The following is a 136,908-nucleotide window of genomic DNA, read 5'->3' as shown; positions in this document are numbered from 1 at the left end:
TTTTTGTTTCGGTAACTTGTAACATTTATATGATATTGTGTGGAAATATGCATTGGTGACTTGTATTTGTATGTCTTGAATTATTGGTTTGTGTGCATTTTCTTTTTTTTTATGTTTTTGTTTCGGTAACTTGTAACATTTATATGATATTGTGTGGGAATATGCATTGGTGACTTGTATTTGTATGTCTTGAATTATTGGTTTATGTGCGTTTTCTTTTTTTTATGTTTTTGTTTCGGTTACTTGTAATATATATATCACATTGTGTGGGAACATTCATTGGTGACTTGTGTTTGTATCTTTCCTAACGTTTATATATATAATATTTTCTTTCTTTTTTAACATGTAGCATTTATTTTATGATATTTTTAATGAATATCGAGAGAAATATTCATTGGTGACTTGTACTTGTATCTTCTTAATTCTTAATATGTATGACTTTTTCTTTCTTTTTTATTGTTTCATGTAACATTTATATGGTGATATTGTGTGGGAAAATTCATTGGTGACTTGTGTTTGTTTGTTTCAAATCATTGGTATATGTTTCCTTTTTCTCTCTCTTTTTTTTTGGTTTGTTTCAGTAACATAACATTTGTATGGTGATATTGCGTGGGAATATTCATTGGTGACTTGTATTTTTATTTTCTGAATTCGTAATATATGTGACGTTTTTTTCTTTTTTTTCTAATAAATGTGGGTATAAATTTATAATTATTTGTTTTTATTTTTTGCCATATCAATATCAAATGAACAAGGCAAATAATTCAAAATACCGTATACATAGAATGCACGACCTATTTCAATGTTTAACTTAAAGTTTCGGCTGGGTGGATAAAATGTGATAAAAAAAAGCCAAAAGTGTACACTTATTATGAATAGTCGGTTTTGCCTTCATAATAAAATTGAGAATGGATAAAGGGAATGTGTCAAAGAGCATTAAACAGCCGAATCCCAACAATGGGTCTTCAACATAACGAGAATATCCCGCACCCAGAGGCGTGCTTCGCCTGGCCCTTAAACAAAAATGTGTACAAGTTCAACTCAACACATAAGTAATGATAATCATATTTTGACATAAATAAAAATTTACATAATCATTCATATATCATAAATAATTTCTCATTTAAAGTCCGTATTCTTCAACCTTGCACTTATCCATAGAGACCACATAATCCACTTAAAGTACGTGCTGCAATCTCATTTATCCTAGTATATTTGAGATAAAGGGTTACAGTGGGCGAACTGGTGACAAAATATTACCTCCCCTGTAAACAGTGCGCTGAGAGAAAAAGAGAGAAATGAAAGATACCAAATGGTACAATCAAACTCGTTAGTCTAGAATAAACTCACAATGGCATGGCTAAAAAGAAAAATACAAACATATAAACAATAGTACAAAAAAAACCCACACAAAATAAAAAACTAAAGTTTGAGCAAAACAAACCGACTGTGGAATACCTCAAATTTCCTCATAAGACATCGTCATTAAACATGATAAAACGACACTACATAAAATGTTACAGGCATCATTATGAATTGATTGACCTACACGAGTTCCTTACCTCATCATCGACCTGTTGATGCAGTCTAAGATATATATACAACAGCATGATCGTGATTAAAACAAACAAAACCCCACTCAAATTTAATTAATTCATCCTCAGAATATGTAAGGTAAATGATAAATGTAATTTTTTCTTTTCCTTATTATTAGAGTTAAATGCACTAAAAGTTAATAGTTTCATTAAACTGAAAGTTATCTATAGATATTTCGCGAATTACCAGACGTGAAAAAACTAACTGGTCCTTCATAGTTGCTCCTTCCAGCTAAGTTTGAATGAGGGTTCGATGTTTTTTTTTGTGTCCACTTAGTTTATTAAGCTTTCGTGTGTTTGATGTTTTCCACTATTTTACCTTTCAGGTAAGGAGTTGTGTTGCTTAGTCTTAATCTTAATCTTTATACTGAACAATAGGTGGGTTTTTTTTGTAATTCATTTGTTGTCGTTTGTTGATGTGTTACATATTTGTTTTTCGTTTTTTTTTTATTGTATATAAATTAGGTTGTTGGTTTTCTTGTTTGTATTACTTTACATTTGTCATTTTGGGGACTTTAATGGCTTACTATGCGGTATGGGCTTTGTTGAAGACCGTAGATACAATTTCGGTGTCATTTGGTCTCTTGTGGGGAGTTGTCTCATTGGCAATCATACCGTTTTTTTTTTATATCTTATATTGACAACACCACGGCTTAAAATGAAAATTATAAATATAATAATATTAGTACACAAAACACAACATATGTTAACTATTAACCAACTAAAAATACTGTTAAAAAATTCTCGGATCTGGATTTCAAGAATAGTATTTCTTTGTCTTTCTTTTTAATTTTAGGTCAACTAAATTTAGTGAATTGAATAAGTGTATGGGGTACATGTATTTTCTCGTTTGGTTTATATGTCCTTGACCTCATTTTCTTAGATCATGTAAAATGTATGTAATAGTTAAAGTAAAGCTTCATATTTTGAACAATCAAGATAACATCAATGGTTAGTAAAGAAGGCGAGACATTTCAGCATGTGCACTCTTTTTGTATATGTGTCATAATCAACATTACTTTGAAGAATATTGGTATAATTTTCAGAATTTTATCATCTTCATTTTTAACTTTATAAATATAATTTGCTGTTATTTTATTATTTATGGACTCAGTGGCCAAGTGGTGTTAGTAGTTCTGCTATACTCAGTGTTATCACTAGCCGGTCAACACTGATGTTTGAGTTAGTACCCCCTCCTGTGCTGGTGCACTCGAACTCCATCTTAATTGACTAGGATTGTCAGTTTTCCTAAAGAAGGTTGGTGGCTTCCTCTGCCTATATGTTCGAACGTCCTTCCGTACGTCTAAAAGTTGGTTTCTGTTCTCTAACTTTAGAAATGCATATAATTCTGATTACCACTTAATACAAATCAAGATTGAATTTTAGTGGCGTCACTTAACCGTTCCAGAGGAATGCCCTTTAACAAATGGGAAATTTGAAATTGATGATATAAGAAATAATGAGTTTCATTTGGCATAATTAACTCAAATATACAACATAAGAAGCTTTTCGTCGAATGTAAAAACATAATATGCATGGTTTTCTTTTACAAATTGTTATTTGGATTGAGAGTTGTCTGATTGACACTCTCATCACATCTTCCTATATATCTAAAAAAAAAAAAAACACACACACAGTCAAAGATATATAAAAAAAAAACTGTAATACACAGATTTTTAACTCTCAGAAGATGACAGTAAATCATACTCAAAATATTTTCAAGATGACCGTAACATATAACAAGGATGACCGTGATTGGTAAACAGATGACCGTGACATATAACAAGATGACCGTGATTGGTAAGCAGATGACCGTAACATATAACAAGGATGACCGTCGTTGGTAAACAGATGACCGTAACATATAACAAGGATGACCGTCGTTGGTAAACAGATGACCGTAACATATAACAAGGATGACCGTGATTGGTAAACAGATGACCGTAGCTTGTAAAGGATGACCGTGATTTGTAAACAGATGAAATTCTGGTCTGTGCGTCCGTTCTTCCGTTCGTCTGTTCGTTTAAATATTAAGCCTTCTATTGTCAAAAAGATACATATGGTGAACTATGTATTTGATTCACGTCTGATTTTCTTCTACCTATATGATAATACTCTCATATAAATGCGTTTGATAATTTGGTCATTCGGGAGACTGTCAAGCGGTGCTCCGACATTTGCAAAAAAAACCAAGTTGCTTGATGGAGACTTTGACGAACTCTTATGTTCCTATATAACGTTTCTGCTTCGAGTTTTGAAAGCTAAAACATTCTTTATGTAAATATGAACCAATGAAATAATAAGAAAGATATATGCATCAAAACATTTTCCTTATGATGGTGGAGCTCCGTGTTTAACGATCAAAATTGTCACACAACAGCGATCAAAAATGTCAAATAAACATCGAAAAATCAATGTTTGCTACCTGAATTTTCACATCTACCTTTTCTGATATATAGTCATACTGTCTGAAAGTTTCAAAGACATTGTTCCAGCAGAAATCTAAATATATTCATTTTTCTCCATGTCGGATATTTTTATTGACTGTACAATCGCTTGCAAGTTTACTGTAATATCACTCGGAGCCTTCATGTACAATAACTTGGAGCTTTTCTGTAGAATTGTTTGGTCCAATTTATTAAATACATTGCATATGCATTGCATTGGTTGTTCCTTGCTGTCCTATTATATTCATCTATGGTATTTGAAGTGAAAATAAGCACAAAACCAGTCATTTTGACAATTTAAAAAATTCTATCAAGGAACCTTTTTAAGTTGACTATATCAGAGAACAAAACAAAATGTGTACAATAGATATAAAAAGAAAGTGGTGTAGACAACTCTTCACAAGAGACCTAAATGACACAGAAATTACCAACTTTAGGCCACCGTACGGTCGTCATCAATGAACAACGCCAATACCTTATATATATATCCGTACTTTTTAATTATATATATATATAGTCAGCTATAAAATGCCCCGAAATAACAATGTAAATGGAGAAAACTAACGGCTTAATTATGTACAAAAAATGAACAAAAAAACAAATATATAACACATAAACAAACAACCACTGAATAAGTATACAAGACAAAAAGAAAAAAGTGATTGGCTATGTGTAGAAACACAATAGGATGAACTAAATTTCATTGGAAAGCAAAGCTTTATCGTGAAATGTAGCCCCTCCTATGGTGTATCTACACATTCCCAACACTTTTTAATTTGATAACTCGTATGAGGAATGGTGGTAGCTAACCACTGATCCTAGAAAAGATACGTGTATATATGTCAATAAACATATTAAAATATTGATATATTCAAATGAGATATCTGTTTATATTGTATTAGAAGCTATAGTTTCTGATAGAAAAGGCTCCAGTAAAATTAAATTTTATCAAGGATGGGAGATGACTTGTTATCTGAAAGACAGAGAAAACACAAAATCCTTCAAACTGATTTTTTTTTATCAATGTCACAGGCACTTGTCTCAGAAAAAAAATATAAGGTATATAGGATTTTTTTCTCTGAGACAAGTGTCTGTGATCAATGTCACGATTCAGGAACTTTTTAATATTCCCACCTATAGCATCCGACAAACAAACGAAACAGTTTTTTTTTTTAGTGAGGACAACATTTTATCAAACCACATTTATATCTTCAATATAAAAATAAGGAGATGTGATATGATTGTCAAAGTTAAAAAAAAAAATAGATTTAAGCAATTATAGTCCGCTATAAAAGGTCCCGACATGAAAAATAAGAATCAATACCTTTCGAATTTAACTGACGGCCTAATTCATAATAAAACAATATACGAAAAACATATATGACAGACATGAACCAACGACAACCACTGAACTTCGAGCTCTTGACTTGAAACAGGTACATACAGAATTTGGCAGGGTTAAAAATGTCTGTGTGCGCTCATTTCTACCCTAAACTAGCACAGCACAAGACCAAACTATATGAAATCAGATGAATGATCGGATCATCATACTATCATTGACGATATCAGACCAGGTGCGGATCCCGCCTTTCTATAAAAGGGGATCCAAACCACGGAACACCCTGAAACGTCCACAAAATTTTAAAAAAAAATCGAAAAAAATGGGTTTTCAACCACCAAAACTCCCACTCCCCGCATACCGGATCCGCTAATCCAGTCTGCAGCCATTCAAATAAAAGCTTCAAACATCAATAACACTTTGAGAGTGTAATTTAGGTTAAAACAAAAAAGTGAGAACAACACCAACAGTCGTAACAGAAAAGGGAGAGAAAAATCATGCCAGAAATATATTGTATTGGATTGCAGTAGTTTTAATAAATATAACAAAAGTATCATGGAAAACATAAACTGATCATGAATGTGGCAGAAGAGATAGTAGTAAGCATTATCTATTTAAAAGTTATAATTAGTCATATGCCACAAAAAAACTATTAGAGCAAAATGCAATGAGTGTGTAGGAAAATGTAATACCTTTGACAAGCTTGCTTGCTATCTGGACCGTGAAGTCATAGCAAGTTAAAGTAGGTTACCCTCCTTTCGAAGTAGTCTAGTTGGCCAAATGATGAAAAGAAAAACTCCAAGCGATTGTACAGAAAGGCCCCGAGTGATATTACAGTAAACTTGCAAGCGATTGTACAGTCAATAAAAATATCCGACATGGAGAATATGAATATATTTAGATTTCTACTGGGACAATGGCTTTGAAACTTTCAAACTGGTAAGATTATATATCAGAAAAGGTAGATGTGAAAATTCAGGTAGCAAACATTGATTTTTCGATATTTATTTGACATTTTTGATCGCTGTTGTGTGACAATTTTGATCGTTTTACACGGAGCTCCACCATCATTAGGAAACGTATTGATGCATATATCTTTCTTAATATTTTATTGGTTCGTATTTACATAAAGAATGTGTTAGCTATCAAAACTTGAAGCAGAAACGTTATATAGGAACATTAGAGTTCGTCAAAGTCTCCATTAAGCAACTTGGTTTTTTGCAAATGTCGGAGCACCGCTTGACAGTCTCCCGAATGACCAAATTATTAGAAAACCGTTCAGTTCCGTTCCCACTCTGTGGTTACGGTCATCTCGATTGTGACTTACGGTAATCTGAGCGATTTTTTTCAAATCGAAATTCCTGTTTCATGCACATTTCTCGGTAGTAATTAGTGATTTCCGTGTGGATCTTTTATAAATCTTAAGTATCAATGTATGTTTTGTAAAGAAAATGATATAGAAACACTTTAACAGACAATACAGATACTGACCTAATTTTTCATCCGACATATTGGGATGACCGTGAATGCAGTTTCGGTCATCAGCTTTACCACAGTGATTCTTACTGTAACAGGTTGACTTTACCTGTTGAACATCCAGAACATTCACATACTTGAAAGAATATATACTAAAAAAAATAGCATTACCAAAACAGGAGCTCTATTGTTCATGGTATTGAAAGTTTTTAGAGCCATTGTTCTTATCTGTCTGATCTTCAAGGAGGGTACTTTAGCTTTATGTTAGAGGTCCTCGTTGGAGCTACTAAAATACTTTTCTAGTTTAAACAGAATATGATTATTAACAAATAGCGAGCATATTATGCGCGTACACGTAGCTATTAAAAAGAACTGGTTAAAACACAGTGATTGCGAATAAAAGTGACGAAATTTATTGTTCAATCAAATGCTACCGTATTTTATTCGTTCATTTTCTGTCAGCCAAATAAAATGAAATTGAGAATGGAAATGGGGAATGTCAAAAACACAACAAGTCTGATTCTACTGTGAATACTTTCCTTTTGTGTAAAACAAGTTATTATCTGCTGAGATTCGATATGTGTTTTTGTCGAGCCTTGGAAATAAGTGTCGCGAAAGCAAGACACAGAGATCATATAGATTTCGTTACGGTAAGCGGCATCAATATGTAGGTTCAGTAAATGTAAATAACTTTGTCAAACCTACGAAATTTATGAAATTTTACGAAAGTTGGACAGAAGCTTTTTATAATCAAAAGAGTACCAAGAGCATAATGATGACATTGCATTTTTTAATTTCTCCTTATTTTACTGATGAATGAAATATCTTCAAGTTTACAGTTCACAAGTAGATACAGTTAGGGGTTAAAGTTTGTTACACATCAATTACTATATCAAATCGTCATCGAATTCAAGTTATGAAACTTTGACAGAATTTATTTTATTTTACAGTTGACAGTTGACTTTTTTTATTTTACAATTTACAGACGATCTGGGCTGGGATACTGATTTTTTAAATGATGATTTGAAAACCTTCACAGATTGTCATGATCATTGGGCAAAGAAATATACTCAAGAACAAGAAAAAATATCAAAAGAAAATAATGTTTTTTTTTTAAATCCTGTATTGGACTCAGTGATAAATGGATTCACTTTTCCCAGGAAGTTATTCAAGGCGGAGACCACTTTTCCACAGAATTCCTTTACGAATTTTCATAATTACATCTGAACATTCATGCAAGTAATAATTTCAATACATGTTCAATAACGAATTCGAAATTGCACAAAGGGGTTTTTGATAAATTGATTGCTTTATCTCACGACTCCTCTTAAACATATTCTCAAGTATTGGATTGAACATTTTCTCTAAAACAAATGACCATTAGTTTTAACGAAAGAAATGGGATCTTATTCTTGATAATTCGTTACCTTTGCGGTGCCCTCTCGAACCCACTTCGAGAAGGTGTATAAGGTTTAAACTGGACCCGTTTGAGGCCCTCAAATCCCTAGACGGGGTTCGGGCGTATACTAAAAAATTAGCGAACTCTGCCGCGTTACATGCTTTCGTACTTTTTTCAAGGTCTGTTTGACTTCATGTTATAGGTTTAAAAAAAAAAGTGTAGGTAAATTGTCGTTTGAATGTGGTATATGGTTGTCTTCCGCCACCTTGGGTTGTAAAAAACCGAGAACGTAAGGAACAGATTTTCTATCAAGTTTAAATGTTTTTTTAAATTGTCATTTTAAGGGAAGGTACTAAAACAGTGCATTTTCTGAAGGAATCTACATGATTTTTTTCTATTTTGTATTTTAGTCAGAAAAAAATGTTAGGGTGACCCTATCTTTTCTTTTGATATTCTCAAAGCACTGTCTGAAAGCTATCTTTTTCTTACTAATTTTATACCATTCTATATCATTTTGTTTAGTTTCTAATCACAAAAAATGTTTTTTCCACAGGCACTCGTGTCAGAATGTGTCGGTGATTTTTTCCTGTCATGAATGGGTTCTCAACTAAAATTTCTAATTCTTAAGTACAGTTTTTTTCATACATTCCATGAAATAATCAGTAAATAGCATATTTCAATGAAAAGATGCTAATTTTAAATAATAAACGTATTTTTTCAATGTTTAACTGCTTTCATTTTTTTGTATAAGGTAGCATCTTTTTCTAGTACATATGCTGTTTGTTTGATTCTATATGCTTCCAGCACTAAAATGAAATGTAGATGCTGTTGTCAAAATAATTATATACTGCAGCATCTTACTTTTACTGGAATGCTAGTTTTGCATTTTTTTTAAAAATATTTTGTATTTTATATTGGAATGCTGGTATCCCGTTATATTTGGATGCTGGCATCCTGCTATATTGGGATGCTGGCATCCTGCTGTATTGGGATGCCAGCATCCCGTAATATTGGGATGCTGGCATCCTGCTTTACTGGGATGCCAGCATATTCCGTAATATTGGGATGCTGGCATCTTGCTGTAAATGTTTCAGTAACTTTCCTAACTAGGCTTAAAATGTGAATAAAACTGCAGTACAATTTTATATATACAAGATTTGTTTTCTGTTTCTGTTTTTATATTTACATGTAGGTTGCAAAAAGCCAGCCACATTTTTTTTTACATATAAAATATTTTGTGGGACCGCTTTCCGCCAGCCTGTTTAAGTGAATGCCTAGGATGGGAATCGAACCCACTTACACCAACTCTGCTGTCTATTTTATATATTAACAAATATATGCATCCTGAACAAATTTTCTCAGATTAAAATATATATATACAAATATATCATACTTGAAAAGTTGATTTTTGGTTATAAAAAATGTATACTGGGATTGTAGTCTTGTGTGCTCATGTGTGCTCAGTTATAAGTGTAAGTTTATATTTGCATAGGGATTTTTTTAGATGGGATAGGAATGTACACGTTTAACAGCTTAACATATGTTAGATGCATATACGTTTTTTTTTATAGTATTGCTCAAAATATTGGTTGCACCATATGATTAAATATAAATCAAAGCCGCAACAAATTAAATGGTTACGTAAGTTTTAACAATAATGTTAAAAAGTACTAATTCTAAATGAAGCTGAACATTTGTATTACCATGAAGTCAAATTAAGTTTTTATTTTAAACATTATAATTTTTTTTAATTGATGTACTTTTAAAATTCTGATACAAATCACAATTTGAAATGATTCAACCATAATTTCAGACTAATTTTCAATAAATTATTTCTCATGGAAGTTTAAAAAACTCTAAACATTTCGAACATTTGAATAGATTTTTTTTGGGGTGAAATTTTAACTTTTGCAGTTGAATTTGTAATATAAGATCCCAATCCCTAAATATCAGAAATGTTCTGGCTAGTGAGGTTGTTTTTGTGGTTTCAACAACAACAGTATAATAATTAATGAAACACTGCAAAACTATACTAAAGATATGAATCTGTAAACTAGTTATCTTAGCAATATATGAATTTAGTTTTTTTATTTAGTCATATGTTTGAATGTACAGTAACTTTAATTTAAAGTATTTGTAGATATGAAAAAAGATTTGAAATGTAACCAGTTTATGAATGAAGCAAAAGGCACAATTTTCTTTTCTTTTATTTATAATTACACAAGAATGTAAGTGGTTACTTAATTATTTTCTTTTAAATGGTTACTATTAAATATTAACTGTTACTTTATGTTATTAATAGTGTATTTCTTATATCATCTGAAGTGCTGATGAATTATAATCTATATAACAAAAACTGTCAGTGTAGTTATTGTACCAATAATGAAGTTTAGCAATATTTTCTTTGGGTTATTCATGGATAAGATAGAATAAAAAAAAAGCTGTACTGTTTTCTGAGCATTTAAAATATTATATTATCTATGTGAAATAAAACACAGGATTAAAAAATACAATTCTAGTAAAAATTACTACAGTTTGTAACCCAATAAAATTTGGTATGTAAACAAACATATTTGTGTTATTCTGTCTTGCTTATATTCCTATTACACTTTAAATAACAAATCTACAGATTTTTATTAAAGTGCTTAAGGCTTGATCAATTTCTTCGACCTGGATAGGTAAACAAAAATTATCATTGTTATTCATGACTTCGATTAGTCAATTATCTCTGATTCTATAAAAATATGCATTTTAGACTGAAAAATTGTAATTTGTCACGATATATAAATGTGAAGTCTACAGACCACAAATCCCTGTATACGTGTCTTACTTAATGGTAATCAAAGTAAGAAAAATAACATTAGAATGTGCCATTTATTGTAAAAGTTAGAACATTGACATAGTTTTATAATATCAAATTGTTGGCATCAGCTTTCACATAGAAATACAATACTTTACAAATCAGAATCAGTATGTTGGTCAAGTATACATTTCCCTCTGTGACCAATGATTTCTGATTCTCTAGAGGCATTCATCAGTAGTTTCTTACATTTCTTGGTTTACTGGTTTGTTTTGTGTGCATTCAATATCTTAGGAAATGTAGTTGGTGCTATTTTGGTGGACTAATACTCAAAGACAGTTGATTATAAAGCAGCATTTAAATGTGTAAGCCATCATGAAAACAGCTATGTTTGAATAGTTGTGAAATCAGAATCACAATATTTTGGAATGCTAGAATCTGAATATTTTTTAATGTTAGTATCTAGACATTTTGGGATTCCAGCATCCAGACATTTCGGGATGCCAGCATCCGGATATTTTGGGATTCCAGTATCTAGATATTTTGGGATGCCAGCATCCGGATATTTTGGGATGCCAGTATCTAGATATTTCGAGAAGCCAGCATCCGGATATTTTGGGATGCCAGCATCCAGACATTTCGGGAAGCCAGCATCCGGATATTTTGGGATGCCAGCATCCAGACATTTTGGGATGCCAGCATCCGATTATTTTTGGATGCCAGCATCCGAATATTTGTGGATGCCAGCATCCGGATGTTTGTGGATGCCAGTATCCGAATATTTTTGGATCCAGCATCCAGACATTTTGGGATGCCAGCATCTAGACATTTTGGGATGCCAGCATCCCATTATGTAGGGTTACCAGCATCTCCTTATATAGGGATACCAGAATCCTCATACTTTTGGATGGTAACATCCGGGCAAACTCATATGTGATGACTCATCATTCCAGTCTGGTGGAATGCCGCGAGAATCTAAAAACAATAGGAAGCCAGCACCCACTTACTATATATATATTCTATTCCATATGAAATTTAAAGAATTACAATTAGAATCTATCAAAGAAGATAATGCCGTTTTAATATTTTTCTTCATTATCAGCAGACACTTTTTTGTCATATGCGATATACACAAATAGGCAGTGTTTGAATACGAAACAATCTCAAAACTATAAAAAATATTACATGTAATATAATGCAGAGGGCATCCAATATCTCTGAAACCAATAAAATCCATTATGCAGTATCTGCTATTCAAAGAAATAAATGAATAAAGAAACTTTGATATAGTATGATCAACTTTTTTCGAAATCAAAATTGAAGTAAAAAAATATTTTGAAGTATTTATGGTAGTTTAAACAGGTCTCATTAAAAAGTGTCATGCATGTTGAATTGTTTAAACAGGGTCCCAGATAGCTTCAACTGGATGAAAAAAGTTGTGTAATTTTAGAACTTATCCGGAATGGAATAAATAGCGATTAGGTGCATTGGGGGTTCCGATCCCGGATCCCGCTTCAGTACTGTTTTGTCAGATTCCCGTATCCCGCTTACACTATGTATGTAAGCAATTCTCATTTTTTTTGTCATTTCTCTGGTCCTGCAAGACCTCATTTCCCGTTTTCACGACACAATAATTTGACTTTCACGTGTCACGCTTACAAAAAAACGTCAATCCCGCGTCACGCTTATAAATACCCACTCTATTGTTCTGTCATGTATGGATTATCATGAATGTGTTCTCAACTAATATTTGTAATTCTCATATGCCATAACATAATTATTTGACAAATTTAGAAGTCTTCCTCCATCTTGGATTGTAAAAAACAGAGAACCAAAGGTCCAGATTTTTCATCAAGTAAGCAAAAGGAGTAGGTCCAGTAAGAACCCTTTTTGGCCCCAAAATATAGCAGTTTTACAAAATTGTTAAAATGTAAACTTTTAGTAATTTATTGCACAGTAAAATGCTTCTGCTACATAAATATGGGCTGTTTTTGACAATAAAATGCTCATATATCGGGTACTAGCACCATTAAGGCATGCTAAATTACTGAAAACTTCACAATTCTAGCATTTTAGTTAAATTTTAGACGGTTTTCGTGTAAAACAAAAGTGGCCGCATTCGTGTTCATCCTTAATATTGAAATGTAAGTTATATTTTACGTTAAAACATATAGAAAGGTTGAGGATGAACACGGATGCGGCCACTTTCATTTCAGACAAAAAACAGCTGAAAAGTGACATTTTTCGGTATATTTGGTATATTTTCCATATTTCAGCTGGAATCGGTGCGTTTTTTATGACTAAATCAGTTAAAATCGTTCACAGAAACTAATTGATTTAAATAAAATAGACACTTAAAAAGTGTTCAAAATCTTTCGAAAGATGAACCTGAAACTTTGAGACAAATTCGGCCCTTACCGTACCTACTCCTTTGATGGAGGAATGCAGATATTTGATATGAATTTTCATTTACAAGAACCAAGAATAAGAATATAACTGATAAATATTAATATTTTTGCAAATTTCGATTAATTTTAGTTTAATTTTTTTTATATAAAGCTATCTTTTCTTAAGTGTTTGACAGTTCTATCATTATGTTTAGTTTCTAATCACTAAATGGTGTTTTTCCTGTATAATCCTTATAAGATGTGCACAGGCACTTGTTTCTATCCATAGGAAGGTCGACAATCCATATAATTCTATTTATATGGATAGTCGACCTTCCTATGGATAGAAACAAGTGCCTGTGAAAATGTATCATTTTTATTATATTTTTTTTACATATAGGATATATAGGTTCTATATATTCATAGATACTACGTTTTGGCAAAGTATGAACAAATTCTATCATTTTTATTTTAGACTCCCATATCACCTTAATGGTCTCGGATATCTGTAATGGCACTCGGCGTAATTCATTAATACTATAATAAAGCCTCGTATGCAGGACATTCATGCAGGCAAATTAACATGGCACTGGTTACGGTTACATAAAAATGTAACAATAATAAAAAATATTATTGTTACATTGGAGACTAATTGCCGGAATGCAAAGTTGGGTAAGGAACCGATTAATTACGAATGTAACAATAATTATTGAGACTACGGTAGCATTGCGTTATTGTTACATGAAAAACTGCAATATACGCTGGATCTATTAAATTTAAATCTTCTATAGTTTTGTTGCTTAATTCTTTCATATACATGTACAAAATAATACTTGTAATAATGACAAATAATAAATATTATCATTCAACAAATTGTGTTTGAATAGTTTTACGTATTGATGGTTTTGATGTTCTTTACGATACTGTCCGAAATCAGTAGCCTCCGGCCTTTGTTAAGTCTTGTATGATTTTTAATTTTAGTTTCTTGTGTATAATTCGGTGTAGCGTCCATTTTCACTGAACTGGTATACCTATTTGTTAAATCTCGATTTTCATCGAGTCTTCTTGTTGCTTGGTCCGAAAAAATATTTCAATGGCAATGCGTATAAAGATGTTTCTTGACATAATACAAGTCTGAAAATTAGCTGTTAAAGTGGAGAAATCAGCCTTATAAAATATCCCTATATTTGTATCCGCCATATTGGGATGATCGTAACTGCAGTTACGATCATCACGTTGACACCGGTGTTAAGGGGCTTGCTGAAGGATGTCTCCGGGTGCGGCTGTTGTATGCTCTATAGTTGTTGTCGATTCCCCGTTTCCATTCTCAATTTTACTTCAGATAAGTAATGTCAAAGGCGAAAATTAAAGTTCAATGGTTTGTTGTTGGGAACCGAGTCGGGCTGAGAAAAGCGTCCTTTTCTCAGTATTTAACTGCACACCTACTCTCATAACTGTCATTTTACTTTGAACAAAGGATGAAGAGATTCCTATTACCAATTTAGTTTTAGGTGAAACATTTAAAACTTTGGATTGGTTTGAAACGAAACTGATTTAATAACAAGACACACATTTCATACACTGACTATACAAACGCAGTTGTGAAAAAATTATATATCAAAAGCAAAGTTTGCTAACTGTGAAATTCTGTATACATGTATTCATGGAGGACGTAATTTCGTTTCAAAATCCGAATGGAGCCTAAACCAAAGGTAACTTTCTCCCCTTTTTTTAAAAATCTATATACCTATATACAAATATTGTTTGGAGAGGTTTTACCAAAAAAAATGTGTCGGACTTTAAAATGCACCAAAAACCACTTACTGGATATGTAGAAACTGTCATTGTAAACAAAAATAAATAAAGAAATTGTATGTGATAATTGTATGTATTGTAAATATACGAAATAATTATTTTCAACTTTTATTATTTAATACATATTACTAGTCCCATCGTACATTACCGTTTTTTCATGTAACAATGTAACCGTAGCCTCAATAATTATTGTTACACTCGTAATTAATCTGTTCCTTACCCAACTTTGCATTCCGGCAATTAGTCTCCAATGTAACAATAATATTTTTATTATTGTTACATTTCCATGTAACCGTAGCCAGTGCCAATTAACATACTGGGGCCTCTAGTTAAAATATTAGGGTATGGACTATAGGGTTATTTCCCTTTTTCTACTTCCGTTTGTTTGACTGTTTAATGACATGGCCGAAGATTTCTAACTGGAGAATTATATGTTTAAAGAAGAACAGCTTAATGCTTAGCTAATTTCGACTTAGAGTACAACTAAATAATTAATAATGGTAAGCTTATCTGTAGAGTGGAAAGAAAAAATCTACTTCTTTTACCCCTGGTAGCGAGTGAAACTGATACAGAATCGTACCTCGTCTACTTCTAAGATCTAGACATAGACATAAAGCTTTATTTATTTATTATATATTTAAAAAAAAGCAATTACAAACATAAGCTCTGAAGAGCTTTTAAAACCGACCTGTGGTTAAACTGCAGTCGAAATTTCCATAAAACAGATATATACTATGCAACCAGTGCACGCAAAGTTCAAGTCTCAGATAAACCAAAACATGCAAAACTTTCGTGTGCATTTTATGAACAAAAAAAATACACCTTATCACTATTTCTGGCTGAACCGAGAATCTGTCCCGCTTCAACTATCGACTTCATACAACAATCACTTTTCCATTGTGGCTAAGGCTTCAGATACTTTGTATTAGTCGAAGATTACTCTGATGTCCAAATGCTGTTTTGCCAGACAAGCTGGGGTCGTGGGACGTCAGAGCTTGTCCCATATCAAAAAGTGGATATTTTCCCACCCAAAATAGATGTGCTGCTCGTCGCTTCTGGAACCGACTGATGGCCTTGGAATATATGGACCATAATTTGCTATTCTCAGATCCGGACATCCTGGCATTTATATTTGTCAGGAGGTGATGCCATCCGGAATCCTCTAGATTTTACATCTATTTGAAGGGGATTACTGATTATTTATATTGCCGATAATTTTTTAACCAGAGGTTATAGTATGTTAAAAATCAAAATAGAGATATTATATAGTGTCTTTAATAGTATTAAAGAGTAAAATTCCTATATTCAACTGGTTACGATATATATCAATTAAATTAATTTGCAATAAGTCTATGGAAAATCTAGAGGAATCTTATCCGCATCACCTCTCAACATTGTTTACATAACAAAAATGCTAATCATTGATTGGTCAGTTACATGTTGTGATGTCACTGCAGATCTGAGAATTGGGCTCCGTTTCCTATAACTATAGAAAAGTGATAAAATGTGAATAACTGTAAGAAAAGTTGCAACTACATCTAAAGATGCCATTATTTTTATCAACATACAAGTGTATGCTACTCTTCCCTAGAAAAAAAATTAAAATATACGAATTTCAAAGATTCTACAACCGTATTTTTGTGTCGTTTCCGAAGAGCATAACGCTGACTGATTTATAGATAATCATCACCGGAAAATTCGTAACTTTTGCTTTCAAATAACAAAGAACATCGACCAATAAGAATAGTGAGAAGAAAATGCCGAGAACTATAAGTATTTATGTAGCAGATGTAAGAACAGTGGCGTGATTTTTGTGTCCGATATCATAACGCAATTTTTAAATGATGTAATCTGCTTTGTTGTAAAAGAATTCTTAAAAACAATATGCAAATATGAACTCTCGCGCTATGTTCAAACAGGTAATTCCGAGATGATTTACATTTTTGTTTTGATCTTCGTAATAATTAAGTAAGAAAATTACGTTGTCGTTATGCGTTACATTTCACACAAAACAGAAGTCCATTTATTTATTAAAATTGTTTCTGTCCTTAAGTTCTAACCATTTCCGGTCACACATGAAACATGTGACTAACATGTGATAACGCCATTACGGCCGGATGTACGAAATACTAGGTCTAAACATTGTTTTTTGTTTCCAACGGGATGTTAGCAAACATAATCTGTAGACTTGTTTCGTCTTGTTTAAAAGAGGAAAATACAATTGTCAAAGAGATTGCGCCGGTGGTCTGTTATTTTTCCTATGTGCATAATGTTACATACGATCCTGTGTGAAAATAAATGCCCAATGACTTGACAAAATCGATTTCATATTTGACAGACGTGAGAACACACCTCGTTTCCCGATGATGACGTGAAGAGTCCTTGGAAAAATCAATCGAAATTACGTCTCTTATCATTGTACCAATGCTCTTTGGATTGATTTAACTTCAGCAGTAAATATTACTGGATATTTTAGGTGAATAAATATAATTTAATAAAAAATACATGTTAATATACCGTTACACTTGGAATGTATAAAGTTGGAATCTTTGTCACAGTTTTTAATTAATATTTTTTATTCATGTTCTGCAAACACTTATCAGAAATGCAATAGACTTGTCAAAGGAGAAGTAAACTTTTACCATGCATGACTTGAAAGGAAGTACTTTATTGATTTTAGCCCACTAAAGTAGGTTAAAATGTGGAAACCATGTAGATAGTGTACAGGTCACAAGTATCACATTATTGTGCCTATTTTAAAGATTTTAATTCCAAGTTAAAAGTTTTATTCTTTACTGGATTTAAAGAATGTTACATTGCCAATGATTTGGAATAAATTGTATATAACTGGAATATCAAAACCAAATATAAATACATTTTTTTGGCTTAAACATCAAGATACAACAATTATGGTATCCTGTATTAATGAAGAAAATATGGAAAATTCTGAATAAATTGTACTAATTGTTTTCAAAACAAGCACATATTTAGGAGTTTTATAATACTGTTACATTTAAGATGGATTTTAAGAAAAAGTATACTGTTCAGATTATTTTAAGCAGATTTTGCAATAAAATAAAACTAAAAAAATGCTTTCTGTTTCTTATATATATGGTTTCCTGTCAGGTTTAAAAAAAACTTTAATATAACATTGAAAATAGATTTTAAATATTAACATGAAGCAAGTAACACTAGTAATGGTGCTTATTTATGCCTTTTGAATTATATTGTGCAAAATAAAGAAAATAAAGATTGGTTTCCTGTTAGGTTTCATGTCACGTAAACGGTGAATCAAAATGTATTAATTTTTTCTTGAAAAACTCAATTGTTCCATTCATACTATTCTAACACCAACACAACCCACAAAATAAAAGTTAAAATTTTAGAACTTATAAAAAAGGATACTAAAAGAAACCAAAGGCCGAATACCAAATTATGGTCCATATATATATAAATTATGCATCAATCTGTTCATTTTTCATTTATCTCTTCGATTATGTAAGTTTTACCTACCTGCCAACCTTATTTCCATATTTTAACAGTTTTCACAGAGACCAATTGATTTCAGCATTTTTGCCTTTCATTTTCAAAGATTATCACTGACCACGAGAAAACAGTGATGATTTATGCAAATGATCATAATGTAACACCTCGTTCATTCTAAATGTCAGAGAGCTTCCGATTGTAACTTGGTTGGAACTAAATGCTTCATACCGATCTCCTGTATAAAAGGAGGTGAAAAATCGTGGTTGGCTACTAAATGTTAAACATCGATCTCCTACAAAGGGCAAATATCCACTTTTTGATATGGGACAAGCTCTGACGTCCCACGGCCCCAGCTTGTCTGGCAAAACAGCGTTGGAAGTCAGAGTAATCTCGGACTACTTTGTATTATGACGTCAAACTTTAAAGTGAATCTGTTTGATGTCCAGGACAAACAAATAACAATAATAAATTTAATTTCGCTAATTGTACGCATCACAGTTTTTTGTCATCCTGCATGAGTAATCAAAAGGGGTAAATATGGACTAAGTATTGGTGTTAAGAAAATAAATAATCATTTCAACTTTTGACAGACCTGTGTTAAATTAATAATCCCAGGCTAAAAAAACAACATGCTTATATGCATCAATTAAAAGATTATATACACAGTTACATTATAGATGATAAAAGAGTTTTAAGTTTTGATTAATGCTTATTAATTTAGATTAATGTTTGATCTCTTTTTTTCTTTTGTTCCATATTATATAATATTCCAATTATTTCTTTTATATTACATTGTAATTGAACAGTGCATCAGCTTGGAGCCAGACACGCTTAGACAAATGTTGATTTTAAAAGAGATCATTGATCAAAAACTTTACTTTTAGTTTTATAGAATAATAAAGGATAAGGCCTTAAAAATATCTGTGTTTCAGGTAACATCATTTTGAAAATTAGGGTCAGTAGGTAAGAATTCTTATTTTTTTTACATTGTAAAAATTAAAATTGAGAATGGAAATGGGGAATGTGTCAAAGAGACAACAACCCGACCAAATAAAAAAACAACAGCAGAAGGTCACCAACAGGTCTTCAATGTAGCGAGAAATTCCTGCACCCGGAGGCGTCCTTCAGCTGGCCCCTAAACAAACATTTACTAGTTCAGTGATAATGAACGCCATACTAATTTCGAAATTGTACACAAGAAACTAAAATTAAAATAATACAAGACTAACAAAGGCCAGAGGCTCCTGACTTGGGACAGGCGCAAAAATGCGGTGGGGTTAAACATGTTTGCGAGATCTTAACCCTCCCCCTATACCTCTAACCAATGTAGAAAAGTAAACGCATAACTATACGCACATTAAAATTCAGTTCAAGAGAAGTCAGAGTCTGATATCAGGAGATGTAACCAAAGAAAATAAACAAAATGACAATACATAAATAACAACAGACTACTACTGCAGTTAACTGACATGCCAGCTCCAGACTTCAATTAAACTGACTGAAAGATTATGATTTCATCATATGAACATCAGGCACAATCCTTCCCATTAGGGGTTTAGTATCATACAATCATAACATATATATGAGAAGAACATAACCCGTGTCATGCCAACCACTTTTTTTTGGGATACGATTGCTGTCAAGCAATCTGTAGACTTTTACCGTTGACCCTATGATACACTCCCTCACGTCATTCGTTTTATTCTAAACATTCAGCAACATCTCAGATTCTTATGATTGTCTTGCTTTAACATGTTTAAAAGGTAAAAACAAGCAAAACAATTGAACATAAACAACTTTCCTGTAATATTTTACTCATAATCTTCATGTGTGATATTTTCCTTGACTTATTTGCGTGTTTTTAACCATACGGAAAATCAGAGTTAAACAGTATTTATATTTAGTGTTTTTATAAATTTAGAAACACGTCAGAGGGAACTCCCAAATTTTGATAACTTGCGAGAGTTCTCTGAAAGCCGATCGATAATTCTATTTCTGTCACAAGAACTGAAGTGGAGTATTTCTATATTTTACCGTTATGAAACTGATATTTGATACTGTACTCTCATAAAGAAATGGAGAACCACTCACCATATCATTTAATAAACGTTCTTGTTCCAAATCGTAAGTCGCGGTTTGTTTATGTATTAATGCCCATGCGTGGTCTTACTAATTAGAGACAAAAAGAATTGTAGAGACAAAAAGCGTCAAGAAGCGACAAGAAGAATAATATTAGCAACAAGAAACTATTTAGCGACAAGAAAACATTTTTTTTATTTATATTACTTATTCGAAATAAATATTAAAAAAATATGCAAAAGAAAACAATTTCAACGACAGGAAAGTTAATTTTGATAGGGGAAAAATGAAACTTGTAAATCTAATTTACATGTGTAGTTGCAACATTTATTTACATGATATTTTATAAGGTATCACAGGAAGTATTACCTTTACCCTGCTGTCGTTTTATGGTATTACTTTTACTTGTGTTTTAGAACAATAATATATTTTGTCTTTTTATTTGTTTTTAAAACTATTTTTGTACAATATATAATTAACTTGCAAAATGCATTATTTGTGCATAATTGTCCAGAACTGAAATCAAACAAGAGGAAAACATAATTATAATGTGAATATTTTTCATCATTTTATTTAGTGTATTGTCTCATTTAACGATATTTATCATGTTTATGCATATAGATTGAAGATAAAAGGAAACTGATGACAATCTTGAGTTTTCAACAGGTGTTCACTATTCCATACAATAATTGTATATTCTGGTGTGTGTAATTGATGAAGGTGTTAATGGATGTTCTTGTAGCAATAAAACAAAGGACACGCACCTAGTTTATCTCATTTGTTGCTCTTAATTGTGTATTACCTTAGAGTGAAGCCACAGCTAATGTTGGTCCTATCAGGAAAAATTAATTGTACAGCTTCATCTATCAATATGATAATAAAAAGTACACAATCTCTTCCTCGAAATTTTTTTATTTCTTCATCTTTCAATATAATCCTAAAAAATTATTTTGATGTATGTGATAACAAAATGTATTCTTGTCGCTAAATAGCTTCTTGTTGCTTTTTGTCACTTATTATTTTTATACGACCGCAAATTTTGAAAAAATTTTCGTCGTATATTGCTATCACGTTGGCGTCGTTGTCGTCGTCGTCGTCCAAATACTTTTAGTTTTCGCACTCTAACTTTAGTAAAAGTGAATAGAAATCTATGAAATTTTAACACAAGGTTTATGACCATAAAAGGAAGGCTGGTATTGATTTAGGGAGTTTTGGTCCCAACATTTTAGGAATTAGGGGCCAAAAAGGGCCCAAATAAGCAATTTCTTGGTTTTCGCACTATAACTTTAGTTTAAGTTAATAGAAATCTATGAAATTTTGACACAAGGTTTATGACCACAAAAGAAAGGTTGGGATTGATTTTGGAAGTTTTGGTTTCAACAGTTTAGGAATGAGGGGCCAAAAAAGGGCCCAAATAAGCATTATTCTTGGTTTTCGCACAATAACTTTAGTTAAAGTAAATAGAAATCAATGAAATTTAAACACAATGTTTATGGCCACAAAAGGAAGGTTGGTATTGATTTTGGGAGTTTTGGTCCCAACAGTTAAGGAAAAAGGGGCCCAAAGGGTCCAAAATTAAACTTTGTTTGATTTCATCAAAATTGAATAATTGGGGTTCTTTAATATGCCGAATCTAACTGTGTATGTAGGTTCTTAAGTTTTGGTCCCGTTTTCAAATTGGTCTACATTAAGGTCCAAAGGGTCCAAAATTAAACTTAGTTTGATTTTAACAAAAATTGAAACCTTGGGGTTCTTTGATATGCTGAATCTAAAAATGTACTTAGATTTTTGATTATTGGCCCAGTTTTCAAGTTGGCCCAAATCGAGGTCCAAAATTAAACATTGTTTGATTTCATCAAAAATTGAATAATTGGGGTTCTTTGATATGCCAAATCTAACTGTGTATGTAGATTCTTAATTTTTGGTCCAGTTTTAAAATTGGTCTAAATTAAAGTGCAAAGGGTCCAAAATTAAACTAAGTTTGATTTTAACAAAAATTAAATTCTTGGGCCTCTTTGATATGCTGAATCTAAACATGTACTTAGATTTTTGATTATGGGCCCAGTTTTCATGTTGGTCCAAATCAGGATCTAAAATTATTATATTAAGTATTGTGCAATAGCAAGTCTTTTCAATTGCACAGTATTGTGCAATGGCAAGAAATATCTAATTTCACAATATTGTGAAATTGCATTTTTTTTTTAATTAAGAGTTATCTTTCTTTGTCCAGTATAGTAAGCAAGAAATATCTGCAAGAATTTTTTTTAATTGAAGTTATCTTTCTTTGTCCAGAATCAACTTAAATCTTTGTTATATACAATATACAATGTATATTCACTTTTTACTACCAACTGATAAATTTAAATAATCTTTACCATTCAGTGATAACAAGCAGTTTTTTTACATCTTAATATTTTATGATGTATTTAAATGAGTAGTAATTGTTGCAAACTCCATTAGAATATTTTAATTGAAATTAGTTTTGGAATAAGGGAAAGGGGGATGTGATTAAAAAATTGGGTTCAATTTTTCTCATTTGAAATTTCATAAATAAAAAGAAAATTTCTTCAAACATTTTTTTGAGAGGATTAATATTCAACAGCATAGTGAATTGCTCCAAGAGAAAACAAAAATTTTAAGTTCATTTGAATACATTCATTCTGTGTCAGAAACCTATGCTGTGTCAACTATTTAATCACAATCCAAATTTAGAGCGGAATCCAGCTTGAATGTTGTGTCAATACTTGCCCCAACCGTTCAGGGTTCAACCTCTGCGGTCGTATAAAGCTACGCCCTGCGGAGCATCTGGTTCTTCTTGTCGCTTCTTGACGCTTTTTGTCGCTAATTAGTGAGACCCCACATGCGTGTAGTTTTTACTGATTTCAAGGGGTATCAGGTTGAGTGATTCCCCGCTTCATTGATTAATTTGAAACTCATGGGACTCTTTCTATGTCTGTCTGCATATGGAGGGCTATTGTTGTTGCATAATTTTAAATCATATGCATAATTTAAATTAAAATAAATGTTTCATCGTAAAAATTACCTATAACACCCCCTCAGCAGAAATGGAATCTTCCATATTATCGTTTTGAGTTGTCTCCCTTTTCGAAGTATTCGTCAAGAAGAATTAACTCGTTAATGCCGATAAACGTCGTATTATATTAAGAACGATCTCAATGTAAACAGAGGAGTGTGTACGGAAAGGAGTCATGCCCTCTGACCTAAAGGAACTTCAATAATTAAAGAGTAAGAAATGGGGTTCCTCCTAAACTGGTCCGCCGTTATATATATAGCTTCACACTGAAGGTCAGTGTAGCGATAAGTGAACACAACAGGGGTCCAGTTTAGGGTTCCTCCTAGAATTACGGTGATAAGATACGGAAGCAAGTTAACTCGTACCACGGCATTGGAACCAAAAAAGTTAACTTGCACTACTGGGAAGTTGTACCATTCAGAAAAATATATTAAAAAATATGATGTTTTATTTGGTTGATTATAAAGGGAATCATTGAAGCATGACTGGAGCGGGCCCCCTCTTAGGTCAGTCAGCAGGCTCCCCCTTAGGAAAAGTTCTGGATCCGCCACCGTAGAACTTAATCCAGAGGAAAGTTAAAACATTGCTTTAACTGTACCTTATTAAAATTGAACATGTTGAATATATATATATATATCCTATTTAAGTTAATTAAAGCTGTAATGAGGGCCCTCATGGGGTTTTTGATTATGTGATTACTTGGCTGTTTTTTTAATGATTATATGATTATTAAGCCAAATATTTCATGATTATTTGATTACCTAGGACTGTATTTTTAGTTTATGATTATTTGATTACTAAAGATAAGCAAATATTTAATGATTATGTGATTATATTGGCAAAAAATGGTGATTTTGTGATTACTAGGACCCCCCCATGAGGGGCCTCTGTAATCCATGATCACAAATTGAATGCTATGTTTACAATTGTTGAAAGCCATGTGCTTTTTTTGCGGGGAAAATGCGGACCCCCCTTAACAGGAATCAGTTACATTTCATTGTTACATTTATTTATAGACAGTAAAAATAATTTTGGCAATCATTTTGACTAACTGCTCAGATTTAATTATTCATGAAAAATTTTCTTCGGGTGAAACTGTTTATACTTTAATTATCTACATCTGCCACAGTATTTTCTATCCAATATACAAGGAACATTAGCTACAAATTGGTCATTGTACTTTCAAATTATATGCATTTTACAGACTTAAGAGGTATTGGGTGAAAGTAACGTATATCATGTATATTCATCATTTAACACCATTTGAATGCATTTAAATAAGTTGGTAAGAGTTAGCAATGGTACGAGTTGGCATTGGTACAAGTTTTTTTTAGTGGTACGAGTTTACAATGGTACAGGATAACTATAATTCGATAAAACACAATAAGTGCATGGCTCATACACTTGTAACGGGGATTGGCTATTCTTTAAGTTGAGTGACTATTCAGATTGTTACATTTTGCATGTGCAGTTGAATTAGTTTAGAGAATAATACTATCCAGCTGTACCAGGGTTACCGGCCAAAAATGCTTGAGACTCACGCATGTTCATGCTTTTTTGCGACAGTATTCTCGGATCTATTTTTCTCCTCTTTGATCTTTTCAATTTTGGCCAAATCTCATGCATTTGTTTAATGAAAATTTGGCAGAACTGCTATACATGTGTCAATGAAAACTATGGCAATCGTATCCCTCAGAGCATTCTGCTCTTTGATTAGAATATATGTGTTTAGTTCCTATGCAAAGACCTTATCAGTGACTCAATATTAACGCCAAAATATGCAATCTTTAATGACTTGACAACAGTATTGTAATTATAGCCCTTCTTAATAAGTCTATTTAAAGGTTTTGTAAGTTTCTGAGGTGAATACTGACACCTTTGTGCTTTATAAAGAATATTTCCATAAAAAATTGGATGTAAAATACCTGAACGTATTAGAAGTCTGCATATTGAGCTATATTTACGAATGATGTCTTTATACCGATGATAAAATTTAGTAAATGTTTTGACTAGTTTGTGATATCGAAAACCCTGGTGTAATAATTTTTCAGTAAAACATAAATTTCTCTTGTTAAAGTCTAAAACATTGTTACATACACGAGCGAAACGTACAAGTTGAGATATATAAACACCGTAAGATGGTGACAAGGGAACGTCACCATCTAAAAACGGAGAATTAACGTTAGGAAATGAAAAATCATCCCTTTTATCATAAATTTTAGTATTCAGCTTTCCGTTAGTGATATAGATATCAAGATCGAGGAAAGGGCAGTGGTCATTGTTAGTATTAGCTTTATTTAAAGTAAGTTCAGCAGGATAAATTTCATAAAAATACATACTGAAGTTGTCATTATTGAGAGCTAAAATAACTTGGTTTTCCCAAGTCTGAGTCTGTAATTAGTTTCAATTACCGGAAGTCAGCCATTTGCAATGTTTTTGAAGCATCTGCTGTGCAAATTTCTTGGATTTTAACCTATTTGGAATACCTTTTGACATTAATAAAATGTTTAACTGGCTCTCTGTGCCAGCAGAAACGAGTTAGATAAAATAGAATTTTCAGGTAAATGATAGCATCAAAGGCATATATACCTTGCTACTTAAAAGAAGCAAAAAGTTTATATTTTTTAATTTTACTAATTAAAGGATGTTATTTAAACCTTTATGTGTTTAAAATTTTGAAAAAACTACATAAATCACTTATTTCAGTAAGTCCCCTGACTGTAAACAGATCAACATGATCAAGTATGACACTTGTTGCGTCACATTTAAGGTTCTAGAGTTATGGCCCTTTACAAATGAAAAATATGCTTAAATTTTGGTTTCAAATATATGGGCGCATTTCATTTGCGCCAATTTAAAAAAAATCAAACCTTTCATTTGCGCCACAAGGTTACATATCATTTGCGCCAAAAAAAACCTTCATTTGCGCCATTTTACAGGTATGACAGGTAATATAACGGAAAAGTTAAATATTATTTACGATTTATTTTGTTTTTTGTTTGTACATAACTCCCCCTGGATAAATGTGTGAGTTCATACTCGATTTCTAATACAAAACTGAGAGTCACTAAGGTTATAATTATATATATAGTGTTCACATGACCAGTCCAGTGTAGGGGGTCAAGATGGACATAGTCATTACTTTCATGATTTTACCAAGGTTTTATTCAGGTTTTAACATTACTTGTATGATTTTATCAATGTTTAAGCATATTAACTTGTATGATTTTATGAAAACTGATTTCTGAGGAATATGATTAAAACTTTATTTATCATTAAAAGACTTTTTGAAAATGTTTATGTTTTAGACTATTATTACCTGTATCTACATGTATTTACCTGTACTTACCTGTTATATTGGCGCAAATGAACGATTTAGTTTTTGGCGCAAATGAACGATTTAGTTTTTGGCGCAAATGAAAGATTTTTTTGGCGCAAATGAAATGCCAATTGGCGCAAAAGCAAATATATCTAACTTTAGTTTGCTTCAACCAATTCAAATGTTATTAAACCTATACACAATGCTTATTACCACAAAATGCAGATCAAGTTTGAACTTTGGTGGTGTCACATTAACCATTCTAGAGTTCTGCTCCTTTACCATGTTTACAAATGGAAAAGTAAGATTCTATTATCATCTAAAAATATCAATGATGTAATTAATTAAGTTTTATATATTACCCATTTATTTTATTAAGACTTAAATGAAGTTGTGTTAAATAGATGGATTAAATGGTCCTTGTCAAAGGATTTTTTTGACATTATTTTGTCCACTTTTTTTTAACTTTACTTTTTTCATAATTTTGAGGGGATGGAATGGGACTGCGTACTATACCTAACTGCATACTTTACATGCATGACATGATGGAATACATTATACATTATATTTATCTCCCTTGAAAGACCAAATTTATACCATTGATTATATGCAAATAACTTAAAAAATTTGTATTAATATAAAAGTAAAAGATGTGAGTATGAGACAGTTCTCCAATACAGACCACATGACATTAAACTCAGTATCTATAGCTTTTAGTCATCATACATTTGTTTGTAATTAGGTCTTCAAATATGAGCAAAACCAGTAAGAACATGAAATGACAAATTTATGTAAAGCTATTTGAACGAAAAAAAAATAATGTTCTGGTTTAGTACAAAGCAAAATAATCAAAAATGAAATATATATGCCATTATAATGATTATATATATATACATGACGTATAAAATTGTGATATACAACAACAATGTCAATTTAGTAAGAAAACTAAAGAAATCAATAATTTCTATATGAACCCCAATAAAAGATCAAAGAAGACAAGGCACACATTGACATGCAATTCGTACTAATATTATCATGTAAACAAGGGGGAATAACCCTTGTTATCCTCATTCCTTTAAACAAGAAAATGATTTCTATATAATCATGATTATTATGTACATGATATAGAAGTATAGCTGTCAGTATATATACGTAGAGATGGTACTACAAATGTAAATGTTATTGTGGAATATTTTTATAGCAAAATTTTCATATTTATAATCATGACAATGTACCGTAGGTAACATATATACGATTCATTAAAAGTAAAATCTCAAAAATACTAAACTCTGAGGAAAATTTAAAATGAAAAGTCCCTAATTAATCAAATGGCAAAATTATATTTGAACCTTTTGTGAAACTTGGGAGGTACAAAAGCTCAAAAGGCTATCTAGGACCAACCATTAAACAGGTTTTAAGAAAAATATTATATACATGTATGCATTTCAACAAGTTTTCTTCAAGTATTGAATGAGTATTACCATGACTACTGAGTGAAACTGACAGAATCCAGTTAATTAGTACTGTTACTCTGGATGCAAGGTCTTGCATTTCTTAGGCTGATCCAGGGGCGGGTGCCCTGGGGGGCCTGGGCCCCCCCTTTTGTGAGAAATTTTGTTGATTATATAGGAAATCATTGAAGCATGACTGGAGCGGCCCCCCCCTTATGAAAAGTTCTGGATCCGCCACTGCATTTGTTTTCCATTGCCATGACTGGCATGACGTTCATATGATACCCCAACAAAAGTGCCACAGAAATTGGGCTAGATTGTTGTATCAAATTGATTAGTAGGGTATCAATGTAGGGTGATTGAGGGCATAATGAATTTTCATCATGTTCATTATAATTTATATATAGATTCTTACATTGATACCAGTGGATTATCGGATTTATCCAATCGAGATAGTTAAATTATCAATTTTAAAGTCCGAGCCGCCTCTATCCATGAGTAACTATGTAAGAAACTGTTTCTCTAATGATTAAAAATACATTTTTTTTTTTTGTTAACCGAAAATCCCCTTCGAGTGCCTTTCACATTGCACGAAGTTGTCAATTTCATTAACACCTGTAAGAATATTTTCATTCATCCAGTTAGCTAAAAAGGTCATGACCCTTAAAATCATCCAATGATCTTTTGAGATCACCAGAAACCACACGTTTTTTAATACAATGGGTTCGGAAAGGGATAAATTTCCATAGAATTAGAGAAACATGGATACTTGATTTCATTGTGTTGACATATTCTGAAATCTGCATACTTGCACCTGTAAATACCAATCAAAAATTTGTAGTTCATACAGTACTTGAATTCATGGTTCACCTTGATTAACAAAACCATTGATATTTTAATTTGCACCCTGCAAATAATTTAGTGTTGTAAAAAAATTGTCCATAATATACATGTTTTCATGATATAGGACTCAGAACCGTGATGGTACATGTGAACCACATTGGTTCGGCTTGAGTGGGATACTAACATTGTGATCTTTACTTGTTGATAGCTTAATTAAAGTTTCCACAAAAAATCAAGTGAAACATACTTTTGTTTTCTCGTTTGAATTGTTTTACATTGTCTCATCGGGGCCATTTATAGCTGACTATGCGGTATGGGCTTTGCTCATTGATGAAGGCCATATGTTGACCTATAGTTGTTAATGTTTGTGTCAATTTGGTCTTTTGTGGATAGTTGTCTCATTGGCAATCATACCACATCTTCTTTTTTATATTAAAGAAAAGTCAAGAATAAGATTGAGACATTTTATTAGTTTTACAAATTGTCGTGGCATACTTCAAAACACTGGTCTGCAGACCAAGATCATCTTTTGGCTGCTTTGACCCCCTTGATTTGTTGCCTGATTTAGTTATACATATACTTTTAACCTCCTCATGCATGTCCAATGCTATACATATTTTTTAAACCTTGTCATTCATGTCTCAATGCTAAAAAATGTTTGGAACTTGAATTATACCTTCTTTTTTCCTTTCCTTTGTAAGCAGTATACCTTCGTCTTCAATTATCCTCCCGCCTGAGATGCAATCTTGTTTTTGAATTAAAGTTGAATCATCATCCCTGACCAGCGCACTTCAGAGTGACCATCATCAAAACGCAGAGTCCTACATATGTATACACACAAATTAAAAACAAATCAGACAGACCTCAAACCTAAACTTCTAAAGTGAGGTGTTATGGCATAACAATGTTAGTACGCACCTCTTTTACCAGCATACCTTCCATAGTTAATATACAAAGGAAATATCCACCAAATATAAAAAAGTATGCAATTTGAGACATCTGTCAGGTTTTCAACACATTGTCACTGGTTCTTCATCATTTACACAGTACAGCATACCTTTTTTTGTGTACAAATGTATTCTAACTTATATTTTGCTAAATTTGGTAGTAAATATTTTTTATCTTTTGTCGAAATTCTTTTACTGCTAATTTCTGATGACCTATCAAACCATATCCTGATGTATTCCTTCAATGTACATGTATTTGTTAATTTGACCATTTGTTAATTACAAGATTAAACATGTTATATTTAAAAGTCGCATGAAAGTTCATGTATGTTAATTAAATATTAGAATATTAAATCAATAAAATGTAAATCCACAATGAGAAAGTTTATTGTGCCTTAATTATAAATATAACCATGTCAATTATAATGCATGTAAATTAAATGAACTTTAGATAAATATTTTTTTTGGTAGTGAATTTAAATACAAGTTAATCTTTTCATTAAATATAGCAAGACATAAGATATTAAAAGTATATATTTTTATAAGTAGTGAATTTATATACAGGTTAATCATGTTAATGTTTTCTTTACAAGAAGTATGATATTTAAAGGCCAGAGTATCGGACCAGATTGAGAACACCAATCATTGTACAAGGTCTATAAATAGATCATCATTTCATTGACTACCCTGTGTATATTGTTGACAACTTTGGATTTTCTGGTTTCTTTAAAAATTAAAATACCTATATCCTGGTCAGCTGTTAAATGTGATAAGAAAATGTGAAAAAGCAATATCTTCCTATAATGTAGTGTTTCATAAGAGGTATTAATAGCCTACGGAAATCTATTTTATGATAACATCATGAACATTGTCAATTATCGTTAAAACAGTAATTTATCCTGTTTTTAATGACATAAGTTTAAGACACTTGCCTATGGATTGAAAATTATATACATGCTAAATGTGCTACATGTATGTTTATTTAGATATATTTTTACCTGTATTCAAGATCCTCTGATAGATCAAGAATTTGGTATAGAAATGTGAAAGTAAAGTATTCATTTTTCATATGGAAGTAACAAGCAACATTGACATTTCACTTCAGAAATTTAATTTGGTGGATTTTACTAAATTTAATATTATATTTATTTGATTTTCGTATATCGGGTACACACAAGAAAGGTATTTATCCGATTACAATAAATCTAATGTTAGAATTGTCAACAGGATGGTAAATATAAACTGGTGACATATTTAGAGAAGTTGACAAAATTCATTAAATGCTAGTGAAGAATTTATAATCAATTCAAATGCAAAGACAGAAAAGGATATATGGATATTGGATAAGTGAATGATTGAACTTTGCCGTAAATGAACTAACGGTTAATGCACTTTCTTCCCTGAAAACATTGGATGATTTGACATTAAGGCAATTGAAGAAATAATTAGTTGAAAAGAAAGGAAAATTTCAATTGACAATATTTCTTGAAATTTAATTGGTTTCTGTTTCGATAAAATCGATTGTAAAGAGATGACATTTTGGAGAAGCCTAAAGAATTATAAGTTTGTGTTCCATTTTGGATAAATTTGTATTCTAAAAAGGGATCTCATATCATGGATCTGTGATCAATTCTGGATTTATAAAAGCATTTACAAATGTAGTGAAATATTTTAACATTTTGTCAAACATTAAATAACATTTTGTTTTTGTATTTTTGCGATTATTCTAATTTCAATGATCACGTTTAGCAACATCTATAAAAAAACATTTAATGGACCTAGACTTATAAATTTCATTTTGAGATGCATAATTATTTCTGCCAGCTTTACAATTAGCAATATATACAAACAATAGAGTTTGCCTATAATCGGCACTTTAGGATAAAATTTGATGGTGTAGTCTATATTTGGCTTAAGTCATTCGTCAGCACCTGAATAACTATTGGGTTTGGAATCAGCTGAGAAAGATCAGATCAATACACGTAAAACCTAGCATTCTGTCTGGAAGTGTGTTAGTCAACATGCTCGGCACAGTGATGAGAATAGAAAAAGAACCTTATATGGAAAATCAGGATCTAATTCTTGGTACAGGTAATTGTCGATATTTTATCTGATTTTTCACTTAATTACCGCTAATCTTTAAAAAAAATATTTTTTGTATATTGTTGTATTTTAAAGAATGAAATTGCTACATAAATTATAAAATAATTACTCATTAGGTGTTTCATTCAGATTTGAGAAATGTTATTGACAAATTTAATAGTAATTACTGAATTTTGATTCTGCAGCATATAGCTTTCAACAGATTCAATTGTTGGGGAAAAGTAACTGTTTTATGATGATTTTGTCATTTTAAAGAGTAGACAACTAAGGAAGAAATATAAAAAAATTATACTATTTCATGAATTGCTCTTTATGTTTGTAAGAGGTCAGAAGTAATTCACCATTTAAAGATTGGTGAAACAGATTTGATCTCTTTGTCAGACTGAACATATATATATATATATACTAGAACACACCCGTGATATCACGGGTCCGTGACCGAATTAAAGTATTACCCTGTGATTATGACCCGTGTACATATAGCATATTTATCCTGAATACACCGTTTGGTGGTGCGCCCGTTAGATGCGGAACGTACAGATAAGGTAATAGGTAACAGGTGAATATATTATTGGTATCGGTATTGGACTCGACCCGGAACTTCTTAATTATTGGCAATATCAATTACGTGGAAAACAAAAGGGCCTGGAGTGGTGTAATTTTTAATCTACACCTTTATACTATATTAGTTATATATAAAGTTGAATTCTGTGAATCGTCGTTTTTACGTGATGACGGCTGAAAAATTGGACCTCGTAATTTTAGTATTATAGATATGAAGACAATTAAGGCACCTTTATCCTTTTATGGTACATTGTAGCTTCGGATGAGTAGCGGAGACATCTAGTACCTGTTCATATAGCTTTATTGTATTGCATCTATGAAAAATATCCAATCTGATTAGTGTCGGACACATTGTGTTAAAAATTAAAGATAAACCAAAGAAACAATATAAAATTAGCACACATTTCGTCTAAATACATGAAATAAGCGTAAATATATCGCTGATGTACATGTATTGTTGGCTTGCAAAAAATTAATTTAACCCTAGTTGAATTCAAATTCTTCCAATCTCTGAAGGATAAACCAAATAAATAATACAAAATCAGCACACAATGTGTCACAGTTTGGTCAAATTTTGTCTAAAAGGCGAAGATATACTGCTGATGTATTATTGTCTTGCAAGTCAATAATTTAATCCTAGTTGAATCCACATTCTTGCAATGTCTAATTTGAACATTAATGGAGACCATGTTCATGTGTTCAACTTCAGCATGTTCAATGAACATTCATTTGAAGATCTAACGGTGTATCATATTAATTGATCCCTGAATTTAGACAATGCATGTATTGTTAATTTATTCCTTAAACATTAAAACTGAAATAATGAGAACAGGTAATGAGATTAAGACCATTGTTTAGTACTAAAGGACTTAATTCTTATAACTATTAAGACTTTATAGTTATAAGAAATATTTACAATGAGTTCTATAAGACCTTATATTTGACTATAATACATGTACTTTTTTCATATATAAATACTGCAATAAAAAAATTATGCTTTTTATGAAAATATGTTTGTATAGTACAAACATACATTTGTAAAATCTTTTTGAAAGTTTACCCAAAGTTAGAATTTAACTTGGTGATTTACTCTGTAGTATTAAGTCTTTTGTTTATATACATTTTGCATTGAATTTCAAACAAAGAATTGTTTAAGTACAAAATGTATGTCATTTTGGATTTAGACTAACAATGCATGGTATTTAAACGCAATAATTACTTGTAATCGTTACGAATTACATAATGTTTCACATTGACCATAAACTGAACTACATTTTGTAACTATACAGGTATGTATAGGTAAAGTATTCTTATAGGTAATTTTAAAGATTTGATTTCACTTTGAACACTTTTTTTGTACTTTTGACATATTTGTTATGAGTTAATAAATATAAAGATATACTGTCTTTTAAATATTTGAGGAAGTCTGCATGGTTACGAGGGTACCAGTTTAACCTCACATTAATTTGTTTTGAATATGATGAACAAGAATAATAATTGGCTGTTTCAGAATTTAAAGAATCATGGGTAATTTCATTGTTCACACCCAAAAATGAAAATAACGTCACATCATTGGTTGAATTTCTATTGTTTAAGACATTAACAACCAATCATGACGTTTAGGTGTACATTTTTGAAAATATTGCCCAGGATGCATTAGATTCTGAAACGGCAAATTCTAAATCAAGGTAATTACATTTGGGGGCCCCTTAAAATTGGTTATAAGAGTCTTTATTAGGGTATTAATCTCTGTATTCTTTGATTTTTAGACTATTTTGCTCTGTTCATTTAACCAAATCCAGAACCTGTAATAAAGCCTTAATGTTTACAAAAAAATGAAACTTGATTGCTGAAAAGTTGAAACACTTTTCTTTTTATGGATGATCAAAGTTTATAATACCCAACTTGCAATAGGGATAAAACAAAGAAATGATCTCAGGTGCTCATGAAGTTAAGCAGATTCTACTCCATATGTGGTACCCGTCGTATTGCTCATGTTAGCACAAGCCTGGTAATAAGTCTAATTTGGTAGGTCACATTCAAGAACATGGGACGGGACAATAGTTTCGACATGGCTGATGCACATAATCCTCTATCATCTGTGAAACGAATATTCCATTTCCAACTCGTGATGGGGTTTGTAAAATTTACAATGAGATTAAGTAATATGATTCGTGTTTGTGTGTCTTGCCTGAACATCCAAATGTTTGTCTGTCCTGTATTGAGTAAGAGCTTTTCTTTTTCTTTCTCGGAATATAGAAGTAGACTCCTAGGTAGGATTGAAAAACTTCCAGGTCGACGTTGCTTACCATGAAGTTAATAACATTTATTTGAAACTTAGTAAAACTGTAATTTTAACACTCCCCATCCCCTCTCTCATAACAATGTTTTTTCCCTTTGTGTCTGTCCTTAAGAATCCCTTATACTTAGACTCCTAGAAATCAACCTTCATATGGTTAGGAGACATGATACATGTGATATATACAAATATTGATTAATACCTTGTAAAGAGTGAGATGAGATATATCAGTAAAAACATTCAAATTTGAAATATAACAGTATCTCATTGTTCAATAATTGAATGGAAAAACCAGATTCACCACGTTTGGTAGAATTATGTTTGGTAGAATTACGTAACAGTATAAAAATTTGAAAAGTTAATTAATGTGTTTTCTAATTCAGGAAAGTATTAATTGATTCAAATGAACTTAAGTGTTACGAGGGAGACCTTGAAGTTCTAGTATTATATATCAAGATTAATTAAATTTAAGTGTTACTAGTGAGACCTTGAAATTGGGATATTACATGTATTATAACAAGTTAATTAAATTTCTGTATTTGTTTGTATGTTGCCTAGAGTTAGCAGAGAGTATCTAGGTCTAGTTTTTTTTACTTGTATTATACTTATTGAATTCTTTACCAACTGAGTTACAAAAATGACTGCTCTTTGGTCGAGTTATTGTCCCCATTTCCATTCTCAATCAATGAATTTTTATAAGAACATATTCACAATTCTAAAACCTATCAGTGTTTAGCATTTTAAGTACCGGTAATACGAAAACATTAATGAAAAGAAAAAATATGATATTTTAATTTATTGAGAAAAGGACTGTTGATTCTTGCTGTCTTGTGTCCCAGTTTTAAAAATGATCTTTTCCTCATAAATAATTGGACATATTTGAATCAAACTTGACAACATTGCACAATTATCATTAAGGTATAGTGTCTTGAAGGAGAACCACTAATGATAAGTAAAGGTACATTGTATAGATATGTTGTATGCAGTTAAATATAAAAATGTTACGAGGGGCAGATCCAGCCATTTTAAAAGGGGGGGGGGGGGGGGGGGTCCCAACCCAGGATAAAGGGGGGGTTCCAACTATATGTTCCCATTCAAATGCATTGAAAAAAAAGGGGGTCCAACCCCTGGAATCCTCCCCCTGGATCTGCCAATGGTTGCGAGTATGAAGTCCATCTCATTTCTATTGACCTATCAACTATTGTATAGTTGACATATAAACAGTCAAGACAAAGCTCTGTGTCAAAAGTTTGTGTATATTTTAATAAGTAGATAGTTTATATTTATTGGATATATTTAAGAACATATCTTACATTTTGTATATTTAATTAGATAGTTATAAGTGGATAGTTTATATTTGTTGTATATATATTTAAGAACAAGTCTTGTATATTTAATTAGATAGTTAATCCCTATTTTATCCCTATTGATATTTAGTGTATTGAATTAGGACATAAGTTTAACATGTTTAAGGGTATTAGTGTTCATAAAAGATTAAAGAATGTTTGTGTATTGTTAATAGAGCTGATAAGTACATGGTGTTTAAATATCTGTGTCAAGTGTTGCATTGTAATTAAATAAATAAATAAATGTTTACAGAGAACATTAACCTCAAAATTAAATGAATTAGCCTACTTCCTGGTCTTCTTACAAACGCTCTTTTTTGGTTAAAAGATTGGTTTATTGTCTTATCGCATATGTTAGGGTTAGGTTGGAGCGAAAAAAATATTGACTCAGAAAAAAAATAATCCCCCCTCCCTCTTCCTTGAAGTTAAATAGTTGCTCCATAAACAAAATCCTTGTAATTTTATTAAAATAATACTTTAATTGTTTTGAAAGAAAATAAAAATTAATTTATCCAACCCTACTTCATACACAAAATTTTACAAACAAGAGTTGAATGGACTTTTCATCAATAGTTTCTAGTGAATTAGTTTTGTTACATTTCTTTCATTGATTTCAAATGAAGTCATCATCCTTTATGATGTCAAATTTGAAATGCAGACATTGCAATGCAATCAACATCTAATAAACAGAACTGAATGACATATTGAAGCCTGATCTGTTTTACAATTGCCTTATTTGTTCTGCGTTGGGTTCTTCATTTCTTCATTTTCTAACTTTTTAAACCAGTTTTCCCCTTTTATGTTATTGCCTAATTATTGACAAGATACATTTGTATTTTACATTGACAGGGTTTAAACATGACAGTTGTATAGAATCAAAGGATAGATTTCAAATTTTCTTTTTCAGATCATAATCAGAACCTTAACAGATCCCAGAGTTTAAAGGTCAGGTCAAGGTCAAGTCCTCACCATCACAATAGATTAGGTAATGTACTTTTATATAGTAAGCTTTATCCACCAATATACATGTAAACATTGCAAGAGGGGGCACCATCTCTGTCCAATGGACACATTCTCCATTTACTTACTTTTATTTTATTTTAACAAATATTTTGATTTTTATAAACTTCCTCAATCTTTGCCCTGAAGACATGTTATTCTACATTCCTGATTTGACATTCATAATGAAATATAAACCATTGGTAGTTATGGGAAGACAAATACTCTGTCTATTGTATAATGTTGTTTATATTGGTTAAATTACCATATAAATGGAATGTTAATAGTACATAGTTGTTTTATAAGTAACTTGAGTGATCTCAAAGATGTTTATGAGGGATTTTTAAAGAACTTAAAAAAAATATATATATACAATGTACACATGTTGACAAAAGTAACAGGAGATTGATGTATAGTTCAGTGAGATAACAATGTATACATATTCAAAATAAGGCATTACAGAGAGTACCCTATAAGTTTGCAAAAAGAAAAAAAAAAGGCTTTATATTAAATGCATAATTTATGATCATTTATATATATTTCCACAGAAACCCAATGCAAAAATACATGTATAATGGTGACTTTTAAAGTACTTTTCACATAACCTAGATATTTTTTTGATGGAAATTTTAGGTAATTTTATTGAATTATTCAAATTAGCTTCTTCTAAAAATATGTTTTTGCAAAAGTCTGCATTTCATTCAGTATAGATACTGGTTAATTTGTTGAACATTTCAAATTTTATATTTCACCCATCATTAAAATTGAGTTAATGAAAAGAATTCCATTTACATCATTACTTCCATCAGTTTGTCATTAGGAAATCTTTGACAATGTCTGCAGGCTGTTTACTTTTATAGTTTCTTTATAGGGTGTCTATAGGTGTTAAAATGGTATTACCTCAATGAAGCTAGTTTATATTGTAAACATTATGGTCTAGTGATTTCAAAACATTGTCATTGAGAAAATGTGTGTCAAGTTACCTTAGAATAATAGTAGGTTAATGTTGACGATGAAGTAAAAATTGTTTTCATGATAACTCATGTAATAAGTACTTGTCAAAGGCAGAAAACAATAAGGAAAAAACTGGGTATCATTCACCTTTTTCAGCATTTGAAAGTTATATTGTATGCGTATTTAAAAAAAAAAAATTATTTTTACATAAATAAGGCCGTTAGTTTTCTCGTTTGAATTGTTTTACATTGTCTTATCGGGGCCTTTTATAGCTCATTATTGAAGGCCGTACGGTGACCTATAGTTGTTAATGTTTGTGTCATTTTGGTCTTTTGTGGATAGTTGTTTCATTGGCATTCATACCACATCTTCTTTTTTATATTTGATTGGGATTTAGGTTTCACAGCCAAGAGTAAGAAAAGATAATAATTTTGTTTCATTAGCCTTCAGTGTTGATTTCTAGTGCCCTCGTCTCCAATCTTAATTGTCCACAATTGTCAGTCTACCTATCCAAGGTCAGTGGTTTTCACCAGACACTACTGATCTACTGATCTTTCTCAACCTATAAAAACTGACCGCCACGAAATAGCCCAAAAGTGGCCCTTAATTTATAATAGCATCTATAGATCACAGCCTGTAAAAGAAAAGTCTTATAACTAGGATTTATTATAGCTAGTATTCTTATTCATGATCAATTCCAAATTAGCAATATATACACAGAGATGTGTTTTGGTCTGTATAAAAAAATAAGAGCATTACTGACGTCATTGGCAGATAAAATCCTTAAATCACAGATGCATATATAGAAAGCTGCAATACTCTTATAGGAAAAACCATTCTAGTGGACAGCATGTAACAGACAGATTAAAAAAATACAATGAAAAATCTTAGGTTGATTGATTTATAATGGTGTTTTGTTAACATGGTTAACACTGTTTTTAGCACAGTTATAAAGCTTTGGGTATATAATAGCAGCAGTTGGGGAAGCTGGAGAGAAAACCAAGGGTAGCAAAACATGAAAAAACTGGCATGATTAAGATTGAAAATAAACACACCTTCTGAGTGCGGGCGGGCTCAAACAAGGATTTATATAGTAAGACTTACTATATAAATCTTTGTTTATCAGGTTTGAAGCTACAACCTCAGTGTTGTAAGGCTAGTGATGGCCTTAGAGGGACACACTCATAATTCACACCATTTGGACATGGAGGTCCCTGAAAGGAAGAATAAAGGTGTATTCATTCATGACAATAAATCCAAACAAACACATGATGACATTAAAATTAAAAGCAATGAAAATATATCTTTATTGTTGTTCTGCATCTTAAAGTTATGGCCAGACCTTCAACGTTAAATAGCCCAAACAGAAAAGAATGAAGATTTTATTTTTGAATGTGAGAATGATAATTGTGAATATAGAATTGAATTGCATACTGATATACATGTATCTGTGTTGGATTTCATAATTTGAATTCTAATTATTGCAATATTTACCCAGTCGTATTATTCACAATACAAAGTTAAAAAAAGAACCACAATAATTTCTAAATTTACAGTATTTGAAGTTCAAAGCTATTTTCAATCACATATTATGCTTTATTTAATCTTTACGTTAAACATTTCTCATTGACTGCAAAATGAAAGTGGTTCTTTGAAGCTAATGTAAGTTTTTTTGTATGATGGTCACTGTTTTTAATCAAGTAAATGGTATGTTTACTTCATGCCATTTAATTAAAGATAACTTGTTTTTCTGTAGTCCATATATTATTTAATTAGAAATAGCTTTTTTTTCTTTGGTCCATTTAATTAGAAATAGCTTGTTTTTCTTTGGTCCATTTAATTAGAAATAACTTGTTTTTCTTTGGTCCATTTAATTTAGCCATGTAAGATTTCCAATACTTACATCAACCAGGAAGTCAAGAGATTGATTACCAGTTTATTTGAAAGGGTTAAAGGTTATATCACCTAGGGAGAATTTGATTGTCCATTTGGGAGAATTGAAGCATTTATTACATTAAATCTATTGATTACCATGATAAACACTTTAGTATACATACTTTATTGTTTTGACCTTGATTTACACCTTATTTATGTACAGCGCATTAAAGATTCATGAACAAAATAAGTACATGTGATAATAGTTCTTAGTGCAATAAGGTCATACATGTTTTTCTCTCTTCGAAATGGGTTAATAAGGTTCTTATTAGATTACTGCTCTCGATTACATACAGTCGGGTGTATAACGAATGTGAGAGGTATATACTTAAGTTTTCTTGAAACCTAGGATACAAATATCCTTCATTCCTGGGTGGTTGATAAGAGAGATATATTACATTGTCGTAGATCATACAGTGTGTATACATGTATGGGTTGTCATAGTTATTGTGATGATTTTAAAAGCGTAACCTTTACATGTTTGTACATACCCATGGTACATATTTTCCTAGTTCGGCAAACAGGACCACAATTAAAACCTGAAAATAAAAAAGAATGATTGGATTTATTGATAAGTTGTACGTAATATTCATTATCGATTTCATATTGAGGTATTTAATGTCACAGTGGGTATCTCAAAGTACCAGGGACAATTAATTCTCATTTTTGCAATTTTTGGCCAAACCAGGAGATCAGATATCCACACAATTACAAGTTTTCCTAAATCCATGAAAATTGTTACCAACTAAAAAAAATGAATTTTGTATGATTTGTATTTTAAAAAAATGAATTTAAAACTTATATATCTCTTTGAATTCTTGTTAAAATAAAAATATCCCCTCAAATTCTAAATTGAAATAAAATAAAGATCTAGGCTGCATGATTAAAAGTCCTTTCCTTTTAATATATAGACTGTATCCATTTATGTATTTAACAATAGAATCTATAATCGTACATTATAATTTGTACAAAATCGGATAAATAGAGTTTGGTCGGTTTTAAGTGCATTACCTTTTGAGTGAACCCATTGAAGGATAACCTTTTTACCTTTTACACAGTTTTTAAAACACATACATTTAAAAATGTGAAAAATTGAAAAGTTTTCCCGAGTTTTGTGATGAGAATTATATTGATAGAAATATAACAGCTTGCATTGATCTATTAATAGTAAGTTTTCTATAAAGACTTGTAAGTTGTAATATATTGAATATTTATGTGTTTGGATATAAAGCTGTGATCTTTAAGTGTGACATATATAAGACACTGTGTTTCCGGAGAAGTATAACAATAAGTATTGTATAAAGTGATGTAAATATTTGTTGTATTCAGTGTTCTCTCTGTTTCAAAAAAGCTACGGATTGATCAACGGAATTCACAGACGATTTTCTTCAATTCTGTCAAGCTTAATTTTTGTATCAGGTCAGTTAAATGTTTTATTTATAAGCATAGTATAAAGTGATGTAAATATTTGTTGTATTCAGTGTCATTGGTTTATTATTAAATAATGCCTCTGTTTGAAATAACACTAGGAAATGATCTACGGAATTCAGAGACGATTTTTTTTTAATTCCAAGGCCTAATTGTTATTTCAGGTCAGTTTTACGTTTTATTCTTACTGCATAATCACTACGAAGAAAGAAATCAAATGAATAATAAATCTGTTTTTCAACCATTTTTCGATGAATCGTCAATAATTGATATCCAGTATAAATGATATCTATTCTCTTCAATTATCGATCGTAACTGAGACTCAAGGTGACTTGTGATCAATTTTCAGACAATTTGACGGTAATTGAATTTTGTTCATATTTCCTATACATTAAATCTAACTATTATTTATATGATTTAGACTGTCAGGGTAAAATTATAAAATGAATAGAATTTTGTCCATTACAAAGAACCATGAACATATTGAAAGCAAATTTATAGTATATAAAGTTAATATACATATCGTTATATCTAAATAAAAGCTTTCAGGTCTTTATAATTACATGATTTTATTAATACACTGCTTTTATGAAGAAGAAAGTAAGTAAACTTTTTATAGTTTCATGTTTGGTAGATACATTTATTTTCATGGGTACTAATTTTCGTGGATTGAAGAAAAGTTGTATTTTCGTGAACTGTAAAGTTAGATATAATTGTGTGCATTGATTATTGAGATTTTTGAAGAATGATCTAAAATGCGAGATTATTAAGTGCAATTTCATTCCCATCTGCATACAGATATAACAACAACAACAACAACAACAACAATACTTTATTTTAAGAGGGTTACACAGTTAGCTATATAACTAATCTTCCCTGAGGCCCTCGTAATGAAAAATCAAACAAAACACAAACATATACTAGTACATTGCATACATACATTAGCATAAAAAGTCAAGTGTGATAATAATGTTCAATACAACTTGATAAAATGTGATGAAAAATAAACATGATGACATGATCAGTTTTTAATTTTATTTATACAGCTAGGTTGATTTCAATAAATGATCTGTTATTTTGTATTTGAAAGAATTAATATTTGTAATATTTCTTAACGGTATTGGCAAATTATTCCACAAGAATGGTCCAGAATACATAAAAGATTTTTTGAATAATTCTGTTTTTGGTTTAGGGAGTATGAGGTTTCCTTGAACAGCATTTCTCAAGGGGTACGGATTTCTGTCTGAAACATAATGAAACTTGTTAGTAAGATATGATGGGGCATCATTATTAATACACTTAAATGTCATCACTAACTTATGATATTTTATTCTCTGTTCAACTGTCATCCAGTTTAAGTGTTTGAATAAGGGTGCAGAAGGAGCGAATGGGTCTGTTTCTAGTATTAATCTAGCATGCAGCCCTCTTTTGTAATTTTAATATCCTTTTTAAACCCTCACTGCTACAACTACTCCACACTATACAACAATAATCAATAAGTGGCAAGATATAACCATTATAGAATAATTTTCTGCAGTCTAGATTTAGAAATTTTTTAATCTTTAATAGTAGATATAGTCTAGATGATATTTTTGAGCAGATCAAGTCAATTTGGGTTGTCCATGTGAGGGAAGGGTCAATTTTGATGCCTAAAAGACTTTCGCATGTGGAAGATTGTATATACAATGGTTTACTTTTACAAATTGTGACTTGAATGGAGAGTTGTCTCATTGGCACTTGTACCCGTCTTAATTGGTTATGAGAAGGAGATCTAGAGTTGTCTCATTGGCACTGACATACCACATCTGAATATTTCTAGGTAGCTGAGTCATGTACCGGTATATATATTTGCAATAGTTCAACAGACTTTATGTTAAGGAGGGACATTTAAATTTTAATAGTAGGTTGTTTGAAACACATGTTAAAAGAAAAAAAAATCTCAAATTTATTGTCAGAATATAAATTAATTATAAACATTGACTAAAATGGTGTAGCAAATATTCCTAAATATGCAATCAATCCTAATTTTCCACTATCTGACCATTCTTATAACAAGAGCATCTGTGGTCAGTTGGAATTAATCCCCAGCTTTATAGAAGAGATTTGTCTTAACTATGTACACTTGAATAACAAAAAATGAACACATTTATAATTGATTTCAATTGGTTCTAAAATTTCTCAGTTGACCTCTTGGACATTTATGATAATTAGCATCTATAGAAAAATAGATGTACTGGTACCAGTTTTGACTGGTTACGTGTACATCTGTCATAATTAGTTCCCTCATTCACCTTCAAATCAGATGAATGTATTTTTCGTTTTCACCAGAACAATAAAGCATAGAGTACTTTTTAGTACATTTATGTAACATTGTATGCAAAATGGTTATCTTGCATCTAGATCTTATAAGTTACTTTCAACATTCACGGTTAAGTGCTAGTGTATTGTAAAATCTTGCACCCATTGTTATGTAATAAGGAACACTGTCAGTTACCATTGTAAAGAGCAAAGAGTTAGTGCTGTCACTTATTTGGTTTCACATGGTCATTGTTTTTAATCTTATCCATAACAAATTTTACAATAACCATTGTCCCTATATGAAGAAAACGATACTTTCTATCGTGACTCACATGTTATGATATAGGTAAAAGAAACAAGTAGCATGGCCTTAGTAAACATCTTACATGGTGTAATTGGGTCTTTTAAACTTGTCAAGGCTGTTGTATTAGGTACATGACAATATAATGATTTGAGTGGCATCTTAAGGTTGTTCAAAGTTCCAAAATATCAATTGTACTTAATGTTCTTAATATATTTGCTAACTGAGGAATAAATGTTTAAAAATGTAATGTCAGCTTTTAAATTTTTTTGGCATTTAGTATCTTTAAATACAGTGTGAATTGGCGATGCAGAAATAATGTGTAATTTTATATACAAATCAATGCACAAGGCTAAATTTAAATAGATCTGAAATAATTTGAATTGGAAGTACATTTTAATGAGCTTTTATATTAAGAATGTAAAATAACTGGCACTTGAATATTATGTTATAAGTATTGTTATAATATGTTACCTTATTGCATTGCAAAAGCTTTAATGGCAATTAAATTAGGTTTTGCCCCTCACCATTTTTCTCTGTGTGTTGAAGACCCATTTCGGGCCTTTGGCTGTTTTCTTTTTTCTTTTCTCCAGTCGGGTTGTTGTTATTGTTCATATGCTAATTAAGGTGTTTGCCTCTCCTTGGTTTTCTTCAACACATGTTTTTTTTTAAATTGCCCCTAATTTGCCTCTTATTTTGGGAATATGATGCTATCTTCATGTTTTAGGTAAGTTGTTGGGTTGCTGTCTCTTTGATGTTTACCCCTGATTTATACATACTTCTTTTTTAATATACTTCCATTCATAACAATCTTAGACAAAAATATACATGCAATATATAGAAAATGTATTTAGAACAAATTACTGGACAAGAACCAATATTCTTTTATGAATGATAAAAGCAAACAGATAGCTGGATGTTATTGTTCATTACTGTTACATAACTTGATGATCAGAAACAGCCAAACTATTTACAACACAATTGAACTTGGCATTAACTTAACTTGATGATCAGAAACAGCCAAACTATTTACAACACAATTCTACTTGGCATTAACTTAAGTTAATTACTGTAAATACAGAAGTTATTTTTATTAGGAAATATGCAACAGCTAGGTTAGATGTAATTGCAATAATTTAAACTTGCATTTTTGAAATTTTTGATAGGAACTAAACAGGATTTTAGTCCATATGGCAAAAAAAAAAAATCACATTTTAGTCTAATATGACAAAATCACTATAATAATATATTTACAGTATTCTGTTTAAACCTGCCAATAAAATGAGTTTTTAATCAATTGTAAGTACAGAATCAATGGTCAATTCTGTTATAGCTCAGCTGTCTGTTCATGATGCAGATTAAACAATTGTTAAGGAGTTCATTGAACTGCCATTATTTTTCATTCTGTAATTAAATCCATCATGATATAAAGTTATCACCTGTCAATGTGCGTCCAATACTATTATATGACGCCAGTGATTCCATTAGTAAAATGTATTGTTACAGGGTTCCTCACCTCTATTTACTCTCTGTCCTCATATTGATAGAATTGTGCTGTTGTCCAGTTATGTAATAATATCTTCCTGTCTTTAAATAATTACATTAGATGTATGTTTCATTATAATACGTTATTCAGATTGGCTAACTGCAATCTTACATTATTCCTTGATCAACTTCATTTAACAATAAAATTTATCATTTATGATGACACGTGGTTCCCCAATAAAGTGTACATGTGAATTAAATAAAAACTTGATAAGACTTTTAGAATGAAGAGCTTCCTCGCTTCATAAAAAAAGTACTTTGGTCAACACTTTTACACCCTTATGTAGTTACAAAAAGAAGCATTCAATTCTTAAATGAAAGTTGACCATGTTTAGTTAAACAAATTTGATACTTGTGAATAGTTATTTTCTACTTTAAGTTTCGGCTGATACAAGCATAAGATATTGAGCAAATACATGTATGATATATATAAAAGAAGATGTGGTATGATTGCCAATGAGACAACTATCCACAAATGACCAAAATGACACAAACATTAACAACTATAGGTCACCGTACGGCCTTCAACAATGAGCAAAGCCCATACCGCAAAGTCAGCTATAAAAGGCCCTGATAAGACAATGTAAAACAATTCAAACGAGAAATTTTACTAACGACCTTGTTTATGTAAAAAAATGAACGAAAAATATATTCATATGTAACACATAAACAAACGACAACCACTGAATAACAGGTTCCTGACATCTCAGCCAGAATAATGTGTCCAGGCTAAGGGTACTATTTCTTTTAGATAATGTTTACTTTTACAAATTTTTAGAAAAGTTTGACTCAATATGATATAAGAGCATATATTAAATAATAAATATTATATAGGTAATATATATTGATTGACACAAAAGTTTTAAAATGACAAACTTTATTGAATTATAAGTTCATCACTCAAGAATGAGTGTAAGCTAAAAATTCTTAAAAAAATAAATTGATGTTAGAATTCATGTGTAAAATATTAGTACATCATGCCCAAGGATAAAGAAAACAATACTTACAAAAAACTAGTTTAGCCTACTGGTGTCAAGTTCTTCTATAAAGTCTAAATGAGCTTCCAGTAATGAATTTATGTAATAAATGAAAAAAAATATGATTAATTCTGATCAGACACAAGGTGTGCTTCAGGCTAAAATATATAACGACTTTCTTGTCAGGACAAAATATTTTATTAATAATTTCATATGTATAATTGTGGATGATATATTTTTACACATGTATGATTACACAAACTGAATAACCTCAAGGTGTACATTTATAAAAGTGCACTTCCTTAGTGTAAACACAGAAATATCAATATCGAGGAGAGAAGGACCTCATTATAGGAGAGATAAATCAAGTCATCTGAATCAGTGTACATTTAACAGTGTAACAGCGTGTAAGGCATGTGTTTAATACAATATTAATGGTGGAGGGATATTCATTAATTTTACCCATTCATTTACCGCAGTGCACTTATATTTTGTGATAATGAAATTTACACCTGGTCAAAGAATTCTATTGATCATGTTGATAAGTCGTTGGAATCAGTGTTACGATTTAACCATGATAACAGCAGGGTGTAAGGCATGTGTCTTATAGGATATTAATAGTCTGATGGTGGAGGCATATTCATTAATTTTACCCATTCATTTACCATAGTGCACTTTTAATAATTCGTGATAATGAAATTTACACCTGGTAAAAATAAACCTATTGATATTAGTTAACTAAACAAAAGGGAATTTATCTGTGAGTTTGATTGTATTGTGAGAAGTTTATGTAATTTTTTATCATCATAGACTGTGGGAAGAAGTGCATGGTAAAAGAATTCCATTGATAAAGTTCATTAACAAAAGGGAATTTTACAGAAACAATTTGATTTCATTGTGAGATGTTTATGTAATATGTTACAGACTGTGGGAAGTGTGGTAGCATTTTCTTTTTTTAAAACTGTCTGATGTAAAGTTTGGATGGAAGTATTAATTAAATTGTCAATACTCACGGAGGATTGTACACGACTTTACTAGTCAAGAATCAGACTGATCAATGAATATACTGATGGATTTTTTCTCCTCTTTGCTTTTTATGCCAGTGACGATTTCCTAGACAGATTTACATTGTCCGAGCCCATTGATTTCCTATCAAAGTTGATCAAGTTTAACCTTTTTTGTTTGTGTGGTAGCAAGTGTGCAGTAATTAATAGTAATTGCATTTCGAAAGGATTTATATCAAAACTGGATTAAAAATTTTAACGCAAAAGCAAGGATTTTCTTACGTAATGACAGGAATAATGAACGAGGGAATTGTTTGATTTTAGACAAGAGCCGATAAATTATAACGTGTATTGACTAACTCAGTAAGTGTATTAATCTTATTACAGTAAAAAAATATAATTAAAGATAAATCACATGTGAGGTAAATCTTAATATCAATATTTTCTATTTGTACAATGTCTATGTGAAGAATAGTAGATTTTGAGTGTGTGTGTATATGCAGTGTATGAGTGCAGTGTACATGTGCAGTGTATGAGTATGTAGAGTGTTTTTAAACAGTATCCCAACAACATAATGAAATGTAAAAACAAACTAAGCTTTATGGATAGATTGAGGTAGATACATATGGACTTCTTTGAATTATACTAAGGTTTGAGACGTAGAGGGCTTTTTTGACAGCAAAAAATATTATAATCTAAAATTTTTAGATATAGTCGAGTCATTTCTCTTCGCCTGGCCACCACTATATTTTAGCCTTTATATACAGATATAATAATACCCTCCCTCCACACTTTTCCTAGAAACCTCAACCAGCCATTTGTGTATTTTCTAGTAAAAAAAATACTATATAACCACTGGGTTTCAATGATCTGATGTATAATTTCATTTATAAACTGTAACATCTGTGTAAGGTGATTGACTTCATATTGTATTGATTTTCAGTTAAAGTTGATATTGTTTTTTTTAATTACTCAATATAAATGAAACATCAGACATGTTAAATTTACGGACAAATTGTTCATAACTTGGTGTTGTATCATATAAAAATTGTACTTGACCAAATAACAGTTTGTTATCGAGTGAATGGTGTGTTATATCATATAAAAATAATACTTGACCAAATAACAGTTTGTTTGAGTGAATTGATTTCCGATAGTTGTCAATACACAGGCAGTCGATTGATACATCTTCTTAGTACTTTAACCTATATACTTGAAGTGGCACTCAGCATGATGGAGACTATATCTGTTTCATAATACATGTAGTGCAGTCAGTCTGAGGTATGATATTTTTTCATAAGAGTGCAGTCTGGCTGAGGGAGGATATCTGTTTCATAAGAGTGCAGTCTGGCTGAGGGAGGATATCTGTTTCATAAGAGTGCAGTCTGGCTGAGGGAGTATATCTGTTTCATAAGGGTACAGTCTGGTTGAGGGAGTATATCTGTTTCATAAGAGTGCAGTCTGGCTGAGGGAGGATATCTGTTTCATAAGAGTGCAGTCTGGCTGAGGGAGGATATCTGTTTCATAAGAGTGCAGTCTGGCTGAGGGAGTATATCTGTTTCATAAGGGTACAGTCTGGTTGAGGGAGTATATCTGTTTCATAAGAGTGCAGTCTGGCTGAGGGAGGATGTCTGTTTCATAAGAGTGCAGTCTGGCTGAGGGAGGATTTCTGTTTCATTAGAGTGCAGTCTGGCTGAGGGAGGATATCTGTTTCATAAGAGTGCAGTCTGACTGAGGGATATCTGTTTTATTAGAGTGCAGTCTGGCTGAGGGAGGATATCTGTTTCATAAGAGTAAAGTCTGGCTGAGGGAGGATATTTGTTTCATAAGAGTAAAGTCTGGCTGAGGGAGGATATCTGTTTCATAAGAGTGCAGTCTAACTGAGGGAGGATATTTGTTTCATAAGAGTGCAGTCTGGCTGAGGGAGGATATCTGTTTCATAAGAGTGCAGTCTAACTGAGGGAGGATATTTGTTTCATAAGAGTGCAGTCAGGCTGAGGGAGGATATCTGTTTCATAAGAGTTAAGTCTGGCTGAGGGAGGATATTTGTTTCATAAGAGTGCAGTCTGGCTGAGGGAGGATATCTGTTTCATAAGAGTTAAGTCTGGCTGAGGGAGGATATTTGTTTCATAAGAGTGCAGTCTGACTGAGGGATGATATCTGTTTCATAAGATTGAGAGTGCAGTCTTGCTGAGGGAGGATATTTGTTTCATAAGATTAAGAGTGCAGTCTTGCTGAGGGAGGATATCTGTTTCATAAGAGTGCAGTCTGACTGAGGGATGTCTATTTCATAAGTTTTAAGTCAGACTGAGGGATGATATCTGTTTCCTATATAGATTTGCCTTTGGAAAATCATCTGTGAATTAATGAATGTGTTTTTTGAAAGAAGTTTAGTACAAATCTTTACATGTTATATTGATTTGGGATATTTTCACTAAAGAAGATTTCATGAATCATTAAAAGTGAGTCAGTGCAAAAATAAAAATAAATCAGTGCTATGATTTTTCTCATTTCATCTGGTCAGGAAGTTTTGTCATATCATACTGTGCCTTGTTATCAAATGTCTATGGATTTTGTCATTATTAACCCTTTCAACGCTATACACAGCATATGCCGCAATGACGTACGCCGTTCCCCACTGCTATTCGCGGCATATGCCGCGATGACAAAGGATTTTTCATAAGGACTCTTAAACCATTCGATTTTCATTTGGGTTCTCTCTAATTTTTCCTCATTTGAATCGAGGATATACAAGGTCTCATTTGCGCTTGAAATCCCGGCAATTTTTATTGTAAAATCATGCAGTAGAAGGAAAATAGAAGGAAAATAAAAACAAATATTTTGACAAATGCAAATGGCGGAAATCAGAAACAAAGCTGTAAATATGGAAATTTTTCAGCATTTCTATGGCGAAACTAACAACGAGGATTAGTTAGTTAAAAGGTTTCTTGTTATCTCAATGTGTTTATTACATTTAATTCGTGTGGGAAATATGATTTGATCGATCATTACGAGACGTAGAAAAAGGGGGCGAAACGGAGGTTGACTGAATTTTTTTACGTCGGAGCCATTTATTTGTGCCTTGATTACATAAAACATTATGTATGGTGCAATACGTTATGGAATCGAGCAACTGGTGTCTTCTTTATTATATGGCAGATAAAACAACAAAATAAATGAAGACTAAAAGTAGTTTTTATTCAAAATTCAATACAAATGTAATAAATTACACCTTTTACCTGATAATTACCTGAAAATGCAGGTAACCTGATAAAAAATTCATTAAAATAATTGCCTAACATAACAGTTCATGCTTTCCTGAGCATTTTTCATAAACTGTTCTAATGAATGAACACAAAAAAAATGCAGCAGCAGCAGCCATTTTTCTATTTTTTTGTGTAGCGTTGAAAGGGTTAAAAGTGTGTGCTTTGATTTCATGATTAATGGTGAAGTATTTTGTCATATTAGCCTTTGCTTTAAATTTGATTTAGGAAACTATGATAAATGTCCTAATAGCTTTTGCTTTGATTTGATAAAACCATGACGATTGTGAAAAGCTTGTTTTATTTTAACCTTTGCTTTGATATAGGAAACCATGATAAATGTCCAAGGATTTTTGCTTTGACTTAGGAAAACATGATATATATCTACTTAGGATTTTATTATAATAGCCTTTTCTTTGACTATTAGGAAACTATGATGAGTTAATTGTCATAATAGCTTTTGCTTAGATTTAGAAAACCATGGTAAATGTCCATGGATTTTGTCATAATAGCCTTTGCTTTGATTTAGGAAACCATGGTAAATGTCCAAGAATTCTGACATAAAAGCCTTTGCTTCTATTTAGGAAACCATGTAAAATATCCAACAATTCTGTCATAATAGCCTTTGCTTTGAATTTAAGAAAAAATGATGGTGTTGAATGTTCCAGAATTTTGTCATAATAGCATTTGTGTGGATTTAGAAAACCATGATAAATATCAAATGATTTTCACATTATAGCCTTTGCCTAGATTTAGGAAACCTTAATGTCAAATGATTTTAGCGTAATAACCTTTGCCATGATTTAGGAAAATGTTATGTCCAATAATTTTGGATTAATAGCCATTGCCTTGATTTAGGAAACCTTAATTGTCAATGATTTTGGATTGATAGCCTTTACTTTGATTTAGGAAACCTTAATGTCCAATGATTTTGGCATAATAGTTGTTGCCTTGATTCATGAAACCCTAATGTCCAATGATTTTTACAAAATAGCCTTTGCCTTGATTTAGGAAAACCTTAATGTCCAATGATTTTGGCATAAGCCTTTGCCTTGATTTTGGAAACCTTACTGTTCAATAATTTTGGCATACTAGCCATTGCCTTGATTTAGGAAACCTTAATGTCCAATGATTTAGCCTTTGTTTTGATTTAGGGAACCAAAATGTTCAATCAATTTGGCATTATAGCCTTTGCTTTAATTTAGTGTTAGGAAACCATGGTATATGTCCAAGTATTTTGTCATAATAGATTTGATTTGATTTAGGAGACCATTGTGATTGTCTGAGTACTTTTTCATACTACATGTACTAGGCTTTTACTAGCTGGCTTTTGCTTTTATTTAGGAAACCATGTTAAATGTTGGAGGATTTTGACATAATAGACTTACTCAACTTATGAATTTGACATGATCAATACACTAGATCAAAGGAAATAGAGATTACATTGAAGTATTAACATGGATTATAACACATATCTCCCAGTGCCCTAATTTATCTGTATTAACATGGATTATAACATATATCTCCCAGTGCCCTAATTTATCTTTATTAACATGGATTATAACATATATCTCCCAGTGCCCTAATTTATCTTTATTATTATAAAAAAGAAGATGTGGTATGATTAACAATATATAAGTGTGAATCGTGTGTTAAATGGGATAAATGTCTTACCCTGAATCCATGTGTCAGTAACAGGTGTCACAGATTTGCATCATAAGGAAAATGACTGACTTTAGCAGGGTATTGATTTATTTTATTGTTAAACGAAAACTTAAATGTTTAATTCCATAGATTTTGTAGTCTTCATTCTGTAATGGTATTAATAATGTGTTCGTGTTTTTGATGTAAGACTTATATTCCATATAACTTTGAGTTGGTCTTAAGGAATTGGATATTTACCACAGACTGAAAATGTATTGACATGTCATCGTCAAAGGTATGTGTAAATGTGTAGCAGACAATTATCATACAGAATATTTGTAAATAAAAGGAGATGTGAGGTTATAAGAGCAAACATTAATGTAAGCTAATCGCTTTATACATCTCATTTCATTCATGATACAGAGCAATTAAGGTTTATAAGGTCAAACTGTGACCTTTATTTACTAACATCCAGATCATTTGTCGGATATGGACATGTGAAGAAGTTGTGTCAATGTAATAATTTCGTGAACAGATTCTTATTTTTACAACTTGAAAATGTTTAATTGATTATTGGTGACTTAAACTCCAGTGGAAAATATTTCATGCAGGTTCAGGATGCAAATTGACTGAAAGATGCTTATATTTTCAGTTTTTAGATACTGTGGAGTCATGATTATTCCTTTAATACACATTTCCATGAAGTGTTCAACAAATTATAAATTTTCAACAAAATCTATAGCAGATCAAATATCCATGAAAATGCAAGTTTTCCTCAATCCATGAAAATTAGTACCCACGAAAATCGGTCTTCTGAAAATTGGTATACACGAAAATAAATAAACCCACAGTAAGTTACGATCAATAATACAAATCACTGCAGTAGATAGAGGATTGACTTAATGTTGAACTCATGGTCACGTTTGTTTACCAGATATATACACCATTGTAAATAATTATACTCTCACAACACAACAATACTATTCTAGGATCTTCCTCTTTCACTGTATAGGTCATGAAGATATAAATATTTATAATGTGAAACACATTAACCTTTAGTGCCAAAGATCTGTATTCATCTTGTTGTGTTAATCCTATTCTATGAATGAAATAAACACAATGAATTGTCTGAGTGTTATCACTTGGTGAAGTGTTAAATGCACATCTTGTTTAGACACCTGTCTTTTGTTTGTGGTCATGTGTAAAATGTATATACTGTTGACCCCTAGTTTCATGAGTTTTGTTGTGGTCAAGTGTCTTAGCACCTTCAAAGACATTTGTTCCCATCTGTGGTTCATACATTGTTCTGCTGTGTTGATGACTTTTTGGTGGACCTTAGCTGTTGTCTGCTCTTTTGTTGGATTATTGACTCTAAAGACACATTCCCCATATTAATAATATTTTGGAGATAAAAGCCTTTTCTTTCCATCAGTGAGACATACATTGTTATTTATATTTTCCGTAGTTATAAGTACAATATATCTGTTTCAATACTTGACTGTAAAAACTAGAGTATTAGTCAGTTGATGTGAGTCACACAAGATACACGGGTTACACTTGTCAATGTTTCTTAGTCATAGACCAGACATGTAATTCATTAGACGAAAAATTGACAAAATTTTAATTATCTCGTTGCATTGTTAACCTTAGTGTGAAGAATTGAATTTATGATATTTCATTTATTTTAAGTTTTAAATTAGTTTCAAATAGATTGAGCTTCTGGTTCAATTAGTCAACTGTATTATAAAGGGAGGGGGGCTTAGAAATATCAATCAAGAGAAGTGAATTATGAAGACCAATTATTGCAATGTCTGTATAATGCTGCATCTAAATGAAGCTATCAAAATTGATTAAGTTTGGGATTCCTATTTGAGTGCAATATTAATAATAAAGGTCATTGAAGTTCCTGAATCGATGTGTGCACTTGTATTCCTGACAACAAGCTAATTTAAATTTAAAGATATTGAATATAAATCCATTCTTAACTTTGGGATAATCTATCATGTCTATAGGAATAAATTAAGTTAAAATCCAAAAGTTCTTCCATTGTCACTTTCCTTTAAGTTAAAAGCTGGGTATCTCAATTCTAACATCAATCATTCAGTCTCTAGTAAAAGCTTCTATGATAAATTGCATTCCACAAAAATGTGGAAGTGCAACTGCATGCACAGAATTCATTCAAAATGCAATTCTGTAGGTAATGATAGGTCAATTAATTTTAAGTAAAAGAAAGATTACATAGGCTTGTTCTGAATAACTTGAAGATTACATCATGTTTGTAATTAAGACATAATATTAATGGAGATTAGAGGTTTCCTTTGCTCTTACATAATAATTAACATGTAATGAACAGGCGGCTAAACATTTCTTTGCTGATGTTAATAGGTTTGGTTCACCTTCCTTCAGTAAAATATAGTTTTATGGCTTTCACCTTAAGTTTTAAGTATTTTATGAAAACAGTTTTAAGTAACAATGATGTTAGAACCAATAGATATGCAGGATATAAGAAATATTGAAAATTTAATGTTAATTTTGTTAGTAAGATTTAAGATATGAATGCGTTTTAAATGACCATGAACATTTTGTATGAAATGAGAAAGCAACTCTTTCTTAAGCTTAAAAAATGTCCTGAGCAATTTGCCTCCTCATTACATGAAAGAAATAGCATGCAGCTTGTTCAGTAAGAATTAGAATTGATCAATATATGTCTGATTCAGAAGGAAAGGGGGATAAGGGGTTATACCAGTTTTTTCCATGCCATGAAATGTCCATAGATTTTCTTAAAACTCCTGTATGGTTAAGTGAGCATGGTATATGATGTGATGTGTTTTCAGATTCATCTGTTTACTGAATACTTTCATGTTCTTACACATAATGGCCATATACAATGTTTGAAATGGTTGTTTAATTTTTCTAGGCAAATTTAGGTTTAACTGTAGATACACAAACCTAATAATGCCAACTTCTCTTTTATTACAGGTTTAACTGTAGATAGATAACCCTATTAATGTCATCTTCTCTTTTATTGCAGGTTTAACTGTAGATATACCCAATAATGTCAACTTCTCTTAAATTACAGGTTTAACTGTAGATATACCCAATAATGTCAACTTCTCTTACATTACAGGTTTAACTGTAGATATACCCAATAATGTCAACTTCTCTTACATTACAGGTTTAACTGTAGATATACCCAATAATGTAGACCTCCAGAATAACAACAGCAATGTAGCTACCAGTCCCAATGTCAGTAAACCAACATCCCCTCTGCGTTTTGTTGGCCAGCTGTTACATCTGGGAAATCGGCCACAGAATAACATGTAAGTTTGTAAAAGTGTTGGGACATGCAATCGTAGATAATCGTAGATCATCTTGTTTTGGTGGATCAAAATTTAGATACATTGGTAAGTCATCTAAAAAATTTAAAGATGATTTGCCAAATGGAGACGTCCTTGTAAATATGACACAGTATCATTGGAATATGATCTTCACATAAGTATAGATTTGAAGTGATATGTTTTGTTACAGCTCTACTATAGAAGAAGGGAATCAGATTGAAAAAAAGGCTAATAACTGTCCTCACTTTGCTAGCGAGGAGTGACAACATTCTGTTAAGCTTTCTATTTTGAAGACCATTCTGGAGCCTCTAATGTTTTGCTAAAAAGATACACAACTCCAAAAATTTGAAGGCTGAAATTTCATTAGCTGATGAAATATTACCAGACCAGAAAGTAGAATAGAGTGTTGTCTGACCCTTGTAAGGGAAGCTTGGACATAGGATCTGTATATCAACCAAATTGTTTAGTTGTTATTGGTATAGTTGGTACATGGAATTCATGTTTGCTGGCTTAGACTTGTTTGATCATTAATTACCTATTATGTAAATATAGAAAAAAAAGTGCTAAAATCACCCTTCTTCTTTCATGATCTCATATATTCATTCAGTATCCATTTATTTTTAAAGTTGACAAAACATAACATAATGTACTTGATTTTATAACATGAGCTGCATGTTACAGTTCTAAAAACTGTACCTAACATTTGCATGTGCTTTAATTGATGATGCTGTTTAATATTATTACTGTCATGACTGTGGATTCATTTATTTTTTTGGGTACACTTTTTTCATGAATTTAGGATGATAGGAACAGTTGTATTTTTTTTTATTTGTTGCTATGGTTTTGCCAAAAAGATTCACATTTATCAATGAAAATCTCAAAAGTTGGTGCCAAAAAATTATAATGCATCCTTAGGTATACCTTTTGGAAATTTTATTGGAAGAAGTAATTTATTCACCCAAGAAAAAATGTAAGAATATGGATAACTAATACTATGAGTGACATCTGTCAGCAATGAAAAGAATATTAGAATATTTAACAGAAACAAAATATTAGTAAATATAAATCTTAAGAAATTTGTTAAAAATTATACTTTTGAAAAAGATTGATATTAAAAGATTTGTCTTTGCAGGAGAAGGTTTAGGTGAGGTATCTTGGTCTATAAATGGTGGGGAAATATATTTTCATTTTACCCAGGTCTTCCTGGAATCCTGCAAACCTTTTGTTTCATTTTGGTGTGTTGAGAATTCTTTTTACTCTCTATTTTGTCATTTTAAAACAGTGATATCAATTTGAACTTAGCCTGTATATTTTTGATAATCTTTTCTTCTTTGTAGATATAAGGTACATCCTTTTCATGTGGTGTAGGATGGATAATTGTCTCCTTTGCCATCATATCACATATCCCTTAATTTATATATACTATTAAATCTTTTCTAAGCTTTTGTAATGAGGCTATTAAAAGTTTTTTTAACATAACTTTAACAAAAGAGGGACAACCCCCCCCCCCCCCCCCCCCCCCCCCCCCCAAAAAAAAAAGTGGAAGTAAGGCAGACAAGTCCAAAAAATTCAGATGAACAACGAACAACTGTTACAGTATGTTGTTGATGGCCAGATTAAGATTCTATACCTGCATTTAAAGTTATGTTTTAGTGTGACTGGAGTTCAATTCTTCCTATGTTCATTTTGTACTTATTAAATTCTAATGTTATAAGGTTTTATGTTAAGATTTATTTTTTCAAGCTCAATGAATGTGGAACGTCTTTTAAGACGAGGTAGTCTTCCTGCTTTCAGGTATTGTAAAGCACAAATCATATCATTTTATTATCAACTGCTTCTATTTTTACGCACTGTCATTTGATTTTATTTGCCTTCATTTACAGCATGAATGTCATTGGAGGAAGAGTTGGTTCCCTTTTCAAGTAATATATTATTAGTTCTCATGCTTTAATAGTCTGTTTATATCCTTGGCTTATCACATTATTTGCAGGCTAGCCTAGGGCTGCTTTCACAAGTGTTTTCATATAAAGGAACACAACTCTTTAAAGGGACACAACTCTAAATGTACATATTACTCAATATTATTGGCTTGCCACAATTTAAGCAGGCTAGCCTAAGGCTTAGCTGCCTCCACAAGTGTTTTCATATTAAGGGACATTCCCCATTTACATTCTCAATTTTACATAACTAAGTCAAGGAACACAACTCTAACTAAATATTACTTGATAGCCTGTTTATATCCTTGGTTTGCCATATTTTTATCAGGCTAGCCTTAAAAAAGCTGCTTGCACAAATGTTTTCCAATTAAGGGACATAACTCTTCCAAGGGACAACTCTTCCAAGGGACACAACTCTGTAACTGTTACTTTTCACATCTTTTCTATAAGGTATTGGAATGATGTATCTATAAAACTTTATCTAATGTGTTTACAGCTTATATATGCCATGACTTCTATATTCTACATATTTTGTGTGAAAGTGAGGCTTGGGTGAAACTTAATTCTGAATAACTGTTTCTTAAAAATGACTCTTTCTTTATTACTCATCATGTAGCATTACAGAAAAAACAATATGATCTGTGATCCATTCAAGACATTCAAAACAATTGTTTTTACAATCGTGTACATCAGATTTTAATCTGTGTTGTATCTACAGTTATATTCCATAGTTCAGTGTGAATTTGAGTTTAAATAGGTACAAACTGTTCTGGAAACTTGGTGATGGGTGTCAGACTGTTAATGTATGTATAAATGTTGTATTATTCAGGTGGAAATGTTACAAAGTTCACTGTAGTGTATTAAATATATAGACATTTTTGCCATGCTTTTAGAAAAATATATGTTCGTCATTTCTTCATAATAGATTTTGAAACAATATAACTATATAAGTATGAAGTATGTACTTGTTTAATCATTTAGGTTGCATTGAAGAGTTGGCGACAAAAACTTCTTAAAATGAAAAAAATATGTGAGACATTCAATCTAGAATTACTTTCAACTCCTAGCTGTTTCTACCAAATTTCGATTTTGTTTTTTGCACGTAAATAGATATTCTGGCTTAAAATTACACCTTTAAAATGTATATTTTGAATCCTGTAATTTTGAATCTCACCAGAGAACTTCCTTCACATGTATTTTGTAAACCATTGAATCCTATATTTTCATTAGTATATTATTGATTACAGTCACCCAGTCCAACAGAGACAGATATTAATCTATTGTACAAAATGTACCTATATATCTATTATAAAGAGCTCAATGCTTCATTACAAAATGATGTAGGAGGGTTTGGAGGAGGTTCTTTCTTTCTCTATTCTTTAATTTGTAGGTTATTTTTCTGCTTTCTTTGAATTTTGGTCCATTTTTCTCAGTGTTCATTAAAATTTGACCTATTCTTTATAATTGAGCACTATATTTTCTCTTTTTTATGCCAATATTATTTTTTTTTCTCATTTAGAAATAGGAATTTTCCAATTTTCAGAAAACAACTCAAATAAATACTTTCACCCATTTGAAAGAAACTTTGGAGAATAGTTTACATCTATTTACATATTTTTTTTAAATTTTGTATTTTATGTTTCTGAGATATGGGGTTATAATCATTCACAAATTGGGATATTTCTGAAATGACATTAACATGATTAATAAGTTATTGAACTTTATTCTTTGACAAAGTGATGAGTGTATCATACGCTCATAGCCCATCTGTTTATTTTTTTAATTCTTAATTTTTTTGTCATTTTTCTATGTTCAGTAATCCCCATTAAGTCTCTTGTAGGCGTTCATCACTCCAATCACCTTATAAAAGTGAAATAATCAGCTGGAAATGAATCTTATATATAAACATGATAAATGTAATATGCTACCACATAAATAGATTATCTCTATATAGCTCATTACTGAAGGATTATAAAAAGGGCACCTGTTAGCCATAAGAAGATATTGTGGTAATTATCCTATAATTGTGTTATAATATCATTAGTATCAGGAAATAGATAATACAGGTGATGTCAATCAAATGCTATTTTAGTTTTCCTTCTTTATAGTACTTATTGTTTTTTTTACTTTATATGGACATTTTTTTTTTAATTTGATGTTCTACTTTACCTGATTGGTTTATGTTAAAATAAAAATGTTTTTGATATGGGATTCACATGAAGATGGCAGGTAGATATAAAGTATTTTTAGTTAGTAGGTTGCTGAATTTAAAATTATAATTTAAATGAAAATAATTTAAGAAATGAAATTTATTATTTCTTACATTCAAAGCCCTTTTGAATTCATGATCTACTGTAAGTTAAGAAAATATTGTGACAGGGTTAAATTCATGATTGTAACCTTCATCAGGAAAACTCAAACCTATTAATAAAAATGTCAGGAACTATATGACCTAAAACAATCAAAATCCTAATTTGTACCTTGTCAGGTTTGCTAAAAGCTTAATGATGAATTAGTGTTCTATTGGTGAAACTAAAATAACATCTCCAGCTAAAATTGTCCCGAAGTGAACTATTTTTAGGTCTTTTTATTTAATCAGTTTCATTGAAGAATACCATTGTTGGAAGTAGGCTAACCATGATAAAGTCATTAATAGTTAAAAACACTTGATTGATTTGGAATAATGGTCTAATTCTGGAATAAAAATAATTCAATAATGCTTATGTCAGCTATTTTCCGTATCTTCTTCAATTGATTAAACAAATGTTTTAGGTATGATCAATACTTTATCATACAGCTTTGTACGATCATTCTCCAGGATATGTTCAAACATACCAGTATGCTTATCATTTGTCTTAACTGAATTAATTAATTTTTTTTATCTATTTTGCTGCAATATGCCTTATTTCATTGCACTTTATTTTTTTTACTTCTTCACAGTTCTGTTGTGTCTATTTTTCATCCAAGACAGATTTAATTGTTGCAAACTCTGTTTTTTAACTGTCCTAAGTCAATATCAAAGATCATGTTCTTCAAGGTCATAGGTCAAACATGTGTTACACAGTGCATCATTAAAGGCTTGTTATCATTGGAACACAAAGTTTCTATCAAGCCTATTACAAAATATTAAAAATAATCAGCTTTTATATGTAATTATGGAAAAATGAAACAGGTTTTTACTTCAACATAAGTGGTCAAAGTTCAAGGTCATAAGATATATTAATATTTCAAGAATGAGTTTACAGTTTAAACATTAAATGTAGAAATCAGCTGAGGAAGATTAACCTGTTTTTGATTGCAGCTTCAAATCAATAATTATTTTCCTGATTTGATTCTAAATCACACCTTGATTTTGTAATTGTACTTTTGTAAAGGTAAATTATCCAATAACATTTCTACAATGAAAACAACAATGAGATATTTTTATGAATGAAAATAACTTGGTTATCATATCAGATTCTGTGTTGATCAAGTACTTCACTAATGTCAGCTGATCTCAGCTGTGACTATGATAGATAATTGTATTTAATACACTGACATCCTACAATAGTACAATTATACTTATATATCACAATCCATAGGAAGTTATTCTGAGTATCTATATAGTCTATTATATTGTGTATTCTGCTGTGTTTTTTCGTTATACTGTACACACCTATTCTTATACCAATGTCCTTAGGAAGTTATTGACTGAGTGTATGTTCTATTATATTGTGTACTCTGCCGTGTTTTTTCGTTATACTGTACACACCTATTCTTATACCAATGTCCTTAGGAAGTTATTGACTGAGTGTATGTTCTATTATATTGTGTACTCTGCCGTGTTTTGATGATTCAGATTTTCGTTATACTGGTCATACATATACTTATATCAATGTCCTTTAAGAAGTTATTGACTGAGTGTAATAGTCATTATATTCTGCTGTGTTTTGCTGATACAGTTTTTCGTTATATTGTACGTACATTATACCTCTATCAAATGATCAATGTGCTTGGGATTAGTTCATCATTCTGAGTATCTATAGTCATGAAAGTCATATTATATTCTGTCATGTTTTGATGATATTGTTTTTCGTTATACTATACACACAGATACTTATATCAATGTCCTCTGAAAGTTATTCTGAATCTCTATAGTCTATTGTACTATGAATTCTGTCAGTTTTGAGGATATATTTTCGTGTATTGAGGATATATTTTTCGTGTATTGAGGATTATATTTTTCGTGTATTGAGGATATATTTTTTGTGTATTGAGGATATATTTTTCGCAAGTTTTACACAGGTAGGAAAATATATATCATTTAAAATTTATAAGGAGATTGCCACCAAAACATCTTCTATCCACCAGAGTTTAAATGAAGTGGATCTCCCTTAAGAGAAATATTTATGTAAATAAACATAATATGTAATTGTGAATTAGCAATTTAACAGCTGTTACAGTACTCTAGTCGAAAGATTCAAGACAAATTTTCAATATTTTTTATGAAATTATAATAATTGACTATTAATTGAATTCATATCATGCTTGATAATATATAAAACATAAGGGTATGTGATATGATTACCATGAATAAGACAGTGATTTATCCATCAGAGTGCAAATGAAGTGTATAAGTTCACATACAGAGGAATTATTATAGGGGAATTTCAGTTCTACATATGATTTTAGAAAACAAATGTTTTTTTCTGTTAAATAATGGTTAATTTTTTTAGAATTATAATGAAGTAATTTCAATCTAAAGGGTTTAAATGTGATATCAGTCCATCTAACGATTTATATATATACAGTTTGACTTTTGATACCAGCTAACATAAGTGATCGGGTGTTTTTAAGCTTGGGATTTCGGGATTGACCCTTTTGGGATCCAGGAATTTCTTTATTCGAATGTTGAGACCTAAGGATTTCGTTTTTTTAAGCCTGGGATTTTGGGATTTCGTTATTTTCAGCCCGGGATTTCAGGATCAGGATCCTTCCTATCCCCCCTCATAAGTCTGTGGTTTTTTTTTAATTTCATTCTCAACATTCCTGAATCATGACAGATACGAGCTGTGTTTAAATTGGATAGAAACCGAACTCATATAAGTGCATGTATACATGTTAAAATTGAGAATGGAAATGTACTTGTAGATAATTAGACTGATGGATATTGGAACTTTCAAATAAGAAATAAAAGATGAAATTTGGTATTTTTTGAAGGGTTCTTATAATAACTCACTTTTCAAACAGATACACCCTTTCTGTAGAGTTACTTTTCAACTTGAAATAGATTAACAGATGAATTGATATTCTTTTGCATGACATAAATTTCTATCAGACGAAGCTCATATTAAGGGGAATATACATGTGTTGCTGTATATCATATTCAAGGGACAGTCATACAAATAGGCTCTTGAACTTAAGGATTACGGTGTCTATCTCAAATTAGATAGTTTTCAGAGAGCTTTGAGTCGTCCTTCAATGTTTAAGTATTGTAGAAATCTTTTAAAAATTGTTAAAACAAGTATATAGGCTAACATATCAAAACCAAAAGAATACACCATGTTGCGAAAACCCAAATTTCTTTCCTTTTCCTCATGTATGTCATTCCAAAACCTTTAGAAAATTCCATGTTAAATGTCAAAACCATAATCATAAACATTCAGTAATAGTTTTCAGTTCCTGTTTATTATATTTGTTCTTCGTTTATTGTTTTGTGAATAGAAGAGGCCATAATTTTCATTGTTTGAATTGTTTTACATTTGTAATTTCAAGGCCTTTTATAAAAAGTTTGATATGCCATATGGTTTTGCTCATTGTTGAAGGTTGTGTTCGGATCTTTAATAATTAACTCTTCTATGTTAATTTGTTGGTCTCTGTTGACAAGTTGTCTCATTAGTAATCATATGAAAAAAATGAGTTTTACACACCTGCTTCTTATTTTAGTTTGGTTTTTTATATGTTGCTCAACATATAGGCAAACAACCTAATTAAAATGAGAAGCAAGTATGGAAAAATAGTTTAAAATAGTTTGGCAACTGTACCACATCATCTTATTGTAATATTTGAAAAATTTATTGAATAGAAATATTCTGCAAACATACTGAAGGTTGTTATGTAATTTTCAAAATTGGCTTCATTAAAACGTAATTGAAATAAAGAATTTAAAAATAACTTGACAAGATAAAAAGCAATTACAAAAGCAGCAGATATGTTCTAGACATATACTTTCATTGATCTCAACAAACTATAAAACCTTGGCAATGACGCTCCGACAAAGCAGTCCTTAGTACTGATCTATTAAATACTAATGACTATTATAATCCCAGAAGTGATTAGTTATTTAATTGTATAACACGGTACATCAATGAAAGCAATTATTATAGGTTTTGGTCTGTTATTTAATTGTATAACACGGTGCAGCAATGGGAACAATTATTATAGGTTTTGGTCTGTTATTTAATTGTATAACACGGTGCAGCAATGGGAACAATTATTATAGGTTTTGGTCTGTTTAATTATTTGTCGATCTATGGATTCCTTAATGAAAGAGTTTGTATTGTCGGCAAGACATAAATTTTGTTAATTTATGGGATTTTTTTAACAATGACGTATGTAAAATTTGCACATTCTAGTTATTTTGAGACTACTATTGCTAGGCATTGTGTTCAACAGCCTGAGAAAACAAAACCATTATTATTCAATTTGCCATTTTATATTTATATATTCTGTTTAATTTTTATTTTACTGACAAATAAACCAGCTTTAGAACTCTGTATTTGTTCTAGTGCAGTATTTGAGAAGCACTTAAGAATCACACTTCCTTACTGTGGCAATTTGGTATTTTCTGTTTTTCGTTCACAGCAGTAAGTGCATGAATAGCTGCTTAAATGTAATACTATTTCACCATACATTTTGTACATGAAATGCATGCTGTCATAATTGAAAAATTTCACCACTCTAATATTTTTCTCTAATCACAAATATGTTCAAATTGTTTGTTGAAAGCAGTAATGGTGATTTAAAGTATGTGCAAACTTACCATGAATGCAGGAATTTTGTAATGAATGTTTTTCTATTTCAGGAAAAAGTCGGACGCCAGTAAAATCCCTGCACTAAAAGCTTTGACAAAGAAAAGTACAACACCAAAAAGTCCCAATCTTGCCAAGAAACGACAGACATCACCTGACAATGTCGGTACAACACCGAAGACTAATTTAACGACATTATCGGTCACAGCACCTTCAGATGAAATGGTCCATAGGAGTACAGAGGATTTAGAAAGCGTGAGTTGTCTGTTATGGTGGTGTTACATAATCTTCTCACTGACTGATCTGCTTAGGGCGTCATTATATGTAAAATAGCAATAAACAGATTCTCATTGGTCATCTCAACTCAATTGCTTTTTCTCATTCATGGTCCCAGCTCAAGTGAGAAAATCAATCTGGTTGAGATGATGAGGAATAATCTATAAAAATCTATAAATATCACTGTGGATACTTGGTATATATATTCGCTCATTTTTATTCCAACCATCTGTCTCGTAGATATTTCTCTTGCCTCACTTACAAGATGTCTTAACATAAAAAAAAGAAGATGTGGTATGATTGCTATTGAGAAAAGTCTCCACAAGAGACCAATGACACAGAACTATAGGTCAACATATGGCCTTAAACCATGAATATAAGCCATACTGCATAGTCAGCTATAAATAGCCCTGAAATGACAAATTTAAAACATTTTAAACAAAAATAATTACAGCCCAAGTTTGATACACAGCTAAGTCTAAAAAACTACTAACTGCAGAAGAAAGACAGTTCAGATTTTGGATATAAAGTGTGTAGATAGAGTTACTATATCCTCATGTTGACTGTGACCTTTAGAAATAGCACATACAAAGGAAGGTTGGCATTGATTTGGGGGGGGGTTACAGTATCTACAATTTAGGAAAGAGGGGCCAAAATAAGCATTTTTGTAGTTTTTTTTATAATAACTTGTATGTTAATGTATGGATCTCTCTGAAATTGTACCACAAGGATTCATATTTCAAAAAGAGGTCTTATATTGAGTGTGGGGGTCATTGCCCAAAACTTCTAGGAATTATGTGCAAAAAAGGGACCAAAACAAGCAATTTTTTAATTTCCAGACATTTTTCAATTTTTTTTTAACTATTTTTTTTTCATTTAACATTGATTATATCTGACAATATTTCAAATTTCTATGATCTTTGACCTCATTTATTTTGTGTCAGAAACCTTTATTATGTCCAAACTTGCCCCAACTGTTAAGGGTTTGATCCCTGTAGTCGTATCAGGATGCACTCAGCGAAGCATTTAATTTTTAACATGTGATCATCTTGAATTGTACTCACAAATTGGTAACAATGTTGATTATATATTTAGTAACCATTCACTTATTGAACAACCAATCACAATGTATGTTACATATTTAGTAACCAATGATAATGTTTGTTACAGGAGGAAGTGAGTAGCAGGGACAATGGTAGCAGTGGAGAAGGTGCCCTTGATGAAGTTGATGGACAGACAGAGTGTTCTATCTCTGATGTTGAGAGGACTAAACATGCCAAGGAAAACCTACAGACCAAGATCAACAAAACAATGGAAAACATCAAAGGAGAACAAGCTGTCAAAGAAGGTAAAACAAAATCATCTTTTTGATACTCTGAAAAATACAATTTTGGTTAGCAATTTACTTTAGTAAGCAAAGATAGTGAATAAAAAAACATTGCAAATATTTCTAAATTTGCAGTAGTTATACAGTAATGATTGCATCTAGTATAAAGATTGGGTTAAACCTTTCGGAACATGTAATAGTTACACGTTTATGATTAAAGCGTATTATTTAGAAATAATAAGATATGGTACGAGTGCCAATGAGACAATTTTCCATTCAAGTCACAATGTAAAAAGTAATCAGTCATAAAGGCCTTCAACATTGAGCCTTATGGCTCGCACTAAACAGCAAGCTTTAAAAGGCATAAAATGACTATTGTAAAACTATTCATACTGGAAAACCAACAGTCTATAATCTCTATTGAACAAATGCATTACAATGTCACTAGGTCAAATTTACATGAAAGTACAATTTGAGAGTACTCATAGGTACTGAAAGCTAGATAAAAGCCAAAAAACAATCAATAACTAAAAAAATCATTCATCAAAGACTAAAATCAATTTAAACACATCCCTAGGATTTAGTGTTTCACCACAATGGACAGTCAAAGAAAATATGAGTAATGACGAGCAGTAGAATAGCTAGGATTTAACCTTATGATAAATATGGATCTTGTTATATATAGATAAAACAACCTCTAAATAGCTATATAGAAAAATATTAATAATGGGTTTTTATTTTTCAGAACATGTGAATGAATATTTACGACTAGCGTCAAACGCTGACAAACAACAACTACAAAGAATAAAGACAATATTTGAAAAGAAAAATCAGAAATCAACACAAACAATTAGTGCTTTGACTAAAAAAGTAGAAAATTATCATAAACGAATGAATGACTTAGATACATATGGATTTACCGGACATAAACAAGCTAGGGAGCGGTTACGGGACCTGGGTCAAGGCTTTAAGTAAGTTTTTGTATCACTTTTAAAACAAGGTTTAGATACTATTGTATTGCATGCTATTTAACCTTATAAAACAAGGTTTAGATACTATTGTATTGCATGCTATTTAACCTTATAAAACAAGGTTTAGATACTATTGTATTGCATGCTATTTAACCTTATAAAACAAGGTTTAGATACTATTGTATTGCATGCTATTTAACCTTATAAAACAAGGTTTAGATACTATTGTATTGCATGCTATATATTTAACCTTATAAAACATAAGCAGTGAAATTTGAATCACAGTATTCCTGTCTGACGGATACATTGCTTCAAACTTGTGATTTTTAACCAAGTTTACGATTAAAGTAAGGTGATGGGGCAGATAGGCTGCTGCCAACAGTTTCCAATAAAGCTTGCAAACAAGTTAAAATATAATATGTTGTCACTGAAGACGAAATGGAGGTCAATTGCAATACATTTGTATTGACGATTTTCACTTTGACTGTTTATTTTCTATGTTTGTAGGGGAGTTGGTGCAAATATTGTTGATGGTATTACAGGGTTTTCTGGGTAAGTATATAAATTTATAGGATTGTATATAATATCATAGAAATATTACATACTTGAATGACATCCTTTATTAAAAGTCATTTATGTTGAATAATGACAAGCTTGGAAAAACACACTTAAAATTCTTTTAAATTGACATTTTCTTTAATGTGGATTCATTATTATTCATTGGGTACCAATTTTTGTGGATTTCATGGGTACAGACGAACCATGAATTTAAACATTAAATGAATGGCAGATGTTGGAAAAACCATGAAAATCCTAGTTTCTGCTATCCATGTAAAATTGGTACCCACAAAAAAATAATTGAAGACACTTCATAAATAGACCCATCATTAAATATTTGATCTATGTATTTTTCAGGGGTGTTGTTGGAAATATCAAAGGTGCTAAAGAGTAAGTATCAAATATAGTTAGATTGTAAGGGACATAACTCTTTAAAAATCACTGGAATGTTTGTGTAAACAGTTTTGTAAAATTTATTCTAAGTATCTCCGTAACATGAATTATTTTGATTCTGTTTGGGAAGAGTCCTTGTGAATGTATTTGTAAAATTTATTCTAAGCATCTCAGTAACATGAATTATTTTGATTCTGTTTGGGAAGAGTCCTTGTGAATGTATTTGTAAAATTTATTCTAAGCATCTCAGTAACATGAATTATTTTGATTCTGTTTGGGAAGAGTGCTTGTGAATGTATATATGAAACAGACTTTTTTCATTTATTAAATTGACCTTTCACTCTGGAGTATATAACCCTCTCTTTGGTTGGATATCCTGGTACTCTATCAAGTAAAGAGCAGGTTCAAAAAGTAAAACAAAAGATTACCAAATGGTTGAAAAAAAATACTGTTTATCTGTTGATTTGGTTGTGTATAGAAAACATAAAATAGTTCCCTTCCCCTCACCCCCCCCCCCCCCCCCTCAAAAAAAATGTCTGGTGACTGGGGGAGGCTGTCTTGAATTCCCCAAAAATACAAGCTGAATCCAGAATTACTGAAAAATTCTTTCATGGATCCCAAAAGGTGCAAATCCCAAATTCCTCAATAATAAAAGCTGAATTCTAAGGTCCCAAAAACATTCCTACCATCTTCAATTGTCAGACCACAATTTTAACTTGGTTTTCAGTTTCTGAAATCAATAAATGAATAATTCCTCGTCATCAACTATAATATATATGTACATATATATTTATCATATAAACGTTTGTTATATTGATATTCTTTGTCCTAGCAGCAGGGAATAAGTCATTTTCTCATTTATAATCCAATTTTACAATAATACTCTTTATGTATCAGCATTGGAACAATTCAGGAAGTGTGTTGCCATTAATGCTATTTATCATTTATTGAATTGATACTCCAGTATTATTTAAACAGACCAAATGTAATATGACAGTTCAATACTACAAAGTAATGAGATTTTTGTTAGAAGTGGATGGGGTTAGAAAGGGGGGGGCGGTGTCGTTTGTTTTCTTAATTACTTTGAATTGTTTGACCATTTTTTCTGTTTTTATTTATTTGGCCTATTGTTCTCTATTATGTATAATTAAGCATTCTTTTATTCTCTATTCTTAAATTTGTTTACCCTTTATTCTGAATCCTTTATAATTTAGCACTTTAAAAATTTATTTTCTATTTTTAATTTGTTTGCTCTTCATTCTGCACGGTCCCTATTCTGCCACCCCTCCCGGACCCCCTGATAAGTCCATGTTCTGCACGGTCCCTATTCTGACACCCCTCCCGGACCCCCTGATAAGTCCATGTTCTGCACGGTCCCTATTCTGCCACCCCTCCCGGACCCCCTGATAAGTCCAGGTTCTGCACGGTCCCTAATCTACCACCCCTCCCAGACCCCCTGATAAGTCCATGTTCTGCACAGTCCCTATTCTGCCACCCCTCCCGGACCCCCTGATTAGTCAATGTTCTGCACAGTCCCTATTCTGCCACCCCTCCCGGACCCCCTGATAAGTCCATGTTCTGCACAGTCCCTATTCTGTCACCCCTCCCAGACCCCCTGATAAGTCCATGTTCTGCACAATCCCTATTCTGCCACCCTCCTGGACCCCCTGATAAGTCCATGTTCTGCACGGTCCCTATTCTGACACCCCTCCCGGACCCCCTGATAAGTCCATGTTCTGCACGGTCCCTATTCTGCCACCCCTCCCGGACCCCCTGATAAGTCCAGGTTCTGCACGGTCCCTTATCTACCACCCCTCCCGGACCCCCTGATAAGTCCATGTTCTGCACAGTCCCTATTCTGCCACCCCTCCCGGACCCCCTGATTAGTCAATGTTCTGCACAGTCCCTATTCTGCCACCCCTCCCGGACCCCCTGATAAGTCCATGTTCTGCACAGTCCCTATTCTGTCACCCCTCCCAGACCCCCTGATAAGTCCATGTTCTGCACAGTCCCTATTCTGCCACCCTCCTGGACCCCCTGATAAGTCCATGTGCATGTTATACAGTTTAAATCAATGTTATAGATTGCATTCTATTGACATTGTGGGAGGTTGTCTATTTAATGATATATTATCTCCGATGGATATTTTATATATCAGTGGAATGTCAAGCTGATGGTCCGATATCTATACAAATATATAGTTATTGATCTAACTGGTTGATATTATGTAATAGTAATAGTTTGTAAATAAGAATTGTTAAAGAAAGGAGTTGGAGCCTTGAAAATAAAATTTAAAGTTTGCATATCAAATTTCAAAAGAATGTTCCCCTTTTGTCTTGTAAGTAATTTGTGAGGAGGATTTTGGTTGCGTGAGATCGAATTATTTGTTTAACCATCTCATTCTTTGTCTGTTTAATCTTGAATAATTTTTTCATTTGGAAAATATCTTTTGGTTTTAGATCACATTCTTTAGAAATCATGTTTTTCTAATAATGTGCAGTTTAGGAAGAAAAAATGAAGTATAGATTTAAAAAGAAATATAGAGGTATAAAGTAAGTGAAGGCCAAAGGATCTTTTTAGGTTATTGGGGATTGAGTAGTTTAATTCATGAAAATTTGGAAATAGCCAGTTATTTCAGTAGGAATTTTGTTATTCAGGAATAAATTATATTGCAGTACAGGAGTTCGGTTTTGGACACATAATTTTCTGTGGAATTCTGGATGAACCACTCCTAATAGTTACCCCATTTCTTCCTCTCTCATAAGCCAAAAAATGACAACAAAACATGATGGACAAAGAAAAAAAGATGAAAAAAACTTTTCATAATAATGCATGATACAAAATAGATGAAGTTAAAATAGATAAAGAATATGAAAAGGGGAAGGGGATAATAAATGAAATCATAGAATGACAAACAACACCATGAAAAAAAAAGAAGATAAAACACAATTCCACAAAATTTGATCGTACATAGCTTTGAATTATTCCTTGAGAGAAAGTATGATAAAGCAAATGTAAGTGCTAATATGATATGCTAATATTTATTTTATTTAAATTTTCAGTCATATAAAGACCAAACCAAGCCAGTTAGCTCATATGATAAAGAATAAATTTGGAAGTGCTGATAATATAAGCCAACTCAGTAAGTATGAAGGCTTGTGTTGCATGTATATAATTTAATTTTGGTTGTCCCATGTCTTCAGATTGGATGGAAGTTTGAATTCATTGTCAAAATATTGTCATGTGACCTTTACATCTGTTTCTATGGGATTTTAAACTTTAATGAAGGTACATAATTTAGGAGTTTATGCATCTTGTATACATTTTTATGCCCCCGCTGTAATGGCATTTAGTTTAACCCTTCTCTGTCTGTAAGCCTGTACGTCCAGAAATTGGTTTCTGATCCCTTACTTTACTTTACCTCAACCAAATGTTATGAAACTTATTCACAATGCTTATTACCATAAAACACAGATCAAGTGTAAATTTTGGTAGGGCTACTTTTACAGTTCTAGAGTTATGCCCCCTTTACAAATGGAAAAATAGCTGTTTCTGTTCTCTAACTTTGCCTTAACCAAATGTTAAAAATCTTGTACACAATTAATGCTAATTACAAGAAAACACAAATCAAGTTTGAATTACCATTCTAGAGTTATGCCTCTTTACAAATGGGTAAATTGCTGATTTTTTTTTCATTCCATAAGTTTGTATGTAAATACATCCATTTGTCATCAAGAAAGATTAAAAATATATTGCAGCATAGTAGGTATTTCAAAACATGCAAAAAGTATCTTTGAAAATAGTCTGTTTGGCTGTTTTCTGCTCTTTGGTCAGTTTTTTGTCTCTTTGACACAGTCCCTGTTTCCAATCTCAATGTTGTGTTCCATAATATATTAGTTAAGACCTAAAACACTAGCTTATGAAAAAATTTGCCTTGGAAAGTTTTTTTACATGCAAAAAAGGTTTGAATTTTTGCTCTGTTTTGAAGGCATGGAGTCATTGTTTTACAAAAAAACTGATCGTAGGTCATGTACAATTCTGTATACTCACAATTAGTCAAAAGTGTTTTGGTGAAGCTAACTTGAGACTTTAAACCTTGAAAGCACTTGTTTAGGATTTTAAATTAGTTGCAGGTAAATAAGAAAAATAGTTTGTGTAGTAATTGTGTATATATAATTGATATTACAGAGACATCGATAGAAGACACAAGTATTCCAGAAGGGGAGATTAAAAATCAGACCAGTACATTACCAGCTAGGTATGAGTACAAGTACGTGTCTGCTGGCGTCTGCTTTCTGTCTGTTACACATACACACAACACTCACAACATACACACAAACATACATACACGTGCAATATACACTGCCAGCTAGGTATGAGTACAAGTACGTGTCTGCTGGCGTCTGCTGTCTATCTGTTACATATACACACAACACTCACAACATACATACATACACGTACAATATACACTGACAGCTAGGTATAAGTACAAGTATGTCTGCTGGCCTCTGCTTTCTGTCTGTAACACACACACACACAAAACTCACACATGCAAAATGCACACATACAACATACATGACATACATACATACATACACACACTTATTCACACTCCTAACAAATACATTGTTAGCTATGTATGCATACATGTATGTGTCTACTGACGTCTGCTTTTTGTCTGAATAGCATTCACAACAAACACACACAGCATGCACACATGCAATAATCACACATACATGTAACCATCAGACATACACCCACTTAAATCCCTATTCAACAGACCACTCCCATTAAAACACACACACAGCAAACACACATACATACATACACCTGTAAGTACAAAGTAATATCACAAAAATACTGAACTCCAAGAAAAACTCAAATGGAAAGTCCCTAATCAAATGGCAAAATCAAAAGATCAAACACATCAAAAAATGAATAAAAACTGTGATATTCCTGACTTGGTACAGACATTTTCATATGTCGAAATGGTGGACTGAACCTGGTTTTATAGCTAGGTAAACCACTCACTTGTATGACAGTCACATTAAATTCTAAACTACCAATGAGACTGATGTTGTCTGTTCTCTGTCTGTATCATGCATGCTGATGATATGTAATATGTGCATTTACAATGTTTGGTAATTTTGCCATAGGGAGACATGGTCCAGAATTGTTGAAACTATTTCAAGTTTAATTTGATGCAAATATGGGATATCAATTCCTTATAGTAGTTTAGTATTCATTTCAATATGGAAAAAACACCTTGAAAAAATTTGCCATAATTTATTTTGCAAAGAATGTTGAACAATTGTAAAATGCTGTGACTGCTACAATTAACTGTTTTTAAAAAGAAGTGAAAGACAGATAAATAAATCATTACTCAAAAGTCAAAAAGGTAATCTTGGGTATTTAGAAAGTGGTTAGCATATCCAGATCTACATGTGGGGCCCTTTAGCATCACAAATGAAAAAATATCAGCACTTCTAAAAATATATATACATGTACATATATTACATTGGTGAAATAATAACTACCCCTATGTAAAATTATTAGAATCCTGGCTTGATTATGGAAAATAAACAATATTAGGAAATAATTTAATTTTGGATGTAACAGTTTTTCTGATTGGCTGACAGTGTTTTGTCTATTAGCTCATAGACATAATTTTGTCATGCGATCGTCACCTCATCAACATTTTTCACGATTTCTCTGGCTTGAAACAGAATTTAGAATTAAGTTATAAGGAATGACTGTAATATTTTTTCTGTCTTTTCGAAATAACATAAAAATTTATAAAAACAAATTAACAAAATGAAATTATGCTTTATATAGTATAACTAGTAAAACTATTAATTTTTTTTCTAGTTTCAAATTTTCGGACGATGATAACTCCAGCGTGACATCAGGATCCGTAGGCTTGTATCACAATAGTCCACAGTCAGCCTCCCAGCATACATCACAACAACTTCCTGTTATACAGCAGTCAATAAATCTAGAACCAATCATACATGAACTACAGAAATCACATGAGGCCAACAAGATCATTCAGGAATCTGTCCAACAACTGTCTGATGAGTTTGAAACTTATAAGGTATGACTGATTCTAATCAACAAGGTCATTCAGGAATCTGTCCAACAACTGTCTGATGAGTTTGAAACTTATAAGGTATGACTAATTCTAATCAACAAGGTCATTCAGGAATCTGTCTAACAATTGTCTGATGAGTTTGAAACTTATAAGGTATGACTGATTCTAATCAACAAGGTCATTCAGGAATCTGTCCAACAATTGTCTGATGAGTTTGAAACTTATAAGGTATAACTGATTCTAATCAACAAGGTCATTCAGGAATCTGTCTAACAATTGTCTGATGAGTTTGAAACTTATAAGGTATGACTAATTCTAATCAACAAGGTCATTCAGGAATCTGTCCAACAATTGTCTGATGAGTTTGAAACTTATAAGGTATGACTGATTCTAATCAACAAGGTCGTTCAGGAATCTGTCCAACAATTGTCTGGTGAGTTTGAAACTTATAAGGTATGACTGATTCTTATCAACAAGGTCATTAAGGAATCTGTCCAACAATTGTCTGATGAGTTTGAAACTTATAAGGTATAACTGATTCTAATCAACAAGGTCATTCAGGAATCTATTAAACAATTGTCTGATGAGTTTGAAACTTATAAGGTATAACTGATTCTAATTAACAAGGTCATTCAGGAATCTGTCCAACAATTGTCTGATGAGTTTGAAACTTATAAGGTATAACTGATTCTAATTAACAAGGTCATTCAGGAATCTATTAAACAATTGTCTGATGAGTTTGAAACTTATAAGGTATGACTGATTTTAATCAACAAGGTCATTCAGGAATCTATTAAACAATTGTCTGATGAGTTTGAAACTTATAAGGTATGACTGATTCTTATCAACAAGGTCATTCAGGAATCTGTCCAACAATTGTCTGATGAGTTTGAAACTTATAAGGTATGACTGATTCTAATCAACAAGGTCATTCAGGAATCTGTCCAACAATTTTCTGATGAGTTTGAAACTTATAAGGTATGACTGATTCTAATCAACAAGGTCATTCAGGAATCTGTCCAACAATTTTCAAATGACTTTGAAACTTATAAGGTATGACTGAATCTAATCAACAAGATCATTCAGGAATCTGTCCAACAATTGTCTGATGAGTTTGAAACTTATAAGGTATGACTAATTCTAATCAACAAGGTCATTCAGGAATCTGTCCAACAATTGTCTGATGAGTTTGAAACTTATAAGGTATGACTGATTCTTTTCAACAAGGTCATTCAGGAATCTATCAAACAACTCACCTTTTCAAAATCTAACATGTCTACATGTGGTAATCTCATTCTGGCTAAACCAAACTGAAAATAATGTTACATTATTGGTTGAATTTCGATTGTTTATTACGTTTTAAACCAATCAAACAGTTTTTGTTTACACTTTTGCAAATATAACCCAGAATGCATTAGATTTTGTAAAGGGAATTGCTTACATCAATGTCTTGACCTCTGAGACTCATTTCACAAAAATTTTTACAAATAGAAATCATAGTTTAAAGACAGGAATTTTAAGTAAAATTTCAAATCAATTTTTTTTGTACCATTTTTTGTGGAAAGATTCTCTGATGGAAAGCCGTCTCCTTGGCAATCATACCACATTTCTTTACTTTTATAATGATATTAAAGAGGTGCTATGTAGAGAGCCTTGGGTTTTATATATGTGTACTTTCTGTTTTCAGATTACTGCCCAGAGTGATATAGGTATGTTAAAAACCTTGTTAGAAGAAGAACGTTACCGGGTAGAAAGATTAGAAGTACAGATAAATGATATGACTGAACTACAGCAACATGAAATACAGAATCTACGACAGGTAGGAGGGGTCTCTACTCTTTTACTCTTGTATGTCTGTAGGCCTCTCGTTAGATTTAGATTGGTTTATTTTGAGGAATTATTTAGAATACTTTTTAATTTTTTTTGTCAGCCTATATTGTGACACAGTGACAGAGTCATCACTAATAAATTTCCTGTTTACCAAATATTTACATATTGTTTTCTAACACATAGTGGCCATTTATGAAATTAGTCACATTTTTGTTTAGATACTATATATAAAATATCTTTAAATTTGATATCAGGCTTCAGTAAGTTGAAATTTGGTGGCGTCACTTTAATCATCAAATTATGGCTATTTATGAATAAAAAAATTGTAAAGTTTTTAGTTTTTGTTCTGTAACTTGAGTTTGTCCCAACCTTATATTATGAGACCTATGTGCAATACTTATTACCACAAAACTCTGATCAATTACAAATTTTGGTAGTGTCACTTTTATAGTCCTTGAATCTTGTCCCTTTATAATGCTTTATACAAGCGGGGGCATCATCTGTGTTCATGGGGACACATTCTCAATTAATTTTCTATTGTATTTTATATTTTACTGATAAATATTTTGCAAGCAACATGACACGGCATCAATTGTAGAACTTTGCTAATGTTATTTTTTATTTCTTGAACAGGATATAACTGGTATGGAGGAGAAAACAGAATACAGACTTGACGAGAGGACCAGCGATATACATGACATGTTAGAGAATTGTACCACAAGGGTAAGTTATACATAGAGATTGTCACTGGAGAGAACCAGCGATATAACCGAATTCTTTGACAGAATGATTACAATTTAAATCAAGCTGAAGAGCAGTCAGACTCACAAAATATATTGTGGAAACAGTTAATCTTATAACATGTACATATGGCTAATGATCAACATTAAATGTATGATTTTTTTGGCCATTATGTTTTCTGGTCTGTGCGTCCACTCGTTCGTCCATCTGTCTGTCCCGCTTCAAGTTAAAGTTTTTGTTAAAGAAAATGATAGTGCGGATGGGGCATCCGTGTATTGGGGACACATTCTTGTTTTTAAATCTGATCTCAGATGCCTGAATAGCCTCATACCCTTAGCCAGGGGGGGTTCAGGGGGGTCAGACGAACCCCCCCCCTTGAAAACAAATAAGCACTGTTAAAGTCAATGTTCTGTTCGGATTGTGACTGTTAAAGTGGAGTTTGTGAGTCCAACGAACCCCCCTTGGAAATTTCTGGCTACGGGCCTGAATAGCCTTGTTTCTTGATGTATAAGATCTTTGATACAAATAGGTAAATGTGGGTCAACGAGCATTTTAGGGCAAATCTTCACCAATTATTTCACGATGTGTAAAAATGTTTTATTTTAGGTGTGATATTTTATATTTTAGATCACAAAGATGGAGCTTCAGCAACAACAGCAGCAGATTATCTCCATGGAGATGGTTGAGAATGTGACCTTTCGAACTTTGTTGACAAAGATGTTAAATGTTGTTTTGGCTATATTAGCTGTTATACTTGTTTTTGTATCTACACTTGCCAACTGTCTTGCACCGTTTATAGCTAATAGGTAAGCTCAAATACTATAAAAGTCCACCATTTTGAAACTTTTGGTTAATGGGTATTTAAATTGTTCATATTACATTGACTACATCATGTACATACCAGTGTTATTTACTAAAAAAAAATCTTATATACATTTGGTCCATATTTCTTTTTTTTTCTTTTTTTTCATGTAAGGGCTGTTCCAAAAATAAATGTATAAGGGTCAGAGGGCACTTTTTATTTGACCCCACCATGATTTTTTTTTTTAAAGATATTTCATTAAAATGTTCAAGCAATATAACCACCACGCATCAAATTTTGATAAAAGTGCCTTCCCACCTTCATAGAATTTTATCTGGAAAAGGCCATTATGTGATTTCATATTTTTTTTAAAAATTTGTACAATTTTAACCTTCAGTATATCATGTAAATGTTCTCCTTCTTAGGGAAGTTTTATTCTTGGAAAAGAATTTAGGATTATTGCTGGAAAATGATGTAGAAAAAAAGCAAGACATACCAATCCTACAATAAAGAAAAAGTTTTTTTTTATTTTTAAATTCTCATAAATGAATTTATTTTTGTTTACAGTCAACAAATTCACCATTTCAGAAGTACCACCAAAAACCACAAACCTGTTACAATTTTTTTTCTGCGATAACTGTTTATATAACATTCTGATGAATTAGTTTTGTTTGTAGTCATGTAATTAATTAATGTATTTTTCTCTCTTTTCAGGACAAGAGTTTTGAGTACGACTGTTCTAATTGTTAGTATTGTAATGATGTTCAGAAACTGGGACGGCATCTCTAGCCTAATAGGATCTATATTTAACTTTCTGAGTAGTTTATTTCCACAAAGGTGACGAGGATGGTAATAGTATTGAAACTTGATCTGGTAGTTGGACATATCCAATAATTATTCAAATCTTCTCATTTATATGAACGGAAGGAGGACATATTTCTCAATCAGAGGGAGAATTCATTTCTCCTTCCAAGGGAGAAATCATTTCTTGACTGGTGGCAACGAACTCATTTTTACATTCAATATTCAGTGAACAATTAGGAATTGAATGAGGAATCTGTCTTTATGGATCTGAAATTATAGGTTGTTAACAGCTGTGCTGTTATAATGATAGTCCAATCAGAAACAAGCTGTACTGCTATTTCGACCAATGGGAGAACTGCTTATAATCAGTGTTGTTATTTCGACCAATTGAAGAGCTGCTTAGAATCTGTGATTTGTGTATTTGGTGCTGAATGTTGTCAATCAAAGTGATGGAATACTGACTGTCAGAAATTACTGACAGTTGTCAGTGTGGATAAAAGTGCTCTTTTGATGACAATGTTTTACATTGTAGTTCTTCATGTAAATGTGATTAAGTATTTTTAATCAGATGGGGATGATAATGGTTTTAGATAAAATGTTATTGTACATGGCCATTTTATTTTGTTAAGTGTGAGCATATGATTTTAATATGTGTATGTTGATTTAAGAGATTTTAATAGTTTGCTGTTAAAAGTTTTTATTTTAAATGCAATAGATTATTGTATGGAAAATGTTTGAATATAAAATTGATCAGTCCATTTAACATTAACAATGACAGTTTGTTTTCTGGGAACCCCTATTAACAAATTTTTATATTACCACTTCCATATGAAACTTACATGTAGATTTTTTCATAGATATTCACTTGTTTACACATAGTATGAAATTCCATTGTTTCATTATTGCCAATCAATGCAAAGGGCAGAAATCGTATTTTAAACTTAACATTAATATAAAAGGGACATGTTGGAAAGGGAGATAATTTATTTATTATCTTTTCTTTTTTTTTGAAAGAGAGGCATTTTAACTTTTGGTAAATTAAATGTTGTGGAAGACAATGTAATAATACTGTGATTTTTTTTATTTTGGTGAAAATAATTCTCTAGAAACTGTCTATTAGAAAACACACCATAACAGAGAAGGGAAAAAAAATACCAATTTGATATTAAAACTCACAATTCTAAAACATAAAACATTAATGCCATGCTAAATAATCGAAAAAACTATATATTTTTTTTATCAGAATGCAAAAAATAACAGAAATCTAAAGACTGAACATCAAGAAACCTACAAAAAAACTTGGACTTAAGGTGGTACCTAACACTACAGGGAGATAACTCTGTAAAATCAGCTAACGTTTCAATTACTTTGTGTTGTCTATAAGGGAATATTAAGCTTCTCAATGATCAAAATTAGTGTTTGTCAAACTGCTATATAACCAGTGTAATTTTCTGATAAATTGGTTGGGTTCAAATGTTTTGAAATTTTTATATTTTTGTCAAAGGGTCAAAGTAAATACTTTGCCAAAATTTTATGAAAATTAAACAAGCCAAATCAATTTTAAGGAAGGTGTTGGGTACCACCTTCAAAAACATGAGCTGCAGAATGTATGCAAACTGCTAAGTTACATTTTATTAACTTGATACTGTAAACATAGTTATACCTACAGTCGTTTAACATTGCCAAAAGTTTTATTATTATTGATGCAATTAAACAGTGCCAACTGTGAAATAAATATGTTGTAATTAATGATTTAGAGTTCTCTCCCTTTTTAAAAATGGAGACTTTTTCCTCGCATTTGTAAAATTGTGCATAAATATACACCACTATTTTTGTTAGAGTCATATGCATTATTTCTTTGAATGGATTTAAGGGTTCAATAGTTTTTAACATTACATTTATGTTTTTACAGATTTCAAAGCATTAGTTATTGTATGAAGTAATTTGCTGGTCAAATTCACTATTTATTCAATTTGGGACATTTTTCAATATCATGTTTTTTTAGTGGTAGATATCATTTTTATGATGTTCTTTGAACAAGTATCTATCATTTACTGTCTTTCATCAGTCATTTAATGTTCTTAGATACATATTTGTAAATTTAAAACAATTTTCAAGAACTTTTTTTGAATTAGGAATCAAACTTATAGTGTTTTGATACCATAAGAGTTTAAATTTCAAAAAAATACTGGCAAAGAAATTAATTTTCTCATCATACAAGTTAATATATTTTTGGGACAAATTTGTGATTTCCTTTACAGCTCTTCTATAAAAGCATGCAAAACAAAACTTTAATCAACTTGTTTGCTTGGATGTTTGCAAAAAATAGGTAGGCAGAGGTTCAGTCTGCCTTATATATACTGGGATTTGATTGGACAATAAAAATTGACAGGAAAAGAAATTAATTTTTATTGTCCAATCAAATTCCAGTATATATTAAACAGACTTAAACAGACTACCTACCTGTTGTTTTACAAACATTCAAACAAACAGAGCAAGCAAGTTGATCAAAGGTTTGCTTTGCATGCTTTTATAGAAGAGCTGTAATAGCTATCTTTCTTTCTTTCTTTTTCAGGGCAGGGTGATAAACATGTTTTCCCCCTTTCTTTTTGTCAGTGCTGGTTTTCATGATATTGTTTATAGGTGTTTGATGTATATTTTGTTATGGATTAATTATTAATTTATTCACTGTGTTGTGATATATGCATGTTTGGTAGAATTGTTCATATTTTTAACCCTGGAATTCCATGTAATGGAATGTTGTATGATTGTTCAGAATATTGTATCTCTTAGAGATCAGCTGATTAACTTAAATTGACATTGTTGTTTTTCATAGAAAATATCAACAGACCAGAATTTTTTTTTAAAAGTTTTGATGATCTTATGGTTTGTGATCTACCCAAAAAAGTGAGAAAAAACATCATTGTTATGATATTTGGTCTTTGATCCTGACTAAAACAAAATGATAGTTTTCTCCCAGTAACCTAATGTTGATTGCAGTGTCCTATTACCTAATTGACAAGATCTAATGGAACTGATTTATCTCCTATAGCTTTCTCCTAGTTATCCAATTGTTGCCATCTATTGTATTACAACCAAAGACTTTGTTTTTACTGTTGTGTTAAAGTAGATTCTTACTTCATATTTTCATACTACAACAGGACCTCTAACATAGAAATTGTACAATGAGGTAACTTTCTTTTGTAATAGTCAAGTTTAAGTTTGGGTTCATTTTTAGAGACCCACTTATGACAGATCAGCGGCATTTTGTTTGCGTTTTTTTTAAGCATTGGCATTTCTCATTTCCATGGAGGTTGTTAGGTTCTGCACTTTCAGTCATGGTCCATTGATTTTGATAGTGCTGCCTAGTTTACATGAACTTTTTGAATTAAATATTTTTGCATTATGCTATCAAACTTACCAAAAAGTGAGACATATCTCTGTTTCAACAATTAAACTTGGATTAAAATTTATTACTTTGAAACAAAGATTTCAATTAGATTTATATTCAATTCTTAATAACATGTCAATATTACAATAACATATTTAGCTTCAAGATTATAAGAAGGGGCCTAAAGGGGTTATCTGCACGGAAGAATGTGAAATAAAATTGCCATTTCACGATGAACGAAACAATTAAAAATCACAAAACAAAATTTTTCCGACCAGTATCCCAAATGGCCTCTATTATGACAAGACCTACCTATTGTATTTATTGTAAACTTGTCCTTGTCCTGAACATGCATGGGATATTTGCCACTGGACTTGTAGCAACCAACAATCAATCAATCAAAACACAGTGCATGACAAACCTTTTTCACAGCTGCACGTGAAAACAAAATGGCAAAACACATTGCACGAAAATAACCCTTTACCACCCTCTTATGAGCCTATAGTTATCTTTGATGGCTTTACCTAGAACTTCTGGTATAAAATACAAAAAAAATATTCTCTGTTAGCTGAATTTTCTGACATAAAATAAAAAGTGTAAGAAAATATCATTCCTAGAAGGTAATTTTCATTGGCTCAATATTTGGCAAATTATTTTAAATATTTTATCTAAATTACTAACATCTAATACTTGATTGATATAAATTACATGTAGATACATATAATTAATCCATTTTGTTAGTGTATGTGTGTAAGAGAATGGTTTTTGAATGTTACATGTATGTCACATGATATTTGTGGTGGCATGTGACTGAATCACATGACTTTCATTGTCAACATGTTTTACTTTGTTGTTACTGACAACATATGTGCACAAGCAATTGATTATGCATGTGCAATAAAATAGATAAACAATGCAATAAAATGAAAAAAAAAATTCTTTCTTCTCCAATGACAAGCAAAATAATTGAATGATATTTATATCATGAAGTCAGCACTTTTGTATGGATATGTTCATTATTAGTAATTCTAATATGACGGACTATTTTATCTGCAACCAGTATAATTGCAATATATCTACATTAATGCTCAGGATAAAATAATGGATTATAAATGCCCAACCCATAGTTAAATGAAAACAAATCTACAGCTGGCATGAATTATTTCGTAAACAACTCTTAACTGACCATAACTCATAAACTATAAACATGGTAAGCTTTACAAATATACCAGTTTATTAACACTCTTCAAGAACTTTTTGATACAAATGACCTAAAAAAAGTCATTGATCATACATATCAAAATTTGCGAGCTTCATAAACAACTTCACCTTAAAACAGAATGGGATATCATGTTATAACTGAAGAGTACTATCTTGTAATACAAAAAGTAAAATCACAAAAATTTATAACTGAAAGTCCTTAATCCATGGTAAAATCTAATGATAAAACACATAGAACAAATGGAAAACAACTGTCGTATTCCCGAATTAGTACAGGCATTTCTGAGGACGCTTCCAGGTGCGGGAGTTTCTCGCTGCATTGAAGACCTATTGGTGACCTGCTGTTGTCTAATTTATGGTTGGGTTGTTGTTTCTTTGACACATTTCCCATTCCCATTCTCAAATTTATTTCAGAATGTAGAAAATGGTGGATTGAACCTGGTTTATAGCGCTGAACCTCTCACTTGCATGAAAGTTGTATTGAATTCCATTATATTTACAACTATATGTGAACAAAACAAACAGACATAATAGGTAAAAATGCAAAAAAGGGGTACAGCAGTCAACTTTGTGTTATTGTCCTCATCACTATAAAACAAACAAAAATATAACAAACAAGAATGTGTCCATAGTACACGGATGTCCCACTCGCTCTATCATTTTCTTTGTTCCGTAGACCGTGAAATTGGGGTAAAAATTTTAATTATGAATTAAAATTAGAAAGATCATATCATAGGAAACATGTGTACTGAGTTTCAAGTTGATTGGACTTTAACTTCTTCAAAAACTACCTTGACCAAAAACTTTATCCTGAACTTCACACTATCATTTTCTATGTTCGGTGGACCATAAAATTGGGGTCAAAACTATAATTAGGCATTAAAATCAGAAAGATCATATCATGGGGAACATGTGTACTAAGTTTCAAGTTGATTGGACTTCAACTTCTTTAAAAACTACCTTGACCAAAAACTTTAACCTGAAGCGAACGGACGCACAGACCAGAAAACATAATGCCCCTCTACTATCGTAGGTGGGGCATAAAAAGCTCCAAAAGTCGCATTAAATTTTAAATACCTCATTCTTTTTTTTTTTTTTTTACCTCAAACAATTTTATTTATCGATGTTAAATCCACAGTCAGTCCACCTGCATTCTGTTACTTCAAGAATATCAATATTGTACGATTGCATCTCTTTAACCACCTGGGCAGTCTTTCAACATTCATACACTGTTGTACGTTCCATGCTCCTATCTAAAGATGTTCTTTCGGCCCCAGAAGATTGGGTTTCCAGTTGTTAGCTTCTAGAAAGGTTTCATTAACAACATTCAAGGTGCATCTGATTCTTATACACCTACACAATTATAGTTCTATAAACTGGAAATTAATGAAAATAAATGTTTCTTGTAAATCATATTTCATCTAAATCTTAGAGAGGCATTTTATAAACTACATATAAGACGATTATGTGTGACCTACCTTACCGGATTTGTAATCACACAAGCAACACGACGGGTGCCACATGTGGAGCAGGATCTGCTTACCCTTCCGGAGCACCTGAGATCACCCCTAGTTTTTGGTGGGGTTCGTGTTGTTTATTCTTTAGTTTTCTATGTGGTGTCATGTGTACTATTGTTTTTCTGTTTGTCTTTTTCATTTTTAGCCATGGCGTTGTCAGTTTGTTTTAGATTTACGAGTTTGACTGTCCCTTTGGTATCTTTTGTCCCTCTTTTATGAACTACATTTTAGACGATTATGCTGTTTTATCGCTATTTTTTTTTTGAAATTTTCCTTTTGATCTTGCTGACTGATAATAGCCTTTCTCAGCATAGGGCAGTGATATAAAAAAACATTCGTTCGACAAGGCACATGGCGTTTGAAATTGACATCGACGTCATAGGTAAAATAGCGATAAACATATTATAGCAAATTTACCTGACGATATCGGGATATTGGTATTTAGTCGGATCTAAACTTGTACTTGTGATTTGTTTAAAACCGGTTTTGATAAAAATAAACGAAGAAATGTCGAAATGTTCTGAACTTAATTTAATCTATATTTGGGTAAAATGATGCAAGCATACGGTTTTTATTGCGTCTTACACTCCGAGAAACGAATAATCTTTAACCACTTTATTAAAATATTGTGTAAAAACGTTAATTATGAGCTATGAAAGTCAAGTGGCTCGTTCATTTTTCTGAGCAAGTTTTAAAAAAGTTGCAAAGAAATATTTTTACTGTGGGTTAGTTTTCAATAGTTTCACTATCATATAGATTAACAACTTTTGGTTATATCTATAATTTAGAATCATCATTGAAGGTGGAGCCCGAATGCACAGTTAATTAATTATATTGATGTGCCATTTGTATGCAAGAGTGACATTCCTTTGTATTATCTGCCGATTCGAAAAAGTTATTCCAGTATTGTCTCCCTTTAACAGATCCATTATTTTATAATTAAGTTTAGGTTTCTGATATAATTTTTGAATGATCACAAAATGTATCAATTCAATATATTTCAGTTTTTGTTAGGCCCCACCTACGATAGTAGAGGGGCATTATGTTTTCTTGTCTGTGCGTCCGTTCGTCCGTTCGTCCGTCTGTCCCGCTTCAGGTTAAAGTTTTTGGTCAAGGTCGTTTTTGATGAAGTTGAAGTCCAACCGACTTCAAACTTGGTACACATGTTCCATATGATATAATCTTTCTAATTTTCATGCCAAATTAGAGATTTTACTCCAATTTCACGGTCCACTGAACATAGAAAATGATAGTGCGAGTGGGGCATTCGTGTACTGAGGACACATTCTTGTAATTGCAAAAACATTGATGTACGAATATACTTCCATAAATGTGAAACGTTTAAAATGATTACATACCAATATAAAGAACCGTTCATCATCATTTTTGAAAAGAACTATAAATATATATCGAATTATTTATCTCCCCTTCATGATAGATGGATTTGGAAATCAACCAAAGTTATCTAATATTAATCACAGAGAGGGACTAGCAAGCAATTTTTAATTGTAGCTTATTTAACGTTAAAACAATTTTCCACTTTAAACGAATGTTACTTTAAACAAATATAAGGACTTTGTTAGCAAAATCTACAAATCTTATTAGAAATTATGAAATATTATTACAATAGATTAATATGCTACATATTATCATTGGTCATCTCAACTCGATTGCTTTTTTCACTTTCGCCGTACCGATTCAAGCGAGAAATTCAATCTCGTTGAGATAATCAACGATTATCTATACTTATGCATATCCTAGACTGCGACAACAGGTCGATAGTGAGTTAAGAAATAGAAAAATCGTGTAGGTCAACCAATTCAATATGATGACTGTAACATTTATGTTGTGTCGTTTTTCATTTTTTTTCACAACAGATGTCATATTAGGAGCAGGATCCGCTTACCCTTCCTGAACACAGCTCTTGGTGGAGTAAGTGTTGATCAGTTTTTAATTTTTTATGTTCTGATATGTGTACGGTTGTTTGTCTGTTTGTCTTTTACTTTTTAGCCATGGATTTGTCGGGGTTGTTTTTTGACAAATGAGATGTAATCTCCCTTTGGTTTCTTTTGACTTTGATTTTCAGTCATTCTCTCTCTATTTAGAGAATATATTTTGTCAGTGGAAAACCATGGAAAACTTCACCCCAATGATTTAAGCATTCACAAGCGTAACATATCAATGGAGATATGTAGACACCATACAAATTAACAAAGGTATGTTACTGATGAGAAATGGGAAGTTATCAATTTGAAAGTCAAAATCATCACGTTTGTCAATATCATATATCAATATATAAATAGATCTTTTAGTTTCGTAATCATTCTTTTCCAGAAATATACCAGGATTTATGAGATGCCAGCACTTATTGGTTCTTACAAAGACACTTATTTAGACGATTTACTCGATCATCCAATGAAAATGGGCAATACAAGTGTAAAGCGTAGGAAGATGAAAAGTTTTAGTTTCCATGGAAAATTACTTTACAAAGTGATTGAAAACTGCCAGTAGATCTTCAAAATATTAATGAAACTTTAATATAATTAACACCACTGGTTCAATAAACTGCATCAAAATATTTCTAAAGACATTGTTTCACTGTTGAAAGAATGGTTGCAAGAAATATAGAAATACATTTAGTCGACCCGGCTTTCTGATGGTTTTCATATTAATTTCTATTCTGTTTTTAGACTGATATTTTTTAATGTTGATACTCCAATAGAGAAGACCGTAACCCAGTTCTGGTTCGTGTTGCTCAGTCTTTGTTTTTCTTTATTGTGAGTTGTATACTGTTGTTTTTCTTTGTTGTGAGTTGTATGCTGTTGTTTTTCTTTATTGTGAGTTGTATACTGTTGTTTTATTCTGTTGTTTTTCTTTATTGTGAGTTGTATTCTGTTGTTTTTCTTTATTGTGAGTTGTATACTGTTGTTTTTCTTTATTGTGAGTTGTATACTGTTGTTTTATTCTGTTGTTTTTCTTTATTGTGAGTTGTATACTGTTGTTTTATTCTGTTGTTTTTCTTTATTGTGAGTTGTATACTGTTGTTTTTCTTTATTGTGAGTTGTATACTGTTGTTTTATTCTGTTGTTTTTCTTTATTGTGAGTTGTATACTGTTGTTTTTCTTTATTGTGAGTTGTATACTGTTGTTTTTCTTTATTGTGAGTTGTATTCTGTTGTTTTTATTTATTGTGAGTTGTATACTGTTGTTTCTTTATTGTGAGTTGTATACTGTTGTTTTTCTTTATTTTGAGTTGTATACTGTTGTTTTTCTTTATTGTGAGTTGTATACTGTTGTTTTTCTTTATTGTGAGTTGTATACTGTTGTTTTTCTTTATTGTGAGTTGTATACTGTTGTTTTATTCTGTTGTTTTTCTTTATTGTGAGTTGTATACTGTTGTTTTTCTTTATTGTGAGTTGTATACTGTTGTTTTATTCTGTTGTTTTTCTTTATTGTGAGTTGTATTCTGTTGTTTTTCTTTATTGTGAGTTGTATACTGTTGTTTTTCTGTATTGTGAGTTGTATACTGTTGTTTTTCTTTATTGTGAGTTGTATTCTGTTGTTTTTCTTTATTGTGAGTTGTATACTGTTGTTTTTCTTTATTGTGAGTTGTATACTGTTGTTTTTCTCTATTGTGAGTTGTATACTGTTGTTTTTCTTTATTGTGAGTTGTATACTGTTGTTTTTCTTTATTGTGAGTTGTATACTGTTGTTTTTCTTTATTGTGAGTTGTATACTGTTGTTTTTCTTTATTGTGAGTTGTATACTGTTGTTTTTCTTTATTGTGAGTTGTATACTGTTGTTTTTCTTTATTGTGAGTTGTTTAGTTTCGCTTGAGAAAAAAAAAATCACAAACGAGACACAGGTAGTACAATCCAAAGGAGGGATCGAGGGCATAATCTATTTGTTTCTGCTTTATATTAGAGAAGGTAGAAAATCTGGATGAACATACATTGTGTGTTGCATATTGTAACGAAGTTTTTGTCTTTCATATGTCATTGTCATTACGGTCATGTTCATGGTTCAGTGACTGATTCAGGAAACACTTACTTTTTTTTTGTTTCTAGACAACTTTCGAGTTCGATGCATTTTCGTCAAAAAACTTTGGTTTTAGTGAACGTCACTCGTGCGTTTAGGTGCGTCATGACTTCCGTTTCAATGTTGAGCGAGTGGTTGAAAAACTATCAAGTTATATTGCACGAATAATTCGGCAAATCAAACTCTCATAATTGACAATCTGCACTGCTGTCATTAGGGAATTGTGATTAGTTACCTACGGAACAAATATTATTCTAGTTTACACTGCACAATGACGATCACTTAGACGTTTGATGAACGTTATAGTGCAGAGATACAGGCGAGCCCCTCTTTCTGGTAAATGACGTCACAAAGGCGCTTGCAATTGACGAGTTTTCTCCGGTGATGGATGAACTCGAAAGTGGTCTATTGAAATACTACGGATTCATTTATCTTCATGTATTGAAGAAAAGTTGCATTTTCGTGGATATGTGATTTTGTGGTTTTGCCAATCTGTTAATTGAAAGCCTTTAGAAGATTTGTAAAAATTTTTTTAATATTTTAATATATGGTTCACCTGTACCCTCGAAAATTGGTATATAACGAATAATAATAAGTCCACAATACTCACTTATTATGAGTGAAAGGATATAACTATATTTGGGAAATAGATTCTTTACACAGTCTGCATGTCCGTCAGGTGATGTTTAATTGAAGTCCGTTTCTGAGATACTTCAAACAAAAGGTCAACTGTATTTGGTGTATGGAATAATTGTTATGGGTACATGTATCGATTTCGATTTCATGGTTCATTGCAAAATGTTTATTTTTTGTAGTTTGGTCCGTTTCTAAAATACATTTGTATCAAAAGCAAAAGGTCAATTATATTTAGTATATGTAATAATTGTGAGGTGTAAATTTATGTGTGGCAGCGTTCAAATGTCCTTGACCTCATTTTCACGGTTCATTGGCCAATGGTAGGTTTTTGTAAAATTGACAGTTCATCAGATTCTATAAAAGAGGGACGAAAGATACCAAAGGGACAGTCAAACTCATAAATCAAAAAAAAACTGACAACGCCATGGCTAAAAATGAAAAAGACAATAGTACACATAACACAACATAGAAAACCACAGAATAAACAACACGAACCCCACCTAAGCTGTATGTCTACTAAATATGGTGTATGGAATGATAGTTCATGTCTATTTGATATTGTTAAACAGATCATGACATCCTTTTTATTTACATTTATGATGTTAAGTTTATGTGATACTTGAAGTAAAACCTTCATTTTATAGACTTCATTATTGATTGAATGATACAGACAAGACAATTTATTGTGTGCATTCTTGGTCTTTTTTGCCATGGCATTGTCTGTTTGTTTTAGACTTATTTAATGTTGTCATTTTAGCGGTTTATTAAACATTGTAATAAGGCCAGAGGTTTGTCTAGCCTCCAAACCCAGGTTCAACCCGCCATTTTTTGGCTTAAAATGCCCTGTACCAAGTCAGGAATATAGAAGTTTTTATTTCAAATAGCTCGTATAATTTCTAACTGTGTTGCATGTCGTTGCATTTAAATAAACTCATCATTGATACCATGACTAAATTTAGTATATATGCCAGACGCATGTTTCGTCTACAAAAGACTCATCAGTGATGCTCGAATCCAAAAAAGTTAAAAAGACCAAATAAAGTACGAAGTTGAAGAGCATTGAGAACCAACATTCCTTAAAGTTTTTCCAAATACAGCTAAAGTACTCTATGCCTGAGGTAGAAAAGCCTTAGTATTTAAAAAAAACTCAAAATTTTGTAAACAGTAAATTTATAAATATATAACCATATCGGCAATGACAATTCATGTCAGCACAATACTAGGCTTGTGATACCCTCGGGGAAATGAATCTCCACCACAAGTGGCATCGACCCAGTGGTTGTAAATAAACTCATCATATATACAAGGACTAAATTCAGTATATACGCCAGACGCGCGTTTCGTCTACAAAAGACTCATCAGTGACGCTAGAATCCAGAAAGTTTAAAAGGCAAAATAAAGTACGAAGTTGAAGAGCATTCAGGACCAAAATTCCTAAAAGTGTTGCCAAATACAGATAAAGTATTCTATGCCTCAGGTATTTCAAAAAAGTTGTTTCGTTGTTCTCTTCCACGACCTATAGTTGATGTGTTTCCCTCAGTTTTATTTTGTAACCCGGATTTGTTTTCTCTCAATCGATATATGACTTTTGAACAACGATATGGCACTGTTACCTTTATTCAAAACTGTTGTTATCTCTCGTTAACACTTTAAATATTGCTGTTTCGATATAAAACGGTATTCGCTGATAGCCATACGCTGTCACGAATATATGTAAATGTATATGTGTTGTCACGAGTATATGTACATGTATTTGTGTTGTCACGAGTATATACACATGTATATATGTATCATAATTAACATTGCGCTAGGGAAAATCTACGGTATTTTAAATTATTTGCCTTGTTCATTTGATATTACTATGGCAACAAAAATAAACACAAAAAAAAGAGTCAAATATTTTTAGAATTCAGAAGATACAAACACAAGTAATCAATGAATATTCCCACAAAATATCATCAAATAATGTAACATATTACTTAAACAAAAACATGAAAAGAAAAATAGCACATACACCAATGATTAAAAAGATGCAAAAACTTGTCAACAATGAATATTCCCACACAATATAATCATATAAATGTTATTTGTTATTCAAACAAAAACATAAAAAGTAAAAAGGCACAGAAACCAATGATTTTAAAGATAAAAACAAATGTCAGCAATGAATATTCCCACACAATATAATCATTTAAATGTTATTTGTTATTCAAACAAAAACATAAAAAGTAAAAAGGCACAGAAACCAATGATTTTAAAGATAAAAACAAATGTCAGCAATGAATATTCCCACACAATATAATCATTTAAATGTTTTTTGTTACTTAAAAAATAACATGAAAAGAAAAAAAGGCACAGAAACCAATGATTCAAACGATGAAAACACATGTCACCAATGAATATTCCCACAAAATGTAATCATATAAATATTACATGTTACAAAAGAATATAATAAACTAAACCAGAAAAATTGTAGAACAAAACCATAAAGGGTGATGATGAAATTAAAACCAAGTTTGTATTTCCCCTCAGTTTTTTTCAATCAACACTATTTCAATATGTGGTTGATTTCAATTAAACAAATTAATGTTGTTCTTTCTTTTTGGGTTCTTGTCTTTCTTTTTTCGCTGTTTTTTTCCTGGAAGAAAAATAATAATAATTAAATTTTCTGAGAACATAATGATTTATTACATTGTACTCCATATAAAAAATCAATCGTTGTAAAAGTTCATTTGGAAAATGATATCAGAAGTTTAATCTACTAGTATTTACCCATCAATAGTTATCAAAGGTACCAGGATTATAATTTAGTACGCCAGACGCGCGTTTCGTCTACATAAGACTCATCAGTGACGCTCATTAATTGTATATTACTATGCAATCACACTGTTTTGTGTCATATAAAAACGAGACGACAAATACCAGCGGGAACAAACTTATAACGCCATGGCTACAAAAGAATAAGACAAATAGAAAAAACGTTGTATTCAAAACACAACATAAAACACAAAAGATAAACTGTGTTTAATTACAAGACATTTAGACAAATATTCTAGTCTCCTGTGTAAGATAATCAGGTAGAAATCAATGTTAAGAAATGAGGCTATTAAAGATGTACTTAGGTCAGGTTTTGGAAATTGGTGGCAAATGTTCGGACTCCTTGGTATGTTTCCATCAATACAGGGTAAAATATTTTGCCCCATAACACCAATTATTTTTGTATAGAAGACTTCATTAGCTAATAAAAGGCCGTGTTAAAAAATTTAAGCAATTTCCTAATTTTTGTTCTTTCGATTCGAGACTCAAATAATACCAATGCAAATGTAAGGTAAAAGTCCAAGGCTGCCTTTTCACGCTTTTTTTAACTGAAATATTTCGAAAAGGAAGTCCATGACCTATCAATATCTTTAGCTTATTTTGTTTCTTAACAGGTGCTCTTTCAAAATGTAGTATTACTTTTAGTTTCTTGATTTTTAAAATTTCACCTTAGTATTCATCCTTAAGCTTTCCGCTTCACGATATACATGCTTGACTATAAGAGGAAGGGTATGTTTGCGAAATATATTATAAAACATCTCAGTTGAATGGCTGAATTCATTTAAAAACTACCTAAAATATTAAATAAGTTACGAGTCGTAAATGAAAATGTTATTTTCCCGACACCATAATTTGCAATTGTTTGCTGTATGTTCAATATATATAAATATAAACATATAAATATCTCAAGATATTCTTAGGGTGATACTGTTTTACAAAGTTTCCCAATATATCAATTTCAATTAAGCATATGCCTTAGTCCGAGAGTATATTATTTAAAGTCATAATAAACGAGTGACCGGTGAAAATTAATGTTATTCCAATTTTTGAACCAATTTTCGATATCACAAACTAGTCAAAACATTTACTAAATTTTATCATCGGTATAAAGACATCATTCGTAAATATAGCTCAACATGCAGACTTTTTATACGTTCAGGTATTTCACATCCAATTTTTTATGGAAATATTCTTTATAAAGCACAAAGGTGTCAGTATTCACCTCATAAACTTACAAAACCTTTGAATAGACTTATTAAGAAGGGATATAATTACGATACTGTTGTCAAGTCATTAAAGATTGCATATTTTGGAGTTAATATTGAGTCACTGATAAGGTCTTTGCGTCGGAACTAAACACATTTATTCTAAAAACAGTTGTTGGCATGACACGGGTTATGTTCTTCTCATATATGTTATGATGGTATGATACTAAACCCCTTACGGGAAGGATTGTGCCTGATGTTCATATGATGAAATCATAATCTTTCAGTCAGTTTAATTGAAGTCTGGAGCTGGCATGTCAGTTAACTGCTAGTAGTCTGTTGTTGTTTATGTATTATTGTCATTTTGTTTATTTTCTTTGGTTACATCTTCTGACATCGGACTCGGACTTCTCTTGAACTGAATTTTAATGTGCGTATTGTTATGCTTTTACTTTTCTACACTGGTTAGAGGTATAGGGGGAGGGTTGAGATCTCACAAACATGTTTAACCCCGCCGCATTTTTGCGCCTGTCCCAAGTCAGGAGCCTCTAGCCTTTGTTAGTCTTGTATTATTTAAATTTTAGTTTCTTGTGTACAATTTGGAAATTAGTATGGCGTTCATTATCACTGAACTAGTATATATTTGTTTAGGGGCCAGCTGAAGGACGCCTCCGGGTGCGGGAATTTCTCGCTACATTGAAGACCTGTTGGTGACCTTCTGCTGTTGTGTTTTTTTTATTTTGGTCGGGTTGTTGTCTCTTTGACACATTCCCCATTTCCATTCTTAATTTTAAACATAATAAACTTAGTCTTCTGTGCACGATTTTATCATTTTTTTCGCATAAATTTCGTACAATAATAAATTTGTTTTTCAATCGGTCAGTGTTGTTGTGAAAATATGGAAGGTAATTAAAGTTCATGTTTTGAAGCCGAAGTTTAACGATTGTCACCTGTTTGTCAACAACAACAAAGAAAGCTTGGATTTTGAGCACGTGTTTAACATGTACAATCAGATAGTTTATTTTAAGTACAGCCATGCGTATTGCGATCAGCGGATTTTTACGAAATGAGTCACAAGGTGACTTTGCATACGGAAAATATGTCGGGGGAATTGCTTCCTGGAAGGAAACAATGGAAATAAAGTAAACTCCTTCTAAATATGAACAAATTTAAGAATTTTCTTCAAATAAAAGTATATGAACAAAAGTTTAATAATGAAAATTATCGATTGAGTTATAAAAAAACCACATGCATTTATTTTTTTTTAATTTGAGGTTTCTTATGACTTTAAGTGTGTCTAACAAATAACGGACATCCATAAGTTTTACATGTCCAGGTGTAACAAAGAGTATCGATTTATCTCATAAATAAGAATTGGATTCGTCCCTGATCACTTGATAGGTGACTACAGTTGATTAATGAAATAAAACAGAGATTTCCAATCCGTGCGTAGCCCTGTTTCGTCATAAATTTAAAATAGGAAAGTATGAGAATAACTGAAACAGTACAACCAAAATTGTGTCGATGTCAACCATAATGTCTGCTCGTCATAACTGATACATAGGTTATTAGGGGAACATTTACCTGCTCTATTGTCCAAATCGTCTTCTTGTTTGTTGTCGGATTCTTTTGTTTGAATGCCTGCATGATTCTGTAAAAAGATACGAACATTTTACTATCTCATCGTCTCAATGTTTTTTTTTAAATACAGTGCCATTGTTATGGACCAATCTTGACAACCATAAATTACTTAATGTCTTTTTTCTGTTAGTTTATGTTTTTAAATGTTGAATTATCGGAAACTCTAAAAAAAAAATAACTTGGACAGAGATTGCCTTCACTGTGTTAGGTACAAATTCTCGTAATGTTTAGATTTTCATACTCTTTAACTAACTTTTGCTCCCAAACTAATCTAATTTGAATGCTTATCATGAGTCTCATCTAGACGACACGTGCGTCTGGCGTAATCAATTATCAGCCTTGTGTCTGCGAGGGTTTTCATTATTATGGTTCAAATATTTTTTTAACAGTTTATGATAAAAGATATAAATATGTTTTTATTAATAAGATATTTTAAAAATTGTTCCACTTTGGTTAATACTTAAATTATTAGGTAATATTTGTTTTAATATGTTGTATTTATAATTAATTTACTTGGACATTTTCCTAAGTTGCAGATTGATGTTTCAGTTTCGGAACCAACACAATTTTGTCCACTTCCAGATGGTGAAGGATTGTCACATGTCCTGTTTTGGATTCTGACGCCCTCTCCACATGACACCGAACAAGACGAGTTGAACCAAGGGCTCCATCCTCCATCAACTATTGCAAAAATAATGAACAGTTATTTAATTTTTAGCAGTCAGTTTGGTTCAACCTACTAAAATAAATCAAGAACTTATCTTTTACATGTTTATTTTAATATGATAATTTTAATCGATTTACCTGGACATTCTCCTAAGTTATTACTCGATTTATTTCACTTGACTGGGCGGAGTTTAACCGTTTCGCTCATAATAAACCAGTCCATCTATAGATCGCTGTATTAGGATAAACTCATCAATGAAGTGTCCAGTAATTCTTTTGTAAATTCCGTTGATGACACTGATATATTAGGTGATTAGAAATCAGTAATAATTATAACGGCAACCATCCTTATCACACACATCTTAAAATAGACTGCCCTTATGCAAATTAAAACCTAGCTCCGCCCGATCAGTTGAAATAACATTGGTAATACAGACTGATGTTTTATTTTTGGAACCAAAACAAAGCAATACACCGGCAGTTGGTGGAGGATTGTCACATGTCCTGTTTCGGATTCTGATGCCCTCTCCACATGACACAGAACAAGACGAGTTGAACCAAGGGCTCCATCCTCCATCAACTATTGCATAAATAATGAGCAATTATTCATCATTACTGCAGTCATTTTAGTTAAATTTTGTCAAAATAATTCACAAACTCCCTTCTACCTTATTTTCTTACAAAACGACAACTCGAATTCATTTAAATCCTATTCTTTGTTTTACCTCAAACATGTTTAGGAATTATTTTGTGCGTACCAAATAAGTGAATTAAAATGAAGTTCAAGCTTCTTATTCCCTAGTGTCAGTTTTCGTATCAAGCAAGTCCTACTGCGGTGGCCTCATAGGAAATTGTGCAATTTGTATAGATGTTTTTGCACGTTTTTGCACGTTATAAATCAGTTACAATAGTTTGAGCAGCCAATTCTTCTTACTTGAATTTACCGGAACATTTTTTTTGATTTCGTCATCAATAGTTTTTTGTCTTTGTTCACATCTCATCAATCTATTGAGAAGTATCAAATTAAGGTAAACAATAAAATCTTAAGGAACTTTGCACAATTAATCGTCGATAGGACAAGAGGTATAGAAATTAATATTTTTGCACCTGAGTTGCAAATAATTCATTTAAGAAAAGCGCCTGCTATATACTAAAATCTCGTAAGAGTACTTCTTATGATGATGATAATGATGATGATGATAGTAATAATAGTGACTACTGTCTGTGAATATGAATATATAACCATACTACTGTCTGTTAACTTTGTTTTATACTGTACAGTTCATTTCTACGAAATGTCGTAAGTTATATACACTTACAACAATAACGTTTGATGAATATTAAACATTGTCACTAGTTTTGGCTATTTTAGGCTATATTTGACAAAGAACAACAACTTGTACTCTGGTCACCTCATTGTACAATTAAATCAATGATACCGAATGTTCCCTGGTTATTTCTTGTCAAAATTAAAGAGTGGCAAAAAGACGTTTGAGACCACAATGTATCAATAAATTGTATATTATATTCAGTGTTTTCTTTCCATACTTTCACGAAGAAATATTACCAAATCATATCCCCATAAAAATGTTTATCTTTGTATTTTCTCAGTAAATCGAAAGAGAATAAAATTAGAAAGTTATATTTACTTTTAAATAGTTTATTGGATATGTACGTTCAAAATTAGTAAATCATTCTTTCTCCTATGATTTATTATTTTTTTTACGAGAATGTTGTGAATCTGAAAATAAACTATTGTAAGGATTAATTTCTAAGATTTAAGTGTGATGCTTGTATTCCATTATTGAATATTTGATATTTGTTTTTAATTTCGCAGCTAGTTATTTCATGATGTCAAAAAAAGAGGGACGAAAGATACCAAAGGGACAGTCAAACTCATAAATCTAAAACAAACTGACAACGCCATGGCTAAAAATGAAGAGACAAACAGAAAAACAATAGTACACATGACACAACATAGAAAAGTAAAGAATAAACAACACGAACCCCACCAAAAACTAGGGTTGATATCAGGTGCTCCGGAAGGGTAAGCTGATCCTGCTCCACACGTGGCACCCGTCGTGTTGCCTATCCGGTAAATAGTCTAATTTGGTAGGTCACATTCATGAAAGGGAAGGGGATTGTAGTTACGACGTAAGTAACATAATCACTGGGGTAATACTGTGGTTGTTTTTGACACTTTATAATACTCAGCATTCCACTAATTGCATTAATATCTGATAATATTTCTTGATTATCCGATATTTTTTGTGAAACGGTTATTCCATAACGGTTTACCAACTCGTGATGGCGTCCGTAAAATTTACGAAGGGATGATTTCAACTTCACCATTTGGAACTCTTGGTTTAATAGCTTCCTTGTGAGTAGCAACCCTCTATGAAGAAAATCATGATAGGAAATGCAAGCACAGGAATATCGTATCAATTGGGAGATATATACCCCGTATGCAGGTGCTGCTGGAGTGTTGCTACTTAGAAATGGAAAGTTCACAATTGGAAAGCTGAAATCATCTTTTTTGTCGTAAAGTTTTGTTTGTCAACTTAAGGTGGTACCCAACACTTTCACTAAAATTAATTTGGCTCGTTTAATTTTCCTTAAATTTTGACAAAGTATTTTCTTTTGACCCTTCAACAAAAATATAAAAATTTCACAAATTTTGGACCAACCATTTTATCAGAAAAATTCCACTGGTTATATAGCAGTTTGACAAACACCAATTTTGATCTCTGAGAAGCTTAATATTCCCTGTACAACATTACGTAATTAAAACGTTTAACTGACTTATCTCCCTGTAGTGTCAGGAACATTTTCTGCCACCCCTATTTTTTACAATTTTCATATTGATATGAATACGATGAAAATAATATGAAATATCAAAAGAAGATTTTTAAAACGACAGGTATTAATTGTGAATTTTCACTTCACATGTTAAAGAAGTATATTCAAAATGCACCATAAAATACATAAATAAGCCACTTGTATTCTTGGTTGGTTTTACTGCAGTAAGGGTTCAATATTTATTGTTAAAACAGGATTCATCTATTCATATATACCTAAAAACAGTAAAATTTGAATTCTTATGCAATTATTTTGTAACAATCATTTTTATTGGACGTTGACAAATATTTTGAGGTTTTAGATTCCATGTTCTCCCAGTCCATCTTCTTTGTATCTATATTGAAACCATTCTGAAGCGTTCGAAAAGTAAAAAAAAAAGTTTAGTATTTATGTTTGACATCTATAGTATACATATGACGTCACATTGTTTAGATGCTTAAGACGATGCAACCCTTTCGTGCACTTTTTCATTTATGCTTTTTTTTAAGCCAAAATATTTGTTAAATGACATTTATTTTCATATTTGGCATTAGAATGGAGACAACTGTATTGTATTTAAGCTTTGCATTCGTAAGGACGCCCGCTGAAGGACGCCTCCGGGTGCGGGAATTTCTCGCTGTATTGAAGACAGGAAGGTGATGATCTGTTGTTGTCTGTACTATGGTAGGGTTGTTGTCTCTTGGTTACATTCCCCATTTCCATAATCAATTTTACCTCGTATAACTTGATTTTACTGTAGCAAATATCCGTTTACCTATTTCCGCTCCGCGTCATTAGGTAAACTTAATTTTCGACAGTAAAATCTACGTTTTACGAAGGCCACCCTTAAACTATGATACAGTTATCTCCTAAATGATTAGTTCTTCAACTTTACTCATGTCAGAAATATTCAACTTTCCTTTTGATTCAAGCAACTAAATAATTATTGTTACTTAAACTATTCTAAGAAATAAAGATAAACTATCATTTTTGTCTGCAAAATAAAATATAGCTCCAAATTAATGTAATTTTACCAATTGGAAATGTTATCAAATAGAAGGATATATAAACTGAAACTTGATCTCAGTTGTAATAGTATCTGAACCTGATAAATTGTACCTGAACCCTTACTAAAAAACCCAAATCAAGTTAGCAAATAACCAAAGCTTAGGTTATTCATACAGAGCATAACCGTGAGAAACAAATATACCTGATAATTTGTAGTTCATTTGTGCCTATTTACAAAGAGTTCGAAATAATTGGATACTTTGCTACATCCTTGATTCTTTCCACGCTATCAAACTAAGCTTGCCCCAATATTTTTTACGAAATTATTGCTTACCTGAAATAATGCAACTTGCAGTTTCAAAATCTTTGAGTTCAATTGTTGTAATAAAATCAGTACATAATCCGAGATAAGACAGACTTGGTTGGTTTGCAGCCCATTCTAAGAAATCTTTCATGAGGCAGCATTTCAATGGGTTACTGTTAATTTCACTAAAATATCAAATTTGATATCAGGTTAATGCCTATGTCTTGTACCTTTCCTGTCTGTCGTTTTCACGTTATTGAGGAAAAATGTAAAAATGTTGAGAGGAAGAGATATATAAGATACAACAACAATCATAAAAAACAAACATATGTTTTTTCTGAATTTTAGCAAAAAAAGAAAGAAAGAAAATCATTAATTCAACTAGAGGCTCTAAGAGCCTGTGTCGCTCACCTTGGTCTATGTGAATATTAAACAAAGGACACAGATGGATTCATGACAAAATTGTGTTTTGGTGATGGTAATGTGTTTGTACATCTTACTTTAATGAACATTATTGCTGCTTACAAGTATCTCTATCTATAATGAACTTGGCCCAGTAGTTTCAGTGGAAAATGTTAGTTAAAATTTACAAATTTTATGAAAATTATTAAAAATTGACTATAAAGGACAATAACTCCTTAGGGGGTCAATTGACCATTTCCAAATGTTGACTTATTTGTAAATCTTACTTTGCTGAACATTATTGCTGTTTACAGTTTATCTCTATCTATAATAATATTTCAGATATTAACCCAAAAAAGCTAAATTTCCTTAAAATTACCAATTCAGGGGCAGCAACCCAACAATGGGTTGTCTGATTCATCTGAAAATTTCAGGGCAGATAGATCTTGACCTGATAAACAATTTTACTTCAGTCAGATTTGCTCTTTATGCTTTGGTTTTTGAGTTATAAGCCAAAAACTGCATTTTACCCCTATGTTCTATTTTTAGCCGTGGCGGCCATCTTGGTTCGATGACTGGGTCACCGGACACATTTTTTAAAGAAGATACCCCAAAGATGATTGTGGCCAAGTTTGGATTAATTTGGCCCAGTAGTTTCAGAGGAGAAGATTTTTGTATAAGATAACGACGCAGGACGACGGACGCCGGACGCCGGATGCCGGACGCCGGACGCCGGACGCAAAGTGATAGGAAAAGCTCACTTGGCCTTTTAGGCCGGGTGAGCTAAAAATAAATCATACTTACAACTCGTAAACTATTGTATTCACTAACAGGCCACCTGGTAAACTTACAATGTTGTTATTTGATAAAGTTCTGGAAGTAAATTAATTATTATGATTATTCAAGAAAAAACTCCGATATTGATACTCATATAATTAATATTTACTGACACTATAGCTTAAAGCGCTGAAAGTTGTGTTAAATACCAATGATCAATCAATCAATCAATTTTTTTTAGCGATGATAACAGGCCTTTTACAACCCATTAAGATGTTACCCTGTAACGTTCTACAAAAATTATCATTAATGATGGCCGTAAAAGAACATTTAAATAAAGCACTGGTGCCTGAATAAATAAAAATTTTAAATGTCGATCTCTATGTATTTTTTGTTTTCACTGATAGCGCTTCGAACTGAAACATTGACTTTTCAATGTAAGTTATTAAATATACAATACAAACTATGTCAAGATAAAGTCTTAATCATACTTACAATAAAAACAAGTTGATGTTTGTCAAAAAAAGATTATTTGGTAAAGTTGTTAAGTTGTTAGATGATAAATCTCTGAAAAGAAAATCAATTATGTGCAAAAATGTAAGAACCTGCTTAATTAAAATACAATTACTTAAACTTTTAAAGAAAAATCATTTTATAAGAGTTACTTGTAACCTGCTCAAACGTAAGTGAACGAACACATTGAGAATTTTACTCGATGTATGCAACAAAATAGAGGCGAGGGATATCAAACGAATATTCGAGCTTATTAGTAAAAAATAAACTGAAAAAGCCATGACTAAAAAGGAAAGAGACAAACAGATAAACAGATAAACAACTGTACACAAAACAACATAGTGTATCATATTTCCTTTCATTCATATTTTGTACAAAGGCTGCTTGTTTTCTCGGTTAAAATATTTTATCTTTTTCCTATCGGGGTCTTTTAAAGCGGATTATGCGGTATGGGTGTTATTTATTCTTTAAGGCCGTACGGTGATCTATAGTTGTTAATATCTGTGCTCTTTGGTCTCTTTTCGTGAATTGTCTAAAAAAGAAAGTAGTGAAGTCTGATGAGTTGATAGTAAGCATGTTAATTTTGAAGAACGTTAGTGATTAACTTACTTATATAATCAATAACAAGTACTTGTATACAGCTGAAATAAACAATATACACACTTACAAAGAAAAAAGTGATGGGTTCAATGAAAATAGTTCATCCGATAAACTTATCAGTCTGTTTTTCTGTAATAATCTGTAAGTAAATCAATTTTGCTAATTATGCACGACAATATTTAAAAAAAACCACACTGATACTCAAATACAAGAGAGGTGAATGATACTAAAAGAACAGTAAAACTCATAAGTTGAAAATAAACTGACAACGCCTCGTCAAAAAATGACGAACACCAGTACACAAAACACAATATAGAAAACAAAAGACTGATTAACACGAAACCCACCAAATAAATGTGATTTTATGTCCTCCAGAATGTTAAGTAGATCCTGCTCCACATTTTGCATCATTCGTGGTACTCATGTAAGTACCAACGCGCTGATTAGTCTGATTCAATAGGTAAAATTCGGGGGAAAAGAAGCTGGATTGCAGCTACGACAATTGGAACATATCTGTCTTCAGCCTTCAGCTTTGACCTCTCACCTATATTTTTACAACAATGCATGAATAAAACAAACATAATCGGTTAAAAAGTATCAAAATATGGTTACAATTATCATCACTGTGTTACAATTTTGTTTCAACCGATCCTCAATTCAATTTCTCGATGTAAGTGAAGATATGAAGTGTTTGACGAAATTAACGTCATTAAATTTACAATTGAATTTATAATAAAATCAAATCTAAGGTGTACATCAAAAATACTTACAAAACCGAAAGTTTAATGACCGACGAAAAAAGATCTCCTGGTAAACTAACTAAGTTGTTTCCTTGTAAATTTCTTGAAGTAAAATCAATAATCATGATTAAGTTAAGCATACTGAATAAGAATGCAGATACTGGATTTGTTTTTAAAAGTGAATTATTTTATTATCTAATGTCATTCATATACTTTGGTCTTATTTCCGAGTACATATATTGGTATACATTATGGCCTAACGTTAATGTTATTAGGTCATCTGCAACACATACAGGAGATCGAAATAATAGCGGCAAAAAATACTAGAGGGACAGTAAAAAAAAAGGTGCTCCGGAAGGTTAAGCAGATCCTGCTCCACATGTGGCACCCATCGTGTTGCTCATGATATCACGAAACTGGAAAATAGTTTAATTCGGTAGGTCATATACCTAAAAAAAGGAAGGGGATCATATAGGCGTATGACATTTGCGCCGATTTTGAAAATTTTCATTCTTTCATTTGCGCCGATTTCATTTTTTCATTTGCGCCGATTTTATATTTTTTCCTAATTGGATTTACTGGTAAGTTACAGGTAAGTTCATACTTTTATATTGGCTGAGCACAGAGTATAAAGACTAATCAATGCAAGTGACATTGCAATTGGTAAATGGCTATCCCAATGTTTCGGGTTACCATTCTTTTCCCTAATTGAAATCGATGACTGCTTCATGTTTGACATTGTCTGACGCTCCGCTCCTTCTGATGACGACGTACAAGTACACATTCCATAACGGTCAACCAAATCGTGATGGCGTCCATAAAATTAACTAAGGGATGATTTCAACTTCACCATTTGGAACTCTTGGTTTAATAGCCTCCTTATGAAAAAATGCGAACTCTAGAAATGCCCCCACCAGTACGTATGCCATATAAAGAAAAGATGACAATTACGCCAAATATAGAAGAGACGAAATCATAAGAAAGTAATATATTAGATGTGTTGCCTATGATACTCGGCAAGAACAGATTTATGATTTGAATGTATTCCGTTTTTATAGATTTGAATGCTGTACATATATTTTTAATTCGTCATTTTAGTATAAACAAAGAGCTTTTATCTTAGGTTTTTACTTCTTGATTTTAAGCAGGAGACAACAGTTATATACATGTTATGATTGACAATCCATTACATATGTAAAACTGGCTAACGGAAGAGGTCTTAAATGATAAATGAAAATAACATTACTGGGATGGAGAGTTGTCTCATTGGCATTCATTCCACATCTTCTTATATCATTTCACCTGTAATTTACCTGTTATTTACCTGTAAAAAAATCGGCGCAAATGAAAAAAAAATCGGCGCAAATGAAAGAAAAAATCGGCACAAACGAAATGCAGATCGGCGCAAATGCAAAACGCCGGATCATATACAATATCATCTGTGAAATGGCATATGGTCATCCTACTCATGGAGGCGTCTGTAAAAACTACGAAGGGATGATCTCAATTTCACTATTTCAAACTCTTGGGTTAAGGTATAAAACCACCAAATCATGGTACGCCACATCCGGTTGTAAACGAAAGTAGGTCGAAAAAAAAATTCCCTTGAATTTGACAGTTGTAGGTAATTAATCCTACATTTTATTGCAGTAAAAAATTTCTGTGTCATAAACAAATGCCTTGGGTATTTCAAAACACCATCATTTTTATTTGGGATTTCTATAGAATATTTTGTTATCTTGAGGTTACATGGTGACTAATAGTTATCAAAGGTACCAGGATTATAATTATGTACGCCACACGCGCGTTTCGTCTACATTAGACTCATCAGTGACGCTCATATCAAAATAGTTATAAAGCCAAAAAAGTACAAAGTTGAAGAGCATTGAGGATCCAAAATTCCAAAAAGTTGTGCCAAATACGGCTAAGGTAATTTTTGCCTGGGATAAGAAAATCCTTAGTTTTTCGAAAAATTCATAGTTTTGTAAACAGGAAATTTGTAAATATGACCACATTATTGATATTCATGTCAACACCGAAGTGTTGACTACCGGGCTGGTGATACCCTCGGGGACGAAACTTCCACCAGCAGTGGCATCGACCCAGTGGTGTAAATAGTTATCAAACGTACCAGGTGACTAAATCTTGTACACAGATAAAATAAGGGGAGAAATTTGATTGGTTAACTTCGAATGATGGTTATTTTCTTATATGCAATGAAATATTATGTGAAATTTCTAGATGCAAGTCATGATATGAGGCAAATTCAACTGTATCTGTTGTAATCTTTATCTCTAGTTTAATGGGATAGATGCGTACAACATAGTCACCAATTGTTGTTTTCTTAAAAGACAGAACATCATATTTATAGCGGAAAGTAAAATTTAAGGATATTGCTATCTTTCTTCCAGAGAAGTTCCTGTATGAATGGTTATCAATAGTAGCATGATTATAAGTCAGCCTTACGATAACAAAAGAACAAGTCGGCAAGAAGAGGGGTGCAATTAGTTCCCATTGAAATGCCGACACTGAAACACACGTAATGCAAATGTTACAAATATGTTGTCAATCAAGAAATCAAGCATATGGATAACGTCAGTTGGAGAGAATGTTTTGTTTGAATCAGATTAGTTTAAACAGTATTTATTAATGAAAAATGTCAAGACAAATATTTCAATGTTACATAAAGTTCAAATATGGGATTCGGAAACAAGTTTGGAAAAACTTTTATAAATCCGTCTCCCTAGTCAATCAGATTGATTCTTTATAGAATAGGATTTATCCCTCCATAAGACAAGATACTTGTTTCTACGTTAGCCATACTTTTTATGAAACAAAGCAATACCAACTCTTTCAATTGGTTTTTAGCTTGGAATGGGGAATATTTGCGTTAATTGCAGAAAAGGTTTTAATACTATTGCAAGATGTATCAACTAATAGTGTATATGATTTCGTTGATGATGATTTGAATATTTTTTCTTGTATAAAGCTAAGTATCTATAATTGATGTTTAATATCAATCATTTTAGTAGTACAGGCGGAGACAATCTGTTATTATCATACTGATGAAAGTTTTGTTATCCAAAATATCTATAGATACTTATATTCATTCCTTTTCTTTAGCATTGGTTTTGTTTAGCAAAATTTTCAGGAGTATATATTATATGCAAATCCATTTAGTGAATTAAAACTGATGTTTCGTGACAGCATCTTGTCTGTATATAGTGCATGACTTGTTGGTAGTGATTGTTAACAGAGGTATGCCCTTTACACTAAAAATTATCCAACAGAGCAACGACGAAGAACCATTTAAAATGACACTTTATACGTTTTACGATCACTATCACAAGTTAGTGACAAAATAATTTTTCATATGATCAAATGAACACTTTATTATCTTCTTCAACGATATTCTGACAATCTAACAATTTCAATTATAGTTTTGGTTGATATTTTTGATACACCGTAGCGCATGGAAAAAGGAAAATCCTAATAAGAAAAATACCTACATAGATACACACTTCCTAATGTCAGCAATCGCTATCACAAGTTAGTGACAAAATAATTTTTCATATGATCAAATGAACACTTTATTATCTTCTTCAACGATATTCTGACAATCTAACAATTTCAATTATAGCTTTGGTTGATATTTTTGATACACCGTAGCGCATGGAAAAAGGAAAATCCTAATAAGAAAAATACCTACATAGATACACACTTCCTAATGTCAGCAAATGCGTCGGCATCTATACTGAAGATTTCATTGAAACTTAAATCTCTTAAATAAAAATATTGTAAATCATAAACGAAGCATGAGTATTTTTATTCATATTATGTACATTAGTACATTAAAATCATATTATGATACGTTGATCATTGTAAATATCAAAACCACGTACAAAAGAAAACAACACGTTATAGATATCATGATTCAGAAACGCGTTTCTGTAATAAGCTTCATGAACGTTAACCCGAATATTTGAAAGCTAAACATGTATTATTACGTAAACAGTTGAAGAGCTATGTGTCGTTAGTTTTAGAAATTAGTTCTTTAAACGTTTCAAACTAATTGCATTGATGTTATATTTAAAAATCTACTGCAGTACTTACATAAAATTAACGAGTGTTAAACCTGATAAGTCATTTGGTCCAATTGAGGTAATTCTATTATTTCTTAATGATCTGAAAGTATTTAAAACTCATTTTTCAATAGTTTAAGTACAAGGATAAGCAAACAATTACACGGATAGCATTTGAATGTATAAAATGAAAATGTTATGTTTCTTGTGCCATAGGTTAGACAATATTATAATTGAAGAGAAGAGAAAGATACCACAGGGACATGCAAACTCATCAGTCAAAAATAATTGGCATCGCCATGACAGAAATAGTTATCAAAGGTACCAGGATTATAATTAAGTCATACAACAGCACATGACCGGAATAGTTATCAAAGGTACCAGGATTATAATTAAGTCATACAACAGCACATGACCGGAATAGTTATCAAAGGTACCAGGATTATAATTTAGTCATACAACAGCACATGATTCGAGCGTCACTGATGAGTCATTTGTAGACGAAACGCGCGTCTGGTGTATATAAAATATTTAGTCCTGGTATCTTTAATGAGTTTATATAAAACAAAACATTTAAATCTAAAAATTGAGCAACACAAACCCCATCAATATCCGTTTATTTGCTGATGCTATAAAAACTTCGGTCAAATGTTTAATTCGGTATGATGCATTTGGTGATATACTACCATTTAATTGTCAAGCCAAGATCGTTAACCGGTATATTACAAATAGCTAAAATAAGGACACGTTTAAAAGTGAAAGAAAACACGCGATTTATTATCAGCAAAAAGTAAATTTACAAAAATACTGAACTCCGAGGAAAATTCAAAACGGTATTTAGATGAAAAGTAAAGGTAGTTTGGTAATTAGCTTTTAACTCGAGAATGGTGTATTTGTTAATCTTATAGACGGACATAATTGAGTCATAGGCGAATTTCATAGATAGTCTAGTCGTATGATAAAATAAAGTTAGTGTCCGTAGCATATCTAAAAATTAACAATTCAGTAATAGTTATCCCATGTGGACGCGGTGTGTCAGAGTAATTTCACCCCGATGACCGGAGGCCAGAGGGTGATCTCACACTGACAATCTAAGTCCGAGAGGGATAACTATGTAACATCCCAACTGTTTCAGTTTAGCCGAAAAAAAAATTTACAATTCATAAAAGCCAGTTTAGAACGTCACACAACCATTATCATATACTTTATATATTACTATATAAAAAATACCCTTTATGACCCCCTAACACGTTAATTAAATATGAAACCATGTAAGCTAGCCCCACTGGCCAATCTGCCCACACTAAATTGCCACTTTCTAAAAAATCCTCCCACTCTTGTTTACCAACTCGCCACACTTATGAAAAAGGGTGAAATCAAATTGAACAATCAGTTTCACAACTTTCTTATTTACGAAAAAGGTTAAAAAAAAAAACACTGAAAAAAGGTCTGCCAAATCGCTCCACTTGTATCTTGCTCCCTTTAAGTATGTTTAATTACTGATTGTTGGTATCCAGTCATCCTGGTGTAGGACCTGTATGTGTCGTGGGTTGATAGGTTAAAGGTCTTGAGTTCGAATCCCAGCAGAGACACTGAATTTGTTCTACATAAATTTTGATAGATAGTCTTTTCCTTGTAAATAATTTTTATAGTCGATTTGACATTCCCACCAAAAGTTTACAGAACAAAGGAACGCATGCAAAGAACGTCAAGCTGGGGTGGTCTAGTATGGGTGATCCGACTCAAAACAACCCTGGTAGAACAAAGGAGCTTGGATGTAATTTGTTATATTATAAATTATTTCATTTAAAACTTCAATTTCTTTACAGTTCGACTGTTTTAACATTGATTTGCACCTTGTTAATTGATTTATGACATTTTAGCAGCAATAAATAATCCTAATAATATATAGCATTCGATCTATCTTTGGTCACAGTATACATAATATACAGTACTTACAGACTTATTGTATTTGAAGGAATATTTCGAGGTATATCCGTCAAATTCTTAAAATTACATTTAAGACCTTCAGCTGCATTACACGAACAAGGTGAAGGACATCCATTGACCAAATCCGTTGATAGTAAGCATATAAACACTATAACATTTAATGAGATCAACATTTTATAAGATGTTTTTGCAACTGTTTTCCTCGTTTGCCTTGATGTATCTGTAATATACAAACAAACAATGTCTGATAATATTCTTTTGTTAGACCTTCATTTATTATTTGCAACCATGCATTTTCAAGACCATAAAACAGAAAGAGGGAGAAATGACCATTTCAATGCTTTTTCTTTTCTTAAGTGCAATATATCAGCTGTATATTCCCTTTCTTTAATCAAATATAAAATTAAAAAGAAACTCTATAATTTGAATCAAGATTGACTGTTGCTAATGAAGAAAAGCCTAGCTTATGTTGTTCATAAATTTCGTGTTAGTTATATTTGGAAAACTTTTTTTCCCCAAATGCAATATGTTAATCACCCATTTCTGGGCACGTTATATGCCGATTATGTACTTTCTTCTTACTATCATCTAAGTTTGATATGTATTCGGGTCCTACATTAGCAAAAAGCAATTATAACGAAGGAAAGTAAACAGTAGTAAGTTATAAGGAAGCTGGCGTAGCCCAGGTCAAAAATAATTGCGCATAACATATCTTTATTTTATAAAAGAAACCAGCCTTTTACATAAGCGTTTTGTCTACATACGGTTCATCATAGGTGCTCAGTTGTTAAAGATAAATTAACTCGTTTGGTCATATTTCAACATGTTAATTAAGACTTAAGGTTTTTTTATATTTATCTGTTTTACCTTAAAACATACAAAAATAAACATCAAGTTCGAAGCTTAATAACTGCAGCCATTCAAAATGAAATGATACAGTTCAAAGCAACATAGTTGTTACACTCATTAGAATATTTATAGAAGAAAGCTTAATATGATTTTCACTTTTCCACCAAATAAGTAATAAAACTAATTTACAATTTTACTGCTGACTTTCAGAGTAAGTCTGTGGTTGAAATAATTTAATGTCTGCCCTTCCTCGATCTTGATATCTATATCTCTAACGGAAAGCTTAATACTTAAATTTATGATAAAAGAGATGATTTTTCATTTCCTATCGTCAATTATCCATTTTTAGATGGTGACGTTCCCTTGTCACCATCTTACGGTGTTTATATATCTCAACTTGTACGATTCGCTCGTGTTTGTTACAATGTTTTAGATTTTAACGAAAGAAATTTATGTATTACTGAAAAATTATTACACCAGGGTTTTCGATATCACAAACTAGTCAAAACATTTACTAAATTTTATCATCGGTATAAGGACATCATTCGTAAATATAGCTCAACATGCAGACTTCTTATACGTGTAGGTATTTCACATCCAATTTTTTATGGAAATATTCTTTATAAAGCACAAAAATGTCAGTATTCACCGCAGAAACTAACAAAACCTTTGAATAGAATTATCAAGAAGGGATATAGTTACGATACTGTTGTCAGGTCATTAAAGATTGCATATTTTGGCGTTAATATTGCATCGGAACTAAACACATTTATTCAAAAAACAGTTGTTGGCATGACACGGGTTATGTTCTTATCATATATGTTATGATGGTATGATACTAAACCCCTAACGGGAAGGATTGTGCCTGATATTCATATGATGAAATCATAATCTTTCAATCAGTTTAATTGAAGTCTGGAGCTGGCATGTCAGTTAACTGCTAGTAGTCTGTTGTTATTTATGTATAATTATCATTTTGTTTATTTTCTTTGGTTACATCTTCTGACATCAGACTCGGACTCCTCTTGAATTGATTTTAAATGTACGTATTGTTATGCGTTTACTTTTCTACATTGACTAGAGGTATAGGGGGAAGGTTGAGATCTCATAAACATGTTTAACCCCGCCGCATTTTTGCGCCTGTCCCAAGTCAGGAGCCTCTGGTCTTTGTTAGTCTTGTATTATTTTAATTTTAGTTTCTTGTGTACAATTTGGAAATTAGTATGGCGTTCATTATCACTGAACTAGTATATATATTTGTTTAGGGGCCAGCTGAAGGACGCCTCCGGGTGCGGGAATTTCTCGCTGCATTGAAGACCTGTTGGCGACCTTCTGCTGTTGTCTGCTTTACGGTCGGGTTGTTGTCTCTTTGACACATTCCCCATTTCCATTCTCAATTTTATTGTTAAATTCAGCTCAATACCAAAAGTGTAAATTCATTTATGGTATATGGTTGATTATTTACGAAATCAAAAGATAAACTATTGACAAAACAAAATTTGGGGAAAAGTGGCAATAAATTTTACAATCTAAAATAAAAATATTTATACGACAAAAGGTCGGTAGGATGCACAGGGCACTTTGTCGATCTTATGTTATGTTCAATTATTTGATAAGTAAAAATGATTTAAAGATGGCCAGAATGGTTTCAGATAGCAAAGCAGTTTAAACGTATTATCGTGAGCATAAAATAAGGAGGAAATAATGATAGGTTCTATAAACATTAGTAACTAAGAATAATATGTTATGTGAATGTATAACTGTACTTACATTACGATAAATACCACAACTGGAGAATTCTGCTAACACAACCGAACACTTGAAGGAAGATTTCGCTAATAACACATTGGTAGAGATGGTTTGTTAAATATCAAAACTTGTGCGTGGTCCGTGGATGTAACACATGTTTTCTCTAGTTTCAGTGGTTAAACAAGACTCATATTTTTAGAAAAAAAATTCTATGAAGGAGTGTTTAGTAATAATTTAAAGATAAGAATGAATGCAGCTGTTAATATAGAAAATTTATATGTAACATATTGAAAATAAGTGTAAAAATCATTAAGAATTTGTCATCTAATATAATAAATTGTCAATTTATGAAATAAGACAATCCTTTATTTATATTATTCTCGGTTTCTTAAAATGTTACTACTATACGATTTATAGCAAAAAATTAAAACTGAAGAAAATTACGAAAAAGAGGATAGACAGGAGGGCAACCATTCACAAATTAATTAAATACTAAAGTTTTCTACCACAGGAACTGATTACCTCAGCTTCCAGCGAGCACCATTTTATATTGGTATGTATGCAGATTTTATTAATTGATAAGATATTAAATATATTTAACTTCAAATTAGTATCAATAGAGTTGAGAATGGAAACGGAGTATTTGTCAAAGAGACAACAACCCGACTAAAAAGCAGAAAACAATACAAGGTCACCAAATACGGTACCTGGAGGCGAGCTTAAGATGGACCATAGACAATAAAGTATTCATGTTTTTAAAGTGGAATCATAGATACCGGGACATAAATTGTGTACGTCACAAAAAAGACACACTATTTTCAAATATCAAATAAAGTATGGGGTTTAATCATTTAAGATTGTATACTTTTGAAGACATGTCAAATCTGCAAGTTTGCAAAAGTTCCATAAAACTTAGACTTGCTACATGTCCATTCCTAATTATGTTTTTTCTCTTTTTTTTTCAATTTTGCCCCTTTAATAATTTTACTGCTATAACTAGGAGATTACAATTATACTGACATCTGCAGGAGGAAGTTTCTCCAAGGGCAATCAGTAGGCTGGCACTGATCAGTAAACATATAAATTAGTAAGAGAGAAATAATAGAAAGGGAATTGTAGCAAGTCTACATAAAACTGTGTCTTGTTTTGTAACATTTTTATTCAATGTGGATTCACATGGTGAGTGATGCAGAATACTCTTAACCTGTGGTAACACTCAATCTTGTTCATTTTGGAGTTCATACAACTTCCATTTTTGTTACCTTTTTTCTTGGTTAATCGATTGATGAGATTTGAACATAGGTGAACTACTGTTGGGTTATGTAAGCATCTATACTTTTATATAAGAAAACCTCATTTTGTGTGTCGCTTCTCTTCATTCCACGCTCTTTATGACCGTGATTTCGAAGGTGTGTTCTAGTATGAATGAATTACTAGTATACAAACAGAATTATTAGTTTTAAAATCAGAACAAACGAGGGACGAAATATACCAGAGGGACAGTCAAGCTCATAAATCGAAAATAAACTGACAACGCCTGGCTAAAAAGGAAAGAAGACAAATAGACAAACAATAGAACAGATGACACAACATAATTTAACTAAAGAATATGACGTTACGCACGGTATTTGTGCTACTTAGCTTACACGACGTTCCTAATAAAACAACGATTTTGACGTTGTTCCACGGAAAGTTTCAAACGTTGACCTTATATTCTACTCATTTGAAAATGCCGCTTAAAGTAAAGAGATGTTCGAAGTTGCTTCTTTATATGTTTTTTTTTCAAGCCGGTGCAAATGCACAGTTTCATTGAAATAAAACAAAATTTTAGATACATGAACAATTTTTAATTTTTGCGCAGAATTGTCTGCAACAATAACACAAAATGACAATTTGATGTCTTATAATGATTTAAATATATAAAAAGAAGATGTGGTATGATTGCCACTGTACGGCCTTCAACATTCAGTTTCCTCTATTTCTTGAAATTAAGCAATGTTCTCTCTGCCAGGAGACGTCACCTATCTTTGCTAGTGAAATTGTAAATATTTCGTTTCTTGTTTCTGTCGCTTTTCCCCAATTACACGTTTATATATGTTTGTTGAAATTTGGTAATTTCGCTCCCTCAATTAACGTTAATATTCAAATTCTTCTTAATTTTCTTTGATTATGTGAAATATGTAGGTGGTATATTGCAAGCTATTTTTCTTTTCATAATCATACTTTATCAACACTTTAATCCTGGGACTATTATACTAACGTTAATATATAAGTCCCAGAATTTGGTTTTATTTAATTTTTCCTTTAAATGATTTAAAGTTGGTCGGGGTCTAAATTATTTTTTAAAAAAGAAAATGTTTTCATTGATTATTTTTTTAAAATTAGGATTGTTTTACCTGGGAAATTAAATAATTGATAAAATTCATGTTATATAGGTATTTACACATGTTATACATAAATCGGGCCGTTAGTTTTCTCGTTTGAATTGTTTTTCATTTGTCATTTCGGGGCTTTTTATAGCTGACTATTAGGTAAGGGGTTTTCTCATTGTTGTTTGCATATAGAAATTATTGATTGTTCTTATACAGCCGAATCTTCTACTTTATTTTGAAAATGAGAACCGTGATTCTGTATTGTTTTGTTTTTGCTTTCGGAAACATATTTTACAAGCTATCCTTTCATCTGATATTTTTTCACAAATTCAAGCGTAAAAAAGGGTGGGCAATCAATACTTTTTTTTAATTTTTGATATTATAGAGTTTGGCAAAGTATGGAAAACTCTCACACAGACCAATACTTATCTCACAGATTACCAGCAGGTCGAAATCTGATTTTGAATAATACAATTTTTGTTTTTACTAGATGTGATTTTTTTTAAAGTAATTGCTATATGTGCACGTTTACATATTGTTTTCTCAATCGAACAACTATGGACCAGGAATGCATTTCATGCATTTTTTATAATATACAATATTTTTAGTTCAGCGCTTCCATTTTCAACATATAACTGAGTATCGGTTTACACTAAATCTTCTTTGACATTCATCTGATTATTTTTATGTTTTCGTTTTCAATCTTTTTGGTTTCGTTTTTACATTGTTTTAAAAGTATAATCAAAGTACTGAAGTTGAACCTCGGATGACCGCAAGTTCTTGTGGATGGTCACAAGCACTTGTCTCAGAAAAAAAATCACATTTCTATACCGAAAAACTGAGGTTTATGTACAGAGATATATTTTTTTCTGAGACAAGTTCGTGCGTGGATGATGAATAAGTGACAAGGAATTCAACTTCACTGCTTTAATATCTATTATATTGAGGTGATACAAATACGTATACTCTGGTTTGTTGTTATATATATATATATATATTAATTATTGTATATAGCAGTTACATGAATGTATAATTTTCATCCAATTGTATATCATTCTATTCTACGATTCTAATAAAAGAGCAGTACAAGTGCATCGAGGACACTCTTCTATAACAATTCGATTTTTCCAATAGATTGGATTTGAGTAGACATTCATATTTAAAAAAAAACACTTTTTGGTGATATTCTTCCGCATGCGTTAACACATTTTTTTCTGTACGTGTGCATACATTTTATTGCATATAAATATTTCTAATGACATAATATTTTCGTATTATCAATTTCTGTTCTTATGAGTATTCATTGAAGAAGTGAATTTATAACAAGCAATAAGAAATGTTATTTTTTACTCGATTATATCCGCGTATTTATACGATCGGTTACAAATCAAAAACGAAAGTCAAATCTCTAAGGCAACAATACACACAGTCATCGCGATTTAAAAATTAATATTCAAGCTATGTTTTGTGGCGTTCTGTGAAGATAAAAAAAATCTACTTTACACCGCAGATTGGTTGGTTGATTTTTTTTTCTAGAATGAGTTATATTTAGGAGTGTCTGTAAGATACATTGGATCTAGGTGCTACATGTTTTTGTGCCATCCATCGTATATGTCGGACAACTACTCTCTCACTCTCACTCTTTCGTTCTTCCTCAAATTATGGTACAAGAAAAGCTTCAATTTCAATATACTAGTTTCATCACATGCCTATGTACCAGGCAATTCTGTTGGAGATTCGAGAAAATAATCTTCATTCTGCCACACTACTTCTTAATGTAATAACCTTATTTTTCATACACATATTGCTAGGTAGATGACTAGGAATTGTTCTACTCACAGTAGATAAAAAAATGATCGTTAGCTATACTGCAATGTTTATGACATACAAGTATTTCTCTGATAAAAGTTTTTTTAAATGAGTCGATACGACAAAAAAAAAATTATTGCACGTTTTACTGAAATGTTCACGACTAAGGGGGTGTACTTTTTCTCATAAAAACTTTTTGTGAGAATTTTCATTCATGTGTATAGCTTTGAATCTTTTAATAGCAACGCTAGGAACTACAGATACTATCTGGCTGAGGGGAATAATTAAGACTATCTCACTTTTGATCGCATTTTCTTTTTCAATGTATCTTGCTTTTATAAAGTGGGAGTGTGGTCATTAGTAAGTTATATCTTTGTTTATGCATATTAAACGAGAACTTTATTTTATATAGATCAGACCATTTCATGAAATTATGTTATGCCAAATATGCAAGAAAACTCGTATAGACGTCACGCACGCTGTTTCTACAACCCCTATGACTTAAAAAAGAATCTTCGGAATTTCCTCCGCAAAACAAAATAAAATGTTAACAAACACTAACCACTATAAAAACTAATTCAGTATATGTTTTCCTTTATGTTATATCTAGTATATTTGAGGATTAAAACAACAAAGCTTAGTGAAGAAACGGATGTCCAACGTTACATTTTTGAACAACTGTTTTATCTCTTATGTATAGTGATCCTATTTCTTATTCTCTCACCTTCCCGAAATTTGGCAGAAACAACGAAGTGTGTCAGTTCTTGGTTAAATTAAAGCCGTTTTTTTGTCGAATTTCGTTTGACTCGGTGGCTGCATATTAAGCTGGAATAAGAAAAATGTCCAATGACGTTTTTCGTTGACTTAACGGCTGAAAGGTAGTTTTATAAGTAGACATAGCTAAAAATGTCTAAAAAATGTGAGATAATTATAACATCTACCGAAAGAACAAACATTTGCCTCATTGTTCGTGGTTCAGAAATTGTAGATTCTATAAGACCATCTCTACACAGTCGTTTTTCAAACGGTAGCCATTTTGTCCAAGTTGATATTTCATTTGTCAAAGCAATAAATGCGGGTTTTTTACCTGATATTTCAATAAGTAACTTATAATTTACCAAAAACAAAAGTTAGATACACGAAAAGAACATGAAGTCTAGAATCTTTTGTTATTAACTGCATGTTTGGGTCTTACAGGAATAAAATGCTACGAATCATTACAAAACGGTAGCCATTTTGTCCAAACGTCGAAAAACGTCAAAAAATCCAAACAAACGCTTTTTTTCGACGTTACATGTGCACAAATTGATCCATTGTATATATCTGATACTTAAAACGAATCGCGTGGTGACATTTAAAAAAAAACTGCTGGTTGTCGAAAAAAACACCACGGTACATGTTGTGCATGAAATGGAGGTAACTGAAAGACTTATTTGAAACAGCGACAAAAACAGTTTCATTGAGTTTTAATTCAATGAAACTGTTTTTGTCGCAAACCCCGTATTATACGGACGATTCAGGAGAAGATTAGTACATTTTAAAAGCAAGCAACTTCAAATTACTGGGGAAATAATTTTCAAGATCGGGTTATAATAATTTTATTTAATGGTTGTATTTCGACAAGTTATGTGTCAAGCAAAGTGTTAATACAACTCAATTCAAATTAATCAAGGGTAAATATGTTTTTATTTACATGCTGAGTGTCGGATATATTTGTATTAGGGTTTAATCAAGATATGAAAAATTTACAATGACAGATGATATGCGCCATGTAATTTTAGCAGCCTGCGATTAAAGTTTTGTTATAATTCATTGTTGAAAACCGTATACTTCTGTCGCATTTTTCCTTTCTTCAAATTCATTACTTACGAAAATACAACATTTTAAGGTGAATTTAGGGTAAAAAATATTTAATCGATTTCCACAACCTGAGATAAATAAATTCATGGTAAATAGACATCACAAAATTAATAAAGACAGATTTAGAATCAACCAACTACATAAAAAAAAAGCAAATGAAACTTGCAAATTGAATAAATGTATGTCAAAAGTTTCAGAAAACTCATTTTGATGTCGTGGTGGTGTAATGTCGTGTTGTAGGAACATCGTGCGCAACGTTATACAGTTTAACGTTATTATAACGCGAACGTCAAATTACGGTAACGGGGACATTTCATTGGACATCTTAGATCGTTTCGGATTTTTTACCTGCAACACAAACAAAAGTACATATCATATCATTTTAAAGGAAATTAAATGTATTTTCCATTCATATCAGTTAACAGGTGTTAAAAATTTGAGATATAGTCGATTTTTGTTTGATAAAAAGCCTATGAACTATTCTTTGTGTTATTTTGTCCATCAGGACATTTTATTGGACACGGGAAAAATGACGATGTTTTTAAAATAGGACCACAGTTACATATTGATGACTTCAGATAGCTTCTTCGGGACATGTATAATTTTTCTGATGTTATTAAGATCCATTTTCGTATGTTATATATTATGAAATTGAAGTCAGAAAGTGTTTTTACGGATTGAACAGCTAATTGGGACATTTTTTTTCTTTTTTATTTAAACTCTTCTGACAATCTTCCGTCTCTTATAGTTAAAAACGTCTATTATTTAATATAACGTATAATGTAAACACTACATTTGTAAAATTTTAAACCATTCTACTAACTAATGAATCCGCACTGAGATTTCAAAGACGCACATAAAACAAAATTGTAACAGCGGGACACCCTTAAAATGACGTTATAGACATCGAAATGAGCAAAGTTTTTCATTAAAAAATATCCGAAGCACAAAATCATCTATGTTATTGATTTCTATGGTTTATTTCTTTTCGAATGATATGCATAACATGGCTATTTATTGTATATGATAAGAGCTTGATTTTGAATAACCCGCCTTCTAATCCATATTTCCAAAGTGACACCAATATCGTGCGCAACGTCTAAGCAACACGAATCCCACCAAAAACTAGGGATGATCTCAGGTGCTCCGGAAGGTGAACAATTTTCGATAAATTATTCCAGCAGAAAATGCGATCTGATTAAAACCAGTTCGGGGTCCACGCTTCGACCACTCATAAGGATCTGAGAACGCTCTATTATATTTATCTGTCAAGTGGTACTCTTGATTGTCTGATGAGTTTGAAACTTATAAGGTATGACTGATTCTAATCAACAAGATCATTCAGGAATCTGTCCAACAATTGTCTGATGAGTTTGAAACTTATAAGGTAAGACTGGTTCTTGTCATCGAGGTCATTCAGGAATCTGTTCAACAATTGTCTGATGAGTTTGAAACTTATAAGGTAAGACTGGTTCTTGTCATCGAGGTCATTCAGGAATCTGTTCAACAATTGTCTGATGAGTTTGAAACTTATAAGGTATGACTGATTCTAATCAACAAGGTCATTCAGGAATCTATCAAACAATTGTCTGATGACTTTGAAACTTATAAGGTATGACTGATTCTAATCAACAAGGTCATTCAGGAATCTGTCCAACAATTGTCTGATGAGTTTGAAACTTATAAGGTATGACTGATTCTAATCAACAAGGTCATTCAGGAATCTGTCCAACAATTGTCTGATGAGTTTGAAACTTATAAGGTATGACTGATTCTAATCAACAAGGTCATTCAGGAATCTGTCCAACAACTGTCTGATGAGTTTGAAACTTAAAAGGTATGACTGATTCTAATTAACAAGATCGTTCAGGAATCTGTCCAACAATTGTCTGATGAGTTTGAAACTTATAAGGTATGACTGATTCTAATCAACAAGGTCATTCAGGAATCTATTAAACAACTGTCTGATGAGTTTGAAACTTATAAGGTATGACTGATTCTAATCAACAAGGTCATTCAGGAATCTGTCCAACAATTGTCTGATGAGTTTGAAACTTATAAGGTATGACTGATTCTAATCAACAAGGTCATTCAGGAATCTGTCCAACAATTGTCTGATGAGTTTGAAACTTATAAGGTATGACTGATTCTAATCAACAAGATCATTCAGGAATCTGTACAACAATTGTCTGATGAGTTTGAAACTTATAAGGTATGACTGATTCTAATCAACAAGATCATTAAGGAATCTGTCCAACAATTGTCTGATGAGTTTGAAACTTATAAGGTATGACTGATTCTACTCAACAAGATCATTCAGGAATCTGTCCAACAATTGTCTGATGAGTTTGAAACTTATAAGGTATGACTGATTCTACTCAACAAGATCATTCAGGAATCTGTCCAACAATTGTCTGATGAGTTTGAAACTTATAAGGTAAGACTGATTCTAATCAACAAGGTCATTCAGGAATCTGTCCAACAATTGTCTGATGACTTTGAAACTTATAAGGTATGACTGATTCTAATCAACAAGGTCATTCAGGAATCTGTCCAACAATTGTCTGATGAGTTTGAAACTTATAAGGTATGACTGATTCTACTCAACAAGATCATTCAGGAATCTGTCCAACAATTGTCTGATGAGTTTGAAACTTATAAGGTAAGACTGATTCTAATCAACAAGGTCATTCAGGAATCTGTCCAACAACTGTCTGATGAGTTTGAAACTTATAAGGTATGAGTGATTCTAATCAACAAGGTCATTCAGGAATCTGTCCAACAATTGTCTGATGACTTTGAAACTTATAAGGTATGAGTGATTCTAATCAACAAGGTCATTCAGGAATCTATTAAACAATTGTCTGATGAGTTTGAAACTTATAAGGTATGACTGATTCTAATCAACAAGGTCATTCAGGAATCTGTCCAACAATTGTCTGATGAGTTTGAAACTTATAAGGTATGACTGATTCTAATCAACAAGGTCATTCAGGAATCTATTAAACAATTGTCTGATTAGTTTGAAACTTATAAGGTATGACTGATTCTTTTCAACAAGGTCATTCAGGAATCTATCAAACAACTCACCTTTTCAAAATCTAACATGTCTACATGTGGTAATCTCATTCTGGCTAAACCAAACTGAAAATAATGTTACATTATTGGTTGAATTTCGATTGTTTATTACGTTTTAAACCGATCAAACAGTTTTTGTTTACACTTTTGCAAATATAACCCAGAATGCATTATATTTTGTAAAGGGAATTGCTTACATCAATGTCTTGACCTCTGAGACTCATTTCACAAAAATTTTTACAAATAGAAATCATAGTTTAAAGACAGGAATTTTAAGTAAAATTTCAAATCAATTTTTTTTGTACCATTTTTTGTGGAAAGATTCTCTGATGGAAAGCCGTCTCCTTGGCAATCATACCACATTTCTTTACTTTTATAATGATATTAAAGAGGTGCTATGTAGAGAGCCTTGGGTTTTATATATGTGTACTTTCTGTTTTCAGATTACTGCCCAGAGTGATATAGGTATGTTAAAAACCTTGTTAGAAGAAGAACGTTACCGGGTAGAAAGATTAGAAGTACAGATAAATGATATGACTGAACTACAGCAACATGAAATACAGAATCTACGACAGGTAGGAGGGGTCTCTACTCTTTTACTCTTGTATGTCTGTAGGCCTCTCGTTAGATTTAGATTGGTTTATTTTCAGGAATTATTTAGAATACTTTTTATTTTTTTTTGTCAGCCTATATTGTGACACAGTGACAGATTCATCACTAAAAAATTTCCTGTTTACCAAATATTTACATATTGTTTTCTAACACATAGTGGCCATTTATGAAATGAGTAACATTTTTCTTTAGACACTATATATAAAATTTCTTGTATCAGGCTTCAGTAAGTTGAAATTTGGTGGTGTCACTTTAATCATCAAATTATGGCTATTTATGAATAAAAAAATTGTAAAATTTTTAGTTTCTGTTCTGTAACTTAAGTTTGTCCCAACCTTATATTATGAGACCTATACACAATACTTATTCTCTGATCAATAACAAATTTTGGTAGTGTCACTTTTAAAGTTCTTTAGTCATGTCCCTTTATAATGCTTTATACATGGGGACACATTCTCAATTAATTTTCTATTGTATTTTCTATTTTACTGATGAATATTTTGCAAGCAACATGACATGGCATCAATTGTAGTTGCTAATGTTACTAATGTTATATTTCTTCTTTCTCGAACAGGATATAACTGGTATGGAGGAGAAAACAGAATACAGACTTGACGAGAGGACCAGCGATATACATGACATGTTAGAGAATTGTACCACAAGGGTAAGTTATACATAGAGATTGTCACTGGAGAGAACCAGCGATATAACCGAATTCTTTGACAGAATGATTACAATTTAAATCAAGCTGAAGAGCGGTCAGACTCACAAAATATATTGTGATAAAAGTTAATCTTATAACATGTACATATGGCTAATGATCAACATTAAATGTATGATTTTTTTGGCCATTATGTTTTCTGGTCTGTGCGTCCACTCGTTCGTCCATCTGTCTGTCCTGCTTCAAGTTAAAGTTTTTGTTAAAGAAAATGATAGTGCGGATGGGGCATCCGTGTATTGGGGACACATTCTTGTTTTTAAATCTGATCTCAGATGCCTGAATAGCATCATACCCGTAGCCAGGGGGGTTCAGGGGGGTCGTACGAACCCCCCCTTGAAAACAAATAAGCACTGTTAAAGTCAATGTTCTGTTCGGATTGTGACTGTTAAAGTAGAGTTTGTGAGTCCAACGAACCCCCCTTGGAAATTTCTGGCTACGGGCCTGAATAGCCTTGTTTCTTGATGTATAAGATCTTTGATACAAATAGGTAAATGTGGGTCAACGAGCATTTTAGGGTAAATCTTCACCAATTATTTCACGATGAGTAAAAATGTTTTATTTTAGGTGTGATATTTTATATTTTAGATCACAAAGATGGAGCTTCAGCAACAACAGCAGCAGATTATCTCCATGGAGATGGTTGAGAATGTGACCTTTCGAACTTTGTTGACAAAGATGTTAAATGTTGTTTTGGCTATATTAGCTGTTATACTTGTTTTTGTATCTACACTTGCCAACTGTCTTGCACCGTTTATAGCTAATAGGTAAGCTCAAATACTATAAAAGTCCACCATTTTGAAACTTTTGGTTAATGGGTATTTAAATTGTTCATATTACATTGACTACATCATGTACATACCAGTGTTATTTACTAAAAAAAAATCTTATATACATTTGGTCCATATTTCTTTTTTTTTCTTTTTTTTCATGTAAGGGCTGTTCCAAAAATAAATGTATAAGGGTCAGAGGGCACTTTTTATTTGACCCCACCATGAATTTTTTTTTTAAAGATATTTCATTAAAATGTTCAAGCAATATAACCACCACCCATCAAATTTTGATAAAAGTGCCTTCCCACCTTCATAGAATTTAACTGGAAAAAGCCATTATGTGATTTCATATTTTTTTTTTAAATTTGTACAATTTTAACCTTCAGTATATCATGTAAATGTTCTCCTTCTTAGGGAAGTTTTATTCTTGGAAAAGAATTTAGGATTATTGCTGAAAAATGATGTAGAAAAAAAGCAAGACATACCAATCCTACAATAAAGAAAAAGTTTTTTTTTTATTTTTAAATTCTCATAAATGAATTTATTTTTGTTTACAGTCAACAAATTCACCATTTCAGAAGTACCACCAAAAACCACAAACCTGTTACAATTTTTTTTTCTGCGATAACTGTTTATATAACATTCTGATGAATTAGTTTTGTTTGTAGTCATGTAATTAATTAATGTATTTTTCTCTCTTTTCAGGACAAGAGTTTTGAGTACGACTGTTCTAATTGTTAGTATTGTAATGATGTTCAGAAACTGGGACGGCATCTCTAGCCTAATAGGATCTATATTTAACTTTCTGAGTAGTTTATTTCCACAAAGGTGACGAGGATGGTAATAGTATTGAAACTTGATCTGGTAGTTGGACATATCCAATAATTATTCAAATCTTCTCATTTATATGAACGGAAGGAGGACATATTTCTCAATCAGAGGGAGAATTCATTTCTCCTTCCAAGGGAGAAATCATTTCTTGACTGGTGGCAACGAACTCATTTTTACATTCAATATTCAGTGAACAATTAGGAATTGAATGAGGAATCTGTCTTTATGGATCTGAAATTATAGGTTGTTAACAGCTGTGCTGTTATAATGATAGTCCAATCAGAAACAAGCTGTACTGCTATTTCGACCAATGGGAGAACTGCTTATAATCAGTGTTGTTATTTCGACCAATTGAAGAGCTGCTTAGAATCTGTGATTTGTGTATTTGGTGCTGAATGTTGTCAATCAAAGTGATGGAATACTGACTGTCAGAAATTACTGACAGTTGTCAGTGTGGATAAAAGTGCTCTTTTGATGACAATGTTTTACATTGTAGTTCTTCATGTAAATGTGATTAAGTATTTTTAATCAGATGGGGATGATAATGGTTTAAGATAAAATGTTATTGTACATGGCCATTTTTTTTTGTTAAGTGTGAGCATATGATTTTAATATGTGTATGTTGATTTAAGAGATTTTAATAGTTTGCTGTTAAAAGTTTTTATTTTAAATGCAATGGATTATTGTATGGAAAATGTTTGAATATAATATTGATCAGTCCATTTAACATTAACAATGACAGTTTGTTTTCTGGGAACCCCTATTAACAGATTTTTATATTACCACTTCCATATGAAACTTACATGTAGATTTTTTCATAGATATTCACTTGTTTACACATAGTATGAAATTCCATTGTTTCATTATTGCCAATCAATGCAAAGGGCAGAAATCGTATTTTAAACTTAACATGAATATAAAAGGGACATGTTGGAAAGGGAGATAATTTATTTATTATCTTTTCTTTTTTTTGGAAAGAGAGACATTTTAACTTTTGGTAAATTAAATGTTGTGGAAGACAATGTAATAATACTGTGATGTTTTTTATTTTGGTGAAAATAATTCTCTAGAAACTGTCTATTAGAAAACACACATAACAGAGAAGGGAAAAAAATACCAATTTGATATTAAAACTCACAAGTCTAAAACATAAAACATTAATGCCATGCTAAATAATCGAAAAAACTATATATTTTTTTTATCAGAATGCAAAAAATAACAGAAATCTAAAGACTGAACATCAAGAAACCTACAAAAAAACTTGGACTTAAGGTGGTACCTAACACTACAGGGAGATAACTCTGTAAAATCAGCTAACGTTTCAATTACTTTGTGTTGTCTATAAGGGAATATTAAGATTCTCAATGATCAAAATTAGTGTTTGTCAAACTGCTATATAACCAGTGTAATTTTCTGATAAATTGGTTGGGTTCAAATGTTTTGAAATTTTTATATTTTTGTCAAAGGGTCAAAGTAAATACTTTGCCAAAATTTTATGAAAATTAAACAAGCCAAATCAATTTTAAGGAAGGTGTTGGGTACCACCTTCAAAAACATGAGCTGCAGAATGTATGCAAACTGCTAAGTTACATTTTATTAACTTGATACTGTAAACATAGTTATACCTACAGTCGTTTAACATTGCCAAAAGTTTTATTATTATTGATGCAATTAAACAGTGCCAACTGTGAAATAAATATGTTGTAATTAATGATTTAGAGTTCTCTCCCTTTTTAAAAATGGAGACTTTTTCCTCGCATTTGTAAAATTGTGCATAAATATACACCACTATTTTTGTTAGAGTCATATGCATTATTTCTTTGAATGGATTTAAGGGTTCAATAGTTTTTAACATTACATTTATGTTTTTACAGATTTCAAAGCATTAGTTATTGTATGAAGTAATTTGCTGGTCAAATTTACTATATTCAATTTGGGACATTTTTCAATATCATGTTTTTTTAGTGGTAGATATCATTTTTATGATGTTCTTTGAACAAGTACCTATCATTTACTGTCTTTCATCAGTCATTTAATGTTCTCAGATACATATATATGTAAATTTAAAACAATTTTCAAGAACTTTTTTTGAATTAGGAATCAAACTTATAGTGTTTCGATACCATAAGAGTTTAAATTTCAAAAAAATACTGGCAAAGAAATTAATTTTCTCATTCATACAAGTTAATATATTTTTGGGACAAATTTGTGATTTCCTTTACAGCTCTTCTATAAAAGCATGCAAAACAAAACTTTAATCAACTTGTTTGCTTGGATGTTTGCAAAAAATAGGTAGGCAGAGGTTCAGTCTGCCTTATATATACTGGGATTTGATTGGACAATAAAAATTGACAGGAAAAGATTTTTTTTTTATTCTCCAATCAAATTCCTGTATATATTAAACAGACTTAAACAGACTACCTACCTGTTGTTTAACAAACATTCAAACAAACAGAGCAAGCAAGTTGATCAAAGGTTTGCTTTGCATGCTTTTATAGAAGAGCTGTAATAGCTATCTTTCTTTCTTTCTTTTTCAGGGCAGGGTGATAAACATGTTTTCCCCCTTTCTTTTTGTCAGTGCTGGTTTTCATGATATTGTTTATAGGTGTTTAGATGTATATTTTGTTATGGATTAATTATTAATTTATTCACTGTGTTGTGATATATGCATGTTTGGTAGAATTGTTCATATTTTTAATCCTGGAATTCCATGTAATGGAATGTTGTATGATTGTTCAGAACATTGTATCTCTTAGAGATCAGCTGATTAACTTAAATTGACATTGTTGTTTTTCATAGAAAATATCAACAGACCAGAATTTTTTTTAAAAAGTTTTGATGATCTTATGGTTTGTGATCTACCCAAAAAAGTGAGAAAAAACATCATTGTTATGATATTTGGTCTTTAATCCTGACTAAGACAAAATGATAGTTTTCTCCCAGTAAACTAATGTAGATTGTAGTGTCCTATTACATCAGTAATTCATCCCTCTAATTGACAAGTTCTAATGGGACTGATTTGTCTCCTATAGCTATCTCCTAGTTATCCAATTGTTGCCATCTATTGTATTACAACCAAAGACTTTGTTTTTACTGTTGTGTTAAAGTAGATTCTTACTTCATATTATCATACTACTACAGGACCTCTAACATTGTACCATGAGGTTACTTTCTTAATGGGTATCAGGCTGACCTATACAGTAAAAAAATCATAACTGTTACTTGATTTCTTCATGGTTATTAGGCTGGCCTTTAAACAAATTAAGTATTACTATGAACTGATTTCCTCATGGGTATCAGACTGGCCTTTAAAGAAATAAATTATTACTATGAAATTACTTTCTTCATGGGTATCAAGCTGACCTTTAATTATAAAACAATAAAATGAAGTTCTCTGTCCATTGGTATGCAGTTGTATTAGAATTGCAACTTCTCATTCCAATGGAGACTATTTGGCCCTGTCCCCTCAATCAATTAGTCATGCATGTGCAATAAGATAGGCATTTATATCCCCCTTTCTCCTATTTTCCTTGCCCTTATGGTTTAATGACTTTAAACCTTTTGTGATAGTTTTCAAGTTTAAGTTTAGGTTCATTTTTAAAGACCCACTTATGACAGATCAGCGGCATTTTGTTTGCAGTTTTTTTTTTAAGCATTGGCATTTCTCATTTCCAGGGAGGTTGTTAGGCTCTGCACTTTCAGTCATGGTCCATTGATTTTGATAGTGCTGCCTAGTTTACATGAACTTTTTGAATTAAATATTTTTGCATTATGCTATCAAACTTACCAAAAAGTGAGATATATCTGTTTCAACAGTTAATTAAATTTGGATTAAAATTTGAAACATAGATTTCAATTAGATTTATATTCAATCCTAAATAACATGTCAATATTACAATAACATATTTAGCTTCAAGATTATAAGAAGGGGCCTAAAGGAGTTATCTGCACGGAAGAATGTGAAATAAAATTGCCATTTCACGATGAACGAAACAATTAAAAATCACAAAACAAAATTTCTCCGACCAGTATCCCAAATTGCCTCTTTTATGACAAGACCTACCTATTGTATTTATTGTAAACTTGTTCTTGTCCTGAAAATGGAATATTTGCCACTGGACATGTAGCAACAAACAATCAATCAATCAAAACACAGTGCATGACAAACATTTTTCACACGTTGCACGAAAATAACCCTTTACCACCCTCTTATAAGCCTATAGTTATCTTTGATGGCTTTACCTAGAACTTCTGGAATAAAATACAAAAAAAATATTCTGTTAGCTGAAAGTTCTAACATAAAATAAAAAAAGTGTAAAAAATATCAATTCTAGAAGGTAATTTTCATTGGCTTAATATTTGGCAAATTATTTAAAATATTTTATCTAAATTACTAACATCTAATACTTGATTGATATAAAGACTGTAGATACATATAATTAATCCATTTTGTTAGTGTATGTGTGTAAGAGAATGGTTTTTGAATGTTACATGTATGTCACATGATATTTGTGGTGGCATGTGACTGAATCACATGACTTTCAGTGTCAACATGTTTTACTTTGTTGTTACTGACAACATATGTGCACAAGCAATTGATTATGCATGTGCAATAAAATAAATAAACAATGCAATAAAATGAAAAAAAAAAAAATTCTTTCTTCTCCAATGACAAGCAAAATAATTGAATGATATTTATATCATGAAGTCAGCACTTTTGTATGGATATGTTCATTATTAATAATTCTAATATGAAGGACTATTATCTGCAACCAGTATAATTGCAATATATCTACATTAATGCTCAGGATAAAATAATGGATTATAAATGCCCAACCCATGGTTAAATGAAAACAAATCTACAGCTGGCATGAATTATTTCTTAAACAACTCTTAACTGACCATAACTCATAAATAGAAGTATGAACAACTATAAACATGGTAAGCTTTACAAATATACCAGTTTATTAACACTCTTAAAGAATTTATTGATTCAAATGACAAAAAGAAACTGACATTGATCATACATGTACATATCAAAATTTGCGAGCTTCATTAACAACTTCACCTTAAAACAGGATGGGATATCATGTTATAACTGAAGTGTACTATCTTGTAATACAAAAAAAAAATCACAAAAATTCATAACAGAAAGTCCCTAATCCATGGTAAAATCTAATGATAAAACACATAGAACAAATGGAAAACAACTGTCGTATTCCCGAATTAGTACAGGCATTTCTGAGGACGCTTCCAGGTGCGGGAGTTTCTCGCTGCATTGAAGACCTATTGGTGACCTGCTGTTGTCTAATTTATGGTTGGGTTGTTGTTTCTTTGACACATTCCCAATTCCCATTCTCAAATTTATTTCCGAATGTAGAAAATGGTGGATTGAACCTGGTTTATAGCGCTCAACCTCTCACTTGCATGAAAGTTGCATTGAATTCCATTATATTTACAACTATATGTGAACAAAACAAACAGACATAATAGGTAAAAATGCAAAAAAGGGGTACAGCAGTCAACTTTGTGTTATTGTCCTCATCACTATAAAACAAACAAAAATATAACAAACAAGAATGTGTCCATAGTACACGGATGTCCCACTCGCACTATCATTTTCTTTGTTCCGTAGACCGTGAAATTGGGGTCAAAATTTTAATTATGAATTAAAATTAGAAAGATCATATCATAGGAAACATGTGTACTAAGTTTCAAGTTGATTGGACTTTAACTTCTTCAAAAACTACCTTGACCAAAAACTTTAACCTGAACTTCACACTATCATTTTCTATGTTCGGTGGACCATAAAATTGGGGTCAAAACTATAATTAGGCATTAAAATTAGAAAGATCATATCATGGGGAACATGTGTACTAAGTTTCAAGTTGATTGGACTTCAACTTCTTTAAAAACTACCTTGACCAAAAACTTTAACCTGAAGCGAACGGACGCACAGACGAAAAAACATAATGCCCCTCTACTATCGTAGGTGGGGCATAAAAAGCTCCAAAAGTCGCATTAAATTTTAAATACCTCATTCTTTTTTTTTTTTTTTTTTACCTCAAACACTTTTATTTATCAATGTTAAATCCACAGTCAGTCCACCTGCATTCTGTTACTTCAAGAATATCAATATTGTACGATTGCATCTCTTTAAGCAGCTAGGCAGTCTTTCAATATTCATACACTGTTCGTACGTTCCATGCTCCTATCTAAAGATGTTCTTTCGGTCCCAGAAGGTTGGGTTCCAGTTGTTAGCTTCTAGAAAGGTTTCACTACCAACATTCAAGGTGCATCTGATTCTTATGTACGTACACAATTATAGTATATTATAAACTGGAAATTAATGAAAATAAATGTTTCTTGTAAATCATGCATGTTTCATCTTAATATTAAAGAGGCATTTTATAAACTACATTTAAGACGATTATGCTGTTTTATCGCTATTTTTATTTGAAATTTTCCTTTTAATCTTGCTGACTGATAATAGCCTTTCTCAGCGTAGGCCAGTGATATAAAAAAAACATTCGTTCGACAAGGCACATGGCGTTTGAAATTGACATCGACGTCATAGGTAAAATAGCGATAAACATATTATAGCAAATTTACCTGATGATATCGGGATGTTGGTATTTATTTGGATCTAAACTTGTACTTGTGATTTGTTTAAAACCGGTTTTGATAAAAATAAACGAAGAAATGTCGAAATGTTCTGAACTTAATTAAATCTATATTTGGGTAAAATGATGCAAGCATATGGTTTTTATTGCGTCTTACACTTTGAGAAACGAATAATATTTAACTACTTTATTAAAATATTGTGTAAAAACGTTAATTATGAGCTACGAAAGTCATGTGGCTTGTTCATTTTTCTGAGCAAGTTTTAAAAAAATTGGAAAGAAATATTTTTACTGTGGGTTAGTTTTCAATAGTTTCACTATCATATAGATTAACAACTTTTGGTTATATCTATAATTTAGAATCATCATTGAAGGCGGAGCCCGAATGCACAGTCAATTAATTTTATTGATGTGCCATTTTTATGTAAGAGTGACATTCCTTTGTATTATCTGCCGATTCGAAAAAGTTATTCCAGTATGTTCTCCCTTTAACAGGTCCATTATTTTATAATTAAGTTTAGCTTTCTGATATAATTTTTGAATGATCACAAAATGTATCAATTCAATATATTTCAGTTTTTGTTATGCCCCACCTACGATAGTAGAGGGGCATTATGTTTTCTTGTCTGTGCGTCCTTTCGCCCGTTCGTCCGTCTGTCCCGCTTCAGGTTAAAGTTTTTGGTCAAGGTAGTTTTTGATGAAGTTGAAGTCCAACCGACTTCAAACTTGGTACACATGTTCCCTATGATATGATCTTTCTAATTTTAATGCCAAATTAGAGATTTTACCCCAATTTCACGGTCCACTGAACATAGAAAATGATAGTGCGAGTGGGGCATTCGTGTACTGAGGACACATTCTTGTAATTGGTGTAGCACAAAACATTGATGCACGAATATACTTCCATAAATTTGAAACGTTTAAAATGATTACATACCAATATAAAGAACCGTTCATCATCATTTTTGAAAAGAACTATAAATATATATCGCATTATTTATCTCCCCTTCATGATAGATTGATTTGGAAATCAACCAAAGTTATCTAATATTAATCACAGAGAGGGACTAGCAAGCAATTTTTAATTGTAGCTTATTTAACGTTAAAACAATTTTCCACTATAAACGAATGTTACTTTAAACAAATATAAGGACTTTGTTAGCTAAATCTACAAATCTCATTAGAAATTATGAGATATTATTACAATAGATTAATATGCTACATATTATCATTGGTCATCTCAACTCGATTGCTTTTTTTTACTTTCGCCGTACCGATTCAAGCGAGAAATTCAATCTCGTTGAGATAATCAACGATTATCTATACTGACTGCGACAACAGGTCGATAGTGAGTTAAGAAATAGAAAAATCGTGTAGGTCAACCAATTCAATATGATGACTGTAACATTTATGTTGTGTCGTTTTTCATTTTTTTTCACAACAGATGTCATATTAAGAGCAGGATCCGCTAACCCTTCCTGAACACAGCTCTTGGTGGAGTAAGTGTTGATCAGTTTTTAAATTTTTATGTTCTGATATGTGTACGGATGTTTGTCTGTTTGTCTTTTACTTTTTAGCCATGGATTTGTCGGGCTTGTTTTTTGACAAATGAGATGTAATCTCCCTTTGGTTTCTTTTGACTTTGATTTTCAGTCATTCTCTCTCTATTTAGAGAATATATTTTGTCAGTGGAAAACCATGGAAAACTTCACCACAATGATTTAAGCATTCACAAGCGTAACATATCAATGGAGATATGTAGACACCATACAAATTAACAAAGGTATGTTACTGATGAGAAATGGGAAGTTGTCAATATGAAAGTCAAAATCATCACGTTTGTCAATATCATATATCAATATATAAATAGATCTTTTAGTTTCGTAATCATTCTTTTTCAGAAATATACCAGGATTTATGAGATGCCAGCACTTATTGGTTCTTACAAAGACACTTATTTAGACGATTTACTCGATCATCCAATGAAAATGGGCAATACAAGTGTAAAGCGTAGGAAGATGAAAAGTTTTAGTTTCCATGGAAAATTACTTTACAAAGTGATTGGAAACTTCCAGTAGATCTTCAAAATATTAATGAAACTTAAATATAATTAACACCACTGGTTCAATAAACTGCATCAAAATATTTCTAAAGACATTGTTTAACTGTTGAAAGAATGGTTGCAAGAAATATAGAAATACATTTAGTCGACCCGGCTTTCTGATGGTTTTCATATTAATTTCTATTCTGTTTTTAGACTGATATTTTTTAATGTTGATACTCCAATAGAGAAGACCGTAACCCAGTTCTGATTAGGGTTCGTGTTGCTCAGTCTTTGTTTTTCTTTATTGTGAGTTGTATACTGTTGTTTTTCTTTATTGTGAGTTGTATACTGTTGTTTTTCTTTATTGTGAGTTGTATACTGTTGTTTTTCTTTATTGTGATTTGTATACTGTTGATTTTCTTTATTGTGAGTTGTATACTGTTGTTTTTCTTTATTGTGAGTTGTATACTGTTGTTTTTCTTTATTGTGAGTTGTATACTGTTGATTTTCTTTATTGTGAGTTGTATACTGTTGTTTTTCTTTATTGTGAGTTGTATACTGTTGTTTTTCTTTATTGTGAGTTGTATACTGTTGTTTTTCTTTATTGTGAGTTGTATACTGTTGTTTTTCTTTATTGTGAGTTGTATACTGTTGTATACGTTTGTTTTTCTTTATTGTGAGTTGTATACTGTTGTTTTTCTTTATTGTGAGTTGTATACTGTTGTATACGTTTGTTTTTCTTTATTGTGAGTTGTATACTGTTGTTTTTCTTTATTGTGAGTTGTATACTGTTGTTTTTCTTTATTGTGAGTTGTATACTGTTGTATACTGTTGTTTTTCTTTATTGTGAGTTGTATACTGTTGTTTTTCTTTATTGTGAGTTGTATACTGTTGTTTTTCTTTATTGTGAGTTGTATACTGTTGTTTTTCTTTATTGTGAGTTGTATACTGTTGTTTTTCTTTATTGTGAGTTGTATACTGTTGTTTTTCTTTATTGTGAGTTGTATACTGTTGTTTTTCTTTATTGTGAGTTGTATACTGTTGTTTTTCTTTATTGTGAGTTGTATACTGTTGTTTTTCTTTATTGTGAGTTGTAAACTGTTGTTTTTCTTTATTGTGAGTTGTATACTGTTGTTTTTCTTTATTGTGAGTTGTATACTGTTGTTTTTCTTTATTGTGAGTTGTATACTGTTGTTTTTCTTTATTGTGAGTTGTATACTGTTGTTTTTCTTTATTGTGAGTTGTATACTGTTGTATACTGTTGTTTTTCTTTATTGTGAGTTGTATACTGTTGTTTTTCTTTATTGTGAGTTGTATACTGTTGTTTTTCTTTATTGTGATTTGTATACTGTTGTTTTTCTTTATTGTGAGTTGTATACTGTTGTTTTTCTTTATTGTGATTTGAATACTGTTGTTTTTCTTTATTGTGAGTTGTATACTGTTGTTTTTCTTTATTGTGAGTTGAATACTGTTGTATACTGTTGTTTTTCTTTATTGTGAGTTGTATACTGTTGTTTTTCTTTATTGTGATTTGTATACTGTTGTTTTTCTTTATTGTGATTTGTATACTGTTGTTTTTCTTTATTGTGAGTTGTATACTGTTGTTTTTCGTTTAATTGTTTAGTTTAGCTTGAGAAAAAAAAATCACAGACGAGACACAGGTATCACAATCCAACGGAGGGATCGAGGGCATAATCTATTTGTTTCTGCTTTATATTAGAGAAGGTAGAAAATCTGGATGAACATACATTGTGTGTTGCATATTGTAACGAAGTTTTTGTCTTTCATATGTCATTGTCATTACGGTCATGTTCATGGTTCAGTGACTGATTCAGGAAACACTTACTTTTTTTTTGTTTCTAGACTACTTTCGAGTTCGATGCATTTTCGTCAAAAAACTTTGGTTTTAGTGAACGTCACTCGTGCGTTTAGGTGCGTCATGACTTCCGTTTCAATGTTGAGCGAGTGGTTGAAAAACTATCAAGTTATATTGCACGAATAATTCGGCAAATCAAACTCTCATAATTGACAATCTGCACTGCTGTTATTAGGGAATTGTGATTAGTTACCTACGGAACAAATATTATTCTAGTTTACACTGCACAATGACGATCACTTAGACGTTTGATGAACGTTATAGTGCAGAGATACAGGCGAGCCCCTCTTTCTGGTAAATGACGTCACAAAGGCGCTTGCAATTGACGAGTTTTCTCCGGTGATGGATGAACTCGAAAGTGGTCTATTGAAATACTACGGATTCATTTATCTTCATGTATTGAAGAAAAGTTGCATTTTCGTGGATATTTGATTTTGTGGTTCGGCCAATCTGTTAATAGAAAGCCTTTAGAAGATTTGTATTTTTTTTTTTAATATTTTAATATGTGGTTCACCTGTACCCTCGAAAATTGGTATATAACGAATAATAATAAGTCAACAATACTCACTTATTATGAGTGAAAGGATATAACTATTTTGGGAAATAGATTCTTTACACAGTCTGCATGTCCGTCAGGTGATGTTTAATTGAAGTCCGTTTCTGAGATACTTCAAACAAAAGGTCAACTGTATTTGGTGTATGGAATAATTGTTATGGGTACATGTATCGATTTCGATTTCATGGTTCATTGCAAAATGTTTATTTTTTGTAGTTTGGTCCGTTTCTAAAATACATTTGTATCAAAAGCAAAAGGTCAATTATATTTAGTATATGTAATAATTGTGAGGTGTAAATGTATGTGTGGCAGCGTTCAAATGTCCTTGACCTCATTTTCACGGTTCATTGGCCAATGGTAGGTTTTTGTAAAATTGACAGTTCATCAGATTCTATAAAAGAGGGACGAAAGATACCAAAGGGACAGTCAAACTCATAAATCTAAAAAAAACTGACAACGCCATGGCTAAAAATGAAAAAGACAATAGTACACATAACACAACATAGAAAACCACAGAATAAACAACACGAACCCCACCTAAGCTGTATGTCTACTAAATATGGTGTATGGAATGATAGTTCATGTCTATTTGATATTGTTAACCAGATCATGACATCCTTTTTATTTACATTTATGATGTTAAGTTTATGTGATACTTGAAGTAAAACCTTCATTTTATAGACTTCATTATTGATTGAATGATACAGACAAGACAATTTATTGTGTGCATTCTTGTCTTTTTTGCCATGGCATTGTCTGTTTGTTTTAGACTTATTTAATGTTGTCATTTTAGCGGTTTATTAAACATTGTAATAAGGCCAGAGGTTTGTCTAGCCTCCAAACCCAGGTTCAACCCGCCATTTTTTGGCTTAAAATGCCCTGTACCAAGTCAGGAATATAGAAGTTTTTATTTCAAATAGCTCGTATAATTTCTAACTGTGTTGCATGTCGTTGCATTTAAATAAACTCATCATTGATACCATGACTAAATTTAGTATATATGCCAGACGCATGTTTCGTCTACAAAAGACTCATCAGTGATGCTCGAATCCAAAAAAGTTAAAAAGACCAAATAAAGTACGAAGTTGAAGAGCATTGAGGACCAAAATTCCTTAAAGTTTTTCCAAATACAGCTAAAGTACTCTATGCCTGAGGTAGAAAAGCCTTAGTATTTAAAACCAGATGCTCCGCAGGGCGTAGCTTTATACGACCGCAGAGGTTGAACCCTGAACGGTTGGGGCAAGTATGGACACAACATTCAAGCTGGATTCCGCTCTAAATTTGGATTGTGATTAAATAGTTGACACAGCATAGGTTTCTGACACAGAATGAATGTATTCAAATGAACTTAAAATTTTGTTTTCTCTTAGAGCAATTCACTATGCTGTTGAATATTAATCCTCTCAAAAAAATGTTTGAAGAAATTTTCTTTTTATTTATGAAATTTCAAATGAGAAAAATTTAACCCAATTTTTTATTCACATCCCCCTTTCCCTTATTCCAAAACTAATTTCAATTAAAATATTCTAATGGAGTTTGCAACAATTACTACTCATTTAAATACATGATGTAAAAAAAATGCTTGTTTTCACTGAATGGTAAAGATTATTTAAATTTATCAGTTGGTAGTAAAAAGTGAATATACATTGTATATTGTA

General features: G+C 31.6%; 2 protein-coding genes and 1 long non-coding RNA gene across 10 annotated transcripts; 2 read left to right on the top strand and 1 right to left on the bottom strand.

Moving 5' to 3' along the window:
• Positions 1–15,637: 15,637 nt before the first annotated feature.
• On the top strand, positions 15,638–81,241 carry LOC134690685 (transmembrane and coiled-coil domains protein 1-like). 8 transcript variants are annotated; one of them, XM_063550687.1, is made up of 16 exons: positions 15,638–15,758; positions 37,637–37,714; positions 56,253–56,397; positions 58,159–58,209; positions 65,416–65,617; positions 66,809–66,986; positions 67,711–67,936; positions 68,444–68,488; positions 68,852–68,884; positions 71,950–72,029; positions 73,076–73,157; positions 74,756–74,981; positions 76,666–76,797; positions 77,442–77,531; positions 78,177–78,355; positions 79,066–81,240. In XM_063550687.1, the coding sequence occupies exons 4-16, from the start codon at positions 58,163–58,165 to the stop codon at positions 79,190–79,192; spliced, it is 1,647 nt and encodes a 548-aa protein (XP_063406757.1). In that variant the 5' UTR covers positions 15,638–15,758; positions 37,637–37,714; positions 56,253–56,397; positions 58,159–58,162; the 3' UTR covers positions 79,193–81,240. The 8 variants fall into 8 exon arrangements, with proteins under 8 accessions (XP_063406757.1, XP_063406759.1, XP_063406754.1 ...); XM_063550684.1 differs by lacking the exon at positions 15,638–15,758 and adding an exon at positions 32,356–32,508 and having other exon boundaries at positions 79,066–81,241; XM_063550685.1 differs by lacking the exon at positions 15,638–15,758 and adding an exon at positions 32,357–32,508 and having other exon boundaries at positions 73,076–73,145; positions 79,066–81,241.
• Positions 81,242–92,481: 11,240 nt separating this feature from the next.
• On the bottom strand, positions 92,482–96,297 carry LOC134691213 (uncharacterized). Its single transcript, XR_010102104.1, has 3 exons — positions 96,134–96,297; positions 95,564–95,630; positions 92,482–92,595 (listed from the first exon to the last, which is right to left on the bottom strand). It is a non-coding gene; the product is annotated as an uncharacterized LOC134691213 (long non-coding RNA).
• Positions 96,298–117,689: 21,392 nt separating this feature from the next.
• Positions 117,690–126,928, top strand: LOC134691479 (transmembrane and coiled-coil domains protein 1-like). Its single transcript, XM_063552024.1, has 7 exons — positions 117,690–117,695; positions 119,476–119,676; positions 120,751–120,876; positions 121,661–121,792; positions 122,404–122,493; positions 123,136–123,314; positions 124,026–126,928. Exons 1-7 carry the CDS (start codon positions 117,690–117,692, stop codon positions 124,150–124,152), a joined length of 861 nt encoding a protein of 286 aa, XP_063408094.1. The 3' UTR covers positions 124,153–126,928.
• Positions 126,929–136,908: the final 9,980 nt, after the last annotated feature.

Source organism: Mytilus trossulus, chromosome 11, assembly GCF_036588685.1.
Source record: "Mytilus trossulus isolate FHL-02 chromosome 11, PNRI_Mtr1.1.1.hap1, whole genome shotgun sequence".
Lineage (NCBI taxonomy): Eukaryota > Metazoa > Mollusca > Bivalvia > Mytilida > Mytilidae > Mytilus > Mytilus trossulus.
The sequence above is the reverse complement of the archived record's forward strand: the minus strand, read 5'-3'. Positions and strand labels throughout refer to the sequence as shown.

Bases quoted from the DNA above. Each gene is read 5' to 3' on its own strand.
- LOC134690685 (XM_063550684.1), top strand. From the start codon at position 32,439: ATGCTCGGCACAGTGATGAGAATAGAAAAAGAACCTTATATGGAAAAT. The intron at 68,885-71,949 runs GTAAGTATCAAA...TTAAATTTTCAG, and splicing joins AATATCAAAGGTGCTAAAGA to TCATATAAAGACCAAACCAA. The intron at 76,798-77,441 runs GTAGGAGGGGTC...TTTCTTGAACAG, and splicing joins AAATACAGAATCTACGACAG to GATATAACTGGTATGGAGGA.
- LOC134691479 (XM_063552024.1), top strand. The intron at 119,677-120,750 runs GTATGACTGATT...CTACTCAACAAG, and splicing joins ATGAGTTTGAAACTTATAAG to ATCATTCAGGAATCTGTCCA. The intron at 123,315-124,025 runs GTAAGCTCAAAT...CTCTCTTTTCAG, and splicing joins GCACCGTTTATAGCTAATAG to GACAAGAGTTTTGAGTACGA.